At 36.7% G+C, this 144,179-nt stretch overlaps 2 protein-coding genes, 2 long non-coding RNA genes and 1 pseudogene across 6 annotated transcripts in view; 3 read left to right on the forward strand and 2 right to left on the reverse strand.

Annotated features, from left to right (window-relative positions):
* LOC141611809 (large ribosomal subunit protein mL102 (rPPR5)-like) overlaps positions 1-2,403 on the forward strand; it is a 2,650-nt gene extending 247 nt beyond the window's left edge. The window contains exon 1 of the mRNA XM_074430448.1: positions 1-2,403. This exon is cut by the window's left edge and continues 247 nt beyond it. Coding sequence (XP_074286549.1) covers positions 1-2,190 — 2,190 coding nt within the window. The 3' untranslated portion in view covers positions 2,191-2,403.
* A 767-nt stretch (positions 2,404-3,170) lies between these two features.
* LOC141611810 (uncharacterized) lies at positions 3,171-5,751 on the forward strand. Of its 3 annotated transcripts, none has more exons than XR_012528767.1 (3): positions 3,171-3,332; positions 3,942-4,278; positions 4,492-5,751. It is a non-coding gene; the product is annotated as an uncharacterized LOC141611810 (long non-coding RNA). The 3 variants fall into 3 exon arrangements; XR_012528768.1 differs by having other exon boundaries at positions 4,211-4,278; XR_012528766.1 differs by having other exon boundaries at positions 3,171-4,278.
* Positions 5,752-47,527: 41,776 nt separating this feature from the next.
* On the forward strand, positions 47,528-50,708 carry LOC141611811 (hypersensitive-induced response protein-like protein 1; annotated as a pseudogene).
* Positions 50,709-54,717: 4,009 nt separating this feature from the next.
* Positions 54,718-61,553, reverse strand: LOC141611812 (V-type proton ATPase subunit d2). Its single transcript, XM_074430450.1, has 10 exons — positions 61,152-61,553; positions 60,448-60,568; positions 58,763-58,870; positions 58,570-58,672; positions 57,348-57,428; positions 57,110-57,195; positions 56,849-56,908; positions 56,713-56,761; positions 55,237-55,371; positions 54,718-55,129 (listed from the first exon to the last, which is right to left on the reverse strand). The coding sequence occupies exons 1-10, from the start codon at positions 61,330-61,332 to the stop codon at positions 54,998-55,000; spliced, it is 1,056 nt and encodes a 351-aa protein (XP_074286551.1). The 5' UTR covers positions 61,333-61,553; the 3' UTR covers positions 54,718-54,997.
* A 13,601-nt stretch (positions 61,554-75,154) lies between these two features.
* On the reverse strand, positions 75,155-94,595 carry LOC141611813 (uncharacterized). Its single transcript, XR_012528769.1, has 5 exons — positions 94,141-94,595; positions 92,223-92,330; positions 77,503-81,921; positions 77,296-77,403; positions 75,155-75,556 (listed from the first exon to the last, which is right to left on the reverse strand). It is a non-coding gene; the product is annotated as an uncharacterized LOC141611813 (long non-coding RNA).
* Positions 94,596-144,179: the final 49,584 nt, after the last annotated feature.

Below are 144,179 nucleotides of genomic sequence, written 5' to 3' on the forward strand. Positions count from 1 at the left end.
GCTATCAATCTAATCAAATACTTTTGTTCTGCAAACTCCATTGATGAACCATTTACTGATTCCGTCTCCGCAACCGAACAAATCCCAGAAAACGCTGAAGAAACGCCCAAATATGAACAGAGGCACACTACACGAGGTAAGCGTCGTAACCCTGAAAAGGTAGAGGATATTATCTGTAGAATGATGGCAAATAGAGCATGGACTACTCGTTTACAGAATTCTATACGTAATTTAGTGCCTAAATTTGATGAATATCTTGTGCTGGATGTCTTGGATAAGGCTCGTAATGCCGAGCATGCGTTACAGTTCTTTAGGTGGGTTGAGAGGTCTAGTTTGTTTAAGCATACTAGAGATACTCATATGAAGATTATTGAGATTTTAGGCCGCGCTTCAAAGCTTAATCATGCTAGGGGCATTTTGATGGATATGCCTGGTAAAGGCGTACCTTGGGATGAGGATATGTTTGTTGTTTTGATTGATTGTTATGGTAACAATGGTATTGTTCAGGAATCGGTTAAGATTTTTCAGCAAATGAGTGAGTTGGGTGTTAAGAGGAGTGTTGATTCTTATGATGCTTTGTTTAAGGTCATTTTACGTCGTGGGAGGTATATGATGGCCAAGAGGTATTATAATAAGATGATTGAGGCAGGGATTGTTCCTACTAAGCATACGTTTAATGTGCTTTTGTGGGGGTTCTTTCTTTGTAAGAAGGAGGAGACTGCCAATAGGTTTTATGAGGATATGAAGAGTCGAGGGATTATGCCTGATGTCGTTACTTATAATACGTTGATTAATGGGTTTTATCGTTTGAACAAGATTGAAGAGGCTGAGAAGTTGTTTGTGGAGATGAAGGGAAAAAACATTGCTCCTACTGTTATTAGTTATACCACAATGATTAAGGGCTATGTTTCATCGGGCAAGGTAGAGGAGGTGTTTAAGATGTTTGAAGAGATGAAAGGTTTTGGTATTAATCCTAATGCTGTCACATACACGACACTGTTACCTGGTCTTTGTGATGCTATGAAGATGTCCGAGGCTCAGATGGTTTTGAAGGAGATGGTGGAGAGACATACTTCTCCAAAGGACAACTCCATCTTCATCAAACTGTTAGCCTGCCAATGCAAGTTAGGTAACTTAGATGCAGCGTATGATGTGTTAAAGTCAATGATAAGGTTAAGCATTCCGACTGAAGCTGGACATTATGGGATCTTGATTGAAAACTTTTGCAAGGCTGAGTCCCATGATCGGGCTGTGAAGTTGTTGGATAAGTTGATGGAAAAAGAAATAATATTGAGGCCGCAAAGTACCCTACATATGGAACCCCCTTCGTATAATGCCATAATTGAATATCTGTGTAATAATGGGAAGACTGAAAAGGCGGAAACTCTTTTCCGACAGCTAATGAAAAAAGGTGTCAAGGATCCGATTGCCTTTAATAATCTAATTCGCGGGCATTCAAAGGAAGGGAACCCAGAAGCAGCCTTTGACATACAGAAGATAATGATCAACAGAGGGGTATTATCTGAAGCAGATTCTTACAGACTACTTGTCAGTAGTTTCCTGGAGAAAGGTGTACCTGCCGATGCCAAAATGGTGCTGGATAGCATGATTGAGAATGGTCACTATCCCGACTCAGCTTTGTTTAGAATGGTCATGGAGGGTCTCTTTAAAGATGAACGGGTTCAGACAGCTAGTCGGGTTATGAAGACTATGTTGGAGAAGGGAGTGAAGGATAACATGGACTTGGCAGCAAATATTCTGGAAGCACTATTCATGAGAGGTCATGTTGAGGAGGCGCTTGGAAGAATCGAGTTACTAATGCAAAGTGGATGTGGTGTGGACATTGACCGTCTTTTATCAGTTTTGAGTCAAAAAGGGAAGACCATAGCTGCTCTTAAACTTTTGGATTTTTCTTTGGAGAGGGATTTCACCTTGGACTTCTCGAGCTACGATAAGGTGTTGGATTCTCTGTTAGCTGCCGGAAAGACCCTCAATGCTTACTCTATTTTGTGCAAAATATCAAGTAAAGGAGGTTCCACTGACCAGAAGAACACTGAGAGTCTAATCAAGACGCTCAATGAAGAGGGGAACACTAAACAAGCTGATATCCTTGGGAGATTGATGACGGGCGATAAAGTGATCAGCCCCAAAAAAGGGAAGAAGCAACCCAAGCAAGAGCTTGTAGTGTAGTGTCATGAGTGAGTTTTCTTTTTAAAGTTCCTGTTCGCCATTTCATACTAATGTTTTTTGTGTTGACAAATAACGCTAGCAGAAAATACTTCGACTATTTCATTCTTAAGCCGTATGAGTGCTTAGAGATTAATAGAACTGTTTTTGCTCCTGTATTTTAGCTCATTATTACTTTTAAGATATGTTTTTTTTCATAAAATTCGATTAGTTAACTAATATCTTTGGTGACTGGTGGTACCAAACAGGTTTCCCATGCCATTTTTAGAGTATCGTGTTTGTTCACATGGCCTTTGTTGGACTGTTAAATGTGTGTATTAAAATCTGTGGAGATTTGCGTGTACAAGATTAAAAGAGGCTCTTGTGCAGTTTCTTCTGTGAGCTAATAGTCTGAGTTGTAAAAGTATAATACGAGTAGTATCTTATCTATACACCTTACCAAAAAGTGGGTAAGAGATGTTACCGTTCATAATGAACAGTACTCGCACGTACCACTCTGCCTCTTTTCCCCAAAAAACGCTGCTCTTTGAGCCTAACAAACAAACACAATCAATTTTGCTACCCCTCCCCCCACTATCAGTCTCTCACCTCAATTATTTTTACCTCCCAAACACCTTCATCATAATCATCGTCCCTCAAACTCTCCCCTCACCATCACCTTCTCCCGCTCCTTCTCTCATCTCACAATTTTTCTTTCTTTCTAAGCTTCATGTCTTTTACTAGAATCAGGCCTTTTTTTTCCATAAAGAATGGATTCCAACTCCATTAAAGTACAGTTTTAGATCTAAAGAGTGCACTTCTAAATGACAACTCTGGACAGCTAAACACATCGTTTAGTGATTCAAAGACCATGGCTGTTGAAAACAATGATGTGATTATGAATATCACTACTTTAATTGTTGTGCTTATTGGTTGTGCTTTGGAGAAAATCCGACTTTCTGGATACCCAAACTGGTACCGCTGAAGGATTTGCCAAGGTTTGTTTTTTATTTATTTCATTTTATCTACCTTTTCCCTCAACTTTTTCTTAACCATACATACATCTCCACCATTTCCCATGAACCCTAATTCTAATGACAGCTACAGCCTCAACTCTACCAGGGGAGACGCGAGGATCAACGACGAAGGACATGGCAACGATGGAGGTGACGTTAAATTATTTTTGTCGTATGTTTAGGAATTAGGGTTTATTTTGACCTTTTTTTATTGAAGAACTAGGGGTGTTGTTTTTCTTTGGAAATGTTGTTTTCGAGGTTTTTCTGAAACTTTTGTCTGCAGGTTTTGTTAGGCTTATCATTTAATTTGGAAAATTCCTGCTCATGAATCGTTAGATTCAGTTAATCATCACTATTTTGTCTGGAGTTTCATTGCTACTCAGTACTTCTGTTAGAGCTTTCATGTATAGGATCTTAGATTCGAATCCCGATTATACGAATTCCTTGCCATCACAAATTTGGAATGAATTTTGGTGTTTTCGATGTCGAGGTTCGTTTTTTGTTAAATACAAATACTCATATAGACAAACTCGCATAATAATTTCTTTGACCAATGGTTTGGGTCTGTTTAGCATGCTTAATATTTGGAGTCTTACCTCTTCAAAATATATTCGATTTAATCTTGTTCTAGAATGAATGATTTGACATCGTCAGGAACTTTGTGAATTGTTGTGGTGGTTATGCTAATGTTGATATATTTCGTTCACCTATGTGATTAGTTGTTACTCATTCAGGTTTCATGTGTCTAAAATCTTTCAGACGGTGTATGTGCTAAATTTGTCGGCTGCTAAAGCAGAGGTCGATAATGTTTCTATCCGTTTCCTTAATAAAGAGATGCATGGTTCATCTTTCCCGTCTTTGTTAGTTAGGCAATACAAATTCAAAAAAATGGTGTGAGTGTAGAGCCTTCTCTCCTTTTAGATGAACAATACTATAATAAAAACAAATGATAGTTGTTTGTTCCTCGTTTATTTATACAATGCCTGCATTGGTTTGATTAAGTTTTCACTATCTTTGTTGTCAAGCAGTGTGCCATCGATTGGGAAGCCAAAGCCTGAGTCAATTCTTCGGGAACTTTAACCTAAGCAGGCCTTAGGTAAATCTTTTGTATTTTTGTTGTTAAACTAGCCGATGTGTTTCTCTCACTCTGATGTTTTAGCATATAGGAGTAGTTGGTAATGTAATGGTAAAACTGAAAATTTAATTTAGGCGTAGGTAAATCTTTAGTGTTTTTCTTATGGTATTGTTTACTCATTCTAATTTGGTTGCAAGATTTTCTAAAACCGGGTGTCTCCATTTTTTCATACAGTGACATGCCCTTGCTGTTTGCTGAATCTATATCCTCACAGGCTATTACTGAGTTAAAGAAAAATGTGATGGCTTCAAAGACCTTGCATATTTCTCAAGTCGAGGCTCTTCAATATTAGAAGAGATGTCATCTTCAGCTTCTAACAACCCTCGGTGCATTGAAGAGGTGTGTGTGAACAATGGTTTTATATTCTTAATTTTCGCTTCATAATACATCACGTCCACTTCCTCATTTTTCATGCCTTACGGTTGACTTGTACATGGTATACATTTCATCCTTGACATTAGTAAAAGATTACTCTACCTGTACCATGTATCATGTATGGGGTTTAAGAACTGAAGAGGCAAAAATGGATAAATGATTGTTCGAGCTTCCGTAATTAGTATGACCACCATAAACTTTTATACACATTGGTCAAGAGCCACTGAACATTTCTTTTTATTTCTGTTAGTTTCTGGTGAATGAGGACACAGAAGTACTTACAATGTATTAGGATCTTCAATTAACTCTCGCGTCCCATCAGGTGGAAACGGTCGCCAGCTTTGTCTCAACATTAGCAAGAATCTACAACTCTCTAATTTATATCCGCGTTCTTTTTTGTATCTTAACGAAGATTATAAATGACTCTGATTGTTTCCTCTTTTTGTTGCCAGAGGCTTCATGATGGCATTGAACACGTGAAGGATACTTCATAGTTCGTTAATGAATACCTAAACAATGTCATTGATGAATCAAGTAAACTTTCTACCCATGCATCTCAGATGGAGGAGACTCAGATAAAGTGTATTTCTGAATTTCAAGAAGTATTTAAGATTTGCCATTTTGTTCTGCCTGTACGTTTGATATTTGTTTTTGTACTGTAGTCTTTAAACCTGATTTGATATATTTATTTTATCTTGTAGGAACGATCAACATTTAATTCTGAGAAACTTATTGCCGATATGACCGACTTAGTCACTAGCTACATTCGCCGACAAAAACAGATGATACGTGGGCCTCTTTGCAGTAGAGACCTTTCTTTTCCGTTTTTAGTTTTGTGCTGATATGTAGATTTTACAAATGAGTATGCAGGTCGGTGAAAGGCTTGGTAATATGGCAGAAACTGATGTTACAAACAAATCTTTATGGCTTTAGTTGTGATGGTAATTTGACCGACTTCAGTTTGATGTTCCATTGACAGCCTCTTGATGGCTTTAGTTGTCGAACTGTTTAACGAAACAAATTAAAAACTTCAATTTTGTATGGCTCTTTGTCTATGCCTATACCTAGCTCGCAAAACAACGAAAACTAAGGCCATAGTCATGTTCATATAAAAAAAGCCATCGGAAATATATATGTGACCTTCCCCTTCCCTTCCTTGTGTTTATGTTGTGACTTGCGGTTTGTTGACGTAGTTTATACTTTGTGCTTGGATGGGTTTCTAGATGTTTCAAGATGATAGGTGTGCATATTTTGGCGTTTTTTTCGCGCGTGTTATTTGAGGAAAATCCTTTGATTTGTTCGCTTTGACTATGATGTCTAAACCTTTATTTTGTCTTATGATTTTGACGAAGACTGATTTTAAAGATACTCACAATTTGGTACCTGACTAGTTCAAAAGCCCGTGCGATGCACGGGCCTCCCATTAGGGTCTTCTTTATAAATTTATTATATAGTTGATAAAAGAAATTCAATTATGTTTAAATCATTGATAAACAAAAGTTCGTGATTAGTATAGTTGATCAATGAACTATTAGTGCTTTTAGCAAAGGAGTTTTGTCATTTAGTAGTTATCATTTCAGTTGTAAAACATCAAGTAATATAGTAAGAGTATGTAATTAGTTTTTCCATTATTGTTATAGAAATCACTTTTAATTAAATACAAAAAATTATCTCCATAAATATAGTGCAGCTCACCAAATGAACCGCCCTTAATAACTGAGACAGACCTTTATGAGTTTTGCAAATTATTTTAACCTATAACAACTACGTAAAACTAAATGGTGTTACGTAAAGGAACAAGTATCATAAATATCTATATTTAGTGTGTTTAGAGAAATGTTAAATCTCCTATAGCAAAAGTTTACTTTGACTATCTACAATTAAGAGAGTGTTTTGCTCTTTTTATACCTTCTCGTAAAATCAAATCCATACTAAATTCCAATAAAATTAGTAGTCTCTAAACAACAGTACAAAAATATTTGTGATTCTGTTACATAGAATGCATGAGACTCCCATTAGGATCATCTTTAACAATATGCATGTTGAATGTTCTAAGAATTTGGTGAACAACAGATTGCAAACGTTGGTTTACATTGTCATGGTTTGATAGTAGAAGTCAATTAAGTTGATAAAAAATAAAGTTCAACTATCTTGAAAATCGGAACACAGAAAACTTTTGGGTTGATTATTGATGGATCATTAATCCCTTTAACTTAAAAGCTACTCCTTTTGGTATTAACTATATCAGTTGTATAGCATCCGAAGACACAGTTATGTTATGAAATTACCTATTTTTATTGTTGTACGCGCCACTGATTTTAGTTACTTTAAAACGTCATTCCCAAAAATGTGGTTTAATTCCATCAAATGAACATGTGATAACTGAGGCCGATTTTATAAGATTCACAAATTAGATTAACTTACAACATTTACTAATACTTCATTTTGTAAGCATACGACCATGTAAATGTTGAATGGTGGTACGCAAAACATCTATCTCAATTATATTTGTTTAATATTGCATGTCTTACGTACAACATGTACATGTCCTCTCTCTTTTGATCTTTGTATCTAAATTATGATAAACGACTAATATAGATTCAACACATCCTTAAGCCTCTTAAATCCCTTCTTTTTGAACTTCTCCTCCTCACCTCAACCATGTGTTTCATGTCTTTATTATTATTATCAATGTCTTGATTTATTCTGATCTTTTCTCCTTAATCATTTGGTGGTTTTGTCAACTCAGTGTTAAACCCCTTCAACCCGTAGTGACTTTCCTCTATTCATTTTTATTGCTCTTCTTGATCTGTTGCCAACACTCTTAAGACCTGTCCTCAAACACCTGTTAACTCAGTCTATTAGGCCCCTCCTGATTCCCCATGGCACAAAATGAATGTAGCCGCCTCATTTTGTGCTACTACTCTTTTGATGTGTATTAGTTTGATTGCCCGAGATCATTTAAAGCAGTGGTTAAAGGATGGACTTTCAAGTGTATCGTTTTTTACCCCTTTTGAGTATACTACTTGCCATTGAGATTGACCTTCTTTCTGGGCAATCGTGTGAGTTGTTAAAACTTGAAATTTTTATGAAAAGGTAGTGTAAACTTGAAAGTGTTTGTGTTAAAATTTCCTTAAAAATGTCATTTGATAATATTTTTAAGATGTTTTTATAATTGATAAAACCGAATAAAAAAATTCAATTGCTTTACAATTTGAACACATAAACGCATGTTAACATATAAAGAAACGTAATTAAGAAAATATTTATCAACAAACGGGGAGAGAAAAATCCATCCAAGTGGTCATGAAGGCAGCCCAATTTAAATCAAAAACCTAATGAAATTTTGTTAAATTACAAGAAATCAATTCATAGTAATAAAAAGGTAATACAACTTAAGGTAAATACCTCATTTGGTTTTTGCACAGGGTTGGCTAATAAAATAATAATTATACCATATTAATGTGGAGTATGTGAAAAGATGTTAAAGATGATGATTAACCTATATTTGTCTTACTTTTATTTATCTTTTTTCATATTATATGATTATTTTGAGAGATCATCCCATCAAAAGCATTATATTCTCTATATTTACGTTTTTTTACTTACAAACCGAACATTATGTACTCCAAATTTTTGCAGAATTAGAATAATACACCTTGTAATTATCAAAATGTCTATAATAACGTTTAGACTAATACTCTAGGTAATGTAATTATCAAATTTCTAAAATGTTTAAAATAACCCAACCCGAATGTTTATTGTTGGAACTGACTACTATCCTTAAATAATGTGATAATAACGTATCCGAAGATGACTCGAACCTGAAATAACCCGACCCAGTGGCGGAGGCAGGAATAAACTCCAACGGGGACGAAAAATCTCGGCAGGGGCGAATGAGTAATGGTGTAAGGAAACTCGAAAAAAGTTGGAAAATTTTAACTAAAACATTGAAATTTCTGATCGCCCTCACCCCGCTAGCCCCCTTGACTCCACCACTTATGCGACACGACCCATTTTGAATCAAATTCTTGAAAACCTGAATTGTCTGATCCCAACCCGAACCTGGCCCGGTTGGCTCGTTTGTCAGATCTATCTCTGTCCCAATTTTTTACATTTGAGTAAAATATTACTTATAGAAATTAAATGAATAAATAAATGATGGGACGTAAGAAATGTCAAAACTTTTTTTCCAAGCTAACTTATTGTGTACCTTTGAAGTAAACATCCTAAGAAAAATCGTTGTTTAATACAGAATATATTACTCCGTGTGTAGTAGAGGTTGAATATCCCAAGAAATTTTTGTAAATTTTGATGATAGATTGATATAGGCAAATACATAATTATAGCAAATTTGAAGCGAGGGTCGGAAAATTATAATGATGGAATAAAATAGGCATGACTACTCTGATAATGATAAAATACGCAATGAATGGATCGTGTAATGATCAATTTCAGCTTATCATAGGAAGTAATCAGGTCGTAACGAAATTTCTAGAATGATAGATTTGCTATGGAATTCATTTGGATTCTCGAGAGTAGTTAGTACTAAACAAAATTAAGTCACTTGGATTGATTACAAAGACTTGAGACTACTATTAAGTTATTAGATATAATATTTAAAATATGATGTTTAGCTAATTATAGTATTAAACTCTATTTCTATATTATTCTTATGTTATTTTTTATTAAATACTATTTCTATATTATTCTTTATGTTATTTTTTAATTTTATGTTAAGTATTTTAAAAAAGTTTGAGCTGACAGACATTTTATGTTGTGAATTATTATAATGAATAATCCGTAAAACTGGTGATTATGAATATATCTATGTTTTTTTTTTCTGTAGAAAATCGAAGTTTTCATATATATAAATAAATACGAATATTAAGAAATAATCTTCTAATTCCAATAGAAAAGTTGGAAAAACTAATTTTAAAATAATAAATAAACTAATATTAATAAATAATTTTCTATTTCTGTTAGGGAAATTGTAAATGATTAATGATTTCCTAATTCTAATATAAAAATTGTAAGTAATTATAATAAATTATCCGTAAAACTTGTGATTATGAATATATCTATATTTTTTCCCATAGTAAATCGAAGTTTTCACATATATAAATAAATACGAAAATTAAGAAATAATCTTCTAATTTCAATGGAAAAGTTGGAAAAAGTAATTTTAAGATAATAAGTAAACTAATATTAATAAATAATTTTCTAATTCTGATAGGAAAATTGTCAATGATTAATGATTTTCTTATTCTAATATAAAAATTGTAAGTAATTAATTTTAAATTTTATTTTTCTAAATTCTAATAGGAAAATTGTAAATGGTTAATTATTTCCTAATTCTAATAGAAAAATTGTAAGTAATTAATTTTAAAATGTATTTAAGTGTTTTTAAAAAGTTGGAGACTACCACGTAGGAAAATTGTAAATGATTAGTTATTTCCTAATTCTAATAGAAAAATTGTAACTAATTAATTTTAAAATTTATTTAAGTGATTTGAATATTAACATATCAAACTAATTGTTATAATAACACAAAAAAATAAGAATCAATGCTAAGAACTCCTTGACAACCAAAATTCTAACAATTTTAACAAACTCAAACGGTGATAATTACCAAGCCACATTGACAACCTAAAAATACTGGTTTGCTCTTTGCAAGTCTATCGTTCCTTTGTGCATGTACCTACTACCTACATAGCATAACAAATTTGGTACGATATTAGAGAACAAAAAGAAAAAAATAATTAAAAAGCAAAGATGAGGATTAACTGATTAGGCATGGTTTATTGTACTGTATATGTACACGATTACACGAAGGCACTCAAGTGTATATATACACTCTTAAAAGTATTATGTAATTGTGTTTGCTTAGAGTTCGAGTTCTCATGCATATGTGCTCGATTGCAAAAGTTATCATGTATATATAAGCTCTCTTAAACTCCTATTTTAATTCTCTTAGAACTTATTTAAAGATTATAATAATTAATTAGAACATATTTAAAGATTATAATTACTAATTTCAATTCACATTAGGTAGTCATAAAAAGTTGGACTCTCTAATATCGCTCGAAAAGTTTCTGCTTTATATATATGTATTGATTCCTGTAATGGAGAGGGAGCGGAGCGATGGAGAGATAGTCTCTACTTCGTTTTGTTGACATTGAGATAGTCTCTACTTGGTTTTCCATACCTATAGCTCATGGGCACATCTCAAATTCTCAACAACTTTGCCGGCTAGCTACTAGATAACATTTGTTATATTGTCAACATTCAAGACTGCTATAACTTAAATCAAGAAGTGCTAAATTGTCTTTGCTGGTGATACAACAATAACATTATCTGAGTGTCTCAAAGGCTTTCGGAAATTGTGGGATAAGAGGGCAACATAAAACTTGTTTGTTTATCCAATTTGATGTAAAATAAGCAGCTTTATAATGCTATTTTTTTGTCATTTTGTCATCTAGAGGGCAACATTACTTCCATTCCATTGTCAATGCCATTGAATGTGCTCATCAATTTAAGGTTCTTGAAATCATTAAGCTTATCTGATATGGTCAGAGTCGGGGAAACGTACGCTGGGTGATATTGGCAAGCCCGGATCAGGATTGCTTGAGTTGGTTGTTTATCCTCATGTGTCCTTTTATGCTCTTAAACACGTTGTTTGGATGGAGAAATTTGTAGGCAAATGGGAATATTTTGAAATAAAAACAGTACTCGTCAATTCCTTTTCCTTCCCTTTCTCTTCCGTTCATCCCCTCCTCTCCCTTCCCCTCCTGTTCATTACTCAGATTGTATCGAAGTACACACCCTATGTTACTAATTTGTACAAGGATAGAAAGAAAAAAAACTCTTTAGTATCTAACTTATCTTTGGCTGATTTTGTGAGGTTCTGATTTTGTATACTCGGCTTAAATCCTTTCGCTACGAGCCTATAACCCAGTAGTTTATCCTTTAGTTTAAATCAATAAGATAGGGTTTGATTCTTCTCATCTTTCAAGTGGGGGAGCATAGGTTGGTCCACATAAAACTGGTTTGTTTATCCAATTTGATGTAAAATAAGCAGCTTTATAATGCTATTTTTTTGTCATTTTGTCATCTAGAGGGCAACATTACTTCCATTCCATTGTCATTGCCATTGAATGTGCTCTTTAATTTAAGGTTCTTGAAATCATTAAGCTTATCTGATATGGTCAGAGTCGGGGAAACGTACGCAGGGTGATATTGGCAAGCCCGGATTAAGATTGCTTGAGTTGGTTGTTTTTCCTCATGTGTCCTTTTATGCTCTTAAACACCTTGTTTAGATGGAGAAATTTGTAGGCAAATGGAAATATTTTGAAAGGAAAACTGTACTCGTCAATTCCTTTTTCTTCCCTTTCTCTTCCGTCCATTCCCTCCCCTCCCCTCCCCTCCTGTTCATTACTCAGATTATATCGAAGTACACACCATATGTTACTAATTTGTACAAGGATAGAAAGAAAAAACTCTTTAGTATCCGACTTATCTTTGGCTGATTTTGTGAGGTTCTGATTTTGTATACTCGGCTTAAATCCTTTCGTACGAGCCTATAACCCAGTAGTTATCCTTTAGTTTAAATCAATAAGATAGGGTTTGATTCTTCTCATCTTTCAAGGGCATTATTCGAGATTTTACAGTGAGTATAGGTGGAAGCACTTAGCCTTGTATGCTAGAAATCTAAGAAGCATGAAATTTAATGTGTTCATAGTTTATAATCATATTTTTTCGTCTGTGAGGAGTATTTTATTATTCTTCTGTAAAGATTGTTTCTTCCCTCATCAGAGAAGTTGGTGTTCGTGCTGCTAGTGGTGTTATAGCAAGTGCGATGTGACTGTGTGATTACACGCCTCATGTTGAATTTTTAGTATTTGTTTTGCAAGAGGAAGTTGTTATTGGATACTTCTCTCAACAAAAGACCAACAAACATTTTTCTGAAGTAATTTCTTTTGTGTTTTATCGGTTCCATTGTTTTTAATTGGTGGTGCTCCCCGGCCTCTGATACGTGCATATTGTATAGTCTTTTTAGCCTATTTTAGCACGTATTTCTATGCATTTTTGTACTGTTTATATAGTATTATGCCCCGAATTGGCTACTTTGGTTCGTTTTGTCCGTTTTGTAGAAATGAACGCGAAAGTAGTGGAATCGTACCCTTTTTTGTCCTTTTTGCATGCATTTAGAGGAGACGGGATTTTCCAGAGTGAGATACTGCATTGGGAAGCGTGAAGGCACGATTTACGAGGCAGTCGGGCATGGATTTGAGCTGAATTGAAGTCAGAAGACTCGATCGAGTGGTTTTGTTACTCGATCGAGTGGTTTCTACATCCTTGGTTGGTCGATCGAGTGCTTTTCTACTCGATCCAGAAGTGCTATAAAGAGGGGTTACTCGATCGAGTAACTATTCTACTCGATCAAGTAGATTATCCTGAGTTTTGCTCGATCGAGTGGTTTTATTCCACTCGATCGAGTGGTTTCTGCTGGCATGGGCTTTAATTAGCCCGTGAATTTATTTTAGCTTATGGACTTAGTTGTTTTCTATTTAAGCATTACGTTACTAGGTTATTAGCATCTAATTTTCCGACTATCAAAGTTATCTATCATTCAAGACTGCGTACTATTTTCTCCTTCACTGTAACTTTATTTTGGGATTTATTTCGCTCGGATTTGATTGTTCTTTACGCCGGATTCGCACGATTGTAATCTCTTTCTCCTTTCTTAATAATAAACTTCATTTCATTTGCTTTAATTCTTCGTCTTGCTTTATTTACTTTTTGCCCTAATTTACTTTTTATGCAATTTAATCATCGTTTTAATATGTTGAATGCTGGTTATTTACCTGCTGTTAGTTTTGATAGTATTAATAGCAATATGAGTAGCTAAACTTCTTTCATGTTGGGATTAGGGGAACTACGGTAGAAATGTGACGATGTAGTAAATAGTTTAGATGAATTAATTGTGAGATTCTGTCACCATAGCAATTTAATTGTATTTTACCGACTTAGTTGAGTGCACGCTTCTGAGTCACCCTTTTAATCTGGCTAAAATTAATCCTAGATCGAAAGATTGGACTAAATAGGCCTGCTATGAACAGTAGACTACCCTGACGAGGATGAAAGTTAAGTTAGTGGTAATTTAGGATAGAAAGTGGACCGAAAGGACTTTTCCATATCCGTCTCGTATTAATTTGTCTAAGTTGTTTACAGTTGAGTCACTGGACTACCGTAGTGAACCGAATTCCTGACATGACCTTTCTCTATCTGATAGTTTAATTCTATTTCCTGCTTTTACTGCTCTTTTCTCTACTTCTCTTCCTTTAAACCTTTAGTTTAGAAAACAATTCAATTAAACCCCCCCATTTGTGACCAAATAGACGGACTTCTACAAATATCTTGCCTCCCTGAGGAGATCGACCTGACTTTCCTAGCTATATAGTTAGTTTAGTTAGTTTATTTTTGATAGGTATACGACAGACGTATCAGCCTCCCATCATGTAATTTGATACCGATATGGAATTACCAATGTTGTTGGGTAAAAGTCAATATAATTCATGATGGAATTTTTGTTGTTGTAACATCTTCCGTTTTTACCAGAAATCAAGGTGTTATAATCCTTATTAATTAAAATTAATAATTGTGCTCATCTTGTAATCAAAACCAACTAATAATTTCAGTTAAATTCACTAACTTGGTTCGCATGCGAGGAAGAGGCCATATAAGCAGGGAGCTAGGGGAAGTGGAAGTGTGTGTGTGTGTGTGCTTGATTGAGAAAAGAGTGAAGGAAAGAAACAGGTGAAAGAAATGGTTAAAGACGAAAAAAAAGGGATTGAAAAGCTCACGAAGGTGAGAAAAGAATTGAGAAAAGAAATGGGGGAAAGAAAAGGAAAGGGTGGGTAAGGATAAAAAAAAAAGAAGTAGGGATTGATAAGCTTTGGAAAGGGACATAGACACAGGAGCTTTGTATAGGAAATTAGAAATCCTTTGTTAGAGGAAATTTTAGGAGGTTGTTAACTCGGAAAATTGTAGCACTTTTTTCGTTTTTTTAATACTCCCTCATTTCAAACCCAACCTTCCTCTTTGTTTTTTCACGTTTGCCAGCATGTGTTTTATATGTAATTATTTATAACTATGTATTTGTAAAAATATTGATATTTCTAATCATCAGTCAATACTATATATATATATATATATATATATATATATTCCAGAAACCAATGGACTTTTATGTATATAAATAAATTTATAAAAATTAATTATATATATAGTTTTTAATAATATTGCTGTGTGATGGACCTAAACAAGGGACTTCAATGTAAATATTATATAGCTTTTGTTGAAGCAGACATTTAAAGAACACCGTATGATGTGAGTTTTCTTAATATAAACAGGCCTCACTTGTATTAATTAGTATAAAGATGTTAATATTATTTAACATACACAAATATAATATAAGTATATATGTTATATTTTGAAAACTATTGAAAGGTAAATAAATCAATGTAGATTTTCAAAAAATATAATACACTATAATTCATTAGATTTGTAATTGAATTAGTAAATAATGATGATTGCTTTTAAATAATATTCTAATATAATATTCAGATTTATTTAAATATATAACTCTAATACAATTAGATAATCAATTAATATAATAGTAACCACTCATGTGAGTAGTAAAAGTAACAATAATAGCAACGAAAGTAGTGAAAGTTATATTAGCAGCAACGCACGTAGTGAAATTTAACAATAATAAATGCAAGAATAGTGAAAGAAAAAATAATGACGGCGGAAGAAGTCAAAGTAATAGTAGTCATAACACATGTAATGAAAGTAACAGTAGGAATAATGGAGATAGTATGAAAAATTAACTAATAATTCAATTTTAGGAAAACATTAATTTATTTAAATATATGATTTTGACAAAACTAACGGGCTAACCATAAAAATAGCAGGAGTAGTTAAAGAAACAACATTAACCGAAGAAGTAGTGAACATAATAGTATTAACATGGTATGTAGTGAAAGTCATAATATTAAAATCGGGAATGCTGAACGTGTCTCATAATTTGTTGATTAATTTTACATCTCATCATAATTTCAAAATATAAGTTGTAAATGTATGTGTTAACCAAATTTAGCGAATCATATTTCATAAAAAATAAAATTTAAATGGTAAATAAAGGTAGCCCGGGCGTAGCCGGGCACCAAACCTAGTACTATATATATACTAGTATGGGTGCCCGGCTTCGCCCGGGCTACCTCTATTTAGTATTAAAATATATTTTCAATTAACTAAAACTACTTTAAAGTTGCATAACTCATAAATTTATCATTAATATATTTTTCTATTATATGGAGTATATCTTAAAATTACAATGAAATAAATTATGAGAGAAATTTACTATTCCCGCTATTAATATTTTACTTAAATCAATTACTTAGCTAATTGTTCATATATACTTTCTTTTGTTCTTAGTATTGCTAACTTTTATTACATTCATTATTATTACTTTTACTTTCACTACTCCCGCCGTAATTGTTGTTACTTTTACATTAATATTGATAATTTCACTAATCCTACTTCTGTTACTTTCACTACTCCCTATCGCTGCTAATATTATTACTTTGACTATTCAAATGAGTGATTACTATCATATTACTATATCCAATGTTACTACAATTCTTTTCACTACTAACAGAATTACTTTTACTCTTTAAGTATCCAATGAGTGATTACTATATCCACGGTTACTTTTGTTAGTCTCACTACTCGAAATAAATATATTACATATATGCATTAATATATTACACATATGCATTAAATTAATTAAGTCGAAATAATTATGAAATATTATATTTTTTGGAAATCTAGCTTGATTTATTTACCTTTTAATAGTTTTCAAAATATAATATACTAATTAATTAACATCTTTATACTAATTAATACCATAAGCGGGGCATGCTTATTTTAAGGAAATCACCATATTCCAGTGTGCTCTAAATTTATACTTCAATCAAAACTATATAATATTTACATTGAAGTCCCTTGTTCAGGTCCATCGCACAGTACTATTGATTTAAAACTATATAGTATAATAATTTGTATAGATTTATTTAATTACATTGAAGTCCATTGGTTTCTAGAATTAATATATAGTATTGATATATATTCCAGAAACCAAGGGACTTCAATGTAATTAAATAAATCTATAGTTTTTAATCATAGCACTATGTATGATGGACCCGACCAAGGGATTTTAATGTAAATATTATATAGTTTTTGGTTGAATTATAAATTTAAAGAATATCAAAATATGATGATTTTCCTTAAAATAAACATGCCCCACTTATGTTATTAATTAGTATCATCACATAATTTTACAATTCTTTAACATACACAAATATAATATAAGTAGGTTATATTTTGAAACTATTAAAAGATAAATAAATTAAGCTATATTTCGAAAAGATATAATATTGTATAATTATTTTGATTTGATTTAATGCATATATGTAATATATTTATATTAATTTTTGATCTCTTAAAATTGTATGGCTAAATAGTAAAAGTAATTATGTTAGTAGTGAAAATAATTGTACAGCATCTATAAATAATATAAAAAGGCTAAACATACTAAGTAATCTAATGTGACGTGGCATCATTATATTAGCCTTTTTCTAGCATTCTCCTTCTTCTAGCTTTATGTTCCTACGTAGCCAATAAGATGAAAAATAAATGCTCCATAAAAAAAAAAATAGTAAATCGTTTCGGTAAGCTCTTGAGTCCCACCGTCCGTTACTGTGCCTCTCCATCTCCTCATCTTAATTACCATAAAAACTATGCATTAACAACTCATGAATGCCATTGAATTGCATTTGTAAGTTTTGAGTCTCTTCCCTGTCGATTGAATTTTCCCTCCCATATATATATGTATCCTCCATTTTCTTCTAAAAAGTCATTTTTATTATCGATCATTTTTATTTTTATTTTTCTTGTGACCACTCTATTTTTGTTAGGAATGCATAATCTAATAAATTTGCTCTTTGTTTACTATGTAGAATGGAGATTCGTTTTCCATGGTTGTAAAAGCAATGGTGATTTTGTGTGATTTCGGCCGCACAAGCTGAAAGATGAGGGAGACAAAGCTGATGTGATTTTTGCTCGAGCATGATAAGCGAATGATGGAGAGAGTAATGATGCTCGAACCATTCCGGTGCCGAGTTGAGCAAATGAAGCATGGTGAGCTCGAGTTAATGTGGGCTCGACGTCGACGATGTTGGCTGAACTGTGTTACTGAGAATTGGGTCCGAGTTTTTATAACAGTTGTCTTTTATGGGTTGCCGAGTATGAGCCATGATGGTTTGAGTTGAGGAGGTGTATGGACCGATGAACGTATGCCCGTATGGTGCTTTGGGACGATACTCGGGTTTGATTCCGACTTCATGCGTGGTGGTTGTTTCATGGAGGAACATGTTTTCGCAGCAAGATGGAGGCAAGTGAGACTTCATTGGACGGCCCATGTGGAGCTAAGCGTGGTTATGGGACGATTAAGTGTAGCAGAGGTCGGTTTCGGCATTGAAATAAGATGCTTAGTGATTGTTGATTGGGATGCAGGGCATGACTGCTGTTGTAGGTGATCCGAGAAGGTGGCAGAAGAATTTGGGTGATGAATTAGTGTTGGAGGTGGCTGACTATGGATGTGAATGGTGTTAGAGGTGGCAGGTTGCAGACATGGTTCAGAATTGGAGCGAAAATGGTGAAAGGAGATGGTGGTGAATATTATAGGAGAGTGGCATGTATGGTGTCGAAGGAGAAGAGTATGGTGAATTGAAATAAGAGGAGGGAGATGTTGGGGCTGGTGTCCTTTACAGTTAGTGTAAGGACTTATAAATCTCTAAAAGGATCAAAGGGCATACTTTTGGTATTATTATCAGTTGATCCACGTTTATCAATAACGGTTGGCTTGCTAGATAAGTTTGACGTTATTGTCATACAGATGGCGGTGATCAACTGGTCCCTAAAAGTCACACCTATAAGATACGTTTGAGAGATGTGACAGTATGAAAATACAGTCATGTTGATGCCAAATTTGACTAACCAGCTAGTCGGAGTTATTGACTAGTAATTAGTCAAACGCGATGTTGAGATAATTATTTAATACGGATTAAATAATAATGGCTAAGACGAATTAAACAGTTAATTCGTAAATTGAATATAAACGATTTATATTTAATTAATGTATATTGAATTAATTATACAATATTGTCTTTATCGGACATGTATTAATATATCGACTGAGTCATGTCACTAGTTGATACGTTAATAACCGATAACCGATGACGATTTATAATTGAAAACCCGTCATATACATTTTAGTAATTTCGAGCTGAACTACGACTTAGAATAAGGAGGAAGTGAAAGCCCACTCCCTCCCCTTGGGCTCTCGGTTTGGCCGAACATGACAAAAGGAGAGAGCCTCTCTCCTTTTGACCTAAGCAATTCATTTGTCTCAAAAATTAGGGTTTCGGAGCATTCTTCTCTGAAATTTCTAGATCTCACATCGAATAACCTCACAATAGCTCTCTCGATATTGCAAGTCAATTAGAGAGCATTTCTAGCACAAGGGCATAGTCTCAGACGGTCTTGGGTGCAACGATTAGGAGGAAATCTCTGTTGATTTCTGTTCTTTACGCCGCACATCAAGGGACCCGAGGTTGATTCTTAATCTTTATCGTTTTCTATTGTATTTCGTTTATGACCATAAATCACATGTTATATTTACGTTATAATCCTTAAAATTAAGGGAATTTTACGGATATTTCCCTACAAGTGGTATCAGAGCGAGGCCACGTATATTTACATTGTGATTTTTCATAAATCGATTTGAAACGATTTTGTTTTGTCTTAAAAACCGTGCGGCAGCCTCTCGGCAGAATTTTTTTTGTTTTGCACACGGCTGCTTTGCAATTTTTGTCTTGGGAACCGTGTCCAATTTACACGGTTGCACTTGTTGTTGTTTTTATCTTGAAAACCGTGCCGTCACATGTTTTACACGGCTGTTTTTGCTTGATTTTTCGATTTGTTCTTTTGCATATTGTTATTTTATACGGAGATTATAACAATATGTTAATTTTTGACAATTGTTGATTTGATTTTCGCGTTTTAGATCATAAATTGCAATTGTTTTGCTATGTCAAACTGTTTTCACGAGGGTTTTATGTTTTCAGCATGTTTTTGCCCTTGATCGAACATGTTACTACTCGATCGAGAGCCCTTCTTTGTTGTTTTTGCTCGATCGAGCACTTCCAGTACTCGATCGACCTCTGTTTAAAACCCCACTGTTCGATCGAGTAGTCCTCGTACTCGATCGAGCAGTCTTGCTGATAAAAGTCCTCGATCGACCACCAGTTTTGTCGATCGAGTTCTTTCTGTTTGGCATTCCTCTCGATCGACTAGCAGTTCAGTCGATCGAGCCCTTTTGTTCCTCGATCGAGCACTTTTGTCCCTGGATCGAGGGATTTTGTTTTGGCAGCTTTGAATTTTACTCTTTTTGTTTTAAATTCTCTTTTGGCCATAAATTGTACATCATACGGATGTTGTACACTCGCTTGATAGTGACACGGTTCACTCACGTACCATATAGTTATTTTAAAGCGTATTTAAAGTAACGGATTGTAATAGATTAAAATTAAACTGATAGAAGCGGTTTTATCACATAAATTTTAATCGTTAAAAGGTGGTTTGGATAAATTTAACATAATTACAGAATTATGTCACGAATAAATTTGTTTTTAGTTGATGCATTTTATTTATCGTTAATTTTGAATGTTTTTGAATGTTTTTATTACGTATTTATTTATTTTACAATCGGTTGTAACTTAGTGTGGCCTTAGTAGAACGTGTTACCGTAATGATGGAACACGGTCTTGGTTGTATTTTGAGATCTCGTATCTCCGTTTTGTTTTTTTTCACTTGTAATTACAGTTTTTTGTATTTAGAATGTAAATAGGTTTATATTTGTAAATTTTAAATTGTAATTTTTGAGAAGACCAAAGATGGAGAACCGGATGCTCACTCCCGCTGCATGGACAAAGATGGAACATCAAGACAAGCTTCTCGGGTCCAACGGTGGATTCCAAAGTTGTATTATGTTCTTTTTACTAGGATAGGCCACACTAGGAATTTTATTTACGTATTGCATTCATTTATTTATTTTTCGTAACGATAATATGCATCATATTCCGCCTAAAACCAAACCACCTAATAATTGCATGAAAACTGACTCATATAGAGGTCACGCGTTAGTTTTCTATGACATTCATATGTCACACGATTTTAAGCCATCACCTAAATTAATTCATTCACGTAATGCTAGTTTTTCGTTCACTTAAAATGAATTAAAATTAAGTTGATGGGATCTTCCTCGTATAAACCAAAATTGAGAATGGTCTTTATAGGTCAAACTCCAATGAGTCCCTTCTTCGTCGGTAGGCATAATATGACCCCTTCTACGTCGGGTAAGTTGGAACCGATTGACCTATTTTATCTCAACACTATGGTCACTCGTACGATCCTGTGATTATGGTGGACTATAGATAGGATTTACGGAAATCTATCGACCAAGAGTTCTTACGGAAGAATTAGCTAAACAGTTGGCTTATCAATTTACGGAAATTGAGTCTTGGGATCACTTGTATCATTCTTGAGGGAGATCAATTATGCAAGTGCAATGAGTCTAAAATGAATTTTAAATAGACTTAAATCACCTCGATGAGTTGCTTATTTCGTTTTTGTTTTTCTTTCTTTTTCAGTGTAGAACACGAACATTTAAACTGCTATAACGAAATGGTTGGTCCTACTAACGACCCAATGCCAAGTGCCACATTGGACCGTGAGTCCTGGCTTCGGATCTTCATGAATCAGATGAATCGTCTACTCGATCAAGAATGATGGATCAAACTTCGCGGACCGGGAGGCGGCATTACGGAATGCTGCCGCCGCCGACGGAAGCTCAAATATCCGATAGAGCCCATCCCGCCAAACCCAGGTCCCACGGCTAGAGCTAATGAGATCGCCAAGTTTAACGATTTCTGTATGGAAGCGGGTGCGATTAAAAACGTACTCATTTTTGCAATGGAACCCAATTTGCAGAAACGCTTCATAGCCCATGGTGCAAACAAGATTTTCACCACGCTCACTAAGCAATTCTCGAAAGCACCGAGAATCGTGACCTATGAGCATACCACTCGCTTCTTTGATGCGAGACTCCAGAAGGGCCAACCAGTTAGCCCACACATTCTCAGCATGATTGAGAATGTCGAGAAGCTGGAGACGCTTGATTGTAAGATCAGCGAGAACATTGTTATTGACCGCATGCTTCATTCACTCCACGATGGTTTTGCGCTCTTTAGAGCGAATTACTACATGAATGATTTGAAGAAAAGTCCCCATGAACTGCACTCCCTTCTCGTACAGACCGAGAAGGACATGAAGTTCAGTGGGAGCATGAAACAGGATGTTCTCGTTGTGTCAAACAAGGGCAAGGGTAAGGGCAAAGCTAAAGCAGACCTAGCAGTAGGTAAGGCGAAGTTTAAGAAGTCGGGTTCAGGCAAGAGTGGGCCTGGTGAGTCGAGCACCTCATCAGGCGCGACAAAGAGCAAGAATGAAAACATGGAATGCCATCATTGCCACAAGACTGGGCATTGGAGGCGTACATGTCCTGTTTATCATGAGGACATAAAAGCAGGTCGCGTTAAACCTGTTGGTATGTCTTCTCCTTCTACTTTTATTCATATGATTGAGATTAACCACGCAAGTTACGGAACTTGGGTACTAGATACTGGTTGTGGTTCTCATCTGTGTAATCATGTGCAGGGGCTCCGAAACATCGAACCCCTCGTAAAGGGTGAGGTGGACCTGCGTGTCGGGAATGGAGCACGAGTGGCTGCCGTCTCGAGGGGAACATATGTGATCCAGCTTCCTAGCGGATTTGAGTTATCTTTATATAACTGCTATTATGTACCCAGTCTTTCTAAAAACATTATTTCAGTTTTTTCACTTGACAAACTTGGTTTTTCATTTGTAATAGAGAATAATTTTTGCATTTTCTCATTACACGATATGATTTATGGCAAGGCAGTCTCCATGAACGGAATTTATGTTTTAGATAAGACCACCGAAATATTACACGTAATGAATAAAAAGTTAAAGGTTGGTGACAAAGATCAAACGTATCTATGGCACTGCCGTATGGGACACATTAATGAGAAACGCGTAAAACAGCTCATCAAAAATGGAGCTATCTCGGCCTTTGATTTTCAATCATTTGGCACGTGTGAATCATGTCTCATCGGTAAGATGACTCGGATTTCTTTCAAAGGTGTTGGAATGCGCGCTGCTGACCTATTAGGACTCATACATACGGATGTATGTGGGCCTATGTCAATCACCGCACGAGAAGGCTATAGGTATTTCATCACTTTCACGGACGATTTAAGTAGATATGGCTATGTCTACTTAATGAAGCACAAAAGTGAATCCTTTGAGAAATTCAAGGAATACCAGAATCGGGTACAGAACCTACTGGGTAGAAAGATTAAAACACTACGTTCAGATCGTGGTGGCGAGTATCTTTCTCACGAGTTTGATCAACACCTTAAAGACTGTGGGATTGCCTTACAGTTAACTCCACCTGGAACACCTCAGTTGAATGGTGTGTCCGAACGGAGAAATCGAACTCTACTTGATATGGTTCGATCCATGATGAGTCACACAAAGTGGTGCTCGACTCATTATGGGGTTATGCTCTTCACGTCATTTGCTCTAATACTTAACCAAGTCCGTCTAAAGTTGTTGACAAGACTCCATATGAACTATGGAAGGGAACGGTCCCTAACTTGTCCTTTATACGGGTTTGGGGCTGCGAGGCTTATGTCAAGTGGAGACACGAGGATAAGCTCGGCCCGCGATCGGTCAAGACATACTTTATAGGTTATCCTAAAGGAACACTTGGTCATTACTTTTATTCGCCAACCGAACAACGTGTCTTTGTTGCGGCTAGTGCGACATTCTTAGAGAAGGAATTTCTCGAGAATGCAAAGAGTGATAGAACCTTCGAGCTGTTGGAGGTTCCAGAACCAAATACCGAGCAACCATTGGAGGAACCAATTCCTTCAATCCCGGCTGCGGTTAATATTCCTGAGGAACCTAGGAGGTCGGGAAGAGTCTCTATTCCTCCGGACAGATACATTGGTATGGTCGAGGAACATGACATAGATGACATTCTACTCTTAACGAGTAGTGAACCCGCAACCTATAAAGATGCCATGACTAGTTCTGACTCAAAGCTATGGCTTGAGGCCATGCAATCCGAGATGGACTCTATGTATGAGAACAACGTATGGGATCTTGTTGACTTACCTGCTAAGGTTCGTCCCCTTCAATGCAAATGGCTTTACAAGATAAAGCATTCTGTGGAAGGTCAACAAGATATCTATAAAGCACGACTAGTTGCTAAAGGCTTCACCCAAGTGCCAGGTTTGCACTACGATGAAATTTTTGCACCCGTAGTCATGCTGCGTTCCATTCGGATTATCTTAGCGATTGCCGCTTTTCATGACTATGAAATTTGGCAGATGGATGTGAAAACCGCCTTCTTAAACGGCTTTTTGGAGGAAGAGTTGTACATGGTACAACCCGAAGGTTTCGTCGATCCTGAACATCCTAAGAAAGTATGCAAGCTTAAGCGTTCTATTTATGGACTTAAGCAAGCATCTCGGAGTTGGAATCATCGCTTCGACCAAGTGATAAAAGACAATGGATTTATTCGATCGGTCGAGGAACCATGTCTTTATATCAAGTCGAGTGGGAGCAAGATTGTCTTCCTAATATTGTATGTTGATGACATACTCCTGATTGGGAATGACATACCTCTCTTAACTTCGGTGAAAGTATGGTTGAAGAACCATTTCCAGATGAAAGATCTGGGTGAGGCACAAAGAATTTTGGGCATCCGTATCTATCGAGATACATCACGTCGGATGTTATCTCTCAGTCAGGAGTCTTATATAGACAAAATCCTAGAGAGATTCAGCATGACTAACTCCAAGAAGGGGTTTCTTCCTATGGCTCCAGGGGTGCATTTGAGCAAGTCTCAAGCACCAGAGACACCGGAAGAGAAAGAGCGCATGACACGGATTCCTTATGCCTCGGCTATAGGATCAATCATGTATGCCATGATATGCACACGTCCGGACGTGGCATATGCATTGAGTATGACAAGTCGATTCCAACAAAGCATCCGGTGAATCACATTGGTGGTCTGTCAAGAACATTCTTAAGTACCTACGGAGGACTAAAGATTGGGCATTGACTTATGGAGGCCCTCAAAAGCTATGTGCAACCGGTTACGCAGATGCTAGCTTCCAAACGGATCGAGATGACTCGAAATCTCAGTCTGGATTCGTTTTTACTCTTAATGGCGCTGCAGTCAGCTGGAAGAGTTCCAAACAAACTGTTACAAAGCAGATTCTACGACTGAGTCCGAGTACTATGCCGCGTCTGAAGCTACAAAGGAAGCGATATGGATGCGTCAATTCTTACATGGACTATCTGTAGTGCCTAGTTCGAATGACCCGATCACCATCTATTGCGACAATAGAGGTGCCATCTTCCAAGCTAAGGAGCCTAAGTCTAGCAACAAGTCTAGACATGTACAGCGGAAAGCTCATCTAATCCGAGATTACGTGGAGCAAAAGGAAGTAGTGATAGAAAAGATTGCTACAGATGATAACATAGCAGATCCTATCACTAAACCATTACGACAAGATAGGCATAAAGGGCATGTTAATTCCATGGGAATTAAACGTGTTCCTAAGTTGTAGTACTCTTTTATGGATTAGATTCATTCTCTTTTGTACTCTATACGACATCATCGTTTTGATATTTATATATTTTGTTTTTCATGTGGAATTTGTACGACAATTTTGAACACCACAAAGTGAACTGAACAAACATTATATTTTTGATCCTTAATTGCCCACAAGAGCTGATAACTCTGGCAATTATTTTGTGACGTTGGTTGATGGTGGGTTCAACAAGCCATAAGTCAAACGGTTGACTGACCAATCACAGAGGCGAGTTATACGGATATCTCGTAGGACACAATTGTGACATCGACGTGGAGTCCTAAATGTTTTATAACATTCGGTGCCAGGTCGTGAATAGGACCTCCATGGTGATCCTAAGAGTCGATTCTTTTGACTATCGACTGTCTCTTGAGACTAAGGCAGATTTTGGGTGACTTTGGTTTCTTTCTCACGGTCATCCGTAACAGGGGGCAAGTAGATTTTTTTCTGGGTCATTTCATGCCGTGCTTAGATCGGAAGGAGTCGAGTTGAAGGAAATATTCAGCCTTTATCGGGTACTCGATATTTCTCAGGGCCACTCGAGGAGTTGAATCGAAATGCATGGCCATGCTCGGATACGGATTCGTTTTATCGGTTAAGTTACTCTCTAGTCGGGGAAACCACTCTTGATCCTGATCGATTGTAAAATACGACCTTTGCGGATCCGGATCCGCAAATTGTTTTACATTGAGTGGGAGAAATTTTAAATGAATATGAGAATCGGTTATCGCACATACACTTGTACGGACAAGTGGGAGTTTGTTGAGCTGTGTCCTCCGGTGAGTGCGGATAACGTCATTGCACGTACACTTGTACGGACAAGTGGGAGCTTGTTGGGGTGGTGTCCTTTACGATTAGTGCAAGGACTTATAAATCTCTAAAAGGATCAAAGGGCATACTTTTGGTATTATTATCAGTTGATCCACGTTTATCAATAACGGTTGGCTTGCTAGATAAGTTTGACGTTATTGTCATACAGATGGCGGTGATCAACTGGTCCCTAAAAGTCACACCTATAAGATACGTTTGAGAGATGTGACAGTATGAAAATACAGTCATGTTGATGCCAAATTTGACTAACCAGTTAGTCGGAGTTATTGACTAGTAATTAGTCAAACGCGATGTTGAGATAATTATTTAATACGGATTAAATAATAATGGCTAAGACGAATTAAACAGTTAATTCGTAAATTGAATATAAACGATTTATATTTAATTAATGTATATTGAATTAATTATACAATATTGTCTTTATCGGACATGTATTAATATATCGACTGAGTCATGTCACTAGTTGATACGTTAATAACCGATAACCGATGACGATTTATAATTGAAAACCCGTCATATACATTTTAGTAATTTCGAGCTGAACTACGAGTTAGAATAAGGAGGAAGTGAAAGCCCACTCCCTCCCCTTGGGCTCTCGGTTTGGCCGAACATGACAAAAGGAGAGAGCCTCTCTCCTTTTGACCTAAGCAATTCATTTGTCTCAAAAATTAGGGTTTCGGAGCATTCTTCTCTGAAATTTCTAAATCTCACATCGAATAACCTCACAATAGCTCTCTCGATATTGCAAGTCAATTAGAGAGCATTTCTAGCACAAGGGCATAGTCTCAGACGGTCTTGGGTGCAACGATTAGGAGGAAATCTTTGTTGATTTCTGTTCTTTACGCCGCACATCAAAGGACCCGAGGTTGATTCTTAATCTTTATCGTTTTCTATTGTATTTCGTTTATGACCATAAATCACATGTTATATTTACGTTATAATCCTTAAAATTAAGGGAATTTTACGGATATTTCCCTACAGGAGATAATAAGACCATTATTTGTAAATTAGTGTAGTACAAGATAGAAAAATCATTATTTCTTTCCTTGATGTGTACATGATACTATTTGTGTCCATGAATAAATTTTATGGTGTGCTTGGAGCAAAGATCAAGGAACATGTACGATGTAAATGTAAATGTAGGTTGATGGAAGGTGCGGGGTTGCAAACCATTTTGCCCATGGACGGATACTATAGAAAATAGAAATATTTTAAATGTCAAGTTTATACATACTCTAAAATGGAAACTAGAAAGAGTTTTAGTATGAGGATTAATGTTGTATTGTTGCAGTGACTTAACTATCTTCATACTCCCTTCTATGACAGGATATTTCTTCAGCAAAAGTAGCTCGATGTCTGGACCTCAAAAAGTTGGATGAAACGGCCTATATGTTCGAAGTTGTTTCAACGTATGACAGACAAATTATCTTTATATTAGTATAGTACGAGATAGAAAGATCGTTTGTTTCCTTCCTTTCTACTCTGTACGTTTTCTTTCTTTAGTTTACTAAGAAGTCATTCGAAATCACCTACGATCATCAAACAATTGATTTATAATGCTCATGAAAAGCTTAATGGTCTAAACCACGTACCAACTATGTAAAAATTAAATTAAAAAGGACAATGATGATATGGTGAGGTCGTGAACATTAGCGATTCATTCAATAAGAAGCTGAAGAACTAACACGTATTAATAGTCTATAAGAATGAAGAACTAACAGGTACTCCGTATAATGTATTAAGACCCTATAAAGATTAGGAATGCAAATATCAAGGTAGGTGAAAAGACAAAAAAAAAATGCAAATACGGGGGAAATAGAAAGACTAAAGGTTGCCTGGAATCCATGGAATAATCAGGGGGGTAAATTTTAATCGGGTGATAATTACTAGGGAAGTTAATTACTTGGGTAATGAGTTCCTTGATTATAGGTTTGACATATAAGAGTAATGATTACTAAGGAGAATGTTTACTCCCATAATCATTACCTAGGGGGGAGGGTGAGTAATGTATTACCCTTTCACGAGGATAATAGATTCGGGAGGTGAATAATTACTCTAATACCAAACATGGAAAATACACCTTACATATCGCTCCCCTATTCATTTTCCCCTTTTACTCTCAATCCAAGCAAGCCCTAAAAAAATGCCCTTGGTTAAAAGTAATATATTAGTAAAAATAATTTGTAACAATCTAAAATAAAAGAAACAAAAAAAAAAAAAACTATTGTCACGAATACAAATTTGTAGTGATCTGAAGTTTTTTGCGATTACCTATTGCCTCAAGTGTTCATGTAAATTACATGGTAAAATATGCAACCTTTATATATCTTTTGCATTAGCAACAAAGTAAAAGTGTTCCATAGCCCCTAATAAAAGAGTTTTAGTTGTAAGCATATCTCAGTTGAACATTAGACTATCCTTTAAAATAACATCTTTCAAAATCTCTTAGATTTAAATGTAAAACATGGAATTTGGGGTAGTAATTGATACTAGCAATCTAAAATAGCCCCGTGATTTTCACGGGAATAAGAACTAGTTGAATATAATAATATATTAGTAATCACTCATTTGAATAGTCAAATTAACTATATTAGCAAGGGGAGTAGTGAAAGTAATAGAAGCAACAACGGACTGATTGAACATCCAACTATACAATTGTGAACAAGGTCATGTTTGTCCACTTAAGATTATTGATATTGAATACTAAGTTTTTTAAGCTTTTTCAATCCATTAAAATCGCGTGCTTTTTTTTTTTTGTTTTTTTTTTTTTTCAACATTTACATCACTCAAACAAAAGTACCTCGTGTATATATTGGATCAATTACACCCTTGATAAATGTGTATCCAACCTTTTATAGACATAAAAATTTGTTGGACTGATTGTGGTCCCAAAGGACTCTTTTTAAGACATAGTCCCAAATATCGCGATCTTAAATGTGTGTTTTCTTATAGTAACCTTCGTGATCTCGCTACGCTCTAATAATAAAACTACGTTGATATGACTATCTTGGAGTATGGCACGAAAATGCGCGTCATACAACAACTAGTATCCAAAAAATTTAATCTATAATATGCAGGTAGGTATGTGATTTTTGAGAAATTGAATCAATTGAAAGGAATTACGAGGGAGTTTCCAGAAATAACTATGGATCATTGTGATAAAATGGAAGAAAATGGAGAGAACCCAAGACATATGACCTGAAAACCAATTGGTCTCTTTTAAGATGGATATATTCGTTCAAAATTAAAACGGGTCAAATAATATCTCACTCGTATAAATGGGCAAATATTTTGTTAGTCCCCATACATTTTACTTTTGTCACATTTAGCTAATAATAAAACGGATCAGTTCGGATAGGTAATTTTAAAAACATTTTTGAGGCAACAACAAAAATTTAGATCGGATCATATTAAGTCCAGTTAATTTGAATCATGGGTCAAGTTGGGCTACTCAATCGAAAACTAGGTGGAATACAAAAAGAATCATTGAAATTGGACAGTTTCAACCGTATTCTTTAGTTTAAGGACTTGAACATCTTGCTAGTACTCTTACTCCGTATCATTTTTTTTTGTCAGAGTGAAAAAGACTATATAGACCATAGCAGATTTTGCTATGGAATGAGCAATTCTATTAAGATCCCGAGGACAATAACAAATGGCAAAACAATAAAAAGACGCAACAAGACTATGAGTATGCTGTAGGATAGAGTTTGCTTCCTGCGCCAGGTCTTGTAAGCCAGCAACCTCATAAACCAAATTTAAGCAATCCGTATTTGCTTCAAGATGCGTGAAGCCATTACTAAGAGCAACCGAAAGGGCAAGGTGAAGAGCTGCTGCCTCAGCCTGGAAAGCAGAAGCAACCAACCCAAAACCTAGCTTAACTACGACGGATAATCTCGCAATTCTAATTCTGAAAAATCCAACCAGCAGCAGCCTTAAAACCCGATTTACATGAAGCATCACATTTGATAAGTAGCATTTTAGTTGTATTTTACCCCGCATTTATACCTTATTCCGACTCGATTTTGCGTGCTTAATGGTTAAAAAGCTCATTTATTTACTAATTATAATAATTAGTCGTCGTAGTCATATTTATTAATTAGTCGGATTTTTTTATTTAATATTAGTATTAATATTATTCTATTACAATAATATGTAGGCAAGGAGGCAAAATGACACGGAAAATGAGGAGCAAATTGGATCGAGACGAAAATAGGACGGGTTAAGAGTTAAGACGAGTTGTATGCTAATCAAATATTCAAATCTATGTAACAAAAGTCCATAACCAAAGTCAACCCACACCAAACTCTTGTTCCCATGAATCCATGCTGCTACTTGGTCATCCTCATCCCCTTCTCTTCATCTATTAATTCACCATCGTCATTCATTTATCAACACCAGCAACTCCGAACAGCCCCCGCATCAATCACCAACCCAATTCACCATTATTCATTTTCACCTCCATCACCATTTTCGTCCTTCACCTTCAAACCCGTCACCAACATCGCCATTTCAGCTCACCATCACTCCACCATTAATTTACAATTATGCATCGTCATCATTCACATCAACAGACCATCATACATTCACCATTTCCATGATTGCTTTGGCGAAAACCCGGCATTGGGACCCGACTCGGCTGCAAAAATCAATCGTGCTCCACATTTTCGAGACTCCCCTGCATCAACAACATCGCATCACACCCCTTGTTCTCTATGCCGGCTTACCGGCAGCCGACAACCCACACCGGCAGGCACCAACTACAAATACTCTCTTTTTGTGAAGGTCTCGCTACCGGTATAGGGACCGGTAGCCGTCTAGCCGGCACAACGCACCCAATCTTCATCTCGCATCAACTACTGCTGCTCTCTACCGGTGCCCCGGCAGCCGACGTACCGGCATAACGCACCCCTTTCAAATCTCACAAGAATTTGGTGCTCTCTACCGGTATCCCGTCTGCCGGCTCACCGGCACACAACACACAACATCATTTCTCCTCCTTTCTTCAAGTGCCCTCGCTACCGGCGTAAACCCCGGCGGCCGGTTGATCGGCAGAGCTCCCCTGCTGCGTTTTGTCAATCCGTATTTCCCCTTTTCCCCCATTTTGTCTTTGCTTTCATTGGATTTGGTTAGGGAGCCGTGTAATTGTTTTGTTCTTAGTGTTAGGATTAGTTTTGTTATTATTATTATTATTATATTATTAATATTATTATTAGTGGTATTAGTGGTAGTCTTAGACTAGTATAAAAGACCCTACATTGACACAATTACTACCAATTAGACATTACCCATTACTTTACCTTAGAATTAAATAAGACTAGTTCATCTTATTCTCTCTCAATATTGTAAAACCCTCATATTTCTTCTCTTATTTTCATTGAATAAAAAGTTGTTATCTTTCTTTAATTATTAGTTTAATTCTTCTTTTGTTCATTCAAGTTTTTCCCTTTTCATTAGTTTACAATTAGTAATTTTGGGTTGTATTTGGAGAATTGAAGAATCCTTCCATATTTCAATCCAAGTTCTTTTCTTTGCTATTGAGTTGGTATAATTTCTTTTCCTAATTTCATTTGTTTACATTTATTTTTCTTTCAAGTTTAATCTTTATTGTTTATGTTAGATTGTTGTTATTCTCTCTCTTGTTCATCTTTTCTCTTCTCACCATTGTTGTTTACAAGATTGAATCTTTGATTTCTCATGTTAAAGATTGAGTCTTTGTGTTTATTGAGTTAAAGTTTGTGTCTTTAGTTTAATCTTCATTGTTTCTTGAATTAAATTGTCTTTCCTTATAATTTAAGTTGGATTGTTGCATGATTAGTAATAGAATTTGTACTTCCATCATGATTATGCATAAAGTTTCCATCTTTGTTGTTTCTCTTGCAATTAGGAACATGATTAGTGAGTAGTCTTCCACTAGGACTCGGTTTGACCCAATATGAGTAATTTCACTAATTGAATCTCATAAAGGCTAATTATTTGGGGAAATTGGTGAGGGTAGTTTAGAGGATTGATTTGGGTTTATGGATTGATTTTTGGGTAGTGTCGATTTATGACCCTTGTCCACCAACGAGAGTTGGTTAGGTTGTGATTTGGATACCCGGAATTCGACCCTATTGCTAACCTTGGTTGAGACCGAAAGGGAGAACCGGGTAGGGCACCTCTAAATTAGCGTTTGAAATCGACCCTTGAGAGAGGGAGTGGGATGACCCGGATTATGATGAGTACTTAATGACCTTGACCGATTTCTTGACCTCCTTGGAAAAGTGCACATTTTTGGGGTTGTTGGGTGTTGAGTTAAGGATTCCGACCTTCGAACCCGAGAGGGGGGTTGGTGGGTAGTGCTAGTGTCCTACTTCGAACCCGAGAGGGGGGTCTTAGGCGAACTAGAGCCATCTCCTCCTTACTTGTCTACCCGAGTGATTAGCCTAGGGAATTAGTATGTGGAATTACGAATTGTTGTGGGAGAACCGAGTTCTAGGCCTTTTAATTATTTGAATTACAACTTTAATCCTCTCTTACTCATTTATCATCTTTTGTTAATTTGCATTTTATTTTATTTAGTTTAGTTGTTTAGTTTTAAACCTCATCCAAATATTTCCGACTTAGCTAAGCATAAGAATATAGACAATTAGTAATCACTCATTCTCCCTGTGGATTCGACCTCGACTACCCTACTACATTAGTTGAGTTATTTGTTTGATCGGGGGAGTGCGACAAACCCCGCATATCAACATTTAAGGCGTATGTAATTCGAGCACGAATCAGTTCCAATAAGAAAATGAGGGAAGAAATTCCGAATTTTCTCCACATTAGTAAAGAACACAACATCGTTACCCTTTTCTCTTTTCGCATAAGCCATTCTATGTGTTTCAACCGTAATATTCATAGTGGCATCAGTAATTAACATGTTCATAGCCGACAATAATTCCACATCTGCAGTGGCGCAGTACGAAACTTTAGAGAATTCAGAATGCACCAAATTCTCCAAAGGGTGCTGACGAAATAAGAGATTGGGATAATAGGCTGATCGTTCTTCATAAAAAACGAGATCCGATTTATAATACATGCTTGAATGGGAACATTATGACCCAAGGAACTTCAAATACCAAGTTGTGATCCCATCCATATTCGTGAAGATAACGAACAATCCTGGAAAAGATGTTCCAAGGTCTCAATTTGATCAGAAGAAGAGCAGAGATTACAGTAGTAATTCTAGTCAAGATCACGTTTCAGAGCCTCCCCTCCAATTGGCAGCGTATTAGTTAAAATTTTCCAAAGAAAAAGATGCCACTTTCCCAAAATAGGCAACGTCCATTGTCGCAGTTTACAAAAGGTAGAGGATGGAACCTCTAAACGACAACAATCAGATGGAGTTGCTTTCAAATGCCACAGTCTTCAAAAGGCGGAGGCATATCCAGTTTTGATGGAATAATTACCAGAATTAGAGAGAGTCTAATAAATAGAATCAGGAGTGTCAAGAGGCGGGATGGCGATTGCCATAATATACGGGACATCGGCTTCCCCACAAAGAGAACTTACCAAATTATAGTCTCATTCACCATATTCATTCTATAATTGAGAAATGTGTAAGGATGGCTTGCCATGCAGCTCAGCCTTAGATAAAGAGATGATCTTTAGAAGCGTATGACACGGTTGTCGCAACCCTATCAAAAATAAATTAACCGGCTCTAACTAATGCAGCAGAGGTAAGTCGGGTATCGTATCCACAGAGAGATGGGAATTCTGTAAGCTAAATTAAGTCTGTCTAAGTAACCGTTTCTGGGGGGGTTTTGAGTTGTTTTAACTGACTGAACTAAAGAGCAATAAAAGAGGAAATAATTAAAACAGCAAGGATTGAAATAATTGTGAGCAAATAGAGAGAAAGATGCTAGGATATCGGTTCACCATGATATCACACAAATCAGCTAAAGGTAGGTCAATCGGTCTGATGTGAGAAGGGTGAAGGAAATGTCCTTTCGGTCAGCTATCCGCCCTAAAATACTACCAACTTAGCTTTCACCCTCATTAGTGTAGTCTATTGTTCATAACAGGTCTGCTTATTCCAATCTCTCGATTTAGGTCTGAATTTAACCGGATTAACTAATTCAGTTGCATGCATTCAACCAAACAATTACAATTATATTGCTATGAAACAATTCTCACGATCAAAACCGTCTAATCTAATTATAACATCATCGTTTTACATCATGGTTCCCCTAATCCTAACATTAGGGATTTTAGCTACGCATAAAGATAAATAAAACAACAACGATGAATAAAACACTAATAAACATAGTATTAAGATGATAAAAGAGATAAAGGGAGAGTAAAGAGATTACACAAATGTAGATCCAGAAAATAAAGAGAGCAAAGAAGCGTCGAACCAGATTTTATGAAAAGGAAGAGAAGATAGAGCTAAAACTAATTAAGTCTCAACTATTTATAGGAGAGATATTTATTTAACCTAAGATACGATAACAAGATATTAAAATCTTGCGTCAGATAGAAAAGTACTCGATCGAGGACATTAAAACTCCTCGATCGAGTAACTCCTAGCAAAAACCTCTCAATCGAGCACAAAAAGTACTCGATCGAGGACCACCAAAAAGGAACCTCTCGATCGAACAGAAAAAGTACTCGATCGAGCACTATAGTACTCGATCGAGTGGTTTCCAGCGCATAATTTCTGCTTCGCGCACTGAACTTCAAACGGCCGCCATTTATTCGTTACTTGGGAAAATAGAGCGTTTTTGGTGGCGTTGGAAAGCTAACAGGACATGCTTTTATCTCCAATTGGAATCACTTGAGTATCAGTTGTAGAACTAGAGATATGGCTTTTCAAAGTAGGCACTAGCTATACGAAGCTCTTATCTTGCTCGCCTAGCTTCTTTACTTCTACGCGCATCACCAAATAGTAGTTTCCAAGCTCCGACTCAACTCATCTCCTAAATGTATGCATAGGGACATGTTCTAAGCTTGATTCCGCTTCTCTTTGGTTCATTCCTATAAATAGGACAGAGAAACCAAAGTAGACAATTCGGGGGACATTTGTACCTTAATACTACGTAATATGCATAGAAATGCGTGCAAATATGGTACAAAAAGTCTATATAAAATGCACGTGTAACACCCCCATATACCAAGGAGCCTTAACAAGACCTTCCCTAGCATATAAGGGCGTTACCATCTCGGTTGCCCGAGGACAGTAATAATCAAATGTCGATAAAAGAACAATTAAATTATATTACAAGTAATTAACAAAACTAAATATATATATAAAAGGTACAACTCAAAACCACTATCAGCTATGTGAACTACTTCTGGCGTGACTCGTGATAGACTCATCCCGCCAAGCACCCATCTATCATCCAGATCACAACCTGCTAAGACTGACTGCTCACCATAGTGGATCACGGCAGACACAACAGAAACAAACAACAAAACAAAACCACACAAGGTCAGCAACTGAGGGAACAGACACACAACCACAGACACAAACAGGCACAACAGTACACACACATACACCATATCTCCTCCAATCAATCACCATCACCGACTGTCCACTGGACCAGCCCTGCCAGTGGGGGACCGCAGTCGTTCCCACCTAAGCCCCGCTCATCATACCGAGCGATAAACCCATGTCCATTAATGTGCACATGCCCTCCCGTGGCGGGTTCCACAGAGGGTGAACTACGTGCGTGAAGCCACTCCCGCAAGTGACTCCACTCAGCCGAGGACGCACCTCGAGAACCATAGACAAACAATCACAATCAACTGTACCACAACAACGATAATCAAAACAACACAACACCAACCAATTACCACAATCAATCAACCATACCGACGCTACATCAACCAACCACATCAAAAGACACTATAGACAACCAACAGTACTGAGTAGGCGAACCTACCTTTAGCGAACCGCAGCGATCCGATGTCCAACCAAAAGATACCAACCAACCAAGCAAAGCACCTATACAAACAGTACAACCATCTATCACTACCACTACAAGCCTAACTGAAACAATGGTGACGATGATGATGACAATAACATACCTATACATAGCAATCCGGCGTCAAAGCCGCTACCCGACTCAAGTATCTCATCCCCATGGTGTAAGCATCTTCAAGGACCTCAAGGGAAGGATTATGGTGAAGGAGAAAGGAGGTGACGGCATTTAGGTTTAGGAAGCAGGTGCGGAAATGATTTGGGGTTTCACGATTATCGATTTATAACTCCCCGCTGCAAACCCGTTACTCGATCGAGTAACTTACTTACTCGATCGAGTGACCCCTACTCGATCGAGCTCCCAAGCTACTCGATCGAGTAGCCTCAGCTAGATCGAGTACCACACAAACCAAAGCTCACCACGTCACAAGTCATCACTCGTAAAGTTTCCCAAGGTCAAGATCGACGTCTAAGGTCAGTCAACGTCAGTCAATGGGTCCCTAAAAGGACGGGTATTACAGTCTTCCCCCCTTAAAAAGAACTTCGTCCCCGAAGTTCGACTCAACCTCTCCCGCAACACGAAGGCAAAGAAACCAAGGTAAACCCACCATTTATCCGACACCGGTCAACCCTATCGTTTAAGAATACCACCCCACCATGTATGTTCATCCACCATCGTCATCGTCTACCTTAGCACATAATACACAACACGACTCCCCGCGAATCACCAACTTCCTTTTGAATCACCCAACCCACATTGTACACAAGAACAGCTAACTCAACTATCACTTGCACTTATTATATGATATTGCTCAAATGTAAACCAACGCAATTATCCAAGTATTCCTTCATCACTTACTTGCTAACAACCATTATCAGATACAAAGTACTCAAAACAACGGTCCTATTACTGATTCACAACAACACATTATTCATTCCACTCTTACTACAATAACCACACAACACAATTCTACTAATAGCAACTCCACTACTGCTACTAACATCCAATTCTCATGACAACATAATGAAAAACCAATTCAAAATAAGACATAGCAACCTGCTATTCTATTCAACAATTATAAACTGCTACTCAACTATACAATAACCACTACAAAATTATCCAAGCAAACATTTAAAATACTACCAAATGTCATATAAATACCATAAATTGTTATAAATACGTCATTTTCTACGTGACATTACTCTTCCCCTCTTAAAAGGAACTTCGCCCCCGAAGTTCACCCACAACACAATTTTACAAAAGGCCAAGACGATTAAACATCATTCCATACTGACATTACTTAACAAATCACAAAGCACATTTTAACTCACGACAACCACGACACTTCCTTGACATTACGTTACATGACTCATATGATATATGTGTATGAAACTATTAGCAAGTGAATAACGCAACTGAACATTTCCTCATCAACTATCAGACATAGCATGAATTATCCCCTTATACGACCATACCAAATATACGACAAGAATTCTAATCATTGTACACTACGTTATCTGAAGCAATTTGATTTAGCATATGAACTTACATAAATATCGCAAATTGTATAAATTATACAAGTATGCACACTGTATAACCGCCGTTGAGACAATACTATGATATAATATACTCACAACAAGAAATATTGTAACAACAACCACCGAAATGATAATGCAAACAAATGTTGAAACGAAACAAAGTTGTAATAGTGTTACTCGATCGAGTTCTTAAGGCACTCGATCGAGCTGGACTTACTCGATCGAGTTCGTCAGTTACACGATCGAGTTGGCTGAGATCAGAATACCCCCAGTCGTCACCCTTGCAGTTACTGGATCGAGTGAGGGCACTCGATCGAGTAGCCACAGGTCATATCCTTCCCAATTCGTCACTTGCAAGGTCTAAAGCAATAAATACACGAGTTAGAAACGTGTTTCCGACAACAAAATCATGCACCAAAGTCTGACAGATATTCAAAGTACGGCCTTATGGCCACAATACAAACCAAAGTCTAAGAAAAGTACTACCAACCAAGTGCTGACAACCACAAATCATCAACCAAGTACGAAACATGACAAATCCATGGGAAAAGTGTATATAAAACAAGACCAACAAATCAAACATCACTCTCTGGCCTGCTCCTCCATCTCCTCATCATCACCACCGCCTCCGGACGTGCCTGCTCCAGCTGCATCCCCACCTGCGACACCACCAACACCGAAATCTGCTCCCACACGCCATGGGGCCAAGCAACCGTAGGGGTAACTCTGAGGCGCTCCCCAAGTAGACCGCTCCACGCCATAGGAATGGAAGACTCCGCTGTCATCCCCAATGCCTCTCCACCACACCGGCTGAGTTGCCTCGGTCCCGATGCCCTGCACATACGTCATCTCATGGAGGTTCCGGAGTGTCAAAGTAGCAGACACCCTCTCCGTGAGCTCGCTCACTCTCATCTCAGGGCTGTAGAAGGGAGGGTAACCGGGAAACTGGTACTGTGGAGGCACAGGCTGCTCTGGATGGGTCTCAGTCACCCTCTCCCTCACCCGTCGCGGTCCCCTCCCCACTCAAGGCTGTACACCCTCGACTCTAACTTGATCCCTCTTCGTCGGCTCAGGCATCACGTCTAGAATGTCATCATCAATGAGGTAATACTGCCAACCGGGGACCTCCTCCTCATCATCAGAATCGGCTGCCACCACGGCCGCCGGTAAAGGCTCGGTCACTGGGAGGTGCTCAGGGTCGGGTATCCTCATCCAACTCATCCCCCAAACTCTCCATGCTAGCCCACCATCCGCCAAAGTCCTCAACCACATGGTGTCAAGAATTTACTCACGGTCCAAGGTAGGCACCGTCAGGGTCAAAGGGGTATAGGCCGAGGAGGCCACAAAGGTAGTCAGACGCTCCGCCAAACGTGTGGCAATGGCACCACAGCTAAGGAAACGGGTGTCAGAAGAGGCCATCAAGGCTAAGCTAGCACACACTATAGCCGGGGCACTGAAGGAGACTCTCTGGGCTCGGGTGGTGTTAAAGTACGCCGTAAGCAACATCACCTCGTTTGAGTTAAGATTACTCACATCTTTCCGATCATAGAGTAAACAGGTCAAAGCACGAAGAAAGATCTTCAAAGTGACGTGTTGCACGTCATTGATAAGCATGTTACTAGAGGTGGAAGGTGGCTTGCCGGTAAAGCAAGGCATAAGACTACTGGCTCCACACTCAGTCGGGATGTCCCTAAGGGCTCCCTTCTCGGTTCTAGCAAGGCCGAGGTGGGTGGCAAACATGTCCATGGTCAGAAAGAAACTGGTGTTCTTCAGACGAAACTCAACGGTCTTTTCCACTGCATCATACTTGAAAGAACTCATGAACTCCAAGGTCAGAAAAGCATAGGAATGTTTCCTAAGACGGTACATCCCGGTCATACCCAAGGTCTCGAAGATGTGCCTCACGTCAGTCTCAATTCCTAGGTCAGTCAAGATGGTAGTATCAATGCAACGGGTGGGTTTCATACGACGTCTCTGTAAAGCAACAAAAGCATCCCTTTGCGTAAAATCCGCAAAGACAACAGAAGGGTACTCAGGCACCGCTGGGACCGTAGGTCCCCCACTCCCCTCACCTACCTCGGGCTCAGAAGCCCTCCCTCTCTTACTTTGACGGGTTTCAACAGCTGGTCTCGGCATCTGTTTTCAACACATATCTTAGACATACAAACAACATGTACTTGCAAACATATAAGGTTCCATGTATAGCTATGAAAAAGAACTACTATGTACACACTTCCACCAAACAATCCCAAAATTGCAATTATAAACTCTTAAATTATCATCAGACGGTCTCACAGCTACAACATTGTGGCCAAGTATAACATCAATTAACAACCCAACTACAAATTTTAAAGATTAAACTTTCAAAATAGTTCCACAATTAGACATGTTTCACAAAGAATATGGGGCGAATTTCAGTTTGGGGCACTTTTAAGACGGAGTTTTAAGGCAAAAGTTTGAGCAAAAATCATCAAAATCAACACCAAACCTGATACCCATAACATACATTACTTAATTTTCCCCCTTTCATGTGCAAAAGATAATCAAAAATCAATTTGAAATTCCAAACCCTAGAAAATTCGGTACATATAAAACCTCCAAATTGATTCGATTTTTGTATATCTAGCATCAATACTCAACAAATCAAAGCAAGTGAATCATGTTACAACAATTACAAGCAAGATTTTATGCATATAAACCGAATTTTCAACAAATACCAACAACCTACATGCTTCTAATCAATTAAAAACAAGAGATGAATATTATTACACTTGATTGATTAGCAAGCAAAAGGATGGGTTAACAAGACGAACACCAAGACATTTAAGCACCCAAAACACAATATTGTAAGCAAATAGAGAGGTATATAGGATGTTACGGTTTATATGAGATAGGAAATAAGAAGAAAAGAAGATAGGAAAGGGTATAAGAATCTCGCAAATTCCCGGGTACTGGTCACTTACTCGATCGAGTAAGTGGGTTACTCGATCGAGTTTCCGCTGGCAGATCCAACTTTTCGATGTTATAGCTTCCTAACTAGATCGAATGAGGTCTACTCGATAGAGTAGATACTCTTACTCGGTCGAGCAAGATTAAAAACAAGGTCAAAAGCAACGGGTTTAGTTAATGTTTCCTGCAAAACAACAACTCGTGTCGATTCCAAAATAAATTCGGAATCGTCACAGATTATTATACTCATTCATGACGTATTACTACTACTCAAATGCAATGCAACGGTTTCATTCAATCAAGATACATTTTACTTCATTTTATAGCGAATATTAAGCAAAACGATTGACCACACTAATAGCTTATTCATGCATACACTCAACACATTATTTTACTTCTAATCATGCATTTGCAACTTCAACAATACAACTTATAGTTATGTCACTCTAAGCATACATCTAACATTAAACTATCATTTATCATCCGAGTTTGTTAATAATTCAATCAAGTTACCACAAATTATCAACTACATTACTCAATTTACCATGCCATATCATGAAAGCATTCAACCATTCATCCATCACACTTACCAAATACTACTTGACAGACGTTACAACTGATTCAAACTTACTACTTATTATCATCACCACATGCAAGACTCACAATTCCTTTATAAACCCACATGCATAGAAAGATTTAGAAAACACTATTATCGCCACATCACACAACACTGTTTCGTACGATAAACATTTCACCACTTCTACTACTTCCATACACACTTCTACTCAACCACATGCTTACACAATTCCTCATCACAGTTGTACACACGGGCATAGATAGAGACTCCTTCATAGATATTTATAACATAACCATTATACACACTAGGGACATAATTTCCGACTTGATATCCCATCACCGGTGACTGGCTTAAGCATAATGGGGCCATGATTTTGAAATGAGGGCGCCTACTCACCCAAAATCTAGCATCAGCTGGGGCTCCCAAGATACATACACCAGCTTCATTTTATTAGACTCTCTACGTTCATTAGGTTCATTTATTACAGGTTCCAAAATCGTCGCTCTGATACCACTTTGTAACACCCCCATATACCGAGGAGCCTTAACAAGACCTTCCCTAGCATATAAGGGCATTACCATCTCGGTTGCCCGAGGACAGTAATAATCAAATGTCGATAAAAGAACAATTAAGTTATATTACAAGTGATTAACAAAACTAAAGATATATATAAAAGGTACAACTCAAAACCACTATCAGCTATGTGAACTACTTCTGTCGTGACTCGTGATAGACTCATCCAGCCAAGCACCCAGCTATCATCCAGATCACAACCTGCTAAGACTGACTGCTCACCATAGTGGATCACGGCAGACACAATAGAAACAAACAACAAAACAAAACCACACAAGGTCAGCAACTGAGGGAACAGACACACAACCACAGACACAACACAGGCACAACAGTACACACACACACACACACCACATCTCCTCCAATCAATCACCATCACCGACTGTCCACTGGACCAGCCCTACCAGTGGGGGACCGCAGCCGTTCCCACCTAAGCCCCGCTCATCATACCGGGCGATAAACCCATGTCCATTAATGTGCACATCCCCTCCCATGGCGGGTTCCACGGAGGGCGAACTACGGGTGTGGAGCCACTCCCGCAAGTGACTCCACTCAGCCAAGGACGCACCTCGAGAACCATAGACAAACAATCACAATCAACTGTACCACAACAACGATAATCAAAACAACACAACACCAACCAATTACCACAATCAATCAACCATACCGAAGCTACATCAACCAACCACATCAAAAGACACTTTAGACAACCAACAGTACTGAGTAGGCGAACATACCTTTAGCGAACCATAGCGATCCCGTGTCCAACCAAAAGATACCAACCAACCAAGCAAAGCACCTATACAAACAGTACAACCATCTATCACTACCACTACAAGCCTAACTGAAACAATGGTGACAATGATGATGACGATAACATACCTATACATAGCAATCCGGCGTCAAGGCTGCTACCCGACTCAAGTACCTCATCCCCATGGTGTAAGCATCTTCAAGGACCTCAAGGGAAGGATTATGGTGAAGGAGAAAGGAGGTGACGGCATTTAGGTTTAGGAAGCAGGTGCGGAAATGATTTGGGGTTTCACGATTATCGATTTATAACTCCCCGCTGCAAACCCGTTACTCGATCGAGTAACTTACTTACTCGATCGAGCTCCCAAGCTACTCGATCGAGTAATCTCACCTAGATCGAGTACCACACAAACCAAAGCTCACCACGTCACAAGTCATCACTCGTAAAGTTTCCCAAGGTCAAGATCGACGTCTAAGGTCAGTCAACGTCGGTCAACGGGTCCCTAAAAGGACGGGTATTACAGCACGCATCAAACCTCCCCAAACCAAACCTTTGCTTGTCCCCAAGCAAACTATATGCAACTAACTAGTGGAACAGAAAATAAAACTCAGAGCTAGCTACAAATTGTGCACTTAAACCGATTTAATGCAAGCACTAATACTTATAGCAAAACAGTCAAATGCAAACGAGTTATGAGATGTTTATAATAAAGCTGAACCGTCGACCTTGCAAGACCTTTAATGATGGACTCTCACGGGTCACTCTTCTCTCATGAAGCAAAGGGTAAGCATATGAATTGTAAGAGAAGAAGAAAAATAGTCGCTCACCTAAACTACGACCGACATAAACATACATGCAGCTAATATGATAGACAATTCTAGCTACCGTACACATACATTCCAACCAAACACGGTCCCGTCACAGCCGAGGGCTTACAAAAGTATGGAAAAGTGAGGCAATGGGTAAGAAAAGGCAAAACATTTCTGGAAATGTGAGGTTAATAGCCAAGCTAGCTAACTAAATAGAACCAAATGAACCATATCCGATTCACAACCATTAGAAATAACCACAGATGCCCTTTATTTCGGCATACAAACTCACTAAACCGTATAACAAACAACTCCTCATACGATATAGAATAAGAATATAGGAGCAAAAACCGTTAACAAACAAATTCTTTTTTTTCATTTCTCTTTTCTCTTTCACGGTTTTTTCTGATTTTTTTTTTTTTTTCGAATTCTTTTTTTTTTCAACTTTTTTTTTTCATCATTTCATCCTCCTTCTCCATATATTACCAACTCCGATAATCAAATACAAACCAAATTCAGATCAATAGTAAAATACCGCAAAACAATCACTAAACTAGCTTGACAAGGCAGGCTAAATTTGGATGTAGTTAAGGGTCAAAAGGCAAATTTGGCTAAATGTGGAGTTAAATGGGTAAAAATGAAAGAAAAAGGGAATGTAAGCACCTCCCTGCATGTGACACCAACCACTAACCCGAATGTATGTAGGCAAAAAGAAATCGAATTTCATATATGTGCAAATTAATGATACATGCTATGCAAGGAGTAACTACTCACAATCCTACATGAACTGGTCATAAATGACATCAGTTTTAAGGCTCTAAAACTTAGAATATATAAGTAGGTTGCCAAAATTTCAGGTCAAGTCTGTTTGTTCAGCTAAATTTCAACATTAACTCGTAGATATGCAGAAGACAAGGCTAAAATATATTAATTTTTACAAGGCTTAAGTAAAAGGGAGATTATGATGTAATAATATTCTAAGGCTCTGTTCTTTTGCACTTAATTTTGCTAAACTGGACCTTAAAAGCTGAGCTGAACTTAGCTTACTTTCTCTGAATCGAACTTATAGGGGCTAAATTGAACTTATAGAAAGGTAGAGTCTTTTGCATTATTTTTAATTATGTTAAAAATGTTATTCCTTAGCTCAACGTCATGTTATTGCTTAGCACAAATAATCAGTTTTACAATTGTATAATATTGATTTTTACACGCATAGTGTTTGGGTAAAAACTTTCTATGAGCTACGAAATAATCCGTAAGTAAATAGTACATGAGTACATCGTAGACAATAGTTCTCGTAATGGTTGTTTTGATTGGGATTATGCCCCTCTTTTGTACTTCGTGCTTGTACTTTGGACTTTATATCGGCTATCACGCCTCTTTCTCCGGACCCTCGCCCTTAATGTATTCGGAAACTCTAATCCATAACAATACTTAAAAGGACTTAAATTAAACGCAGAATTCAACACACTACATGAGTACGTAGCTAATTAATTACTTGGAAGATTGTAGTATCCTTGAATTTCTGAGTTGCCATAAACATACATTTGGCGCCCGAGTCTATTGCTACACACAATACAATACCAACAATGTAATATAATATGTCAGGGTTATATATTTAGATTCATTGCAATATTTTTATGTAACACTCATTTAAGACATCTCAGTTTATGGACAGTCGTGAAAATGAGGGGCGGTTGTGTCTGTAGTGTCTCTCTCCTAATTATTTAAAGAGAATTTTAATTAAAGGTAAACAAATAATCGAGACAAATGAAATATATGATCAGATTGAACCCATATCTCTCCATGGACGGAATCTTTACCCCCTCGGTTGTCCCAATCATGCCAATCTCCTTGTAGAGCTAACTGGTGCTTGCTACAAACTCATCCAAGAACCACGAAATAAAACTTGTAAAATTAGATGCATCAAATTGTTTATTTGCACCCAAATATTTAACTTTGATCCCGAGATGTGGCTGTTAGCTTCAACAACGACTTGCAAATATGAATATTGCCATTCAAATGGCTTCTGACCTTGAGCATTGTTTACCGATCCTGCATTAGTAGATTATTGCTAATTGGGCGTAAGAGCTAATTTTGATGAATTAGATGGTGAATCTCTTTGACAATGAAACATCTACAGACAACAAATAATTTGAGCATCCATGGCTTATCTATTTGAGCTTATTGTCAAACAATCCAAACTCCCATGGCTTATGTGCACAAGCTATATAAACACACATGACTTTTCTATTTGAGCTACTTGTCCAGCGATCCAAACGACTGCCTGTAGAAGTGTGTATATTGATTAACCTTGAATATAGAAACGAAAGAGCAAAAAAAACCTAATAAAAAGGCATGCTGCCTTTGAATGTATGTATGCCATACTTCTTATCCTCCGTTATTCATGTATATATATACAAATATTAGGAGCTAGTTTTTGATTAAAAATCAAATTCATAATAAAATTATTAAAATTTATTTTTCTAGAGTTTTAAGGAGTTGTATCCAAATCATAAACAAAGTAGGATATTTTGTTTACAATACAAATTTCATGATTAAGATAAAGTGAAAATTGTTAATAACCACCTAGTATTTGTCGTATTTTACAAATTACCACCATGTATTTTGTTTATTACAACTTACCACCTATATTACACCGTATATATCCCATTTACCACCGTATTTCATTTCCGATCAACATTCTACTTAAATCCCGGCTAGTTAAGTTAATAAACTTTAGAATGACTAAAACAACCTTACCTTGATTCCATCAAAACACACACTACCCCTCTAAACTAAAAAATAAACATCCTCCATCCCCAACATCATAGTTCATCACCATCATCAATTAATCAAATTTCCAGAATTCTATTACCTTACCCACCAACAATAATAAACTTAAATCAAATGCTAATGATGGTACATGTATCATCATCAATTCATCTTTATCTCCTCTTTCCATTTACACAAATTCCATCTTTATTTTATAAACACTACTTTTTCATTCATACATTTCAAATTTAAATCCCAAAAATTGTTCTTTTGATAACATTCAAAACTTAGACCAAACAACCCAACGACAATGGGGTTGCTTTGTTTTACTTAATTTTATTTTTATAAATTTATAGGAAGTTATCAAAAAAGATTCAATCTTTATAACAAAAATCACATTATTGTGTATAATTTTTGGGTTATAACAAAAATCTCATTAATTGTGATTAAATTTTCTGGGTTATAAGTAAGATTTAATATTTTTTTTATAAAAAAGGGAGAAGATCTATGGCTTTCAATCCAAGGAAAAGTTTAAGGCGTATCGAAATGGATGAAAGAACACCGAGCTGATGTACCATTGATAGACCTCCAATCGTTGCTTTGAATTTATTGTCGGTGGCGGTAGTAACTGGTGAGGTTATAAAATTCTGGAAATTGATGAATTGATGATGGTGATGAACTATGATGTTGGTGGTGGTGGTGTGTGTCTTGAGGGAATTAAATTAAGGGTATTTTAGTCATTCTATAGTTTATTAACTTAACTAGTCGGGATTTAAGTAGAATGTTGGTCGGAAATGAAATACGGTGGTAAATGGGATATATACGGTGTAATATAGGTGGTAAGTTGTAATAAACAAAATACATTGTGGTAATTTGTAAAATACGACAAATACTAGGTGGTTATTAACAATTTTCACTAAGATAAATATATGAACTTTTGTTATTATTTTATTGAATATTTTATAGTAGTTTAAACCAACTGAAAACACCAACTCATATGGCATACGGTATTTCGCATTCATAATTTTTGATTTCAATAAGGATTGTGTGACAAACATGACCGAGTTAGAACACAACTCTTAATTGCTTGACTATTTAACGATTTTTTTTAATTAATATATATAGATAGATAGACTACTATATAATCCCTCTTCTTTTGTCTAATCCATATTCCATCCATATCTTCTCATTCACTTTGTTTGTTTGTAAGTCTTAATCATCTCCGTCTTCATCTTTTCACTTTATCTTTTTCTTTCTTACGTTATGGGTTTTATTACTTTGATATGTCATCCCTGTATTATTCCTCCATTCATCTTCATCTTTCTTACATGCGGTCATTCTGAGTATTGTCAATGTTTAATTGTTCTACTCCCCCTATGCTAAATTTCATGACTAACTTTTTTCTTTATTTTTTCTTCAATGAGGAAAAGAAATTAGGTTAATCTTAACACCCTTGCGGATGAAAGCGGTAAAAGAATGTCAGTGTCTTTCAAATTAGCTTGATTAACATAATACCAAGAAGAAAAAGAGGGCATAAAGATTACTCTCAATGAGAAAGTCTGAAACTTTGCGCTTTCAAAGGGGGCGAAAAAAATACGATCATAGTTATTTACTTAATAGAGTATGAGTTGCATTGAATGTTGATAATACGTGATGATACTAATATGTAAAATTAGGAAATCTTTTTTTGTTTTGAGTCTGTTGGCAATTATTACGACATTGAATCCGAGTTTAAAAGGTCAAGTACAAGTTAGAATGACTACATTAGGGTTTTAGTAGCGAGTTTTATCTGCTGTCCTTTTTGCCTGGCTATTCCTACCGTTGCAGTGAGAACGTTTGAATACTTTCAAGGGAGATTCATGAAAGTACAACTTTAGTAATAGCAGGGTTTCTCGGCTGCAGTAGTTAGTTATTGGTGAATCTTGAGAATATATTATTATTCGTTTTTCTTATTTTGATTCTTGTTTACGTCTATGTTGTTGTTCTGGGTAATTAAACTACTTGTAAAATTTTCCTCCCAAGATTAATAATTTCATAAATCACAAGAATGGGGAACTTGCTCTGTTGTGTCCAAGTCGACCAATCAACGGTTGCTATCAAAGAAAGCTTTGGAAAATACAATGATATGTTAGAGCCAGGGTGCCACTGTGTTCCTTGGTCACCAGATTGCCGGAAAGCTTACTCTTCGTGTTCAACAATTGGATGTTCATTGTGAGACGAAAACCAAGGTCATTAATTCTTCCTCATACTCAATGTTATGATTTAACTTCAAAAGTTGAAATTATGTTTGTTTGTTTGTTGATTTGATTTGTATTCATTCAAGTTCCACAGTTAATTGATTTTTGGGCGTCATTGTACAGGACAATGTCTTTGTGAATGTTGTAGCATCCATTCAGTACCGTGCCATCGCTGAGAAAGCAAGCGACGCATTTTACAAACTCAGCAACACTCGCTCACAGATTCAGGCCTATGTTTTTGATGGTATCTATATCCCAATAGATTGATTACCTTAAGTCTAGAATATTCATCCAAGTTTAAATGTTTCGTACGTGTTGACATGTTCAGTGATCAGAGCCACTGTTCCGAAGTTAAACTTAGATGATGTGTTTGAACAGAAGACTGACATTGCCAAAGCAGTAGCTAGTGAACTTGAGAAAGTAAGTGATGGTATCTATTTTTTTAATTAATTTCTGAGTGTATGGTAAATTAAAACCATGAATTTGTTCAGGCTATGTCTCATTATGGATTTGAGATTGTTGAAACTCTGATAGTTGATATTGAACCTGATGTACATGTGAAGCGTGCTATGAATGAAATCAATGCTGGTATGTTTTTCTCTTTGACATACTTTGCAGTCTGATGAATCACTCAAGTTATTTCTCTTTCACATATTCGCTTACTACATTGAAACAAGCCAATAATCAAGCAACTAGAGAAGTCAGTCACTGAGTCTCGATTTCACCATCTTCTATGAACATCTATTTAATTTGCAAGTATTTTAGGCTCACACCCTATGGAATCTTTGTTCTGGCAGAGAGGTTGAATATGCTTGCCCATCAACATTATATTTAGATTTTTCTAGCTTAACCCACTTTACAATTTACTAATTTACTACTCCGTAACATTATACTTCTACTAATGATGCTTATATTCTCTAATGCCCTTGTGCCTCCTTTTACTCGGGGAGAAAAAAAAAAAAAAGTAACACTATCGTGCAGTATCATATATTCAGAAGATAATTTACAAGTCACACAGTCCATAAAATCGAGTCATTAACCTTCTCCAAGTCTAGTCAAAATGATTCCAACATAAAAAAATTTGGAGGGGAATTCTCAACCTTCTCTCCTTCCCTTTCCCTTTCCCTTTCCCTTTCTTCCATCCTACTCCCCTTCCCTCCTCAAATGCTCGCCCTTATGGTGGGGTAAGGGGTCGGGTGCAGTTTTACATGGTTTGGTGTTCCAATATGAACTTTTCGGTTCAAAGGTGGCCGGCCAAACCCCAAAGGTCCAAACCATGCATCTGTGGTCGGATTTGGTTAGCTACGTAGTAGCCTTGCCCCTGAGTGTGGAAACTTGGAGAGATATAACTGAATCAATTAATGCAACTTTTTAATTTGTGCAGCTGCAAGGATGAGAGTGGCGGCAAATGAAAAAGCAGAAGCAGAAAAAATCATACAAATCAAAAGAGCAGAAGGAGAAGCGGAGTCTAAGTATCTATCCGGGATGGGTATCGCCAGGCAGAGACAAGCAATTGTTGATGGTCTTAGAGATAGTGTGCTTGGCTTCGCAGTTAATGTCCCTGGGACAACTGCCAAGGATGTTATGGACATGGTACTTGTCACCCAGTACTTTGACACCATGAAGGAAATAGGAGCGTCTTCTAAAGCATCTGCAGTCTTTATTCCGCATGGGCCTGGCGCTGTCCGTGATGTTGCCACACAGATCCGAAAAGGATTGCTTCAGGCATCGTCAACTTCATAGCCTGCACCTTAATACAAGCTACTCTCCGTATAAGCTTCTAAATCATTGTGAAAACCATCATTTGTGTAGATTTGGGTTTTCGTGCATTTAATTTCTGAAACCGTATATGCGCTTTATCAACTTGTGTTTTGTACACTCGAAGGGAAAGGGGATATGGAGATTGCAAGGGATAAGGGTGGAGTTACTAAAAGCCTCACAGATGATGGAGAGATTGGAAGAGAGGGGTTCTACAAGACAATAATTTTGGGTCCATATTTGGAGGAAAATTCTCTCTCGTTATTCCGTTTTCATTCCCTCTTTCGGTCTTTCCTTTTCCTCAATCTTTTGTATCCAAACAAAATTTGAGTATATTTGGAAAGAAGTGTAGGGAGGTTCTTGTTTAATTAGCGAAAAGGTGGCGGGGACTGGGGAGATTTGAAGGGCAAATCAAAATCTCTCTAACGAAGGAGATATCTAAAGGAAAAACTCTCCCACTTCCGTACTTACCCAGCCGCTCCCTTTCCTTCATCTTTTCCAATACAAACAAGGCCTTGAGCTACTTGTATACATGAACCCCTAACTAGTCTCTCCATCGCTGCAAATCCTGCAACTATTTGACGACTTTCCAGCATTTGCAAGAGGGCAAAGGACAACGGCCAGATTAATGAGCTAACACCCCTACAAGTGACCCCGATATATGGTCTTGATCGGGACACGCTTAATGACTAAAGTTCTATACAAGCAGTAAATCAGCGACACATTCTCTACTCTTGAATCTCATCATTTTAACTAACCAAAACCCTCCAATAATATAATAATTAATAATAATAATAATAATAATCAATATATATATATATAAAAGAAGCTTTTTTCAAAGCACGTGGTAGTCTCCAATTTTTTCGAAACACTTCAAATAATAAATTATAAATATAATCTAAAAAGATAACATAATTTGTAAAAATTAATCTAAAAAGATTTTTTGATAAATTCTATCTATTAAGATGATAAAGTTACATTAGTTACAAACACTAGCACGCCTATATATAAATTATCATTATCGTATATAAGAGGGTATTCTATTCAAAAGTTGCTTCCGAAGCAATCAAGAAGGGAGCACATATAGTCAATGATGTCTCTGGAGGACAATTAGATCCGGAAATGTTCAAGGTTATTGCGGACCTTAAAGTGCCTTATATAGTGATGCACATGAGAGGAAACCCGACTACTATGCAAAATCTCGAAAGAGCATGATTGCACAAGGAACAACTGCTTACCACAGGGAGACATATTCATAAGAGACAAACAAACCGTACTATCTTTGATTCTATTTACCAAGGATGGAAAGAGAGGAATGAAAGGATATTTGTAGGTGTAGTCAGATAGATCAATTGAAGAAATCACTGAAGCTATAAATTTTTTATGTCAAAGCTGATTCTGAGGGTGAAGCTGCTGTTCGTGGACTGAAAATCAGTGCTGCTACTTTGGATGGTGTTTGTTCCATGTCTACAGGTATAAAGAATAGCAAAGGTAGATCAGAACCTTTCATTGTCTAATACTTCTGCCGTTTTCTTGCCTTCTATGGGACATGCTAACTCCTAATTATACCAATTGGCTAAGAATACCTGTACAAACTCTAGGCCCTCTTCTTATCGGACCCTCGAGAAAGAGGTTTTTAGCAGAAATTTGTGATCGGCCGTGGCAATGTAACGAGATCCCGCAATGATGGTCGCTATAAGCTAGGAGTTTTGGGTGGTGCAAATATTGTTAGAGTGCATAATGTAAGGGATTGCAGAGATGCTGTTAGGCTATGTGATGCTATAGCAAAGATAAAAGGGTATTTTAGTCCTTCAACAATGTTTGCAATTACTGGGTGTGATTGTGGGGATTTACTGCAGTCAAAAGGTGGGATCTTTGAGGTGAAAGGTGAATTTTGTTGGGGTTTGAGGGTAATTTGGGAATTATTGAGAAGATTTGTTGGATTTGAGGTGAATAAGAAGAAGACGATGAGAAGGAAGGAGAGCAAGAAGAGTAAAAGGAGATAATTTGAGGAGAGAAGTTTTGGAGTTCTATCTCTTCTCCATGCATTTGCCATTGATAAAGATTCAAGCTTTTTGATTGATGTTTTTCCTGGGAATTTGGATTTGGAATTATAGGATTGGATTTATTGATTTGAGGGAGTGACGGATGAAATTGACGGAGTGAGGAAGAACATCAAGATCAACGAATTTGAAGAAGAGTGTGAAGTGTGAAAAAGCAAGTGTGCGAGTGTGTGACGGACTGACGGTGAAATTTGAGGGGGTGAAGTTTCTTAAAATTTGAGGGGGTCAAGTTTATATATTTTATTTTCTTAATATAATTAGTTTAGTTTACGGATTTCACAACCTCGATCCACTTATTTAATTACTATATAAATTTCAATCATCAATTGTAAACTATGTTGGAGTTGTCTAACTCACACGTTTACTATTTGTAATATATTTTTCTACGGCATATCTTGTAATTATGATGAAATGTAAAATTATTTTCAAATTATGACACACGTTCACTACCCCGTTATTAATATTATTACTTTCACGACATTCTTTCTTAATATCATTACGTTCACTACTCCCGTGGTTACTATTGTTTCTTTTATTAATTCCTGTATTTTTTTTCTGTTAAATTCATTATTCTCGTTAATTTTATCCGGCCTATATTTAAATAAATAAAATATTTTCTTGAGTCGATTGGTTATTTAATTGTTCATACTTTTTCTCATTGTTACTACTGTTACTTTCACTACATTCGTAGTTACTTTCACTATTCCCACTATCATTATTATAAGTGTCACTACTCCCACATTAATACCGTTAATTTTATTAATCTCGTTGCTGCTACTATTACTTTTACTACATTTAATTTAATGTATAATTCTATGATGATACTAATTAACTCCATAAGTGGGGCATGTTAATTTTAAGGAAAATCACTATATTCTTGTGTTTTCTAAATTTAATTACTTTAATTTAATGTACTTTCCATAAATATTCTTCATCAAGACATCTTTATATTATACTTTTAACCAAAACTATATAATATTTACATTGAGATCCCTTTATCAGGTCCATCGCACGGTGCTATCGATTTAAAACTATATAGTATAATTAATTTGTATAGATTTCTTTAATTACATTGAAGTCCCTTGGTTTCTGGAATTAATATATAGTATTGATATCACACCTTATTAGATCGTCTTTGCCTTTTTTTTTTTACTTTCAAGTATATTGTTTAAATCTTATTCTCCTATTCCGTATCTTTCTTTTACTTTTAATTGAGTTTTATTTTTGAATCCTACATTAACTACCTAATAAAATTTTAAATTATAAATTAAAATTATGCAAATTCTATCCGATCAAGGCGATAAAGTTATTTGTAGAACTATCACCAAACTTATGGAAATTTTATCCGATAGAGTTATATTACTATATATAAACTTTAAAAGTAAAAAGCTAAAATGATAAGAATTTTAAAACAATTGTAGACCAATCAAACGAGTTGGATGGGTCGGCTGCTGAGGCGGTTCATACATGTTAAACGGGTCGACTACAAAACTTAGATAATTACCACATGAATTTGATGCAAGGTTTGCTAGACCACTCAAACGAGCTGGATGGGTCGGCTGCTGAAGCGGTTCATACAGGTTAAACTCGAATACGAGCGAGACTAAATATGAGTGGGCTTATACGGGTCACGGGTCGAGGTAGAATCAGAATACATGTCAAAATATAGATTGGTATGGTAGATTTTATTTGTCAAAAGCAATCATATTCAATAATAATAATATTATAATTAATATTACTTACCATACTTATAGTGAAGAATTTATAAAAATTATATTAATTTAATAAAATATATAAACTTGATTTTTCAATTATTTTTGTATAAAATATTTAAAATAATAATAATAATTTCTCATTATTCTTCAAATATAACATGTAACATTCTCCGTATAATATATAAGTATTAATATTGAATTAGTCAAGACTTTTATTTAACTCATTAATAATTTATTCTACGAAGAAAAACTTACATTTTTCAGATGCAAAAAAAAACTACATTTGTACTGTACAAATTGTACAAGCTCACCTACAAACAGAACACTATTTAGTTACCCGTGCATGGCGATTATAACTTTTATATACACAAATCATAAAAAAAGGTTAATTTATTTGTATATAATCATATTCTAAAAAAATATTTCAATTTATTACTATATACTCACATTCTCACGAGAAAACTAATGTTAAGAAAGTAAACATAACTTCACAATTGCGAAAATACAATTAGAGACGAATCAATATTATAACCCGTACAATGTACGGGCACAACATCTAGTAATAATAATAAAAGCAAGTTAAATGATGATGATCATAAGTAATAATGAAACATCACAGGGATTTCACCTCTGTTTTGACACTGTTTCTTTTCCTGACAGTGAAACAAGAGATGGAAGGGTTACAAAGTTCCAGCATCTCAGAAATAGAATAGAAGATACATCTTCAAACATAAAAGAAAATCACACACGCAAAGCTTTATTCCACCTTTATTCGATATACATCTGTGAGAGAAGTAAAAACGATGTACAACAAAAAGGTATTCGTAGTCACTGGGACAGTAACTAGAATATGAAAACAACACTGTCATGAACTCGAGATTTCTGATTTTGAGCCACGCATTCTGATATCCACATTAGGTTTCTGATCTCCTGCTCCCTTAACCTCATGTACGCAAAGAAAACTGCATAATGGAACTGCACCTCGCAAAAAGAATGATACGATTTTAGAAAATAAAATAAAAAAGCAGCAATCCAAATGATTTTTTAGTTACCAATTGTAAAAAGAAAAGAAAGAAAACAACCTGTTGTTCAAATGCCAAGCAGAGTCTCTTGACCTCTTCCTCATAGAAGGCCTTGTCGAGCATCTGGCTTTCTCCAAAAGACATCTTGGAGAAGATGGATTGATAAGGCGGATATTTTTCCATTCCAGAACGAACCTGAGTAACGAACAGTTTCAGTTACCAAACTAACTTCAGAAGGCATGTTACCCCTTTATCAGACTAACATTAGGAGCTTAGCTATTATTACGAAATAATATGACAAGCTTAGTCAATAACTAAAGACCAGCATGATAACCGCCTTTGAAAATAACCCAGACCAAACTGTAATTGAGGTCGTAACACCAAATCGCGGCCGTTTTATAGAGGTTGAGAAGATCGCAGAAAACAATATTTTTTTTTTTTTTAATATTTTTAAGTTCATTTCAATTTTGAATCGATATTGACCATATATAGCAAGATCAGACCACTACAGCCGCTAAGGCAATCGTCACTGAAACCGAGATTCAATTCTATGCAAGCCACAGTTACTAAAAGCTATAACCAGCACTCCAGCAGTAGAATAACTAAAAAAAAAATACGCAACACTTCTCAGCGATGTGCACAAAGCTACCTTTCCTTTGTGATCTTAACACAGAAAAGTTCAAGTTGTTTCCACCCACGATGAAAATTGCATTGAATAATCCAAAACCCATTGGAAAGAGAAAACATCTAGCCACATTCTGTAGTCACGAACTTTTTTTTTTACAACCAAAAGAAATAAAAAAGAAAAAGTGCCAGTTGCTGACATTATAAAAAGGAAAAAAGACAAGTTCACCCATACAAATACTTCAATGTTTGTTTATACAAAAAAAACTGCAAATCGGAATTTTCGAGGAAAGTAACGAAGAGAGATTTGGAGGAGGGGAGAGGAGGGGGGGGGGGGGTGATGGAGTGTGGAGAGAGGAAGTGAAAGGGACCAAAAGGGAGGAGACAAGAATTTTCGAGAGGGAAAAAATGGAGGTTGTGACGAGGGTGGACTATGAATCATGAATCAATGAGCACATTATTTCCGATAAATAAATCATGTAACTAGCAATAACTGCCCTACAACCAAGTATGACACAACTAATCTCCTATTAATAAATTATTTTTTGCACACATTCGCCATCTCTTTGAGATAATAACAGAAGGAACAACAACGTGCTACCTTTGCCTGTAGACGTCAAGGACTTAGTTATTCAAAAGGCAGGTGTTCAATATTTCAAATTTTCAATAAGCCTGTATTACAATTTTGTTGAGGAGAAAAAAAATAAAACCCCTAATTATGTTTCGCAATTTATCCTGCTCATCACACTCCTGGATGTGCACCCCCTTAATTTGGATGTGCATTACCACATGAAGTAGAGGCGGAGAGCATTAACAATTATGTTAGTGCAGCCAAAGAAGAAATTGGAAAGGAAATAAAAGTACTACCAAACCATCTATTCATCCCAATTCAAGAGGTACAGAGAATCATACCTGATCTATATCCTCACAGATAGCAAGCTCTTCATGACCATATGGATACCTAAATTAAACACATTTGTCATGGAAAGAAAACTAAGATGAAAAAAAAAATGAAAAAAAATGGAAACGCATATCTTAAGCCACTTACAGAAGACCAAAGTTTGAGTACAGCTTCTTACGATCTTCTCGCGTAAGTTCAGTTCCAATGCTGCACAAGTCAAGTCCTTTCATTACATAATCATATGCAATTGTAACAACAATAATATCAAGATTAAAACTGAAGCCGAATATACGAATAAAGGATAAGACATCTTATCCTAGACTGATACTACATATAAATTGCGAACTTATGTCGCAGTCATTAAGATAAAAGCTTTTTTTTTTTCAAACAACATCATGAAGTACTTGCCTGTTAATCGTAATATTAACAGCTCTTCTATCTGCCTCAAATGATAGAAGATCAGACATAATCGCTGCAGTAGCCCCACCAAGTTTCTGCGTCGGAAATCAACAAATTACAAATTTACTAAAACATATGATGAAAGACGAAGAAATTGGAAGTGAGAGGAACAAGAAGTGTAAGGGTGTGAGAAAGGATCAGACTGTGAGAGTGTTAGAGGAAGCCTCTAAATGGATGCGATATTCACCTGACAAAATCTGTAGAAATCCTCAAGATATGCTTTATAAAGGGTGTTCCTCATAATCTCAATGTTCATATCATCCAAGTCCTGCCAGAACGAAACACATAAAAATTCAACTGGGAAAACAATCGAAGGAAAATTCACTTTGGTGACATTAGATTTGAGAAAATTCTATTTTGGTGTCTTGAGCTGCAAATACCAATTGAGTGACCTTGGTTTGAAAATTGAAACATTTTGTTGACCTAAAACATGGTCAGAATTCCATCGAATTGTCATCATCTTGGATTAATTGGGTGGAAAATTAATAAATCGCATACAAGATTGATCAAACATCACGATGTCAATGATTTTGATGGAATTTGATTGTATTGCACTTGAGGTCGCTAAAATAGGACAAAAACAAAAATAGGCCAATAAGTTGAATTTACGCACACTTGAGAGCAACGTGGATATTCAGAATTTACAATGTACTGTAGTTTGCTACCTCGATAAATTAGAAGTAATTTTAAATCACACAATTTTCCCGATTTGGTCGGTCCATGAGTAACTTCAAATCACACTACCAAAGTGACTATTACGGCCTACACAGTCACATTTTTGTCACTGACTTCTATTTTGCCAAACCTGCCTTACTTTCTCTATTTTCTCAGAAGATCACCTAAGTTTCGCTTTATTTTTCCCAAAATTTCCTAAATAGGTGTTTAGCAAACACAAAAATCAACGTCAGATACCAGCAAGTCAATGCAGGAATATTGACCAGAAGTAATTGAAATAGCTCATTTGGTACTTCCGGCAACAATATAGAATCATCAGGTCGTACAAAACCAAAAAAAAACAAACTAATGGTATTACCGCTAAATATAAGGTAGTATCAGTCTATCAGACAAAAAAACTCTTGATAATACTCCCTCCATACCAGACAAATGGTAACATGGTAAAAAATGGGATTTTTAAGAAAAGAGGGTAAAAGCAGGGGTAAAGAGGGAAAAAAATAGGTGGGGTATGTAATTGTGGGTTTAATTGTGGGTTGAGAGGTGGGGTATGTAATGCCATTTTGTGTAAATATCAAAAAGGTATGAGGATAACTTGGTAATGTTGTGGGCCAAATAAGGAATGTTACCATTGGTATGGTACGGCTGTATTAGGTAAGTGTTACCATTGGTCTGGTATGGAGGGAGTATGCAATAATGTTGAACATGTAGAAGAAAACTAGTATCATGATTGTTACCTCGGATGTGATACACTCGGAGAAGTATGGGGCCAAGGGAGTGTCAACAAGCACCAATCGATACAAATCCCTCATATTCTGAGCTACAGCCAGCGTAGCAATACTGACCATAAACAAGAAAGAGTAAGAAACATTTCTGAGAAAAGTACTAATAGTTTTTATAGACAAATAGTCAAATATGCAAACCAAGTACCTGTCAAACATGCCCAATGGGTGACACTTCTCCAACAATTCTTGAACATCTCTTTCATGCAAAGTTCCAGTAACAATCAGGACAACATTGTCAATCATGTGACCATATCTGAAAAGGCAAAATGGAAAGATATAACTTGTTAAAAAGAGCCAGTCTACACCAGAAATAACAACATCCCTGATCATAGTGGCTAAGTGAAAATAAATTAGCATAAACACCAAACAACCATCTATGAATGAATAGGCGCACTAGATGAAAGCCATGAATTGTAACAGGAGGACACTCATCTTTCGGAGCACACTTAGCTTGGGTGTAACATAGACAAAAAGCTCAAGGAGTTTCCTGGAGATCAAAGTAACACTAAAGAGCGAGTGACCCCATCTTTCATATAAGTTACAACTACTAAGACACATAAATCAGAGATAAAGGGGGTAATTTACTTTACGAATTTGTTCTTTTGTGCATGCAACCCCTTTTACGTTGAGCGGAGCAAATGAACCTCATAAGTTTTATTTAGAAAGTACGATGTTCATAAACAAAATAAGAAAATAAGAAAACTCTGAAAAACTAAAAGTTATACTTCATGTTTAGGTTGAAGTGAAAGTATGAAAGCACACCGGGAGCATTTTACTAACTAAATTAATTAATTCCTAATCAATGTTATGGGACAAGATACGTATCCATGAAAAATTATAACAATATAACGATTTACTGCACAAAGGTTCAAAATTAGACAAACTTATGTACTGACTCCAGTATTAGAAAGTCGAAGGAGAAAAGTAGATAAAAAGTCGTAGAAATGACATGATTAGTCCAATAATTGCATTAAAAGGAGCAAAAAAATATGTATATAGATTATAGAATATCGCAAGAGTATAGACTACCAATTTCTTATTTATTTGGCCGGTATTCAAGCTTTCCTGTGAGTATTTGGTCACAAAACAATCACAGGAGTAAACATATGAAGTTAATTTACTCGATTTGATAGTACGAGGGTTTTATTCACAATCCGGTAATTTTCAAAAATGCATTTACACCCTTATAATAACATTACTTTGAGCAATGATAAAGTTCCTACTTTCTTTTTCAGGTCGAGCAAGAGTAAAATCAAAACAAACATAAAATATAGTTCACTCCAGGTAAAGAATTGAACCGAAGTGATGGGGTGAAAACACATAAAAGACAGAGAAAGTAAGTTCTTTTCTTTGCGTTGAGGTGATGATAGTGAAAAGCATTGAAAGAGACACTAAGAGCATCTTCTCCCACTCCAGGTCTCCAGCGGTATAAATGTGATTATGTGAATATTCGATAGCTTAGTCTTTGGTTCAAAGTTTTACGAATAATTAATGAAGAAAAGGATGTGATGAAGTTTTTGTGAGGTTATGCCCGTGAATAAGTCAAGCGAAGGCATTTTTTTGTCTTCAATTTAGTCTACCGAGCCAAAGCAATTAGCAACTTGTGAAGATAGTGTACATTTTAGCAACCGGAACAGGAAATGAGACATAGAGTCCAATTTCAGTTCACAAAAGTTTGGAATCCAGTTTTATGGCAAACATTGCATAGATATCATGTAATGTAAATGCATCGTCACCACTCACCACAATCCTCATAAAACCTTGAGTAGGACAAACTCCAAAATAAAAAAAGCATAGATGTATAAATACAAACATCATAGATCTACTTACGTGATATACTCCAGGAAGGTTGACAATGGTTCTGTCGCTTGGGTCAACATGTGCTTATACTCATCAACCAGCTTAAGTGTGCATTTCTCCACAAGGGTAGTTGTGTGCAAAGGGGAGGGTTCTACATTCAAAAACAATCACCGACAAATCATATTCCTAACGGTGCAGTAAGAACAGTTTACAAAGCAAAACAAACTATTGTACAACCAAACAAAGCAAACAATTATATCAAGACCCAGGAAACAAAGAGCGCAGTCATAATGATTTTTCCCACAACAGACCTCATAGAAACAACTCTAAATGGAAAATTAAGTGCTGGATAGACTATTTTGGAAGCGGATGATAAGCGGACAAAAATTCTATTGACCAACAACACAGCACAGACTATTTTGGAAGCGGATGATAAGCAGCACAGACTAGTTTCATCTGTCATGTGATCATCTGCATAGGATCAAACATGAACAAAACAGACTCCTTTACAGATTTTTCCAATAAAACCTCGTCGAATCTAACTAGCAATTAAAATCTGCATTCTACCGAATTCCAGTAATTAGCAAAGTCAACAGTAAAATCAAATCCCAGAGTAGAGTAATTGGAACATTGATCATCAGATCACCAATGTAGCTACATGTTTAAACATCTAAAACAAACCAATGATCGACAAAATTAGGATAAAATCAAACATATTGCTGGTAGAAAAGTACCGTTCTGAAGGTAGGGACCGTAATCAGTAGCGGAAAGGTGCATCTTGATGTCATCGAGAGTCTCACATTGGCAAAGATTGTTGTAATCGGCAGCTGTAAGGAGTCCAGATCTGTAACCTCTAACTATGGCTTCAAGAAATCCGCCATGGACGTTGAATGTCAGAGCTTCGAATCCGTACATCTTTGCTCCGACCTCTTTTTTTTTTATCAATTCGGAATTTGTCTTTTGTCAAGGGGTACTGGAAGATCAATCATTAATTTTGTAGGAGATGGGAATTGATTTGGCCACGTAACCAATTTACGGATCCCAAAATGGTTAGCCCGATTACCTAATTGGCTCAATTTGTTGAACCCAAATAAAACTCGATCCTGCCATAACTTAACTCGAGTTTTGGTGGACCCGTTATTAACCAATCCAAAATGATCCTATTTATATAGCCCGGAATGTTCAAAAATAGCTAATTTAAAAAAAGCAGTCTGAAATGGTCCAAAATCATCGATAGCCGTAAACTTTGTAAATATTTCTTGAAATTCATAAACTATCAAAATTTGAAATTTTAGATAGTCAAAATTTTGCAAAGAAAATATGTCAATGATTAATTAAACAATATTTATATTAATTATTTAATAAATTATTTACAAAAAATCGTCAAAGTGCATAACTAAACATTTAAAATAGACGAAATAGAGCATTTAAGGTACTTTAAGAAAAAAAATTAACTTTAGGGTTATCAATATCATATAAAATCCAATAATACATGAAGGTACATTGTCGAAAAACCCTTAAAAGAAATATAAATCGTGAAAAAAAAAACACTGATATATGTAAATAGGTTGAAACCCGTACGTTGTGTGGATTAGTAAAATTAATTTTTAAAAATACAGATATAAATATGTACATTGTAAATAGGTGTTCCGAAATTCACTTTTAAAAATGAATAAATCTAGTTAGGGTTTTTCCCATCTGTGCCCCTTGTGGTTTTCACTTTTCCCAACTGTACCCATGCGTATGACATTATACTAATTGTGCCATTAAACTTAATTGTCATTTCCCATCTGTGACTAATCTACCATAAACCGTCTATTCTTTTTTTTTTTCCCGTAAACTCCCACCCCCTTTTTTTTCAATGTTTCCCTCCTTAACTTCCCTCCATTTCTTCTCTTATACTCCCTCCCATCCACTCTTTTCTTCCCTACTAGATTTCATGTCCGTGCGATGCACGGTACTAAATAATGTCATTTATTAAAAAAATTCTTTAAAGACTTATAATAAGATATATAACAGGAAAAAATAAAGTCGTTTTTTGGTTGGCCAAAAACATAAAACATAAATTTTCATTTGAAACAGACACTATCAGTCCTAAGTTTAACCTAAAATCTCTTTAATGTTTCTTAAATGTTGTCCTCATAATATTACGAAGACTCTGCTTATCAACTCGAAAATACCCTAACTCAAAGTAGCTTGTTAATTTAAGGTTAAAAGTCAGCCTTATCCTTTCGACCCGGAATATATTTTCTTATTTAAAACCTTAAATAAAAATAAAAAAAGTAGTACAATTTTGACCTTGATCGAACCTTTTTTTATTCAACACGGACTATCAGGCTTGTACCCGGAAAGATATATGAATAGGAATAGGACTTTGACGCAACATTGTTGCAATCATGTTTGGCTAAGAATTAAACTCTATTTTTGTACAATTAGTCTCACCATGGACGAATATATCCGTTTATAGTGAAAGATGGGTTAAATATGCTTGTGGTGATATTTTTGGCCCCACCATGCAACTTGTTGTTTGTCTTATGCTTAAAGTGGGTGGATGTTTGGCCCTTATAGACGGATATCTCCCGTCTATAATGAGAATTTGTGATTTTTATATTAATTTGCATAGGAATAAGACTATATATTTGCATAAAATTATAAGAACACCCCATTTCAATAAGTTTTGGTCCCTCTTTTCGTCTTAATTTTTCCTTTTCCAAATAAATTGGCTGTTTTGTTTCACAAATTCTCGGACATATCCGTCACAAACTTGTGACAGATTAAATATTACCTACTTAGTAGATAAAGATAAACACTTTGTTTTTCCTTAGACTTGTCTTATCTATAAAAGTGGGAGATAGTTGCCTGTCATAAGTTTGTGACGGATATACCCGTCACAAGAGAGACTTATTGGTTTTGTTTTGGGTAAGTAAAATAGTGAACTTTCAAATGATCTAAATTAGCAATTATGAATCGTGCTACACGTTGAGTATTTTGTAGTGTTACATACTTGCATAGGATTACAATATGGAAAGCTTTTGTACGTAGCCTACTTATTCCATTCTTATGAGAACATTATTCTAATTCCAAATTTAGATAGAATTTTTTTAAAGTGTATTTTTTGAAACCAAAGATAATAGCATACAAATGAGAAGTGGAGGCCATATATCATCAAAAAGTTAAACTAATTGTTGAGATTTTAGATCCAATCCAATTAATGAAGAACCAAGAACTCACTTTACATATTTGTTCTAAAACAAATTCAAAAGGGAATTATCAACCAAAGTTATAAAGTTATACATTTGAACTTCAATCTCTGATGAACCAAATTTCTCTATACTCTTGTAGTAAGTCTTCTTGCATCACCGAAAACCTTAGCTTGTTAGTTCAAACGAAACATAGATACATAAGAAAAGTAATATGAAACATGTATACAAATTGACAAATAACAGAAACACGAAAAACATAGGCATATTATATTATCTCTAAACACAAATTGACAATTGAATAAAGTTGTATATAAATTATTGTCATCTAGCAAAAGGAGAAGCAAAATCATTAATTTCAATCATTACATATACAAAGTAATGTAACGATGTAATTAAAAATCTCGGAAAAAGTATACGTACATACATTCTAGATGAAGAGTTATTATATTTCTACAAATACAATATGAAAGCAAGGTACTCCCGAAATTATAAATCATAAATAAATGTAAATAAATGTCGAACATGTGCCTTTACCTGTAGTAATTGTGCTGCGAGAACTTGATTCATCTTCAATCAACTCTTTTATGAATTTGTATCCCTACGTAAGAATAGTTAAATCAATTTTAGAACTTATAAAAACGAACAAATAACTAAATAAAGCCCTACGTACTGACTAAAACCAATAAAAAAGCATATGAATAGCTTGACTGCATGACATGACCGTATATATACATTGCCCTGAGTAATAGTATTGTGCATATTCTGGACTCTATCCTCACGTTTATTTAGTTTCCGGTTACGTAAAATTCTATAACTCATTATTATATTATATTGTTCACACCGGTTTATCTTATTTTTGGAAACTACCATATAGTTGTATAGATATTTAAAAAAAATGTAAATCTCTATCTAAATGTCATCTAAATTATTTTATAAGTATACGTGTTTTGTGAAACTCGGAAACTATCACGTGCTCCGAAAAAAGCTTCTTTTATATATATATATAGATTGATTTCCTAAAACGGATTATTCAGGTTTTCTTCCCCTTTCCTTTTTGAGAAAGTTTTTATTAATATTATACTCGTACCTCTCTCCACCCATCAAACTCCACCATATCCTTTATTAATATTTAATTCTAATTATTCATACCTCTCTCCAATAACCAAACCCCACTCATCTACTTTATTAATATTTAATCCTAATTATTCATATATCTCTCCAATTACCAAACCCCACTCATATCTTTATCAATATTATACTCCTCACCCTTAATCTCCGTGCCCACTTCAAAGAGGAAGAAAAGAGTGGATAAGAGGGAGTATAATTCACTCATCCCTCAATCTTATTTCATTAATCCTCCAATTTTGTTCACCCTCCTTTATTTTTCTCTTATTTTCCATTAATTAATAATCTCAACATTATAATGTCTTCTTCATCTAGCAATTGGAGAACGAATGATCCAATTGAAGATCTTAAATTTCGAAACCAAAGATGCAATTTATGTGGAAGGAATGCCGTTTTAAAGACATCGGACGCAACATCGAATCCCCGAAAAGCGTAATTTCAAATGTCTTGAATGCAACAATTTTGTTATGTGGTTAGGTGATGAACATGTTATTAAAAAAAAAGCTTTGGGAAGGATTAATGGTTATGAAGATGAAGAATGCTTGTGGTTGAAGATGAAGATTGAAGAACTAATTAAATCTGAGGTTAAGGGATTGAAGATGAAGTTTGAAGAACTTGTTACCTTTATGAGGTTTATCGTTATGTTTAATGCTTTTATTTTCATCTTTGTTGTACTAGTTGTGATCATTAAAATGTAGTGGCAAAAACCTTGAAATTTAATGGAAAAGAATGGTTTGTTTGATGTTCTACTATTTTCTGGATTACTTCAGTTTTGCATCATTTAATGGAAAGAAATAAAAAGATTGCTTTTGGGATTAATGGAAAGAAATAAGGCATCATATAACAAAATCCAAAATAAGGCAATGTTTAAATTCAAGACATAGCATACCCAAAATAAGACAATGTTTACATAGCATACCCAAAAAATTGCCCAACTGACATAGCATATACATAGCATTGATAACATATACATAGCATTGAAGATGCTTGTTTAAGCCTTAATTATTCAAGATCTAAACATGAAAAAAACAAGTTCATGGATTGACAATTTCTTGCATTAAAGCTCCATTCAATCCCACAAAAAGATGCTTGTTTCTTCACTTATTTACAAGTGTTCCTTTTTTTCCCCTTTGTTGCATTAGCATATGTTTCAACTTGGATGTGTCTTTGACTTTCTTCCCCTATCTCTGTCACTTGGCTCCTTGTTTGTATTTTTAACTGTTGCTTCTCTTTAGCTATTAATCCTCCTTTGCATGTCTTGGAGTTATGGCCAAAACATCCACAGTTCTTGCATTTAACTGTGTTGGACCTCTTCCCCTTTCTCTATTTACATGGCTCTCTCCTCCTGTTTCTAGATGGTCTGCCAATGGACCTTTTCAATGTTGGAGGTTTCAAGGTTGGGCAGTCTAATGTTGGTCACTACTCAGGGTCAGTTATAGGTAATATGGGTAGCCCATATGCAACCTTATTAGTGGCCACTGTAAATCAACGATTGACATATGTTGAAGGTTCCTTGTTAGCAGTGACGATGACACAAATGACATGTTTTCAGGGTATTCCAGATATTTGTCACTGGCCCGATGAAGAGATTTGTCGTCGATTCTCTTATCAAAAATAATTTATAAATAAACTCAATTAAGTAGTATAATCGAGTGTCGATCACAAAGATGGCGGGGGTTAGTACTTAGACTGTTCGAATCAAAGTTTAGCCTAACAATTGAAAGTGGTTGTTTAACTATTAACTAAAATGTAAACTAATTAAAGTAAATCAAACAAATACGATTAATGAAACGAGATTTAACAAATATGATAAAAGGTAGGGTCTTTGGGTTCACCCAAATAAGGTGGACAAGATTATGGGGTGTTGGAGTGAGTGTCCTCCACAATAGTGTGTTTACATAATAAATCTCATTAAAGAAATATAACCGGGATATTTTTTTTTAATACTCGTCAGCTGATCAGCGTACATTGGTAACTGTAATACTACGGTTTTCTAAGTGGGTTACTCGGCTGAATATGGCTTACTCGGCCGAGTAAGTGTGCCGTGTGTTTCTGGACAGTTTACTGCCCATGAATACTCGGCCGAGTATGGGAATATTCGACCGAGTAGAGGATACTCGGCCGAGTATTAGGGATTATTATAAATTACACTTTTACGGTTTCTAAATCATTTTACCAAAACTCAACGACACTCATATCTCTCTAATCACCCTAATCACTCTCAAGGCTAATTGATAGATCGCAAGTCTATACTTCCGTCTCTTGTCTCGATTTCTTTGGTAAGTCTCTAGTTCTTTGTAATCTGCTAATAGGTTGTCTTTTAGGGTTTGGCCCTAATTATTGTTTTGGGTTAATTTGGGGGTTTAGGGTTTTGGTCAGCGTATGTATAGTTGATTGTTAATTATCGTGTTGTAAGTGATGATGTTGGTTCGGGATTAACTCGTCGTCAAAAGCTACCAACCAAAACCATATTTATAACTTCACAAACTACTCTTAGCAAAGAGGCAAGTAAAGGTCGGATCCCAAGGGACGGGTATTGATGTAGGATTCTCAATTGCAAAAGGTTGTGTCTTAGGGTGTCACAATTTGAGTTGGTGTAGGAGATAAATTAAACTAATCAACAAGATGAATAAAAACAAAGTAAAGCAAATAGAGGGTTTGTAAACAATTGATTAAAGGTACTAGGGTGTCATGGGTTCATAGGGGATTCATGGGAGTTGATCATATAAACATGTTCTCAATTATATAGTAAGCACTTATTATTGTGATGGGATCGAGTTGGTGTATAAGCTTACAATCCTTAAGAAGGTTTGGGTCCCGGAGCCGAATCGATTAGATTGTACAACACCTACAAGTCGACTTGATCCTTCCTATTCAACTATATGCATGGTCTAATGAGGCTCGAGTTGGTGTATAAGCTTACAAGCCTCATTGAAAGATAGGTGATGGGTAAAAAATGCAATGATTCATAGACTCGCATTTCATCAAACATAACATGTGAATAAGTTGAAATCACAACAAGCACGCAATTTAATTATGAAAACATATTAGACCCTAGCTAAGGAAACTACTCACTCAAGATCAAGTTTAACATGTTAATAAGGTTGTCAATCATACTAACAAGGCAAAATATGATGAATAAATGAAAGTGATTAACAATAATTAAGCAAGGTTAAGGGAGAATTATACCAATGAAGATGATTCCAAATAATAAAGCAAAGAATAATAGAAGTACTTGATGATTGATGGAAGGTTGTCAATCCTCCAAATAAACCCAAATAATCTTCTAATTACCCAAAATAAAGAAAGAACAATATAGAAATTAAGGAAAGATTAAGATATGATTAATATTGAGAATTGTATTACAACTAAATTAAGACTAATTTGAGAGTATTTATAGATGATTACAACTAGATTAAGGATGGATTAAGAGAGCATAAGAATTCATGCTAATCTAGGTAGTACAAAGGGGTATTTATACTAAAGATTAGGTACAAGGATTAGGGTTACTAAGGGCTTAAATGACTATTAAGACCCTAAGAAAAGTTGAGGAAATGCTACTCGTGAAGGAAATGAGCGGATCCTCTAGCTAGTCCCGTGTTGATCTGGTCGTCCCTTGCTGAGGCACGGATTGTTCTGACTTGTGATCCGCTCGGATCCTGGGGAAGACGCTCGGATCCAGCTGCTGCAAGCCGCTCGTCTTGGGCACAAGACGCCCGGATCGTAATGTCCAGAGACGCCCAAATCGTGCTCAATCCACTCGGATTCTTGGACAAACTACTTTTCTTCTTTTGCTCCTTAACAATCCTCAAGGATCATGTCGGGGATGAAAGGATCTTTTCATCATTGCCCATTTCACTTTATTATCTACTTAGGCCTCTAGTGTTGGTCTTCTCTTTGATTCTTGGTCATTAGGTGTGATCCATTTAGCTCCATTTCACCTCATAAATGCAAGGTTAGCACTCCTTTCCTACCAAGGAGACAAAACTTCAAAGAATATGCAAAATGGGAAACTAAAGATAGTAAATGACCCAATTTAGGTGCTATAAAGCATAGGAACGAGGTTAATTCGGGGACTAAATGTGCTCAAATATGAGTCACATCAGATGTGTTACTCCTTGTGCATTACTATGATTGGCTGCGGCATAATAGATTATGAGAAGGTAGGGTCTCCCTACTCAGTTCCTGTTTAATTAATTTGAGATTGTGTTGTATTGTGTACGATTGATTGTCTGCTGATCATTGTTGGAGCGTTGGTGTTGGTGTGGTTGTGGTGATGGTTGTTGAGTGGAGTCACTTGCGGGAGTGGCTTCACACCTTAGTTCGCCCTCCGTGGAACCCGCCACGGAAGGGGATGTGCACATTAAGGGATAGGGATATCGCTCGTTGATGAGAGGGGCTTAGGTGGGGATTGGCTGCGGTCCCCCACTGGCGGTGAGGATTACCTGTTGCGATGGGTAATCTGGCAGGGCTACACACTTCGGTGTGTAGTCGGTTACTGTGTGAGATCGGGAGACCGGAGGTGGATGATGATCAGCTGGTTGCCTTTTGTACTTGTCTTATTTTGATTATACAGTAACTGACCCCGTTGTTGTTTTACAAAATCTGTGGTGATCCATTCGGGGATGGTGAGCAGATTATGACATGTGATGATGTTCATTAGCTATGGGGCCGTCATGGGGAGTCATCACTCGAGTCTAGCTTCCGCTGTCAAGAGTTTTATCATTCAGTTTTCAGTCGTTGGACATTAGTAACTTTTACTTTGGTTTTTGGATTTTGTAACATGTAAACATTAATCAGTTATACTTTAATAATCATGTTTTGGATTGGTAACTTTGATATACTTGATATGCGGGTAGAGGTCGGCGTACCCGATCAAACAATTTAACTCAACTAGTAAGGGTAGTCGAGGTCGAACCACAGGGAGATCAAGTTTGAGTATTAGTTTTGTCTTAGATTATAAGTTAGCTACGTGAATCATGAAATTGATTAATATTAAACTAAATTAACTAAGACTACTAAATTAAACTAAGAAAGCAAGTAATATAAATAAAAAAGGTCTAACAATAAAGGAAAGCCTAGGGTCCGATCTCACCTCCGACATGTTCATTTACTACCATAATCCCGTTAATTGGTCATTGGGGTGATGTGTAAAGTGGAAAACGCCTCTAATTCGCCTACTAACTCCCTCTCGGGCTCATAATAGGACACTAGCTATCCCAACTAACCCCCCTCTCGGGCTCATAATAGGACACTAGTAAAATTAAGTGTTATCAAATCTCCCCACACTTATCTCTTACTCGTCCTCGAGTAAGCACAATAATTAAACTAAGACCCTTAATATAAAAAGGACTAGCTAAACTACTAATATCCGATGAAAGGCAATTAACGGGCCTTCTCCGTCCCTTCAACTCACAACGAAACACAATGAGGTATGTGCTTCCTTGCAAGGCAAGTGGGGACTTGCGAAAAATTTCGATACATCCAACATTTAAGCACGAAATAACACATAGGATGCATCACAAAAAGTCAACCCGCTTTCCTCATCTAAGCGGCCGTTTTATTTCAAAAACCGAACAAAGAGAGTCGTTAGTGGAGGATGTCGTCTCAAGGTCTCACCAAGGTGTCTATCCCCTAGTATTAGCTCAAGTAGCCAACATTGACAACACGGAGAGCCTAAGAAACAAATTCTAGGCGGGAAAAGGGAAGTACGTCGCTATACTCCCAAGAATGACACGACACACACAAGATTCGACTCCATATCAAACCCTTGACCAAAGGAGAGGCAAGACCGACTCTCACGGGTTTCGCTAGACACTCATTGAAAAACCGGGTGATTTTTGTGACAAAAAGTAACCAAAATCACTCCCCTAACTCGACTTGCGAAGCATGCCCGCAATCTAATATGGTACTCCATCCAATATCCGCACGAGAAATGTCAAAACGATGCACATATAAGAGAGACAACCGGGTTGTAATGAGGCTTGGGTTAGGTGAAAAGGGTTCGGTGCAAGCACCATTTTAGGATATGTGGGGCTAAGGATCGAGTAGTCGCCACATTTAACCAATCCACTAAACCTTACCAAATGCAAAATGATTCTCCCACAAAATTTGGCAAAAATAGCCATTTCCAAAAATTATTCATTTCCTTTCTTAACAAGAACAATTGCAAATCCATCAACCCTTTATTGAACACAAATACAACATTCTTTTCTTTTTGATTTTCATTTCATTTTTCTCTTTTCTATTTGATTTTCTTTGTTTCATTTTTCCTAACACTTGTAACCTTCTTATTCTTGCAAAATGAGCCAAAATTGAAGAACCGTCACAAACATGTGATATCCAAGATTATACACCCAAGAAGAGTCAATTCCAACTCAAATATGCTTCCACAAACGGACTACAACGACGAACTACTCAGCAAAGGTGAGTTGTTTATGGGATGTAGTTGTTTTGTTGGTAATAGAAACGACAAGGCTAAGGCTCAAAATGGGTTAACAAAAGGGAAAAAAAATCAAGGGTATAATATAGGCTTATTTGGCTATTGTGAGATTACTTTATTGAACAAAATCGTCTCAATATGCACATCAAAATTTCTACGGAATCAAGGAATGAGCTCCATACTTTTGCATTTTGACATGACACACCACGCAAGGGGAACTACTCACAAATACCTAACGGGACTGGTTTGATGGACCGGCCATATGGAGGCTCTACCTCACATTTGAGTAGCTATGTCGGCCTAGGTCAAGTCTCGAGTCTAATACGGTCTCACAAGGTGGTCGCAACTTGGTTGTTAAGCTAGACTTCCGGGTTTTTGCAAGCAAAAACCCTAACCATGTGTCATCAAGAGGCACAGGCTATCAAGAGGGGAATGACACGGCAAAACAATTTTCATCATTGACGACATATACCCTCCACATTTAGACCCTCTATGCAACTATTTACAAACACGATGCAAAGTGTATGAAATGCAACTAAACATATGAACAAGCTACGTGAATACAAGAGTGAACAAATATATACATGTCTAGTTTAAATGCATACAATATCTAGTCCTAACAGCACACCAACAACACAAACATATCCAAAATGGTTCCCAAAGGAAACACCCACATCACATATCCCGTCCTCCTCCATGCTAATATATACAAAGAGAAAATGAAGGATAAAGGATAAAGAATTGGAAGAATTTTACCAAGCGTCTTCTCCGATGCTCGCATGTGTTGCCTATCAAAATTGTTAGGACAAATGCAATATATATAATATAAACAATGCAAAATTTTGAAATGCAAAATTTTGAAATTTATCAATTTTTAGACATTTTTTGTAATTTTTCCAAATTAACAAGTAAATATATATAAATATAAACAAATATACACAAGGTGTATATTTTCCTCCCCACACTTAAAATTTACATCGTCCTCGATGGAACGAAATGAAGGGAAGAAATAGGAAAAAATAAAAGACATGTTTTTGTATTTTTAAATAATAGAATTTCCTCCCCACACTTATTTATTTACATAATTTCCAATGGAAATAAATGTGTGGAGGAAATTCGGAAATGAAATACATGTTTTTGAAGATTTTTGAAATATAAAATTTCCTCCCCATACTTATTTATTTACTATGTTTCAAAAAGAACAAATGTGTGGAGGAAATTGAAATTAAATGCATGTTTTTGGTTTTTCAAATTTTTTCAAAGAAAAGAACATGTTTTTGGGTTTTTAGAAAAAAATATCAAAAAGAAAAAGAATGCATAAAAAGCTTGGGTTGCCTCTCAAGAAGCGCGGTTTTAAGGAAACCGCCAAACCTACAAGTAGATCCATTAACTAGCCAGGATCCCACAATCTATGGCCGAGGCCACTCATTGCCTTTATCTTGTCAAAAAAGCTCTTCTTCCAAATTTCTTGGTTTTGATTATTCTCCTCATCATTTTCAAACTCAACTACATAAAATATTTCCTTCTTCATTGGTGGGGAATGATCAAAACCAATAACCAATGGACAATCAACAACATAGGAGACTCGCTTAGCCTCCTTGCTCTTCTCTTCTTCATCTTTCCACCCTTTCATATCAAGCACAAATTTTTCCAAAAGGGAGGGAAAAGCATCACAATCATCAAATGTAAAAGGGAGGGAGGTTTCAACCAACTCACTCATGCAAGCTTTGTCAAGTAAAGGAGCATCATACTCCTCATTAACATACATTATTTCAAGTAAGGGGGCATAAGAAATGAGGCCAAGGTCATCGGTGGGTATAAGGAGTTCATCCTCACCACAAAAAGGTACCTCAAATTTCTCAAAGATAGGCTCACCAAGAGGATACACCTCACAATCCCCTTCACTATCAAAGCTTACACTCTCCTCCTCAACATACATCACCTCCAACAAGGGGTCAAGAGAAATGAGGTCTATGAAATCAACGGGTTTAAGGTGTTCATCAATAACAAGAATGGGAGCATCAAATCTCTTAAAGATAGGCTCCTCAATCAAATCAACCTCAAAATCCCATACTTCCAATAAGACTTCTTCACCAAGAGGCTCATCATCCCATTTAATCTCCAAGTTTTCAAACATGATGCTCTCTTCATCGCTCTTACTCTCATAATCCTCAAAGAGAGTATCCTTCTTATCGGTGGGTATGGCTAAGGTAGTGGTGGAGGTAAAATGGGTATAAGGCTCATCCTCAAAAAAAGGGGTCTCAACCTCAACTTGCTCAAAAGATCTGTCCACCTCAATCTCAAGCCTCCCCTCCAAGACATCCGTACTTTCCTCAATCTCCACAACATCCTCAATAACACCCACAAGCTCCTCACCAAGATCCTCAAAGTTCTCACTAAGAAGGCTATTTGATTCATTCAACCACACATCATCACCAAATTTTACTCTTTCCAACTCACAATCATGATTTGGTGACACTTCATTTGAAAAAGGGGATGTAGGTTGGGATAAGGGATGTGAAGCCTCTCTTGTAATAGGGTGAGGTGGTTCACAAGAAGAATCAAAGACATGCACATCATTAACATCATTTACCATATAATCATCCATGGGGATTTTGGGAACATAAGAAGGGAATGCACCGTAGTTATCTTCATAATCACCACATGGTTCACAACTTGATGAAAAAGATTGCATGTTACATGTATTCATGGGAAGAAGGGAAGAATGATGAGCGACAATATCATGCATATCATTATTAACATCATTCATCAAATTCATGTTCACAAAGGGTGTTGATGCATAAGAATGACAAGCGTTAAAGTCATATCCACCATAAGATTCATATGAAGATGTTAACTCATGCACAACATTCACATCAAAGGAGGAAGGGGCAACATGATAAGGATCATTCATTTCATTTTGGAAGGCCTTCTCCGACTCACTAGAATTATTAGCCAAATATTTAAGAAGCTCCCACCTTTCATCATATGGCATAAAATTAAACATCCCATCACAATTTTCTTCAATCATACCCCTAAACTCAACAAAGACACCATTATAGATCATATGACAAAATTCCCATATTTCAACATCACAATCATATTGATAAATGTAAGACTCAAGTCTATTCCAATAAACATGCAATGATTCATGTTGAAATTGTGGAAAGTAGAATATTGTCATCTAATCACACATAACAAGTAACAAAAACGTAGCCTAACAAATCTAAGACTCAACAAATATCAATCCGTTGATCTCCCCGGCAACGGCGCCATATTGATATAAAGGATTTATCGTCACTTCTCAATAAAAAACAATTTATAAAGAACCCAATTAAAAGTAGTATTTAGTCGGGTGTCGAACACAAAGATGGCGGGGGTTAGATACTTGGTTTGTTTAAGTCTTTAGTTTAGTCAAACAAATGTAAGAGGTCGATTAGTTGTAAACTAAGATGCAAACAAGGTATAAAATTAGACTAAATGAAATTATAATTGATCAATGTGAGAAAGACTAGAGCTTTCGGGTTCACTCGGGTCATTGGGCATGAAACAAGGCAAATATGAGGAATAGGTGGTTCAATTAGTCAAGGAATTATGCCTAATGTCTTAGGACACCGAGAATTCATTACCCCACTATCGTATGATTAACTAAAACCCGTCACACACATACACAAAGATCATCCAATAGTCTACACGCCAAGATTGCTCATCCAGTAGTATAGACACCAAGACAACTAAACATGTGAGAAAATACTCAAACTTTCATAGGAGCAATTCTACAAACACTTCATGTGCAAGAAAGTGACAACCAATAAAACACCCAATTCCTTATAATTCTAACCCAAAATCGTACCCATTATAGACCCGAGATCCCCCTAAGCTCTAGATAAGGACTACTCACACATGTTTAGCAATGAAAATCCAACAATAAAATGGAACAAAATACAAGCAAGTATGGTAAACATGATAAAGATAAAAACTTTGAATGAAAACAACAAGTAAAAATGTGACACCCTCATTTTTTAACGTTAAACAAACATGTAAATTCTACAGAAAAACTGACAGGATATGTTTGTAATTGGTTCAACAAGACAAAACCTGTAATTTTAAAAACTTTTCTAAACCATTCACAAACATTTCCAAATGGAGAGTGCCAAAACCTGCAAATACTAACAAACTAATTTACATAACATTGCTAAAGTCGCGTGAATAAAGTGATACAAACCAAAGTAAAAGAGGGAGACATATGTCCCTCCAGATAATAAACACAACCATATGTTTAAAGGTTTACTACAAAATATAACCAAACTAAGTCCAAGGTTCTTTTGCTCACTAGCTCGTCCGTGTACCCCATTTAATCATCATCAACCTGTCAATCGCATTTTATACAAACACGAAAGCCACAATTCAGTGGGGAGTAACTTCGAGTCCTCCCAGCCACGAAATGTCATATTTAATGTAACATGTAATGTAACATGTAAACAACATCATAAATAAACTAATTATCGAATATTCTAACATATGAACACTAAACTGACCAAATTAAACTATCATGTGAAACATATAACAAGCAGTAAACCAAACTTTATCAATTGTAACCGGCTTGCATCTCACCTATTACAATTCATAAAATCACCATACAAGAAAGGGCAATATATCAAAGACAGGCATAAGTTCTTAGCACCGTCAATAGTCACTCTGTAACTCGAGTCTATACCACGAGGTAGGGAAGGTAATCGAACCGGTATCTTGGCTCAGAGGTTCTATCAAAACATGGCCAAGACACAACACAACCCTAGTCCTAAATCTGCGCAGACCTAGACATGCGGATACACACCACCGCACCCAAGACCCACAATTTTTTTAAAAACAAAGTGAGTACCCTAAGGAGTCCACCAAAGGGTTGGCTAGTACTTAAGCTGACCACTTACCCTCAAAATAAGTAACGAGGTCATGCCCCAACTTGGATATAAACCCACCAAGTCAGGAACACAAAGGCTATTAAGCAGTGAACATATACTCGTCAAAGACTATAAAGACCTATCTATGACAAACACAACAACCTGCAAGAAGTATTCAATACCAATTCCATTTCAAGCAATATTAACAATATTAAAGGTTTCAGGGAATCTAGGGCCGTTTCTACAATATAAGAACCCATCCAAATCAACCAACAACACATGTGAAATAAAAACATAATAAATGGCCTAAAACAAGAATAAGGCCAATTATCCAATTCACACATTAATTTCATCCAACCGAATTTTTACCGCAACCCTGACCTGCGGCGTGCACGGGTTCAATCGTGACCGACCAATCACACAATTGATCGACATCGATTGATCAAAGGGACTAAGGCTCGGTTTTCGGCATAATCATCCAAACATTACGATTATCGCTATAAAATTCATTTTAAGCCTATTCATTACAATTTCATATTATAACCTATCCTAACATGTGCCAACTACCAATATAAACATAACTTTACCATCAACATTATATTTACTACTAACATTATTCATTTCATAAGACTACCCATATGTTACTTATACTAAATATAACATTAATACACCGAAACGATTTAACAACGCATGAAAAACCGCGAAACAAGCAACGGGCCGACCCGGGCCAAGCACGGGCCTGCCGCGGCCCGTCACGGGCCTGTTTTGCTGCTGTGAACAGTACCACGGGTCTGTGAACAGTACCTTTCTATAATTTTTTTTGATAAAACGACGCCATTTACTCATACGGACTCCGAATTGAGTGATTCAAGTGGCTAAACCACCTAATTTTTCGATGCCGTTCAATCTGTCATATTTTTGGAAACATTGGAAAACTTCTCGGTCCGGTACTGACGCGTTCCAGCCAACACGCGGACTTGTCACAACACATAATTATTCATCCAAATTTGTTCTAAACAATAATATACAAATGGTTAACATAAATTAAACATAATCATACTCATCTTACTCCATTCATTCATTTATCAACAAGATCGTCTCAAACAACAACAAACAACAAATACAACTACTCAAATAACATTCACAAAATCATACAAAAAGCAAAGAATGTGACATTTATTCGTCGAAAGAACTCGAAATATGTTACCTTAAGCTAGAAAAAGGCAAAATAACCCTTGAGAAAACCCTAAAAACAGTAGCTACCCATCATCCTCTACTATATAGGAGTCCCCTATATCATCCTCATAATCTTCACCTATTAAAAACAACAAAAACACAATAATAATTACTAAAACCGAAATTATGCCCAAAATCATCTTAAATCGACATAATGAAAACTGAAATTAAAACATACTAGGATGTAGATCTTGAAGAGAGGATTCCGAAAATATAAATTTTGCGAAAATCGGACTAGAAACGAAGAAGTTATGATGAAATTACGATTGTAAGTTTTTTTTTTTTTTTTTTTTTTTTGTGGATTTCGGTCAAGAGGCAAAAGAAGCCTTAGGAAGAAATAGGAAGGAGGGGGAAGAAGGAGTGCCGTGGAAAAGGGGGAAAAGAGCGAGATATGTGGCGGAATTTCATTAGTCGGTTTTGGCTCGTTTCGACGATAATTAGAACCGTTTGTCAAATGCAAATTCCGACAATGCCAAAGTTCTTAAACACGAGATTACAAGAAGATTGAGTACTCATATGACCCATTTCCAAAATCGTTTGCCCCAATTTTCACAAGAATCGCCATTTTCCCCGATATGCCCTTATTTCGAAATAAAAGGTTTTTACATGGTTTAAACTATTTTTAAACATTTCGAAACTATCAAAATAAATACTTTACTTCAAAATATAATAGAATTATATTTCATTGAATTCTTATTACTTCACATACATTAATATTAAATTCAACTTGGTTAATAAATTACTTCCGCAATATAATAAGGGTCCGAAATTACGGGGTGTTACAATCATCCCTCCTTTTAAGAAGTTTCGTCCTCGAAACTTGCAAGTAGAAAACGAAAATACAATAAGGGCGAACTCAATTTTCCAAAGGCGAAAATCAAAACATTCAAAACAAATTGGAATTTCAAAAGATGATCCTTCAAAAGGGGTTAAGAAAACTTTCAAAAGCACGATGTCCATATCAAGGGAATGAGAGAACTCTTGATGCATGCAAGCGCGCTATCATTCCGAATCAAGGACAAATCAAAATACGAAATCATTCGCCGATAAGTGCGAACTAGTTATCGGCGTCTCCAATAACGAATCCCGACAACGAATCAACGCCAAAACAAAATGAAAGCGAAAGGTCAAATGAAATTGTTATAGAAAAATGGTAAATCATTTTTCAAACTTTACCAGAAGTCAAGTTTTCCAAACATAATACAAATTTTAACAATGAATCGAAAAGTTAACTCACATTGGCCCGAAATTACACAAAACGAAAAATAACTTAGGTATCAAATCGAACACTAAGGTTGAAAGAGAGTGGAAAATCATTTTCAAATGTTATAGAAAGAGGTCAATTTGTAGATTTAACTCCAAATTTAAAATAATGAACCAAAAGTTCACTCAAACAAGATAGAATCTATGCAAGATAGAAAAACAACTCGGGAACGAGAAGTGCAACTCGCGATAGGGAACTCACACCCAACAGACAAGAAGGAGTTGAACTCTTAAAGGTGGAATTTTTGGATGAAGTCAATAAAGATGTCAACGAACAAGACACTTTACTCAAAAGGTCAAATGAGTTCCAAAAAGGCGAACTCAACGGAACAAGCCAGAATAGCAAGAATGACAATTGTCGGAGATCGGAATTAGGAAGATCGGTACATCGAGAAAGGTTCACTCAATTTCCAAACACAGAGTCATCCTACTAGGTCCTCCGAACATCAACATGGCAACAACCAGAGGCCACACTAATCCAAAGAGCCATCTGAACCACTCATCGACAAGTCTACTTATAAGCTAATCCTTGAGACAATCATATCCTCTACAATTATAACTTAACAATTTCCCCATCAAAATGTTCCACCAATATCCTCCACCGAACAAAATCAAAATCCAAAGCCGAAACTAGTAACAATATTATACCCTTACCAAGATTCAATATTCCCAAACGCATTCATGCTTGAAACCAACCCACAAGCAACAAGTTGCGCTATCCAATCCATAATTAGCACTAACTATAAGATAAATGGGTTCATCACACAAATCATCTGATCGGTTTACTCAAAATTCACTATCCTACTTCCCAACAATATTCCAATTCCAATAGAAAGATTCCTCAAAGGATTAAATATAAGGTCCAAACTTACAATAACATTCCACAAACTTAGCTATCAATCCCCAATACCGTAAAGTAAGGCTCAAATGACAAACGAACAATCCCCGAACGAACAATGCCCAAAACAAATCCAAAATAACCATAGAAATACTCCACTAAGGTAAACTAATCCCATTAGTCTCATCATCAAATCGAAACCAAAGTGAGTCTTATACCACCAAATCACGCGAACCTCAAATCGCAAGGAGACTACAACATTGCCATCATAAGAATTCCATCAAAAATCTAGCTCTCATATTACATGGTCAAATACAAACACAAACTCCTACACCAATTCCCGACAAAAACCAAAATACAAAAATCCTCAAATCACATCCCACTAACTCTGTAAACATGGTCAATAAGGTACCAACTATACTAAGTAGATAAGGAGTGATAACGGGATAGAGATACGGTAAAATATTTTCGAAGGGTGCATGAGCATGACAAGTTAGGAAACTAAGGAGTCGGACCGTAAAGATAACGGTTGACAGAAACAAGAGGTACTCGAGTTAAGAAGATTTCTCAGGCAAGAAGAAGATACGTAAACTTCGGCATAAAAAAAAACAGGGTTCAACGAACGCTAAAGAGAAGGAGAGGAGAACAGAAGCGGCATAATGAAAGGGTTACCGCTTAACCAAACACTCCTTAAAGCTTATGATCGCTATGATAAGGTTACATCACTAAGGTGCTCGACAAAGACTCAAAAGTCTACCAAATCATAGGACTAACAAGGACTCCACAATGGTAGGTCTTCCTCAACTCAATCGGTTCCAAGAGCCAAAATCAATTCACCACACAAATTCATTTGTTACCATCCAAGTCCCAAAGTATCTCCTTTACAATTCTCGTCATCGAACTTCACTTGCTATGTCATCCCCAAGTACCATGGCTTGTTTACACTATCATCTCACCACTTCGTACTTCTAGTCTCCGATACCATAAATTAGAATCGCATCTTTGAACTCACGAACTACATCGAACAACTTCTCACCAAAATTCCCAAATTCAGATATGATTAATAAGGTCAACCACGTGTTCTCAAATTTCAAAAGGTCAACAAGGGCTACTCTATACTAGATTTGGTCAACTCAAAAGGTTTAACAAACTAACTAATTCCAAAGTACGATACCAATCCATTAAGCAACGTCAATGTCCTATTGTATTCCTTTCAAGGCCTACAAAGATTGGGGCTAACTATCATTCCTTTAATTCTCCACAAGAAACATCGAGACTCTCAAATGAAGTAGCTTAGGTTCATTCCAACTTATGTGCTAAGGTAGTACCCATGCTCAATCACCTATAACAAACAAGCTCTCAATAGACATTAATCCCAAGGTGTTTCTCAACTCACTAGGCTCTCACATCAAGCACAACTAACAAGACTAACCAAAGGATCCCAAGTTATCTTCTCATATACAACTCAAACCTTAAACAATCAATTTCTCAACCCGTTCACGCCCTCCAATGATACATTCACTCACCCCAAGGTACGAGGCTCAGTCAAAAACATTCTCTCAAAACCGAGTTCTCTTGAACAAGGGGACTATCCCACGGAATAAATGGAAGGTGTCCACAAGGACTCTTATTATAAGAAGAAAACGAACCAAGGATGAATCGGGAGAAAGAATAGAAGAGTAGTTACCAAGGCGAGAGAAGAGGAATTAGAAAGACGAATAGACAACGAGATTGAAAGATTAAGGTAAGATACACTGAACACGAAAAGAAATATCGAGAAAGTGGAAGCATCCTCCATTTGGCATAACCAATCTTCAACATTCGGCAACGGCCACTCAATCTTGGTCACCAACGAGTAAGATCACGGTCATAGCTTCAACGACACGAAAATTAATAACTAACAATTAACAAACCTAGCTTGTAGGATTGCATTATCTACGTTTCTTGGAGGGGCCATCTTGCAAAAGAGAACATTGGTTAGCACCTAACAAATAGCAATCACAAAGAGACTACAACATAAGGTCCTAAGTCTACCCATCCTACCCATCTCTCGAGTTTATTATTTGAAGGTCAAGTTATTTATATTGGGGTGCACAAACGTGCGTCGGGAGCAAATATGCTCTGATACCAACTGTGACACCCTCATTTTTTAGCGTTAAACAAACATGTAAATTCTACAGAAAAACTGACAGGATATGTTTGTAATTGGTTCAACAAGACAAAACCTGTAATTTTAAAAACTTTTCTAAACCATTCACAAACATTTCCAAATGGAGAGTGCCAAAACCTGCAAATACTAACAAACTAATTTACATAACATTGCTAAAGTCGCGTGAATAAAGTGATACAAACCAAAGTAAAAGAGGGAGACATATGTCCCTCCAGATTATAAACACAACCATATGTTTAAAGGTTTACTACAAAATATAACCAAACTAAGTCCAAGGTTCTTTTGCTCACTAGCTCGTCCGTGTACCCCATTTAATCATCATCAACCTGTCAATCGCATTTTATACAAACACGAAAGCCACAATTCAGTGGGGAGTAACTTCGAGTCCTCCCAGCCACGAAATGTCATATTTAATGTAACATGTAATGTAACATGTAAACAACATCATAAATAAACTAATTATCGAATATTCTAACATATGAACACTAAACTGACCAAATTAAACTATCATGTGAAACATATAACAAGCAGTAAACCAAACTTTATCAATTGTAACCGGCTTGCATCTCACCTATTACAATTCATAAAATCACCATACAAGAAAGGGCAATATATCAAAGACAGGCATAAGTTCTTAGCACCGTCAATAGTCACTCTGTAACTCGAGTCTATACCACGGGGTAGGGAAGGTAATCGAACCGGTATCTTGGCTCAGAGGTTCTATCAAAACATGGCCAAGACACAACACAACCCTAGTCCTAAATCTGCGCAGACCTAGACATGCGGATACACACCACCGCACCCAAGACCCACAATTTTTTTAAAAACAAAGTGAGTACCCTAAGGTGTAATACCCCGTATTTTATATAATATAATTAATTAAACGGATATTGTTATGTATAATTATTATATGTTATTTTACTAATTATGTCGGGATAATAGTTGAGTCGAGTTAATTGTTTAGTCGTGTTGATATCGTAGGATCGAGTATTTGTAAGCTTGTCGAGACGGGCTTAATTATATGAAGTCACGTTAATTAATTCGTTTACCAACCACGCGGACTCATGGCACTTACCCATTTACCCAAGAACATTTACCCATGACCCATTTACCTTTTTAACCTAAGTTACCCTAACTCTAGAAAACCCTACTCCCTCACCCGCCACCCTCATTTCAGCGGCACCTTTCCCAACCAACACGCAAATCGAGAGAGAGAAGGTGAGTGTGGGTGATTGACGGAGCAGCAAGGAAGGCCTTAGAGTGGTTGTCGACGTCCGTGAGCGGCCCTGGTGGCAGTTGTGGCGGTAAGAAAGGTATGAGTACACCCTTCCCCTTTGTTTTTGTTTTTCTGTCGAGTGGTTGGTGGCGGTTGTGTGTCTCAGGGAGGGGATAAGGGTGGTTGGTGACGGGGTAGTGGTAATGGGTGATTGGAGTCGTCCCTATTGGTGGTGGTTAGGTGGGTTTTAGGCGGTGGAATAGGCGGCAGGAGGTGTTGTCGACAGGGGTGGTCAAACGGGTTTGGGTATAGGTTTCAGGCGAGTTTAGAGGGGTAGCTTTGGGGTGGTGCCACCGTCGACTAGGGGGGGTCGACAAGGTGGTGCTAGGTTGTCTGTGTTCGTGGCCGACGGCGAGCAAGGGCGTGGTGGTTGTCGGGGTATGGTTGTTGGTTGCGGTGGTGGTAAAAAGGAAAACAGTGGGTGTTGGTGATGATGCGCGGTGAACCAGGCCAAATGCCAGCCCTGGTTCGACTCGCGCATGGCAATCGACCAGGCTGGTGGTGGTTCTTGGTGGTGGGGACGAAGTGGGGGTCGAGTCTGGTGGTGGTTGTCGTGGTGGCTAGGTGGTGCGTGAGGGGTGTGTGAGTGTGCGAAGGGACGGGTGCGTGAGGGGTTATTCGAGTTGTTTTTGAAACGGGTTTTCATAGTTAATCGTTATAATTCGTTAATGGGTCGTATGTTTAACTAATTAATTTAATTCCGAGTTATTTAATTAATAAAAGACGGGTTTAAGTCGGGTTGTTGAATTGTTTTATGTTTGAGTCGGGTTTTCTTAAAATGTTTAATTCGTTCAATATTTTATCTATCATAGTAGTTATTTAAATTAATTCCCGAGTCGGTTAAATAATTCAAGTCGGGTTTTGAGTCGGGACTGATTAAAGTGGAAAGTTACTATTTCGGGAAAGTTTCCATTTTGGGAAATTCTATATTTAGTAGTTAGTTATAATAAATATTACAATTGTTTTAGGTGACGGATTCGTGAAGGATCGATAATCAAATTTATTGCTTTATTTCTGGACTGCTTAACTGCTTAATTGGATTTGCTGGCACTTTGAGGTAGGGAAATACACTTACTCTATTAACGTTGTTGAATTGTGTTGACTTGATTCCTGGTTGTTGATTTACGTTACCATTTATATTCGGAAATGTGATCGACTGATTTGACCGTATTGAGTATGATATCACAACATCGGGTAACTGGCATGACTTTATGATTTATCAGTTCAGTGATTTATATACATATTGCATTGCATTAATTACTGTTGAGCATTTCATATGCATTGGAGTTGGAGGAGGATGTGGTGGTGACGATGTGGAGATACGATGTGATGTTGTGATAAGGCCCAGGCGGGTTCTGCAGGACTTGCCCTGGTGTCCTCACTGTTGGTTTGCGGATCGACTTTGGTCGATATTTATAGTCTCTGGGATCGGTATGGTGGGCGTTCCGGGGTATGGGATGTGTGTGATGAGTTGAGATGGAGATGGAGGTGACGGAGTATCATGCATATCATATTTTATTGTTTTATTGTTTTCCCTACTCAACCTCGTGGTTGACCCTGTGTATTCGTGAACACCTGTGATGAACCGTTTTATGGGGAGCAGACTTGACAGGTTTAAGAGATAGGACGGGAGAGCTGGATGGGCGTGAGACATTGGATCGACGACTTAGTATTAGATCATCATCTAGAAGACTTCACTTTTGTTTATGTCAGTTCTTGTAATTTAATTTGAAAAGAGAATTTGTAATAATTAAAGTTAAAATATTATATAAATTGCCTTGGAGTTTAATTTGTTATTCACTACCTCGGGAAACCGAGATGGTAACAGTCCGTTTTATTAGGGAATGTCTTGCTAAAGGCTCCTTCATAAATCGGGGTGTTACAAAGTGGTATCAGAGCGAACGATCCTCAGGCCTAAACCAATGAACCTAATGAACGTAGGATGTGTCTAAATAAAATGAACCCCTGGGAATAAACTGCTAGGAGCTCACAGTGCGGTTAAGAAGGCGCCCTTAATGCGTGCTCTTTTGCCCTCTCAGTTTTGAACCAGGCAACCCAAGAGAAAACGAGTGAATGGGGTAGTTAGAAGGAAAACCTTGGATATAAGCGAGTTGATGTATACCTTGAGACCTAGTCTTTGAAATTATGACATTTATCGGATGGATAATCAATGAAGCGTTGGATTGTGGTAATCGTGAGCGTGAGAATAATTGCGAATTTATGATATTTATCTGGATGGATGTGAATGACGTGTTGATAGTGCTATTATGTCTGGTAATATGTGGTTATGTGATCCCCAAAGCCATGCTAGTATAGTATCGTGATAGTAATGAGAGACACCATTGGATTGCTTGTTTCTAGTCGTAGCAATCGTGATTAGATGTAAGGGGTAGGTCGGGAGGCGAAGGGACTTCTATGGGATAGATGTTTACGTAAATACAAAAGTGTGAGATTTAAGTTAGGATGAGTTAGCATCGATAGTATGGTTGTAAGAGCTTGGAACATGGAAAATGAATGATTTAGTGTTGAGATCCGTTTTGTTTGATTTTACTCTGTAATTGATCTTGCTGTCATTTCCTTCCTGTTAATTTTCTACAGATGAAAATTTTATGAGAAATAGCCTCGTGAGTTAGTGTTCTTTTGGCGTTGGTTTCATGCTTATAGGGTATACGGATTAAGAGTAATAATTGTTTTAGTGGGCTGTGGTCGGGAAGTTCCTGTGCAGTGATGTTTTGACCAACGTTTTTGTAAAAATCCTCATTTAAATTGTGTAAATGATTTTTGCGTAATTCCAACTCCATTGACTAGAGGTTTCGCACACGTTTTCAAATTGATAAGCCACGCAAATTCTTGATGTCTCTATATTAAATGGTAAGCTTTGCAAACTGACCCAAGTTTCGGACCAATTGCTGTCACATACTTGTTTGGACCAACTGAGTTGTAAAATTCTTTAAAAAATTGAATTCTTGAACTTTCGACCTCATTCTTTTTATCACAAATTATTAACTCTCTGTATGTTATGAAAAGTAATCTAACTCAAGTATTCGTTGGACGGTTATTTAATTGTGATTTTTGAAAGTTACAACGTGAATCATGACTTGTAAAATGTGCGTTCTATGCTAAGTTTCACTTTGAGTTGTTTGATTAATTCATGAGCCTTAGTAAGGTGAAATTATAATGTTTTATATGATGATAGTAGCACGCATGTTCAGTAGTCATATATCTTAACAAGTGATAAAATTTAAAACTTAGTTGATAACATTGTTGGCATGATAGCATGAGTAAAATTGGATGGCTTAATTTGATTCTTAATCGAGGGTGAAATGTTTATACGAGTCCAATTGTTTGCATACTTTGTATACATTTGGCATGATGTAATGTCTCTGGGTGTGCATCTTATTCGTATAGTGGTCGGGTATACATAAACATAAAACCATATTATCATATCTTGGTAAATTGGTGGCGTTAAATGTCCTAATGTACTCGCATGAATATTTACAATAATGATGTTAAATATTTTACACAGGAACGGTAGTAATGGTTATGTCTAAATGTTCCCACATGTAGGATGTCATCTGGGTCCTAAGGTCCTTTATGTGAGTCTGTGTGCCTATAGTTATCCTTATTGCCTTCATTGTATTAAATTATTTCAGTCGAACCTAAAACCTATAACATGATAATAAACAGTGTTGTTATTTTTGTTATTGAATATGTTCGTTATTACAATGTCGTAAAGCACTAAAGTGATTCTTGCAAATGCGTGGGTGTGATATAAAGGAAAACTGTTTGATATAACACGACAATTGGCATATTTATATTCTTGTGTCGTTACTATCAATTATATTAACATGAAGATTGTTATGATAACTATGTTGACAATTATAATAGGATAACCCTTTGATGATTCATATGATATGCATTGGTTTAAATGATAGTAGTTATAGTTACATTTAATTGAGTCTACTGGTTGCCTAAGTATTTAAGTCGTGCAAATCAGTGAAGTTTCCAAGTTGCTAATCTTTTACTATAGCTAGAATTCTACAAAGTATACGATGGTGAATGTATGTGAAACTATTTATGCGAAATCGGTTGTTTTTTTGAAAATGAGTGGTACTAAGTTTTGGACACAATTGAACGATATGGTTGCTATGATGTCAAACACATGTGTGATATGGAAGTAGTGTTGCGTTGGCATGGATCATATGTTGTTACTTTTATTAGCGAATATGTTTCAGAATTTATATCAAACAAGTTGGCCAATTCGTGTTGTATGTCTGATGAGTAAAAAGGTTTTGATTGCGTGTTGTGTTTCTATGGTTTCGAGGTGTTTAAGTAATGCTCATGTACCACATATTTTAATACTCCTGGTGATTTATTAGTAGCAGATTGTTCAATTATTCGGAATTGGTAACGGTTTTGACTTGGGAGTGGAGTTTGGTGGGGTCAATGTAGATTGTATGCTGGTTTACGTGTATTCTTGCAGTTGATATTTCTTAAATGATTGTTCTCTGGTAGATAATGCGAATTGTGATGATCTTGAGTTGACCAAAACCTTGGTATTACAACAGATTACCACGAAAACTTGTTATATATCTTTCGCACACTTAAACCTCGAGGATGAATCCCTTGTCTTAACACCCTTGTGTCTAAATTTGTTAACCTTCCATTTTGTAGGATGGATCCCTACAATGTACACCCGCAAGACTGTTACATGTCACTTGATGCTGACTTTAATGAGCATTGTGAGAGACTTTGCACTGCCATGGACATGTATGGCCATAATGGGCACCCTGAGTATTTAACTAATACTCAGTTAAGAGCGTATACCCTTATCGATTCTATTCCCGACTACGGCATACTAAAGGACAAAGCAAACGATTTTATATGAGAGAGTTGACCACCCATTGCATGAGGCTATTCCGTGACCCCAATTACTGCGGCGGGGCCAAATACCCGCCCGAGCATACCTTTGACTTCATAGCGAAAGCGACTGAGACACGAATTTTACGCTAATGTACACGATGCCGAAAGTACGTGAACCACCCATGCCAGACTTCGGGGAAGAGGTGAACCAGAAAAGGGAATGACATAGAAGTCACCAGAAACAGAGGAAGCGCGACCAAAGGACCGTTAGGTTAGGGCTAGTAACACCATGATCGGTCTGTTGTGAAACCGTGTAAACCTTTGGTTCCTTCTTGTTGTTCTTTTAGTTCGATGTTGTGTTTTAAGTCAAGCATGAACTAAGTAATAAGTGATACTTGTTGACAATCGATTAATTTCATAATAAAACCTTGTTTCCAACTTTAATGTTCTTTGCGCAATCTTTTGGTCATGTGTTCTTTTCGATTACATGTTGTTGTCGATGTGTTTTGTTACATTGGAATATGAAAGTTGAGAAGAGGTTACGAGGACGTAACCATGTTTTTAGTTGGGTAGGATTGTAAAATCTTAAGGTTTATGTCCCACTTGTGTATAGATTGTGGTGTTGATCAAATTGTAGATCGTAGTTTGTTCAAGTGGTGTTTTGATGTTTCGTTGCGTGGTACCCATACAAATGAGTTCTCTATGTTGTGTAATTAAACTGCTGCTGTTATGGCGCTCCGATAGTTGCACGAGTTCATGAGTGGTGATAGATTTGCATGAAGTAAGTTCCGGGACGTAACTTTCTTTTTAGGAGGGTAGAATGTAACATACCGTTTCACCCGCTTAAGTTCATGGGTTCTGGTACTAGGAAATCTGTGTTGGTAACCACGGTGGTTCTTGGAGGTTCGGTGGATGAGCGAACTTCGGGACGAAGTTCATTTTAAGGGGGGAAGACTGTAATACCCCGTATTTTATATAATATAATTAATTAAACGGATATTGTTATGTATAATTATTATATGTTATTTTACTAATTATGTCGGGATAATAGTTGAGTCGAGTTAATTGTTTAGTCGTGTTGATATCGTAGGATCGAGTATTTGTAAGCTTGTCGAGACGGGCTTAATTATATGAAGTCACGTTAATTAATTCGTTTACCAACCACGCGGACTCATGGCACTTACCCATTTACCCAAGAACATTTACCCATGACCCATTTACCTTTTTAACCTAAGTTACCCTAACTCTAGAAAACCCTACTCCCTCACCCGCCACCCTCATTTCAGCGGCACCTTTCCCAACCAACACGCAAATCGAGAGAGAGAAGGTGAGTGTGGGTGATTGACGGAGCAGCAAGGAAGGCCTTAGAGTGGTTGTCGACGTCCGTGAGCGGCCCTGGTGGCAGTTGTGGCGGTAAGAAAGGTATGAGTACACCCTTCCCCTTTGTTTTTGTTTTTCTGTCGAGTGGTTGGTGGCGGTTGTGTGTCTCAGGGAGGGGATAAGGGTGGTTGGTGACGGGGTAGTGGTAATGGGTGATTGGAGTCGTCCCTATTGGTGGTGGTTAGGTGGGTTTTAGGCGGTGGAATAGGCGGCAGGAGGTGTTGTCGACAGGGGTGGTCAAACGGGTTTGGGTATAGGTTTCAGGCGAGTTTAGAGGGGTAGCTTTGGGGTGGTGCCACCGTCGACTAGGGGGAGGTCGACAAGGTGGTGCTAGGTTGTCTGTGTTCGTGGGCTGACGGCGAGCAAGGGCGTGGTGGTTGTCAGGGGTATGGTTGTTGGTTGCGGTGGTGGTAAAAAGGAAAACAGTGGGTGTTGGTGATGATGCGCGGTGAACCAGGCCAAATGCCAGCCCTGGTTCGACTCGCCGGCGGCAGTCGACCAGGCTGGTGGTGGTTGCTGGTGGTGGGGACGTGGGGTCAGGTCTGGTGGTTGTCGTGGTGGCTAGGTGGTGCGTGAGGGGTGTGTGAGTGTGCGAAGGGACGGGGTGCGTGAGGGGTTATTCGAGTTGTTTTTGAAACGGGTTTTCATAGTTAATCGTTATAATTCGTTAATGGGTCGTATGTTTAACTAATTAATTTAATTCCGAGTTATTTAATTAATAAAAGACGGGTTTAAGTCGGGTTGTTGAATTGTTTTATGTTTGAGTCGGGTTTTCTTAAAATGTTTAATTCGTTCAATATTTTATCTATCATAGTAGTTATTTAAATTAATTCTAGTCGGTTAAATAATTCAAGTCGGGTTTTGAGTCGGGACTGATTAAAGTGGAAAGTTACTATTTCGGGAAAGTTTCCATTTTGGGAAATTCTATATTTAGTAGTTAGTTATAATAAATATTACAATTGTTTTAGGTGACGGATTCGTGAAGGATCGATAATCAAATTTATTGCTTTATTTCGGACCGCTTAATCGCTAATTGGATTTTTGGCACTTTGAGGTAGGGAAATACACTTACTCTATTAACGTTGTTGAATTGTGTTGACTTGATTCCTGGTTGTTGATTTACGTTACCATTTATATTCGGAAATGTGATCGACTGATTTGACCGTATTGAGTATGATATCACAACATCGGGTAACTGGCATGACTTTATGATTTATCAGTTCAGTGATTTATATACATATTGCATTGCATTAATTACTGTTGAGCATTTCATATGCATTGGAGTTGGAGGAGGATGTGGTGGTGACGATGTGGAGATACGATGTGATGTTGTGATAAGGCCCGGGCGGGTTCTCGGCAGACTTGCCCCGGTGTCCTGGTGTTGAGTGGCGGATCGACTTGGTCGATATTTATAGTCTCAAGGGGATCGGTATGGTGGGCGTTCGGGGTATGGGATGTGTGTGATGAGTTGAGATGGAGATGGAGGTGACGGAGTATCATGCATATCATATTTTATTGTTTTATTGTTTTCCTACTCAACCTCGTGGTTGACCCTGTGTATTCGTGAACACCTGTGATGAACCGTTTTATGGGGAGCAGACTTTGACGGGTTTAAGAGATAGGACGGGAGTGGATGGGCGTGAGACATTGGATCAGACGACTTAGTATTAGATCATCATCTAGAAGACTTCACTTTTGTTTATGTCAGTTCTTGTAATTTAATTTGAAAAGAGAATTTGTAATAATTAAAGTTAAAATATTATATAAATTGCCTTGGAGTTTAATTTGTTATTCACTACCTCGGGAAACCGAGATGGTAACAGTCCGTTTTATTAGGGAATGTCTTGCTAAAGGCTCCTTCATAAATCGGGGTGTTACATAAGGAGTCCACCAAAGGGTTGGCTAGTACTTAAGCTGACCACTTACGCTCAAAATAAGTAACGAGGTCATGCCCCAACTTGGATATAAACCCACCAAGTCAGGAACACAAAGGCTATTAAGCAGTGAACATATACTCATCAAAGACTATAAAGACCTATCTATGACAAACACAACAACCTGCAAGAAGTATTCAATACCAATTCCATTTCAAGCAATATTAACAATATTAAAGGTTTCAGGGAATCTAGGGCCGTTTCTACAATATAAGAACCCATCCAAATCAACCAACAACACATGTGAAATAAAAACATAATAAATGGCCTAAAACAAGAATAAGGCCAATTATCCAATTCACACATTAATTTCATCCAACCGAATTTTTACCCGCAACCCCAGCCCTGCGACAGGTACGGGTTCAATCGTGCCGACCAATCACACAATTGATCGACATCGATTGATCAAAGGGACTAAGGCTCAGTTTTCGGCATAATCATCCAAACATTACAATTATCGCTATAAAATTCATTTTAAGCCTATTCATTACAATTTCATATTATAACCTATCCTAACATGTGCCAACTACCAATATAAACATAACTTTACCATCAACATTATATTTACTACTAACATTATTCATTTCATAAGACTACCCATATGTTACTTATACTAAATATAACATTAATACGCCCGAAACGACGAACAACGCATGAAAAACCGCGAAACAAAGCAACGGGCCGACCGGGCCAAGCATCGGGCCTGCGCGACCCGTCCGCCACGGGCCTGTTTTGCTGCTGTGAACAGTACCACGGGTCTGTGAACAGTACCTTTCTATAAATTTTTTTGATAAAACGACGCCATTTACTCATACGGACTCCGAATTGAGTGATTCAAGTGGCTAAACCACCTAATTTTTCGATGCCGTTCAATCTGTCATTATTTTGGAAACATTGGAAAACGTCTCGGTCCGGTACTGACGCGTTCCAGCCAACACGCGGACTTGTCACAACACATAATTATTCATCCAAATTTGTTCTAAACAATAATATACAAATGGTTAACATAAATTAAACATAATCATACTCATCTTACTCCATTCATTCATTTATCAACAAGATCGTCTCAAACAACAACAAACAACAAATACAACTACTCAAATAACATTCACAAAATCATACAAAAAGCAAAGAATGTGACATTTATTCGTCGAAAGAACTCGAAATATGTTACCTTAAGCTAGAAAAAGGCAAAATAACCCTTGATAAAACCCTAAAAACAGTAGCTACCCATCATCCTCTACTATATAGGAGTCCCCTATATCATCCTCATAATCTTCACCTATTAAAAACAACAAAAACACAATAATAATTACTAAAACCGAAATTATGCCCAAAATCATCTTAAATCGACATAATGAAAACTGAAATTAAAACATACTAGGATGTAGATCTTGAAGAGAGGATTCCGAAAATATAAATTTTGCGAAAATCGGACTAGAAACGAAGAAGTTATGATGAAATTACGATTGTAAGTTTTTTTTTTTTTTTTTTTTTTTTTTTTTTTTCGGTCAAGAGGCAAAAGAAACCTTAGGAAGAAATAGGAAGGAGGGGGAAGAAGGAGTGCCGTGGAAAAGGGGGAAAAGAGCGGGATATGTGGCGGAATTTCATTAGTCGATTTTGGCTCGTTTCGACGATAATTAGAACCGTTTGTCAAATGCAAATTCCGACAATGCCAAAGTTCTTAAACACGAGATTACAAGAAGATTGAATACTCATATGACCCATTTCCAAAATCGTTTGCCCCAATTTTCACAAGAATCGCCATTTTCCCCGATATGCCCTTATTTCGAAATAAAAGGTTTTTACATGGTTTAAACTATTTTTAAACATTTCGAAACTATCAAAATAAATACTTTAATTCAAAATATAATAGAATTATATTTCATTGAATTCTCATTACTTCACATACATTAATATTAAATTCAACTTGGTTAATAAATTACTTCCGCAATATAATAAGGGTCCGAAATTACGGGGTGTTACAAAAAAACAATAAATGTAAACTAATGAAGTAATTGTAAATAAAAGATATGCGGGTAGAGGTCGTCGTACCCGATCAAACAATTTAACTCAACTAGTAAGGGTAGTCGAGGTCGAACCACAGGGAGATCAAGTTTGAGTATTAGTTTTGTCTTAGATTATAAGTTAGCTACGTGAATCATGAAATTGATTAATATTAAACTAAATAACTAAACTAAATTAACTAAGACTACTAAATTAAACTAAGAAAGCAAGTAATATAAATAAAAAAGGTCTAACAATAAAGGAAAGCCTAGGGTTCGATCTCACCTCCGACATGTTCATTTACTACCATAATCCCGTTAATTGGTCATTGGGGTGATGTGTAAAGTGGAAAACGCCTCTAATTCGCCTACTAACTCCCTCTCGGGCTCATAATAGGACACTAGCTATCCCAACTAACCCCCCTCTCGGGTTCGAAAGTCGGTATCCCAAGTTTAATACCCAACTACCCGAAAACACATGTAATTCTCAAGGTAGCCTAGTATTGACTAAGGTCATTAAGCCCACGTCGGTTTCCGGGTCATCCCTCCTCTTCTCTCGAAGGTTGATTTCAAACACAAGATTAGGAGTGCCCTCCCTTGGTTCTCCCTCTCGGTCTCAACCGAAGTCGACAATTAAACTTAAATATGGTAACCCGATTCCCAACCTAATCGGCTCTCGCCAATGGACAAGGGTCAAAAGTCAATACTTACCACAAATAAGCCCATAAGACAAATCAAGTCCCCTAGTCAACCTTTACTACACCCCAACAACTAATTAAAATGGAATTAATCAAGTAACTTACACATGTCGGGGTTAAATCGAATCCTAGTAAAAATTCTACTCACTAAACATACTTAAACTAGCACAAGACACATCTATAATTACTCTAGACATAAGATTAAAGATAAATTAATAAAAAAGATTCCAACTTTAAGCAAATCTAATGACCATATGATTAAACTAACACTAAATATGACAAGAGGATTAAAGACCAAAACTTTAATTAATTTAAGAAAGCTAAACTAATTAAAAACATTAAATTAATTTAAATAACAATAAATAAAAAGAAGGAGAGAAAATAATACCAACTTGAATTAAGGAGGAAATGAGAAAATCATCCATACAATACTAAATCTAAACCAAGAAAAATAAATAAAGATCGGATCTTTAATGTTGAAGAATAAGATCTTAAATTACTCTACTCCTACTCTCTATTTCTCTACTGCCCTCTCGTTTCTTGTTCTCTGCTTGCGCCCCTCTGTCGAGAACCAAGACCAAATGACGGCTGCCCAGTTACAGAACCCCCAATTGAAGAGCTTCCTCCTTTTTGTCCTATTTCTATCTACTCTATTTTATGTTCCGTCTAATAATTCAAAAATGCCACAAAGTGTCCAAATGGACCAATGATAGCCCACTACTCGTGAATGGCCGCCCAAAAGGCATATTGCTACTTGGGGTCACGTGATTCCAACTTAGCCAATGTGAGATGATATTGCACATATTTCGCGCGGGTTCGAGTCCTGATAACGGCCCGACTGAAAATTATACATGCTCGATTAGTCATCTCGCCAACCACTCTTCTCAATTTTCTTGTCTTTTCATCATATTATATCCAAACCGGTACCTATAAAATCAAACAAGCAAAAAGCGGTACCGAAATCCCAACAAAGAATAAGATTGACATTTATTAACATAAACAACTAATATTCTACTTTATTCCAAATTAAGTGAATAATGTTATAATCGGGTCACTAATTTGACAAAATAAGAGATAAAATGTGAGGTAAAAAACGAGTAAAATTAAGTGTTATCAATACTAACCTCGGGCAACCGAGATGGTGACGGTCTCTCATGCTAGGGTGGTCCTGGTAAGGCACCTTGATATGTGGGGGTGTCACAAAGTGGTATCAGAGCGACGATTCTGGCACCTAAAACTAATGAACCCAATGAACTTATAGTGTCTAAATAAAATGAACCCAGGGAGAGATGTTTGGAGCTACCGCAAAGACTTGGGAGACGTCCCGAAGTCGCATTGAGGCCCTTACGATCTCAAGCCGGTCACAAGGGGGGACTCTTAAGAACTGTTGTATGTTGAGTCATGTGTGTGTGATACCTATAACTTGCATCTTGTGAAGTTGTTGGATGAATGGTGAAAGTGTTGGAACATGGTAAAATATGAAAGGTGAATTGTGAATTCGTATACGATAGATCTTGAGCATGAAATATGTTGAGCATGTTACCTGTTTAATACGTGGCTTTCAAAAGGGTAGTGGTACATGTGTATATGATCATGATTAATGCGTGTCCTAAATATGATGTTTTACACCCCATTTTACACGCATTTCAGAGCTCATTTGTGTAGTTTATGCTACTATTTGCCCCATTTCGTTTACTTTCGTATTTTTATGTAATATTGCAGATTTATGCGGAAATGAGTAGAAATTGAGCTAAATCCGTCCCCGAGTATCTTGCATTGCATTTGACGTGAAGTATTTACTCAAGGAACGAGCTTGGTGCGCATTTCGAGGCCCGAAAGACAAATCCACGAGAAGTTAGAAGTCAAGTATCAGCTACTTTAGTCGATCGACCGCTGCCCTTAGTCGATCGACCAACCCACGAGTTCCGTAGCTCTTTGTTCAGCGAAGAGCGATCGATTGATCGCCTTGCATGGTCGATCGACCAAGCCGCTAATTCTGACGTGAATAAGAAGATCGAGAATTAAGAAGCCCATTGTACATTAGGTTTTGGAATAAGAACTACGTTGTATTCCTATATAACGTAGCTTTAGAATTCAGAATAATCATTCAGTTTCTAATCAAGCTTTTTATCAGAAAACTTGAGGGAAATAATTAGGTTTTAGATTCAAGTTTACATTCATTCAATTATTGCTTTACTTTTGTTCGTACTTTCGGTTTCCTCCTAATCCATTCGGTATTCTTCTCGCTTCTTATTTATTTATTTTATTGCTTTATTGTCATTCATAGTATAGAATTGCTAGATTAGTCTTCCGAAGCCGAATTTATCGTTTTATGTTATTTGTTTGTTTACTTATTTCAAGCATGAATTCAGTGGTTTCATTCCTCGATTTTATTGTTGTTTTCGTCATAGTTATGAGTAGCTAAACCCCCTGTGTTGTGATGTAGGGAATCTGTAGGAGTAGGCGGCATTAGAATAGTAGACCCTAATTCGCGCCATGGTCGATCGACTGGGTTCCCTGGTCGATCGACTGGCCACGCTGAGATTGCTTCGTTTTAATTAATTAAATTTCTATGTTTGACGAATCGAGTGCACGCGACTAGTTGAATGTCTAGGATTTGACCGACCCAATAAAGACCGAAAGGTAGGGAAGGAGGATAGCCTACCTAATTAAGATGACTAGATTAATGAGATCGAGAGATAAGTTAATTTAGCCTTTTGAGTCACTTTTCAGGACGAAAGTTAGTATTAGTGATATTAGGGACCTGTAGCGAGATCGAAAGATGCTACCTGTGAGAGTGGACCGAGAGGACCTCTTATTTTCCCATCTCACCTGTTTGTTTTAGACCTACCTAGTATGCTGCCACCGAAACTGTAGTGAACCGACCATCTTATCACCCTTTTAATATCTGTTTTCATCTATTAGCTTAGTTTATCTTTCTTTTATTGCCTTTAGCTTTAGACCAAATCAAATCAAACCCCCACATTTGTTACCTTGGACTTAAAATTAGACAACTAATAATTGCATCGCCTCCCTGTGGTTCGACCCTGTTACCACTAGCTTATGTTAGTTTTAATAGGTATTATAAATTTTATCTTTGGTGCACACAATGACGGGCATCAAATTTTGGCGCCGTTGCCGGGGAGGCAATTGTTTAAAATTATTAGTTGTTTTATTTTTAGTCTTTCTCTTAGTTTAAGGGACATCTGTTCCTTAAACTATTCTTATATTCTATTTGTAGTTTCTTCTTATGCGCAGGTCACAGGGTGGTGAATTACTACCGTTCAATCCCGAGATTGAGAAGACTTTGCGTGAGTTGAGACGATCATCTAGAGTATTACCGACAGAGGAAGAGCTGAGTACTCTGTCTAGTTACAATGAGAACGAGCTATTTGAGGAGGATCCACATTCATCTCCTGTTTCCACTTCTTCAGCTGAGACCGTCACATCTCCAGATTTTCCAGTCATGGCTGAAGAAGCAAGTATAGCCAGTCACTCGGAGCCGACAGCTGCGAATCTTTATAAAGGATTCGCATTACCAGGGGAAAACAGAAAATTCGAGCCGAAGCCTTCTTACATTAACTTGGTTGAGAGAAACCAATTCGAGGGAGTTGCAAATGAAGATGCAGCCAAGCATATGGAGACATTCATTGATTATTACTGTTCCATACCCCCACCAACCGGCGTGACCCAGGACCAGGTGAAGGAAACTATGTTTATATTCTCTCTTCGTGATGCTGCAAGGTTGTGGTACAGAGACTTGGATCGAGCGGCTAATGGGATCACTGACTGGAATTCTTTGGCCCTAGCATTCTACAAGAAGTATTTCTCTGCCTCGAAGACTAATGCCATTAGAGCTCAGATCACAAGCTTTAAACTGGGTCCTGATGAGAACTTTCATGAGGCGTGGGTCCGTTTCAAGAAGTTGGTGCGAACCATTCCGCACCATGAGTTTGAGAAATGGAGCCTATGCAATCAGTTTTATAATGGGCTTTATGACGATCAAAGAGCTATCCTGGATGCGGCAGCTAGTGGCAGGTTCCAGGAGAATGTTGGAGAGACTAAGGGGTGGAAAATTATTGTTGATTTGGCCACCCATAAAGCTGAGTATGGGAATTCCAGGGGAAATCAAAGGAGGAGTGATGAATCCCCTTCTGTAGCTGCACTAGAGGCTCTCACGGTGAGGTTTGATAAGTACGAGTTGGGAGGAGCCTCAAAAGGAGGGATCTATCATGTGAATGCTGTTTCAGACGGTCCTTTCGTCTGCAAAAGATGTGGAGCTGAGGGACATGTTTCAGACAATTGTCCTAATCCCTTTGAGTCTTGTGCTGCCTTTCAACATTACATGCAGACAAACACTTATTATGAGCCGAATGTCCATCCGAACTTGAGGTGGAGTAGCCAAAATGTCTTGAATCCGACTCAACCTCCACAGCAGCAGCAGCAGCAGAATTATGTGCCCCCTCATAAGCAGCAACAGCCGTACCAAAAGCCTCCGTATGTTCCTCAGCAGCAACAGCAATCCCAAGGTTCCGAATTTGTCGAATTGAAAAATTTGTTGCTGAAGGAATCTCAAGCTAGAGAGGCCGGGATGAAGATGTTGGAGAGCCAAATTGCTCAATTGGCAAGCAAGAATACAACTCGAGCTCCGGGACATTTACCGACTCAGACGGATCAAAAGAAGACCCTTAATGCCATTACTTTGAGGAGTGGGTCTACCCTTTATGGGTCCGCTATGGTCGAGGACATTGCTGAAAAAGATGAGGCGGAACCGAGTCAGAAGAAAGCTGGAACGAACAGTGGAAAGAAAAAGACGATTACCAGGTATATCAGTCGATCGACTGATATACCCAGTCGATCGACCAGTCCGCGAGATGCAGTAGCTTCTGGTCCCGTAGATGTCAGTCGATCGACTGACCTACATGGTCAATCGATTGACGACGCTGCTGATGGTGAGTCTTTTCGTCCTCCAATGCCTAACAACTTGAGGGACCACTTGTTTCGGGGTACGACAACTCCGAAAATATTGGGGCAAGACCCAAACGCTGATGGGTCAGTTCCGGTTCCGAAGTATGACCCGATGACGATTAATGGTTCATTTTTGAGACGGTCTGAAGAAGGGTCAAGCTACAACAAGGAGAAGGTAGTGGATTTTCAGCCTAAATCCACCGATGCCGGCATGAGAGATTTAGAGGAGAGGGCCAAGTTGCTTCTTACAGCCCCCTATCCAGAAAGATTGGTGCCGACAAAGGAACATGTATCATTTAATAAATTTGAAAATATTGTTCGTAGCTTAAACGTACAAGTTCCTTTTCTTGAATTAGTTAATCAAGTGCCTGCTTACATGAAATTTATGAAGCAACTTTTGTCTAAAAAGAAGTCACTTGAAACTGTGCATACTGTCGCACTAACTGAGGAGTCATGCTCTTATTTGACCCATACTGCACCTCATAAGCTAGAAGACCCAGGTAGCTTTTCAGTCCCATGTAATATTGGCACCTTTCCTATTGAGAAGGCCTTGTGTGACCTAGGAGCCAGTATTAGTGTAATGCCTTTGAGTCTTGCTAGGAAGTTAAAGTTGACTAGGTTTGCAGTTACAACATGACAGTACAGATGGCTGACCGATCTGCGGTCCAGCCTATAGGAGTCTTAGAGGACATTCCCGTGCAAATAGGAAAGTTCTTTTTCCCTGTTGACTTCGTTGTGCTAGATATGCCCGAAGATGCCCACATACCTATCATACTAGGTAGACCATTTCTGCTTGCCTCTGGGACTTTGACCTTCAAGGTAGGGAAACATTCCATCGTCTTTGCTCAGACCGCTAAGAAGAAAGACCCCATGTGACCAATCACTTGTAATACGGTTTCTGAGAAGAAATCTTATTTTATACTTCCTGATATGCCTATCTCTGTTCCTATTCCTGTGGTGACACCTCCACCCCAGACTGGGAGCAAATTGGAGGAAGATTCTTCTGTTTTGAATATTGCAGGAGCTGGTTTGGGGAAGGGAGAGCTACATGTTGCTCCAGCTGCGAAGGAGCCAATCGTTCAAAGAGGTGGTCTAGGATGCCTTAGCTATGGCACAGATGAGGAGCCCGATGATGAGCCAGTCAAAGTGACGGATTCCGATTTGGATTCTGACGAGCTGGAGGAGGTCATTGAGTGGGAAGATGTCCGACATGTTGATCCGTTGAGTTCCGCGGATGCTGGGGTTGAGAAGAGTGCAGCTGAGAAGATGAGCACTGTAGAGGCTACCTCTTGTAGCCAGAAGCCGAGCAAGTGGGCCATTCCGTGGCCGTTCTTGATCAACTATTAGTTGATCAAAGACTTTACGAACATTTTATTGCTTTCGTTAAACTCCTTTTATTGCTTTTGTGTGCGCGAGACTTCGCATTTTAATAAGTTTGCTTAGGATTTTATACACTTTAGACTATTGCTTTGGGTTTTGCGCAATTTTGGGCGCGTTATTATGTGTGTTTGAAGGTCTATAGACCATATTAGCTCAAGTTATCGAGCTAATTCGAAGAAATCAGAAAGTTACAGCGGGTTTCTCAGTCGATCGACTGCCCCCTATGGTCGATCGACTGAGCTGCGACTTCCAGGAGCTTCTGTTCCTGTTCATTCCGGTCGATCGACTGCCTGCTATGGTCGATCGACCATTGTCGCTGCTGTACCTGTTCTCGACCTTTTCCCTGCTGTGTTTGATCGTTTTGCGGAATTGAGGGAGTCTTCCCTCCTCGTTATTTTCCGCCATATTTCTGTTTTCTTCCGTTTTTAATTTTTGCACATAATTACCGCTTCCACATTGCTTTCTCGGATTTATGCGTGGTATTGTTTGTCTTTTCAGGTACCTATGGTAGCATCTGTTGCTCATCAAAACCTCCTAGCTCATGCTGGTTTGGGGAGGTTTCCTTTTGCTGCGATTAAAGTCTTGTGAGTTTCCGAGTTCTTACTTCATGTCTTGTTTAGTTAATTTATCGCAAATTCCCCTTTTCCTTTTATTTCATTATATGATTTTGCACAATGGGGACATTGTGTGATTTGGTTTGGGGAAGGGTTTTGCGTTGCATTTCATTTGCTTGCATTCACGTTTACATTTTTGTCATGCATTTGTTATTTATTTTCCCTCATATATACAGAAATAATCTCAAAAAAAAAAAAAAAAATTGAAAAATTGAAAAAATTCAAAAAAATTGCACGTTTATTTTAGCATATAGGTCGAGTCGGAACGGTAGTATTTCAATGATGACATTGCATTTGCATCTGTTTTTGCCTAAGCCTTGCTAATTGACATGTTATTAGTAGAATCACATATGCATATCTACGAGTTTTCGTTAATATCTTGCTGAACTTGAAACTTGACTTAAAATTTTGGCAAACTACATCATTTTCTAAGGTTTAGAGCCTATAACTGGTGACATTTATGACCAGTTTATCTAGGACTGTGAGTAGTTACTCCTTGTAAGACATGTTACATAAATTTGCATAAATATGAACTTAATCTGCTTAATACCTGTATGCATTCGGTTCGTGGTTAGTTGACACATGTGGTAGAGGTCCCCTTTTCTCATTTTACCCATAAGCTCCACACTGCCAAAAATAGCCTTTTTGTCCCGTTTACTACATCCTACATTTAGCCTGCCCTTGTCAAGCTAGTAGTTTACGTTCTTGGGATTGTTACTTCATTTTTGGTAGCTAATGTTCATTTTGAGATGATGTTGGGAAGAGATGAAAAAGGGAAGAAAGGAACAAAAGAAAAAAAAAGAAAAAAAAAATGATTCGAAAAAGAGAAAAAGAGTGTTGTACTGTAGATGTGGTCGATCGACTGGCCATCTTGGTCGATCGACTGATGCTCGAAAAAAAAGAAAAAAATCAATTCGCATAATTCAAAGTCTTTATTATATGGCGATTTTTGCTCCCATGTTTCGTTCATATCTTATGAGGAGTTGTTTAATTATGGAGATTGTGAGTTTTGTGCTTACTATTAGCACCGTTTCATTGAAATTTTGAGCAAGAATTTGGGATGGTTTATTAATTTGGTTCCCTTAGTTACTAGCTTGGCTTTTAACTCTGTTTTTATCCAAATTCATCTTAGCCCTTCTTGCCCATTACCTCACATATCCATATTTACCTCGGCATGTGTCATGGTCATTTGTTTGGTTGGAATGCTTTGAAGGAAAAATAGATCTATATACTTACATATTCATATATGTTTTAATTTAATTTGTCATAAAATTAACTAATGATCTTATGCATGCAAACATTAAAACAAAATAAGGAAGAAACATTGTTCTTACATTGAGATTTTCGGTTTATAGGGCACAAGAGAGATCACCTTTCTCTCTTGTTCTTGAGCTTTCCTTTTGGATGAACAAAGACCCAAGTGTAGGATCTCTCCCAAGGATTTATACCTAAGGCTTACTCTTAATTAAAATTAATATTATAGATACTAGTACAATATTAATCTTGTAAGAAAATTGTCCCAAAATAATTTTGGTTTTGTCTCCTAAAACCGGGCAGGAGAGGAGAAGAGGAAGAGGAATATTTTTATCTCTCTAAAAATATTTTATGAGATGAATGAATGAATTAATTAAAGACAATCACATTATCATGTATAAGGTAAAAATTGAGAGGAAAAACCAAGTGGTTTTCCTCTCTAAAAACCGGACAAGAGGAGGGGGAGGGGAGCCAATGCATGCACATATTTGTCTTCACAATGCACAATAGGGTTGCATGGCTAGATTAGTAGGTAATCATCATGCCTTCCACTAATATAATCAACATATAATTAGCTTAATCCTCCTCTAATTTTCGGTACATATAGTTAATATGGACTCCATATTATTTTTGTCAATTTGTCAATATGTCACATGTCATATGTAACATAAATTTGTTATGTATTTTTAACATATTAAAAATCAACGTATTATTAAAAATACGTCACATACAAAAATCGACTTAGTAATTCATAATCACTTGTACCAAAATATTTTACCAATTTATAAATCACAACAAATTGTATTTATAATAATTCATTCAATTTTAATTGTTTCTTTAAACAATAATTTCATCTGAGTAATAATACAATTCGATTACTCAAACCGTATCTCATTTAATCAAATTTCAATGTGATACGTAAATTTTACTTCCAAAATCGTCCGTCAATTTTCAAGTAATTTAATTAACTCGTAACGTTATACGATTAATTAAATGATCAATTAAGAGTGTTGCCCTATAGGTATGACCTAGGGGATCAACTGATCACCACCGTCGCACGACAGTAATGTCAAACTCTAGTCAGCCAATCATTACCGATATATGTTGATCGTTGTGTAAAATATTACTTCCCAATTGTATTCTTTATAATGAGACTTAAACATGTGATCATCATGATCAACAGTCGTGATCGCATTATTGTCGGAGGACACATATTCCAACAATCTCCCACTTGTCCTCGACAAGTGCGCGTCACCAATTCTCTTGTCCTATTACTATCTCCCACTCAATGCAAGGTGTCTTTCAGGTCGTACTTGCAAGTGATCATATCGAGAGTGGTTTCCTCGATCTAGAGAATAACTGATTGACCGGATTTATCCACCATGGATACATTCCGCGCGTGGCCACGCATTTCCAGTTCATTACTCCTCGAGTGGCCCTGAGATATTTTACATCCCTGACTAGGGGTGGACAATTCCTATCGCACTCATTCCCTTCGACTAGCCACAGCCATCATAACCCAAAATATGCCCATTTGACCCCATTTACGAAGGTCGTAGTAACACAAATCAAAGTTAATCTGAAACTGTGCCATCTTAGGCGAATAGTCTTTAGTCAAAAGAATCGACTCATTTGAATACTATAGCAGCTCTCGCCACGACCAGGCGATATAAATTTGCCAGAACTCTATAAGCGGTCATTAGGCCCGACAAAATGTTCCTAACAGTCTGCCTATGTGATCGACTAGTCATCTCACATGACTCTATGGCACTTGAACTTGCCATCAATCGCATCACACTCTAGTCACTTCGAGACGTCACCTCATGTAAGTAACTATGGGCAAATACAATGTTGATCCATGTTCACTTTAACGGGGTTCAATTGTCTCCACAACCCGTTTGGATATAACAATGTACAAGGTGAGTTAATAATAACTCAAACGACAAATGTCGACATCACACTCGGGTAGTCAATACCATATTACAACCTTGTGATGCATATCGTAAGTGTAAACACTTATTGATTGCAATAAAAATTTAACATGTCATGTGTCCATGTGTTCAAACTTCTTATACTTGCATTTTCCTTTACATTCATGTTCTCTCTCATAGCATGAATCTTACCAAGTACACATCAAGGTTCCCGACCTTGGTTTCGGTTCTTTATCTTGAAAGAACTTCCTTATCGATTATCACATAACGAACGAATTTGTGGTGAATGATATAACTTGCACTGATCAACTACTCCATCCACACACAATGCACTAGGTATATGTTTTGTAGAGTCTTACAACAATTTGCCAAGACGATTGATCTAGCACTTCTCACAAGTCCTAACATAGTTAGGAAAGATTAGTTTTGAGTAACTTCTTATTCAACTAAGTATCTTTCCAATAACCTCTTATTTCTCCTTTTGATTTGAAAAGTCTAGGATTTTCATAAATCTTTACGTGTGTTCGAACTTTCTATAATATGTGCAACCTCTTAACACATAATAGAGTATTCCGTCAAACACCGAAATCGCTCATCGGATTCTACTCGAGAATTCATGACGTTTCTATTATGGCTTACCAATCAATCATCATGCTCTTATGCATATGATTCATAATTGGACATGTACATGATTATTCTAATGGCGGAAACATTAGTTACTAATAATCATGAGATCAACCGTTCATAGGTTCAATGAACGACCATGACTGCTAATGGCAATTCCATTTTCATCTACATGAATAACCTATGTGAATGTTGATACGATGTGTATCTCTTAATACTAATCCAATATTTCTTGATGTAATTGGATTCATCATAGTCCAAATTCATCCAGAATTGAAAACTCAAATACTTCTTTATGAAAGAAGATATTAGCTCGTCATTCCTAATGAGTAATGAGTTGTAAACATTCAGAGGATGACAGCTCCCACTAAATCCCATGTCTTCACATGATAATTTGTAAACTCCCACTTAATTCCACATGTTTCGAAATTGATTACTCAATTGAACACATTTCAAAATTTGGAATGTATGTTGCTTTGCAAAGTCATTAAGATGAAACCATATATGTTCCCATCATATCCTTTCAAAATTCCTATTTTGAAGAGGTCTCATTTTAACCTTATGGAAAGAGATTTTAAATCTCTAACACACTCATGTCATAATGATGTGTGGCAATGTCATATATTAAATATAAGTAATATCTAATACACATCCTTCAAAATATCCCTTTTAGAAGGATGTTTAACAAATTCATTTTCATAATGAGGTTAAGTAATTGACATCTGCGTGGTTTAAAACTTTGGCTATTGGAGATATCGGTATATCAATCCTTGCAACTTCTAGTGATAAATATCGCTTATTACTAGGATGTTACTTTGATTCATTTAGGCTCTTAAGTAAATCTCAAGGTTGAAACTATTGGTCAAAAATTCATAAAATTAGTCAAAACTCTAGTTAAGACTTTACATTAGTCATTTTGTTCCAAAACTTTCTTTTGGTCTCCTCGTGTAGTTATCTTAAGAATATGTTCTTTCGATTACTTCACTTGGTCTCTTTAGTCATATAGAACTTACTTGAGACCATAGATCTCATCTATTTGGTATACTATGTGAATAGATATACCCTTCATTCAAATCATTCTACCTTGCGTAGATCTCATTTACACAAGTACATAAATTTTTCTTGCCTCGTGTGTTGTGTCCTCATTTTTCTCCCACTCTATCTTTAGAATAAATACACTATAGATTCAAAGATAGCATATGAGACACAAATAATGATGTTGAAGTTATAAGGAGAACTATCTCATAGATTGACTAATAGTTATAGATTTCGTAAGTGTACTTGGTGATTGACATTCCTTTAAGAGAGTTCATAGACTCAAAATTGCTTTATAAATGATCATACACAAGCTTTAAGCATGTGGACATATAATGAAACCCGTCATTATATTTGTTTATTAGATCATTTTAAGTTATATGTTTCTAAGAGTAAGCATTTAAACACGAATTTTAGAACAAAGGATAAAATGATAAAACGGGTGACTTGGGTTGCAAACCAAGTCACCATTATCCAAAATACAAACCATTATCCAAAATACCTTTCCATGCCGAACACGGAAACTTAAGGTTCTAAAATCCATAACATGAATAAAATAAGACAATAAAAAGCAAAGCTCCATGAAAGCTATTCCTAGCTTCTTGATGGTATCTTATGCTTGCTTTTCCTTTCCCTTGTCTTTGCTTGGTGGAGGCCCTATTTACAATAAAAAGGGAAATACATTATCACAACTTTGTATCATAATATCATAGTTGAATTAGAAACATAAAAGAAAGGATAGTCATTTACCTACTGGAGTGATCTTTCCAGCTTTAATATCACCAAGGTATTTGGAACAATTTCTTTTCCAATGTCCCATACCATTACAATAATGGCATTTATCAAGATGACCCTTCTTGATTTTTGAAGTGCTAGCTTCACAAGTCTTAGCTTTGGTGAATGTGGGAGCTTGCTTCTTGCCCTTCCTCCCATTCTTCTTGAACTTCCCCTTACTCTTAGTGCTTATGTTAAGCACATCCTTTGGTGGGTTCACATTTAACCCCATGTCCCTCTCGGCTTGCACAAGTAACTTGTGCAATTCTTCAAGAGACACATCCTTGTCTTGCATGTTAAAAATCACCCGGAATTGAACATATGCTTTGACTTTGGACAAGGAGTGTAGAATCCTATCTACAATGAGTTCTTTGGGGATTTCAACCTTTTGAATTTTCAAGGTCTCGACTAGCTCCATAAGTTTGAGCACATGAGGGCTAACCTTTTGGCCCTCTTTGAAGTCGAGATCAAAGAATGCCGCGGCCGCCTCATATTGGACGATCCGCGGAGTTTGTGAAAACATTGTCACAAGCTTGGAGTAAATTTCATTAGCATTGCCCATTTTAAAGGCTCTCCTTTGGAGATCCGCCTCCATTGCAAATATCAAGACATTTTTCATTGCGGCGGACTCCTTTTGGTAAGCCTCATATGCTTCCCTAGTGGCGGCGGTGGACCTAGTAGTAGGTTCGGGAGGAGAGGCCTCGGTAAGGTAACGAAGCTTGTCGTCACCTTGGGCGGCTAGTTTGAGTTGGGCATCCCAATCGGAGAAATTTGACCCATTCTTTTCAAGTTTACATCGATCCATGAAGGATCGGAGCCATGATGAACTAGCGAGAGGCGTGGCATTAGGGGTTGGTGTAGCCATTTGTTATGAGAAAAAGAAGTGGTCTACAAAACAAAATATAAGGAGTAAAACAAATGTCGTTTTAATAATAATACTCGTAAAAATTTATAATTTAAACAAGTTTTATGCATTTTTCTAGTGACCTCTACCCAACTAGATAAATGATTCCAAGACCCAAATTCATATTAACTTGGGCACGGTGTGGCCGATGAAACCCTTATCAATATAACTCGGTGGATTAACATTTAATCGATTCTACTTTTAGAACTCTTGGTCGATAATATTACATTAACATATATCTTTAGCCCAAAACACATTCAACAAGGGGACGGTGTGGCCGATAAAACCCTTATCGAAAAACTTTTGTTGAGTTCAATCAAAATTTCGAATAAATGTGTCCATGATCCAAACCCATATTTAACTTGGGCACGGTGTGGCCGATGAAACCCTTATCAACATGAATTCGGTGGATAGACATTTATCACCCACTTCCCCTACGTAACAAGGTTTGTACCCCGGTGTGGCCGAGTGCACTCCCTCACGAAATAGGTTTTCATGGTTTCTACTCTTTGGTAAAGCTATATCTCAATTAATTGTTTTAGCGAGAGGTCATGTCAATTTATTATCTATCACGTTTTAAGTGAACTAAAGCGGTGAACTACGATAATTCTAATTGACACGGTCGAAAAAACTCGATAAAGATGACAATGCATGTTTTAGTTATGGCGATTTAGCGATGCATGTGACATATAAATAAAATGCAAACATAAAATAAATCCTAGTATGGCCTTTCCTAAAATAGAAAAACTATTTAACTATTACATATTCGGAAACCAACTCCATTGGTCCCTTGAACTTCGGTTGTGACACGCATCTCGAGGTAACACCGTCTTTATGTATCGCCATCTTGAAGAAATCCGTCTTTGGGAACTCCGAGATAAATTACATTACATAACAAATTACATAATTTCCTATTATACATTTGTAACTAAAATAAAATAAATCTATTAAATTAAAAAACGGTGATACGAGATCACAATAAAATTACAACCAAATCGATATTCCCATACATTTCGGGAAATACCAATTAAAACTAAGGCCATACTAAGTAAAATTACATAATTCAAAATTACATAAATTAAAATTATGACAATCATAAAGAAAATTCAGCATTATAATATGTATGAACATGCCCAATTTTATGCTAAATCGCCTTTAATTAGCCAATATCGTATATTACTCGGTTTTTACGGATTTGCGTGATTTCAACATTTTATAATCACAAAAATTACATAAATTCATATTTATGCATAAGTTAATTACCCCAACCTCTTAGGACTCAAAATTTAGTCTTCACTAATAATTTGACCATAATTAACTCATATTTCTAAAATTGTTCATTAATGGACCAAAAATTACAAAAATAAGCTATAAACTTCAAATAAATCACAAAATTTCAAATAAATTCAAACTTTGAAATTTTAAACTCATGAACATTCTGGAAAAATACCATGACACTCATAATGTTCAAAAACTTAGGTTAAAAATTTCGAAATTTTTCCGGAAAAACAATGTTGCGGTTTATCGGTTTTAACTAAAATAATCATAAAAACATGGGAAAAATTATATTCATTAACTTTTCAATTTTAGATCTGAAACAGATAATAAAATGCAACATATGAGGTTTTTCTTTAGTCATAGAGTATGTTTTATTAATTTTTCATTAATTAAGTCACTATTCATGCCATTTTTCTTCAAAAATCCATAAATCATGCAAAAAGACTTCACTATAGCCCATTATTTTACACACATCTTGTAAAATTGCATGTGACATCATACTAAATTTATATGACCAGATTCGAAATTTATCTCATATTAACCTATTTTTCACCTAAAACCGATTTTTAATAATGAAAAATCCATTTTTCGAGCATAACATGTCCAAAAATTATGAAAATTTACAGGTTATCTCAAAATAATATATGTGACAACATATCCAAAAATCACTGAAAAAATTCGAAGTATAGCTAATTTTAGACCGAAAATGACATTTTTATTCATAAAATCATATTTAAACGCCATTATTGTATAATATGAACAATAAAAATCCGTAAATTAACCAAAATATCCTAAAAATATTTTAGGACCAGAAATTTTAACATGCATAAATTAATTTCGTGATATCTCATAATAACAAAAATTATTCAAGTTTTATATGTTAATCTTTATAACTCGGAAAAACTTTTAACCGATTTGCATGCAAACAACCATGGCTCTTGATACCGATTGAAGGAAAAGTAGATCTATATACTTACATATTCATATATGTTTTAATTTAATTTGTCATAAAATTAACTAATGATCTTATGCATGCAAACATTAAAAAAAAATAAGGAAGAAACATTGTTCTTACATTGAGATTTTCGGTTTATAGGGCACAAGAGAGATCACCTTTCTCTCTTGTTCTTGAGCTTTCCTTTTGGATGAACAAAGACCCAAGTGTAGGATCTCTCCCAAGGATTTATACCCAAGGCTTACTCTTAATTAAAATTAATATTATAGATACTAGTACAATATTAATCTTGTAAGAAAATTGTCCCAAAATAATTTTGGTTTTGTCTCCTAAAACCGGGTAGGAGAGGAGAAGAGGAAGAGGAATATTTTTATCTCTCTAAAAATATTTTATGAGATGAATGAATGAATTAATTAAAGACAATCACATTATCATGTATAAGGTAAAAATTGAGAGGAAAAACCAAGTGGTTTTCCTCTCTAAAAACCGGACAAGAGGAGGGGAAGGGGAGCCAATGCATGCACATATTTGTCTTCACAATGCACAATAGGGTTGCATGGCTAGATTAGTAGGTAATCATCATGCCTTCCACTAATATAATCAACATATAATTAGCTTAATCCTCCTCTAATTTTCGGTACATATAGTTAATATGTACTCCATATTATTTTTGTCAATTTGTCAATATGTCACATGTCATATGTAACATAAATTTGTTATGTATTTTTAACATATTAAAAATCAACGTATTATTAAAAATACGTCACATACAAAAATCGACTTAGTAATTCATAATTACTTGTACCAAAATATTTTACCAATTTATAAATCACAACAAATTGTATTTATAATAATTCATTCAATTTTAATTGTTTCTTTAAACAATAATTTCATCTGAGTAATAATACAATTCGATTACTCAGACCGTATCTCATTTAATCAAATTTCAATGTGATACGTAAATTTTACTTCCAAAATCGTCCGTCAATTTTCAAGTAATTTAATTAACTCGTAACGTTATACGATTAATTAAATGATCAATTAAGAGTGTTGCCCTATAGGTATGACCTAGGGGATCAACTGATCACCACCGTCGCATGACAGTAATGTCAAACTCTAGTCAGCCAATCATTACCGATATATGTTGATCAGTTGACAGTAAAATATTACTTCCCAATTGTATTCTTTATAATGAGACTTAAACATGTGATCATCATGATCAACAGTCGTGATCGCATTATTGTCGGAGGACACATATTCCAACATGCATATGTACGGTTGTAGAGATTACTTTCATATTAGATTGCAGGCATGTTCTTATAGGTTGTAGTTAGGTGAGAGTCACTACAAAGTGAATTCTTTCTATCTTTTACATATACTCACCTGTATTTATTGAGTGATTTGAGCGACCCGTGAGAGTCCATAATGATAAGTCTCTATAGTTGACGGTTCAGCAGTTTTTGACGATTTCATAACTCGTTTGCTTAATTCATATTGCTAGTTGATCGTTGGTTATTGCATTAAATTGGTTTAGGCTATTGGGTTTGCATTTCGCTCTGAGATTGAACTCGTTCCATTAGGTTTTAGGATCGAGTCGAGTTCTTGCTTGGGGACAAGCAAGGGTTTGGTTTGGGGAAGTTTGATGCGTGTCCTAAATATGATGTTTTACACCCCATTTTACACGCATTTCAGAGCTCATTTGTATAGTTTATGCTACTATTTGCCCCATTTCGTCCACTTTCGTATTTTTATGTAATATTGCAGATTTATGCGGAAATGAGTAGAAATTGAGCTAAATCCGTCCCCGAGTATCTTGCATTGCATTTGACGTGAAGTATTTACTCAAGGAACGAGCTTGGTGCGCATTTCGAGGCCCGAAAGACAAATCCACGAGAAGTTAGAAGTCAAGTATCAGCTACTTCAGTCGATCGACCGCTGCCCTTAGTCGATCGACCAACCCACGAGTTCCAGTAGCTCTTTGTTCAGCGAAGAGAGCGATCGATCGATCGCCTTGCATGGTCGATCGACCAAGCCGCTAATTCTGACGTGAATAAGAAGATCGAGAATTAAGAAGCCCATTGTACATTAGGTTTTGGAATAAGAACTACGTTGTATTCCTATATAACGTAGCTTTAGCATTCAGAATAATCATTCAGTTTCTAATCAAGTTTTTTATCAGAAAACTTGAGGGAAATAATTAGGGTTTAGATTCAAGTTTACATTCATTCAATTATTACTTTACTTTTGTTCGTACTTTCGGTTTCCTCCTAATCCATTCGGTATTCTTCTGCTCTTATTTCAGTTTTATTGCTTTATTGTCATTCATAGTATAGAATTGCTAGATTAGTCTCCCGAAGCCGAAATTATCGTTTTATGTTATTTGTTTGTTTACTTATTTCAAGCATGAATTCAGTGGTTTCATTCCTCGATTTTATTGTTGTTTTCGTCATAGTTATGAGTAGCTAAACCCCCTGTGCTAGGATGTAGAGAATCTGTAGGAGTAGGCGACATTAGAATAGTAGACCCTAATTCGCGCCATGGTCGATCGACTGGGTTCCTTGGTCGATCGACTGGCCACGCTGAGATTGCTTCGTTTTAATTAATTAAATTTCTATGTTTGACGAATCGAGTGCACGTGACTAGTTGAATGTCTAGGATTTGACCGACCCAATAAAGACCGAAAGGTAGGGAAGGAGGATAGCCTACCTAATTAAGACGACTAGATTAATGAGATCGAGAGATAAGTTAATTTAGCCTTTTGAGTCACTTTTCAGGACGAAAGTTAGTATTAGTGATATTAGGGACCTGTAGCGAGATCGAAAGATGCTACCTGTGAGAGTGGACCGAGAGGACCTCTTATTTTCCCGTCTCACCTGTTTGTTTTAGACCTACCTAGTATGCTGCCGCCGAAACTGTAGTGAACCGACCATCTTAGCACCCTTTTAATATCTGTTTTCATCTATTAGCTTAGTTTATCTTTCTTTTATTGCCTTTAGCTTTAGACCAAATCAAATCAAACCCCCACATTTGTTACCTTGGACTTAAAATTAGATAACTAATAATTGCATCGCCTCCCTGTGGTTCGACCCTGTTACCACTAGCTTATGTTAGTTTTAATAGGTATTATAAATTTTATCTTTGGTGCACACAACGACGGGCATCAATGATGATGTTAATGTTTGGTTTGTTGGTAGTAGCATGTGATTAAGGTCATGTGTCTATATATATGAATGTCGTGTTAAATTTTCATGTGGGTATGATAAAAGTTCAATTATGTACTGATTTTTTTTAAGTATTGAGCTGTTATTGTTTGTCTTCTTCATATTTAAGTTGTTTTGTTAAGAAAAATTGATTTGTACGAAAACCGATTATGGAAGGGTTGTCTTAAAACTGTCATAATTCGAGTTCTAGAAATGATATTGATGTGATTCCAATTGGAGGTGATAGCTTGTCTTCTTAAGATTCTAACTACAGGTCACACGCCCAAAATGACCTAGTAACTATTGGAATATGTGTCCTCCGACAATAATGCGATCACAACTGTTGATCATGATGATCACATGTTTAAGTCTCATTTTAAAGAATACAATTGGGTAGTATTTTTACTATCAACTGGTCAACATATATCGGTAATGATTGGCTGACTAGAGTTTGACATTACTGTCGTGCGACGGGGGTGATCAGTTGATCCCCTAGGTCATACCTAAAGGATAACACTCTTAATTGATCATTTAATTAATCGTATAACGTTACGAGTTAATTAAATTACTTGAAAATTGACGGACGATTTTGGAATTAAAATTTACGTATCACATTGAAATTTGATTAAATGAGATACGGTCTGAGTAATCGAATTGTATCATTGCTCAGATGAAATTATTGTTTAAAGAAACAATTGAATTTGAATGAATTATTATAAATACAATTTGTTGTGATTTATAATTGGTAAAATATTTTGGTACAAGTAATTATGAATTACTAAGTCGATTTTTGTATATGACGTATTTTTATTAATACGTTGATTTTTATTATGTTAAAAATACATAACAAATTTATGTAACATATGACATGTGACATATTGACAATTGACAAAGATAAAATGGAATCCATTTTCTCTCCATTTGGCTGAAATAGTGGGAGGATTTAACATATATATTATGTTGATTATAGTTAATGGAAAACATAATTATGTTAACCTATTGCTAGCCATGCACACCTACATATTCTTGTGAAGGTAACCATGAGCATGCATTGGCTCCATTTTTCCTCCACTCCCACCGGTTTTGGGAAGAGAAATCCTTGAGGTTTTTCTTCTTATTTTTGCCTAATATTCACTTAGAAAAGAACAAGTGATATTATTCATTCATACCATCTAAAAACAAGAGTTTTAAAAAGAGAAAAATTTCCTCCATCATTCCTCTCTCTCAACCGGTTTTGGGTGAGATACCAAATATTTTTTGGGTCAATTTTTCTTACAAAATTAATATTATCTAGTATACATTATATTAATTTTATTAAGAGTGTGTCTTGGGTATTAATCCTTGGGAGAGATCCTATACTTGGGTCTTTGTTCATCCATAAAGGAAAGCACAAGAACAAGAGAGAAGGATATCTCTCTTGTGCCCTATTGATCCGAAAAACTCAATGTAAGATGATAATTTCTTCTATAAATTGCTTACTAGTTTGCATGCATAAGATCATTAGTTAATTTTATGACAAATTAAATTAAAACATATATGAGTATGTCAAGTATATAGATCTACTTTTCCTTCAATTGGTATCAGAGCCATGGTTGTTTGCATGCAAATCGGTTAAAAGTTTTTCCGAGTTATAAAGATTAACATATAAAACTTGTATAATTTGTGTTATTATGATATATCACGAAATTAATTTATGCATGTTAATATTTCTGGTCCTAAAATGTTTTTAGGATATTTTGGTTAATTTACGGATTTTTATTGTTCATATTATACCATAATGGCATTAAAATATGATTTTATGAGTAAAAATGTCATTTTCGGACTAAAATTAGCTAAACTTCGAATTTTCCAGTGATTTTTGGGTATGTTGTCACATATATTATTTTGAGATAACCTGTAAATTTTTATAATTTTTGGACTTCGTATGCTCGAAAAATGGATTTTTCATTATTAAATTTGGATTTAGGTGAAAAATAGGTTAATATAAGATAAATTTCGGATCTGGTCATAGAAATTTAGTATGTTGTCACATGAAATTTTACAAGATGTGTGTAAAATAATAGGCTATAGTGAAGTCTTTTTGCATGATTTATGGATTTTTGAAGAAAAATAGCATGAATAGTGACTTTATTAGTGAAATATTGATAAAACATACTCTATGACTAAGGAAAAACGTCCAATGTTGTATTTTATTATCTTTTTCAGATCTAAAATTGAAAAGTTGATGTATATAATTTTTCACATGTTTTTATGATTATTTTAGTTAAAACCGATAAACTGCAACATTGTTTTTCCGGATAAAATTCGAAATTTTTAACCTAAGTTTTTGAACATTATGAGTGTCATGGTATTTTTCCAGAATGTTCATGAGTTTAAATTTTAAATTTTGAATTTATTTGAAATTTTTGTGATTAATTTGAAGTTTATAGCTTATTTTTGTATTTTTTGGTCCATTAATGAACAATTTTAAAAATATGAGTTAATTATGGTCAAATAATTAGTGAAGACTAAATTTTGAGTCCTAAGAGGTTAGGTTAATTAACTTATGCATAAATATGAATTTATGTAATTTTTGTGATTATAAAATGTTGAATCACGCAAATCCGTAAAAACCGAGTAATATACGATATTGGCTATTTAAAGGCGATTTAGCATAAAATTGGGCACGTTCATACATATTATAATGCTGCATTTTCTTTATGATTGTCATAATTTAATTTTATGTAATTTTTGAATTATGTAATTTTACTTAGTATGGCCTTAGTTTTAATTGGTATTTCCCGAAATGTATGGGAATATCGATTCGGTTGTAATTTATTGTGATCTCGTATCACCGTTTTGTAATTTAATAGATTTATTTTATTTTAGTTACAAATGTATAATAGGAAATTATGTAATTTGCTATGTAATTTAATTTATCTCGGAGTTCCCAAAGACGGATTTCTTCAAGATGGCGATACATAAAGACGGTGTTACCTCGAGATGCGTGCCACAACCGAAGTTCAAGGGACCAATGGAGTTGGTTTCCGAATATGTAATAGTTAAATAGTTTTTCTATTTTAGGAAGGCCATACTAGGATTTATTTTATGTTTGCATTTTATTTATATGTCACATGCATCGCTAAATCGCCATAACTAAAACATGCATCTTCTTTCATCGAGTTTATCGACCGTGTCAATTAAAATTATCGTAGTTCACCGCTTTAGTTCACTTAAAACTTGATTGATAATAAATTGACATGACCTCTCGCTAAAACAATTAATTGAGACATAGCCTTACCAAATAGTAGAAACCATGAAAACCTATTTCGCGAGGGAGTGCACTCGGCCCTACCGGGGTACAAACCTTGTTACGTAGAGGAAGTGGGTGATGAATGTTAATCCACCGAGTTCATGTTAATAAGGGGTATTTCGGCACACCGTGCCCTAAGTTGATATGTGTTTGGATAATGGACACATTTATTCGAAATTTGGGTTGTACTCAACGAAAGTATTCACGACGATTTCCGGATGTGTTTCGGGCTAGAGATGAATATTAATGTAAATATCATCGACCAAGAGTTCTAAAAGTAGAATCGATTAAAAGGTTAATCCACCGAGTTATGTTAATAAAGGGTATTTCGGCACACCGTGCCCTAAGTTGATATGAATTTGGGTCTTGGAATCATTTCATATAGTTGGGTAGAGGTCACTATATAAATGCTCATATCTTGTTAAATTTAATTACAAGTATGATTTAAAAAGACAAAATGTTAATATTTCCTTTCCTCCATATTTGTAGTTCATTACAATGAATCCATCAAACGCTACCGCACCGATAACTATTGAGTCTTACCACAATGTTCTTGACGACGTTTGCTCAAACAATGATTTCGACACTACTAGAGAACTTCATTTTGGGATAGGTTCGGATGGAAACCTTAACTTCATCACCTCTTCTAAACCACCCACTACTACTAGATCTCGTGTGAGCCCGTCTCAGGAAGACTACCTCATACAAGCTATAGGGTCTTTGTCTCTGAAAGATAAAGATGCCAAAACTAGTGGGAGCTCAAGCATTCAAGTTCTTGTTTCCAAGGGCAAAAGGTTCAAGAAGAAGGGAAATAAAGTCAAAAACTTCAAGCAAGTTAATGATGAGTGCCATTATTGCTATGGCATGGGACATTGGCTTAGGAATTGTCCCGTATATTTGCGAAATATAAGGGAAGGAATCATCACTCCAAAAGGTAAAATTCCTAAGGAAATTTATGTTATTGATATAAATTATACTTCCACTACGACATGGGTACTAGATACCGGTTGTGGTTCTCACCTTTGTAATCATTTACAGGGTTTAAGAGATGTGGAGAGGCTTAGCAAGGGAGATGTGGATCTACGCCTTGGAAATGGAGATCGAGTAGCGGCCGAATCCAAAGGAACTTATGTTTTAGCTTTGCCTAACGGATTTGAGTTGTATTTACATAATTGTTTTTATGTGCCTACACTCTCTAAAAACATTATTTCAATCGCCATGCTAGACATGGACGGTTTTTGTTTTGTCATTAAGAACAATCGTTGTACTATTTCAAGGAACGACTTGATTATAGGCCAAGCTTCCTCTATCAATGGCATTTACATTTTAGAGACCTCGAATCCGACTAATGATATCTATAACATTCAATCAAAGAAACTCAAATCAAGTGACCCAAGTGAAGCGTTCATTTGGCATTGTCGATTAGGTCACATAAACGAGAATCGCATCAAAAGATTAATTTCGACTAATGTGATTACACCATTTGACTATAAATCATATGGTACATGCGAATATTGCCTACTCGGCAAAATGACTCGTAATCCTTTTAGTGGTAAAGGGACGCGAGCTAGTGAACTATTGGGACTCATACACACCGATGTATGTGGACCAATGAGTATCACCGCTCGTGGTAATTATGACTACTTTATTACCTTCACCGATGACTTAAGTAGATATGGGTATATCTATTTGATGAAGTATAAGAGTGAAGCGTTTGACAAATTCAAAGAATTTCAAAATGAAGTTGAGAACCAATTGAACAAAAGGATTAAGGCACTACGATCCGATCGTGGTGGAGAGTATCTTAGCCTTGAATTTGATTCACACTTGAAAGGTTGTGGTATTATATCACAACTTACTCCACCCGGAACACCACAACTTAATGGTGTTGCCGAAAGGAGGAATCGAACCTTACTTGATATGGTTCGATCCATGATGAGTCAAACCGAGTTACCGAACTCGTTTTGGGGATTTGCAATTCAAACCGCAATAAAATCTTTGAACGTAAGTCCAACCAAAGCAACTGAAAAGACTCCATATGAGATATGGAGAGAAAAGGTTCCAAATCTATCCCATATGAAAATTTGGGGTTGTGATGCTTATGTCAAAATTAAAAATGACAACAAGTTGGCACCACGATCCGAAAAATGCATTTTTGTAGGTTATCCCATGGCTTCACGAGGCTATTACTTCTATAAGCCTCAAGAGAACAAAGTATTTGTGTCTCGCGATGCTGTCTTCCTAGAAAGTGATTTTATTTCTAGGAGATAGAGTGGGAGAAATTTTGAACTTGATGAAGTTCAAGAGCCACAAACCGAGATAGAGGCGCAAGAAGAAGTTCCTTCGTCGTCTAATACGGTTATTCCTCCTCGTCTTAGAAGAACGGGCCGTGTTTCTCGTCATCCCGATCGACATGTGGGACTTATAGAAGAAGATGGAACACTTGATGTGTTGCTTATAGAAAGTGACGAGCCCGCTACCTACAAGACCGCAATCTCTAGTCCAAATTCCTCCTTATGGCTTGAAGCCATGAAGTCCGAAATGGATTCTATGCATGAAAACCAAGTTTGGGACTTGGTAGATTTGCCTAAAGGGGCAAGACCTCTTCAATGCAAATGGATATTCAAAGTCAAGAATGGCATAGAAGGACATGACGATGTCTACAAAGCTAGGCTAGTGGCAAAAGGATTTACCCAAGTCCAAGGTCTCCATTATGATGAGACCTTCGCCCCCGTAGCCATGCTAAGATCCATACGGATTTTGTTAGCGATTGCCGCATTTCATGATTATGAAATATGGCAAATGGATGTCAAAACCGCTTTTCTAAATGGGCATTTAGAAGAGGAGGTGTACATGATACAACCCGAAGGTTTTGTTGATTCTAAAAATCCTAACAAAGTGTGCAAGCTAAAGAGATCCATTTATGGTCTTAAGCAAGCATCTAGAAGTTGGAATCATCGATTTAATCATGTGATAAAAGAGAATGGTTTCACTCGAAGTGTTGAGGAACCATGTTTATACATGAAATTCAGTGGGAGCCATGTTGTGTTCCTAATCTTGTATGTCGATGACATACTGCTCATTGGAAATGATATTCCAATGTTGTCTTCTGTTAAGAAGTGGTTAGGTAACCACTTCCAAATGAAGGATTTAGGAGAAGCACAACGCATATTAGGTATTCGGATCCATAGAGATAGATCCAAGAGGATATTGGCACTAAGTCAAGAGTCTTATGTTGATAAGATTCTTCGACGGTTCAGCATGGACAAATCCAAAAGGAGATTGGTACCTATGGTAACCGGGACGATATTGAGCAAGACTCAATCTCCCTCCGAACCCCATGATGTTGAACGCATGATGACGATCCCTTATGCTTCCGCTGTTGGATCAATCATGTACGCCATGATATGCACACGCCCTGATGTCTCGTATGCCTTGAGCATGACGAGCAGATATCAAGGAAATCCAGGTGAGAGTCACTGGATAGCCGTCAAGAACATCCTTAAGTACTTGAGAAGAACTAAGGATTCTATCTTGGTGTTTGGAGGAGACACTGAGCTGCGTGTTAATGGATACACGGACTCAAGTTTTCAAACAGATAGAGATGACATGAAATCACAAGCTGGTTTCATTTTCATGCTCAATGGTGGTGTCGTAAGCTGGAGAAGCTTCAAGGAAGCTGTAACCGCGGATTCTACAACGGAGGCTGAGTACATTGCAGCATCGAAGTCGCTAAGGAAGCTGTGTGGATCGTGCAATTCACGGAAGGTCTAAAAGTAGTACCTACCGCCAATGATCCCATCACTCTCTATTGTGATAATAGTGGGACGATCTTCCAAGCTAAGGAGCCGAAGTCAAGTAATAGATCTAGACATGTACTTAGAAAATATCATGTAATAAGAGATTTCATTGAAAGAAAGGAAATTGCGATTTGTAAGGTTGGGACGGATGACAACATAGCCGATCCGCTCACCAAGCCTTTATCGCAGGCTAAGCATGATGGACATGTTGCGTCCATGGGACTTAAACGTGTACTAAGTTTTTGCTAGATTTTGAAATGAAATAAAAGTGTTGTTTTTGTTCATGTTCATAATCACATTTGTCTTTTATCTTTAATTTATACATTGTTACATCCAAACGGGTTGTGGTGACAATTGAACCCCGTTAAAGTGAACTCGGATTAACATAGTATTTGCCCATAGTCACTTGTATGAGGTGACGTCTCGAAGTGACTAGAATGTGATGCGATTGATGGCAAGTTCAAGTGCCATAGAGTCATGTGAGATGACTAGTCGATCACATAGGCAGACTGTTAGAAACATTTTGTCGGGCCTAATGACCGCTTATAGAGTTCTGGCAAATTTATATAGCCTGGTTGTGGCGAGAGCTGCTATAGTATTCAAATGAGTCGATTCTTTTGACTAAAGACTATTCGTCTAAGATGGCACAGTTTCAGATTAACTTTGATTTGTGTTACTACGACCTTCGTAAATGGGGTCAAATGGGCATATTTTGGGTTATGATGGATGTGGCTAGTCGAAGGGAATGAGTGCGATAAGAATTGTCCACCCCTAGTCAGGGTTATAACAATATCTCAGGGCCACTCGAGGAGTAATGAACTGGAAATGCGTGGCCACGCTCGGAATGTATCCATGGTGGATAAATACGGTCAATCAGTTATTCTCCAGATCGAGGAAACCACTCTCGATATGATCACTTGCAAGTACGACCTGAAAGACACCTTGCATTGAGTGGGAGATAGTAATAGGACAAGAGAATTGGTGACGCACACTTGTCGAGGACAAGTGGGAGATTGTTGGAATATGTGTCCTCCGACAATAATGCGATCACAACTGTTGATCATGATGATCACATGTTTAAGTCTCATTTTAAAGAATACAATTGGGAAGTATTTTTACTATCAACTGGTCAACATATATCGGTAATGATTGGCTGACTAGAGTTTGACATTACTGTCGTGCGACGGTGGTGATCAGTTGATCCCCTAGGTCATACCTAAAGGATAACACTCTTAATTGATCATTTAATTAATCGTATAACGTTACGAGTTAATTAAATTACTTGAAAATTGACGGACGATTTTGGAAGTAAAATTTACGTATCACATTGAAATTTGATTAAATGAGATACGGTCTGAGTAATCGAATTGTATCATTGCTCAGATGAAATTATTGTTTAAAGAAACAATTGAATTTGAATGAATTATTATAAATACAATTTGTTGTGATTTATAATTGGTAAAATATTTTGGTACAAGTAATTATGAATTACTAAGTCGATTTTTGTATATGACGTATTTTTATTAATACGTTGATTTTTAATATGTTAAAAATACATAACAAATTTATGTAACATATGACATGTGACATATTGACAATTGACAAAGATAAAATGGAATCCATTTTATCTCCATTTGGCCGAAATAGTGGGAGGATTTAACATATATATTATGTTGATTAAAGTTAATGGAAAACATAATTATGTTAACCTATTGCTAGCCATGCACACCTACATATTCTTGTGAAGGTAACCATGAGCATGCATTGGCTCCATTTTTCCTCCACTCCCACCGGTTTTAGGAAGAGAAATCCTTGAGGTTTTTCTTCTTATTTTTGCCTAATATTCACTTAGAAAAGAACAAGTGATATTATTCATTCATACCATCTAAAAACAAGAGTTTTAAAAAGAGAAAAATTTCCTCCATCATTCCTCTCTCTCAACCGGTTTTGGGTGAGATACCAAATATTTTTTGGGTCAATTTTTCTTACAAAATTAATATTATCTAGTATACATTATATTAATTTTAGGGTAAATTATTAATAACTCCCTTTTAAAATACATTTTTTAAAATTTACTCCCTTTTAAAAAAAAGTTTAAAAATTACACCCAGCATTATGCAAAAATTTAAAAATTGCTCCCAAACCCCTATTTTTACATTTTTATGACAAAAATGCCCTTAAGTTGTTATTCTCATATGACGAATATGATGGTGGATTTTGGGCGGAGGATTGTGTTGGTTAACCGTGGAGTCCTTAGGTGGTAGAAAGGTGGATAGAGTTGTAATGGAGGTCGATAAACATATGAGAAATAAAAAAATGAGGGGCATTTTTGTCATAAAAATGCAAAAATATGGGTTAGGGAGCAATTTTTAAATTTTTGCAATACTTTGGGTGTAATTTTTAAACTTTTTTTTAAAAGGGAGTAAGTTTTAAAATGTGTATTTTAAAAGGGAGTTATTGATAATTTACTCTTAATTTTATTAAGAGTGTGTCTTGGGTATTAATCCTTGGGAGAAATCCTATACTTGGGTCTTTGTTCATCCATAAAGGAAAGCACAAGAACAAGAGAGAAGGAGATCTCTCTTGTGCCCTATTGATCCGAAAAACTCAATGTAAGATGATAATTTCTTCTATAAATTGCTTACTAGTTTGCATGCATAAGATCATTAGTTAATTTTATGACAAATTAAATTAAAACATATATGAGTATGTCAAGTATATAGATCTACTTTTCCTTCAGTAACGAGTGAGATATGACTGTTTTACGAAAACTGGACGATGTTGAGAACTGAGTTGGTAGTCGACCGAGTAAGGTAATACTCGACCGTGTAAGGGCTAATTGGCCGAGTATTCCCAATACTCGACCGAGTAATCCTTCTGTGACAATTGGGTCAGCTTCTGGAGTCGAAGACTCGATCGAGTAATATAGTTACTCGACCAAGTATCCTGTACTCGACCGAGTACGCCATGCACTCGACCGAGTACCTCTTTGGGCGGTCATTTTGAGTCGATGGCTATGTTCTTACATTTGTTTTGAGTCATAAGGTATGTGCACATGCATGTTTTGGGTCTTAAAGCATTCTTTTATATATGTGACGGTCTTGATACGTAAGTTACCAAATGCTATGATATGGAGAATGGCGGCTTATGAGGGATATGTGTTTGATAGGAAGGACATGAGTTATATGTGGTTGTGAGGGATAACGGAAAAATAAAAGGGAAGATTGATGAGCTAATCGAGACAAGGAGCATGTTTTGTGAGATATGGGGAGTGATATAGTCGCGTGTTGAGTAATATAAAAGTAAGTGTATATGGGCAAGGGTGATGTAAGTGTAAAGAAACGTGAGAATGAAAGATTGAGAGGAAGGATGTGAATAGTGATAACTTGAGAGGTGTAAGGACTTATGGAGAGAGATGGTTAGGATTGTGTTGGTTAAGAATATATATGTGATGAAAGGTTGTTGTACAGGGATGGAGAAGAGGGGTATATAGTGAACTTAGATGGAATTATGTCGCGATGTGGATTTGTAGATAGCGGCTGAGTTTGAGAATTTGGATTATCGAGAGGTGAGCCTAGTGTATAATTCCTTGGGCCATTAATAGTATGGGGTGAGTTTTTGGTTTTCTAGGGACACGAAAGGGAGATACAACTAATTAAAGGGTAACCGTTAATTGTGTGGACTTGATGGTGACAAGTGTGAGTGAGTAGTATGATGGGAGAGGATCAGTGATAAGAAAGAATGAGAAGATATCGATATAAATTAATGGAATTTGAGTTATGGAGCAACAAGAAGGTAATCGGATTACTAAAGAGTTAGGTAGAAGAAGGAAGGAGATGAATTATTAATCAGTATTATTGGATGGAAGTAAGTTGGGAGAACGTTGACCAAAGTTATGGGACATGAAAGTAAGGAATCATGGAAATGCATGATAGCATCATGAGAGGGTGTGAATTAATAGTTATATAGGAGTTCAGGACGACATGTTAGCCGTCATTTTCGAGGTATTAAGGGAGTAAGAAGCTGGCAGAGTGTTTTGGTGTGGTTTAAAACTCGTCGTCAAAAGCTACCAACCAAAAAAATATTTATAACTTCACAAACTACTCTTAGCAAAGAGGCAAGTAAAGGTCGGATCCCAAGGGACGGATATTGATGTAGGATTCTCAATTACAAATGGTTGTATCTTAGGGTGTCACAATTTGGGTTGATGTAGGAGATAAACTAAACTAATAAACAAGAGGAATAAAAACAAAGTAAAGCAAATAAAGGGGTTGTAAACAATTGATTAAAGGTAATAGGGTGTCATGGGTTCATAGGGGATTCATGGGAGTTGATCATACAAACATGTTCTCAATTATATAGCAAGCACTTATTGTTGTGATGTGATCGAGTTGGTGTATAAGCTTACAATCCCTAAGAAGGTTTGGGTCCCGGAGCCAAATCGATTAGATTGTACAACACCTACAAGTCGACTTAATCCTTCCTCTTCAACTATATGCATGGTCTAATGAGGCTCGAGTTGGTATATAAGCTTACAAGCCTCATTGAAAAGGTAGGTGATGGGTAAAAAATGCAAGGATTCATAGGCTCGCATTTCATCAAACATAACATGTGCATAAGTTGAAATCACAACAAGCAAGCAATTTAATTATGAAAACATATTATATTAAGCATGAATCATTCCCCATGTTGGTTTCCCTTAATTCCCCATTAACCCTAGCTAAGGAAACTACTCACTCATGATCAAGTTTAACATGTTAATAAGGTTGTCAATCATACTAACAAGGCAAAACATGATGAATAAATGAAAGTGATTAACAATAATTAAACAAGGTTAAGAGAGAATTATACCTATGAAGATGATTCCAAATAAGAAAGCAAAGAATAATAGAAGTACTTGATGATTGATAGAAGGTTGTCAATCCTCGAAATAAACCCAAATAATCTTCTAATTACCTTAAATAAAGGAAGAACAATAGAGAAATTAAGGAAATATTAAGATGTGATTAATATTGAGAATTGTATTACAACTAAATTAAGACTAATTTGAGAGTATTTAGAAATGATTACAACTAGATTAAGGATGGATTAAGAGAGTACTAAGATTAGATGATAATCTAGGTAGTACAAAGGGGTATTTATACTAAAGATTAGGTACAAGGATTAGGGTTACTAAGGGCTTAAATGACTATTAAGACCCTAAGAAAAGTTGAGGAAATGCTACTTCCGAAGGAAATGAGCGGATCCTCTAGCTAGTCCCGTGTTGATCTGCTCGTCCCGTGCTGAGGCACGGGTTGTTCTGGCTTGCGATCCGCTCGGATCCTGGGGAAGACGCTCGGATCCAGCTGCTGCAAGACGCTCGTCCTGGGCACAAGACGCCCGGATCATGGTGCTCAGAGACGCCCGGATCGTGCCCAATCCGCTCGGATTCTTGGACAGACTACTTTTCTTCTTTTGCTCCTTAACAATCCTCAAGGATCATGTCGGGGATACAAGGATCTTTTCATCATTACCCATTTCACTTTATTATCTACTTAGGCCTCTAGTGTCGGTCTTCTCTTTGATGCTTGGTCATTAGGTGCGATCCATTTAGCTGCATTTCGCCTCATAAATCCAAGGTTAGCACTCCTTTCCTACCAAGGAGACAAAACCTCAAAGAATATGCAAAATGGGAAACTAAAGATAGTAAATGACCCAATTATGTGCTATAAAGCATAGGAACGAGGTTAATTCGGGGACTAAATGTGCTCAAATATGAGTCACATCAAACATCCCCAAACCAAACCTTTGCTCGTCCCGAGTAAAGAGGTGACTACAACTAGGACCTTTATTTAAACTAACCTACTTATATAGCCTATATGAGACAATTAGCGGGTCTCACTCTGCCCCTTCAACTCACAACAAGACAACCATGAGGTAGGATGCCTTCTTGCAAGGCAAGGTGGGGCTTGCCAAAATGGCGACACATCCAAGCATTAAGCACACAAAAGCAAGTAATGGATGCATCCACAAAAATGAATAGCCACTTTCCTCATCTAAGCGGTGGAAATTATCTACAAAGGAAGCAATCTAAGGGTACACACTCCATCATAGATACGGTTTCTTCAAACTACTAAGCCTAGAAGGATACCAATAAATCACCTCCAAATCGTGTCAAGCTAGGTTACCTTTGTCCTCAATCGTTAAATGCTTTCATCAAGAGTAGACTCCCTATGATGTTAGAAACACTGGAGGATCGCGGAATTCCCCTTCTTGCCTACACAAGAAGAAGGGTCGTCCCCTCTCTACCATGCACAAAAGTGGATTCGATGGAAAAAGGGATCAATAGGTTTTGAGTTTCATGTGGGAGTTTGCTTTTGATGTTGTTATTCCCCCCAATTTCTTGTGGCATTTGACATTTGAGAACACTTTATTTTTGCCATTTCTTTGATATTTGGCATTTCAATACTTGACAACTTTCAACTTTTTGCATTTTCTTTTGGACATTTTCAAAGCCACCCCATTTGTAGCGAGGGTGCTTATATTTGAAGCATAGGAGTTCTTATTTTTGTACTCCTCTTTTCTTTGATTCAAATTGCAAACTTTTTGACTTTCATTTCAATGCTTGAACTCAAATTTTGATAGTTTTTGTGCCCATTCCCTTTTTGTTGACAAAATGTGGTAGAATGTGGAAGATGGTTGCATGGTTTCAAGGGTCACCTTGGAATAAACGGTAGCCAAGGAGTTATCACACCACAAGGTACTCTTGACTAGGCCTTAATCCATGGGTCAAAGGATACTAGCATGACACATCCTAGGGTGTTTTACAAACATTCTAATGAGCAAAGTCTTAAGAAGAAAAAGTATCTACAAGGGCCTTATATACACTTGTCAAGCTTCCCAAGTAGATGTTTTCACAATTTTTTTTCTAAAATGCAACTACATGCCATGATGCAACAAACATTTATACAACCTAATGCATATGCTTCTTCCAACTAGTATGCCATATAAACTAAATGCAACTCCTAGAATCACATTGGTTTGTACCGCATCAATCAAAATAAAGCCATATAGTCATTAACATAGAGAGGAAAAAGGAGATTGGAAAGATCATACCATGCGGTCTTCATAATCCTCATGTCTCGGATGTGGCATAGTCGATCAATGTGATAGAAGGACAAACAAACACAAGCAAGTATATAAAAAATATATACAATTCTACACTATAAAGGAATGAACATGTTTTTGGATTTTTCAAAAATTTTCAAGTTTTTATGGTTTTTGTGTTTTTGTGAAATAAAAGAACATATTTTTGTATTTTTCAAAATTTTTCAATTTTTATCATTTTTGATTTAAAAGTCAAGTTAGAATTTCCAATCCCCACACTAGTATGGGCATTGTCCTCAATGGCCAATATGATAGGAAATTATGCAAGCTAAATGAGAATGCATGATTTCTACACTAATATGCAAACTATATGACATATATGCAAATGATGCAATCTATGCTACACTATATGATGCATGAATTTATTGGTTGGATAGCTAATTTAGATTAACTCCCAATGCTTGTGCTTGAAATTCCCCAAACCAAGTAAGACACTATTTTTAGTGTCAAAAATAGGAAAGTTCATGCACAAGTATGCAATGCATGAAACTAATTGTCATTTTGGATTTTCAAAAGTGGGAACAATATGAGACACCTCAATGAGACCGAGGTGGGAGTCCTGTAAGTGTTGCTAGGACTCAAAACAATTGATCAAGATAATTTTTTTTTGAAAACGAGAGAAATAAATAAAGCTAGAGGAGGTGTAGGAAACTCACAATGGGATATGTGGCATCCTCCAAAAAGCTTGTCAATCCTCAATTGTCGCTCATGGCGACATCATCACTATCATCATCTTCCTCATCAACTTCCTCATCATCATCATCTACCTCCATGGACCCGGAGGCTTCACCATCTTCATCATCACTTGAACTTTGCACTTCTTCCTCTTCTTCCTCATGGCAAAAGTCACTACCTTCCCCGCTCTTAATAACAGTCTCCTTCCCCTTAGTAACTTGACTATCCACGGTGGCATCTCTAGGAGCACTCGAAAAGAATACTTCCCTATCCGCCCAACTAGGCAAAGGACATGAAGGATCAAGTAATCCTTGCCTAGCTAAGTGTAGGAGGGGCGGATATTGAGCTTGGTAAGCATTGACCCGATCCTCATGAGCTTCCTTATGCATATGTTGCATTAATTGAGTCAAGTAGTCGTTGCCTACCACAACATTAGTGCCAATTGGTGTGAATTCACGATAGGCAAATGAATATGGTGGAGTCACAATAGAGGAGGAGGAGGGCTTGGAATGCGATTCCCTATGTTGCTTCATAATCATTTCGGCTTCATCGGAGACGGGTAAAAGGTAACTTGGACTTCGGACATTGATGCAGCAAATCTTGTTAGGCAAGATGAAGGACTTAGCTTCTTTAGTGAGCCACTCATACTTGTTGTTAAGATTATCATTCTTGACCTAATGGAACTTGTTGATCATAGTGGCCAAATCAAGAAGGTTGCCTCCTTTAACCGGTTTATATGTCTTGTCTTTGTTGAAATCCGGGTTAAAGTGTTTGGCTAACCATGTTACTAATCCTCCATTCACAATAAAAGCCGCTCCGTCTTTACCATGGTCAATTGTAAGCCACCGTTCAGGTAAGAGTTGAAGTATATTGTATTCCTTGGTGAACTTTTTGTTGACATTCATGGTGGATTCAAGGTAGACAAAGTCGAGCTCGGTAAAGTGGTTGGTGCCTTTTCTTGCAATTAAAGTGTTGCCTACAAACTTGTGCCATACCCTTATACTCGGATGGTGGACATAAAGAACATGACACTCATGGAAAGACTCAAATTTTCGTCCGGTAATCGCTTTCCAAAGGGGTGCGGCATCATATTGTGAAGGATTTTTCTCATAATGATAGTGTTCTTCAAGACCAAACACTTTGCCAAATTCTTTCATAGACATTCGCCTATCCTTGTTCTAAAGGCGGAATTCAACATTTTTCCGACCCTCTACCTTAGTCACCTTCAAGAAGCTTACAAACTCCATGGTAAGGGAAGGGTAGGTTAATTCTTGCATTTCAAAGAGGGTAGTCAATTTCATGGATTCGAAGAAATTCCTAGTTCTTTCAAGCACACCTAATTTGTCTAAGGCATCTTGGCATATGAATTTGGTAGGCAAAATAGTTTTCTTAGTAAGGGATACAAATGCTTTCCTATGAGAATCGTTTATGAAAGTTACCTCCGGATAATCTTACAATTGTTCAATGACCGGAGTAGGTGTAGCTTCCACCATAGGAGTGGCAACTTCTTGAATCTCCACCCTTGGTTTATGCACTACCATAGCCTTTGAAGCTAGAAGAGCTTGTTGTCTTTTGGAAAGATTTGAGGTTGTGGGTGCCTTGTTTCCACCTTTTGTTCTTGCCATGTTGTTCTCCTTGTCAAAATTGTATCAACAAACCAATATTGTGCTTGAATGCTCCTTGTTTCCTCAAGCTTCAATCAATTCCCAATCGATTTAGGATTTTCGAATTTGTCTTGAAACCCTAGAAAATCGACTCAATGTGTGTGAAATTTGTTGTTTGGATGGCTTCTTGTTGATAAAGGAGTAGTTTAATTGTGATTTGAGGAAGTTTTGTTTTGGGTGAATTTGGTTGAGAAATTTGTGTTTTGTTGATGAGGGGATTGAGGGTTTTGAGGGAGAAGGGTGTGTGTTTGTGTTTGTATAAGAAAGAAATAAATTGGGGAAGAAGGATTTGAATCCCGTGTTATAGGCAATTAGCAGCAGGAGACGAGCGTCTTGGGCTGGGGACGTCGGATCCTTAGTCAGTCAGCTTAGGAATTTCTAACCCGTGCTGGGACGCGCGGATTCTGCTGGAGACGAGCGGATTTTTTGCAGGAGACGCTCGTCTTCACTTGGGGACGCTCGGATTCATAGACAATGTGAAACTTAAACTTTTGAAGCAGCCAGGACGCGCAGATCCTAGCCAAGACGAGCGTCTTTAGGACTGGGATGTGCGTCTTCTGTGTAATCTGCCCAGATTTTTAAACAGACTAAACTTTTCAATTTCAGCACTCCCAAGACGAGCGTCTTAGAGCCAGGACGCTCGGATCAGAGCTAGCTCGAGCGGATTCCCCCTGGGACGCTCGGATCTTCTCCTGTACCCACGAGTTCAGTTCCACCCATGGGGATCTTCATTTCCCGTATCATTCTTTCTTTGTTCCTTTGTTCATTGTGGGTGCACTACGAAGGCTTGGTTTGCCTAGTCAATTGCTATCCCCACACTAAATTAAACACTACACATCAAAACACATTAAAATCCCTCCCTCACTTTCTCTAATAATAATAATAATCTTGATCAAAGTATGAAATTGCAAATCCAAAATTGACAAAAATGCAATACAAGAAGTATAATGCAAGTTAAGGGTTAGAATATTTACAAATGGTGGTTTAGGGAGGACTCCACCAAACTCTCATTCTTGAATGAGGTGTCAAGGGGGCATAGCCAAGGTGTTGTTGATGTTGCTCAACACCTTGTAGAAGTAGTCGAAGGCTTGTTCATTCTCATTATAAAGATCTTCAATAGACCTTTGAACATTTTGTTCTTCATGGTGGTGACTTGAGTCAGGATGGTCACCAAAGCCTTGGTCTAAGGTCATAGCATTGCCGATATAGGGATTGACTAATCCTTCGAATTCGTCATCCCATAGATCACAAACTTCACTAGCTTGCTCCCCATTGATGTCATGAGTTGATGAAAGCAACTCCTCTTTCTTGTTGTCATGGCCAATGCAGTCTTCTTCCTTACTTGTCATGATTGGTGGTGAGCTATTCAAGCTCTATTTGTTGTTGAAATTTCCTTTCTCTCCGGATAGAGCATCTTAAGGATTATCCACTTTCTTCTTCCATATGGGGGGTGATTCTTTACCCATAGCTTGATCTTTGCATTGAGATGCCAACTTCTTCTTATCACTTTCTCGGCTATAATGATCGACCATGAAACATGGCTCATGTAGTCGGGGAGCTCTCATTGTCTTGTCAAGACTAAAAGTGATTGTCTCATCCCCCACTTCAAGTGTAAGCTCTCAATGTTTCACATCAATTACCGCTCCCGCGGTGTGCAAGAAAGGTCTTCCTAGGATGATAGGAATGTTGGAATCCTCCTCCATGTCTACAATGACAAAGTCTACCGGGATGAAGACTTTGCCGATTCTCACGGGCACATCCTCCCATACCCCTAAAGGTATCTTTGTTGATTGATCCGCCAATTGAAGAGTAATGCTAGTGCACATGAGCTCTCGCATTCCTAGCCTCTTGCATACCGAGTATGGCATGACACTTACACTTGCTCCAAGGTCACATAATGCTTTGTTGATTGTAGTGACAACTAAAAACAATTAATGAAAATCAAATCAATTGAACACCGTCCCCGGCAACGACGCCATTTTTGGTGTGGTTTAAAACTCGTCGTCAAAAGCTACCAACCAAAACAATATTTATAACTTCACAAACAACTCTTAGCAAAGAGGCAAGTAAAGGAAGGATCTTAAGGGACGGGTATTGATGTAGGATTCTCAATTGCAAATGGTTGTGTCTTAGGGTGTCACAATTTGGGTTGATGTAGGAGATAAACTAAAATAATCAACAAGAGGAATAAAAACAAAGTAAAGCAAATAGAGGGGTTGTAAACAATTGATTAAAGGTATTAGGGTGTCATGGGTTCATAGGGGATTCATGGGAGTTGATCATACAAACATGTTCTCAATTATATAGCAAGAACTTATTGTTGTGATGGGATCGAGTTGGTGTATAAGCTTACAATCCCTAAGAAGGTTTGGGTCCCGGAGCCGAATCGATTAGATTGTACAACACCTACAAGTCGACTTAATCTTTCCTATTCAACTATATGCATGGTCTAATGAGGCTCGAGTTGGTGTATAAGCTTACAAGCCTCATTGAAAAGGTAGGTGATGGGTAAAAAATGCAAGGATTCATAGGCTCGCATTTCATCAAACATAACATGTGCATAAGTTGAAATCACAACAAGCAAGCAATTTAATTATGAAAACATATTAGATTACGCATGAATCATTCCCCATGTTGGTTTCCCCTAATTCCCCATTAACCTTAGCTAAGAAAACTACTCAATCATGATCAACTTTAATATGTTAATAAGGTTGTCAATCATACTAACAAGGCAAAACATGATGAATAAATGAAAGTGATTAACAATAATTAAACAAGGTTAAGAGAGAATTATACCTATGAAGATGATTCCAAATAATAAAGCAAATAATAATAGAAGTACTTGATGATTGATGGAAGGTTGTCAATCCTCCAAATAAACCCAAATAATCTTCTAATTACCCAAAATAAAGGAAGAACAATAGAGAAATTAAGGAAAGATTAAGATGTGATTAATATTGAGAATTGTATTAGAACTAAATTAAGAATAATTTGAGTGTATTTAGAAATGATTATAACTAGATTAATGATGGATTAAGAGAGTACTAAGATTGGATGATAATCTAGGTAGTACAAAGGGGTATTTATACTAAAGATTAGGTACAAGGATTAGGGTTACTAAGGGCTTAAATGACTATTATGACCCTAAGAAAAGTTGAGGAAATGCTACTCCCGAAGGAAATGAGCGGATCCTCTAGCTAGTCCCGTGTTGATCTGCTCGTCCCGTGCTGAGGCACGGGTTGTTCTGGCTAACGATCCGCTCGGATCCTGGGGAAGACGCTTGGATCCAGCTGCTGCAAGACGCTCGTCCTGGGCACAAGACGCCCGGATCATGGTGCTCAGAGACGCCCGGATCGTGCCCAATCCGCTCGGATTCTTGGACATACTACTTTTCTTCTTTTGCTCCTTAACAATCCTCAAGGATAATGTCGGGGATGCAAGGATCTTTTCATCATTGCCCATTTCACTTTATTATCTACTTAGGCCTCTAGTGTCGGTCTTCTCTTTGATGCTTGATCATTAGGCGCGATCCATTTAGCTCCATTTTGCCTCATAAATGCAAGGTTAGCACTCCTTTCCTACCAAGGAGACAAAACCTCAAAGAATATGCAAAATGGGAAACTAAAGATAGTAAATGACCCAATTATGTGCTATAAAGCATAGGAACGAGGTTAATTCAGGGACTAAATGTGCTCAAATATGAGTCACATCATGTTTACACGATATGAGATTTTGGTGGAGAGTTAGGTGATGATACAATAAAGGATAAAATTGGAAATAATGTTGAGGTAAATTTTGTTGATGGATTTGATGTTCATTATTTGGGATGATAATCAAAGAGAGGAAACAGATTGTTATATTAAGAAGTGATAGTAAGAGAGTAGTTACATGAAAGATGGTGCTGTCGTAGTGTTGTCACTAGTGGTTAAGGATGATGTTAAATAGGGAAGATAGCCATTTTAAAGAGGTTAATTTTTGTAGAGGCCGGGTTGATATGTATGGTTGTGAGGGGGTATGAAATGTGACCATAGGAGGCGGGTGCTAGTAGTTGAGTATTAATGGTATGGTTACATTGTCAGGAAGTGATGGTTATGCGAATGGAAGAATGTAATAGGAGGGGCATACGAGTTAAGCACGGATGAGAGGTAACCTTTATCAGATGGTAACTTACGTGATCAGGATTCGCTAGTCAGATTCGATTATGAGTCCATGATATGTGTAAATATTTGTGTGAGGTTCTGACCTCATGAGTCATGGTATGGATAATATTCATAAGGTTAGTATCTGTGATTCTATGTAATATGTTGCATGGTGATCTAGTAAAGCGGTTTTAAGAAAGTCTTCTGGTCAAGGAGGCCGTACCGAGTCAGTGTTTATGGGATTGAATAAGTTGCGATAACTATCGATGTGGTTATTGTGCATCGGGCACGATAATTCGTGTTGTGATACGAGTATTTTCGTGTTGTCATAGATTGTTGTTTATCTACTGTTGTTCCTGTCAGTGTCGGTCGGGGCATATAGACCGTTGTTTTGTTTACCGATGTTTTTTACTAGTGTCGGATTGGGAGTGAGAATAGAGTATGATATGAAAGAGAGTTGGGTATGGTTCTGTTGTTGTCATGGCATAGTAATATTCTGTTAATGGGACACAGTTGTGAGAGGTTGTTAGAGTACTTCTAATCTTGTTTTAGATGAGGCGTTGGTGGACATAGTTGTGGCAAGAGAACTGTGGAACGTGTGTGGTATTGAACTGGAAACTACAGGTGGTTTATAACCCTTTTTATTGGGACTTAGTATCATGTTAGGTTATGGGTGAGTTTTGTGGTAATAAAAGAAATGAACTTGAGAAGCTAATGTGAGTGTGTATAACAGTTGTGGATCGTGAGTTATGATCGCGGAGATGAGTATGTATATATATATATATATATATATATATATATAGAGGCGGGATCTCGTGAGTTTGGTTCTTATGGTGAGTTATGAGTTTGGAAAATCTCAGCCATTGAATCAAGGGAACCAACGACTGACATTAAACAAAAAATAAATAAAATAAAGTAGGCAAAACGCTGTCCTTCTCCCCACCACAAATAAATTAACAATTGAAATCAAAATGAAACCAACATAACATTGAAAATCGTTTCATCTTCATCACAATCGCACATTCTTCATCGTTTGTTCTCACTCGATATCTTTCTCTCTCGAATATTTCTACTGTTGGAGCTTGTGTCCTCCACAAATTAGTGTGATAACATTATAAATCTCTTATAGGTTCACAAGGGTATACTTCGTATTTTATCAGTTGATTAACGATTACCTAATAACGGTTGGCTTGCTAGAAAGTTTGACGTTATTATCATACAGATGGCGGTGATCAACTGGTCCCTAAAAGTCACACCTAAAGGATGTGTTTGAGAGATGTGATTGTATGAAAATATAATCACATTGATGCCTGACTAAAAGGTTAGTCCAAGTAATTGACTAAACAGTTAGTCAACGTGTTGATGAGACGATTATTTAATGCCGATTAAATAATATTAGCTAAGACGAATTAACTGTCAATTCGTAAAAATTGAATATAATATGTTATATTTAATTAATGTATATAATGTTAGCTTGGACGAATTAATATGTTAATTCTTAATTAAATGTAATCGGTTATATTTAATCAGCAAATTATAAATCTGCGATATTTATAGTTAAAGTATATATTATACGATATTGTCATAATAAATTATTACTGACCGGCATTAATAAATCGACTGCAAGCTGTTGTATGTAGACTTATTAATACGGAATAAATTAAATGACAATTTTTAAATAATACATTTTATATACATATTGGATACTACCAAAATAAGAAGATTTAATCTCCTTATTTTGGGTAGGTGGGTAAACCGAAAATAAAAAGATTATTTCTTCTTATTTTTCGGTTAGATTAGCCGAAATAGAGAAAGAAAATAAGCAAAAAATATCTTCCTATTTACTCTCCCTATTTTCGGTTATAATAAGGAAAATAGGAGATCATTTTTGCTAATCTTCTTAACCTAATTCTAACCTAATCTTGCCTCTCATCAAAAAACACAAAAAAAACCGAAAACCCTAGAAAATTAATCAGTTAATTGGGGATCGATTCTAGCAAGAAGAAAAGGGCATATCTCATATCATCTTGGGTGCAACTGATAGGTGAATATCATTGTGATATTGCTCTTAGGTCGATTTTGCTAGGACCGAAGGTTATTTCTTATTCATCTATTATTTTGTTTATGCAATTTATTTTATGACTCGCATTCATCATAATGAATTCGTTATAATCCTTAAAATTAAAGGGAAGCATACAGATAATTCTCACAAGTGGTATCAGAGCCAAGGTCACGAAATTATTTTTGATGATTTTCTTAAATGAATTTAAACAAAATTGTTAAGGAAAATTTTCAGCTGAATTTTTTTTTTTAAAACCGTGAGTTTTTTCCTTTCAGCCGAGATTTGTTCTTGATTTTTATGTTATATTTCCATTTTGATTTTTCATATTGTTGTTTTAATCAGTTAAAATGATTATATGAAGAATTGGTAGATGTTTGATTTAGTGAAGATTAAGTTAAAATGTAAATGGAAATCGTATTGTTGATGATGTTAAATTTGTTTTTTGCTATATAGTTTTTGGCATATATGGTTAATCATGTTTCATTAATTTATATGCTAATCTTGTTCTAATAGCAACTATAAACAATTTTGTTCATCTAAATTTTTTGTTTTAGGGCATAATGCCGAAATAAAAAAATTGGGCTGTTTTCTTTTTTGTTCAGCCGAGTACAAAAAGAAAAAAAAATGTTTTTCCTCTCGGTTTTGTGATTTAGCCGAGAAAGATATATTTTTTTTTTGTTTTTGGGCTGTTAAGCCGTGAGTAATAATAAAAAAATAAAATAAAATAAATTTCTGTTTTTTTAATTGCCGTGAGCCAAAAGAAAAAAAAAAGGCTGTTCTTTTCGTTTTTGTGCTTTTGCCCAGAAGAACAAAGTAGTTTCTGTTTTTTTTTGCTTTATTTTTGGTCAATATTGATTATACATTAAATTGAAAATGTATGATTAATTGTTGTGAAGAAGTTCACAATTTTTAGATACCTAATTATTTTAAAGAAGTTTAAAATAATGTTGGATTAAATTCATATTACAAGTTTAATGTGAATTAAGATTAAAATTATTGTGATTAATTGAGGAATTGTCACTTAATTTGATCATTTAAATAGGTGGTTTGGATAAATTAATCTACATAATTAAGGAATTATGTCTTGCATGTTTAATTTATTTAGTTGATGTATTTTTTTGTTGAATGAATCGTTGAATGGATTTATTTACGTATTTTTGCAATCGGTTGTAATTTGTAATACCTAGTGTGGCCTTAGTTAATTATGTTTTCGTAATGAAGGAAACATAATTTTTATGTAATTTGAGATCTCGAATCTCCTTTTATTTTCTTTAAGTATTATGGTTTTTAAATTAGAATGTAAATAGGTTTATTATGTAATTTAAATTGTAATTTTAAAGAAGACTAAAGATGGAGATTGGAGCTCACTCCCGCTACATGGACCAAGATGGAACATCAAGACAAGCTTCTCGGGTCCAAGGATGGATTCCAAAATTGTATTTTATGTTCATTTTGGTAGATTGGCCACACTAGGACTTTATTATTGTTTTTACGTTTTCATTCATATTGCTTTTCATTCACATGATAGTTTATGCATCATATTCCACCTAAACCAAACCACCTACTACTAAAATGCATGAAAATTGACTCATATAGATTGTATGTTAGTTTTCATGGACATACAGATGTCACATATTTATTAAGCCATCACCTTAGTTTATTCATTCTCGCATGCTAGATATTAGTTCACTTAAAATGAATTAAAATAAAGTTGATGGGATCTTCCTCTAAAACTGAAATTGAGATTAGTCTTAATAGGTCAAACATCTATGAATCCCTTCTTCGTCAGTAGGCATAATATGACCCCTTCTACGTCGGGTAAGTAGTTTGTGTTGACTTAGTTTACCTCAACATCATAGTCCGAAGAGTTTCTCGTGATTATGATGGACTAAAGATAGAATTTACAGAAATTTATCGACCAAGAATTCTAACAGTAGAATTAGCCAAGAGGTTGGCTTATCAATTTACAGAGAATTGAGTCTTGGGATCATTTATATAATTCTTGAGGGAGGTCAATTGTATAAATGCTTGAGTCTTCGCGTTATGACAATAGTTCATTAGACTTAAATCATAAACGATGAGTATGCTTATTATATTTATTCTTCTTCTCGCAGTGTAGAATACGTCTTATTTTGATAAAAATGTTACAACAAATGGCTGGAAATAACGCAATCCCAATGCCAAGTGCCACACTTGGACGCGAGTCCTGGCTTAAAGCTTTCATGGACCACATGAATCAGTTCACACGTCTGAAAAATGACGGGTCCAACTTTGCGGACTGGGAGGCATCATTGCGGAATGCTGCCATTGCTGACGGTAAGCTCAAGTACTTAACTGAGCCAATACCGCCAAACCCAGGTCCCAATGTAGGAGTCAATGAGTCACTCGCTTATAGTGACTTCATCATGGAAGCGGGTGCGATAAAGAACGTACTCATCTTTGCAATGGAAACCAATTTGCAGAGACGCTTCATTGCCCAAGGTGCAAACAAGATTTTCACCACGCTCACTAACGAGTTCTCAAAAGCACCGAGAATCGTTACTTATGAGCATACCCGTCGCTTCTTTGATGCGAAACTCCAGAAAGGCCAACCGGTTAGCCCACACATTCTTCGCATGATTGAGAATGTCGAGAAGCTGGAGGCACTTGATTGTAAAATCAGTGAGAGCATAGTCATTGACCGTATGCTTCATTCACTTCATGATGGCTTTGCCCTCTTTAAGGCAAATTACTATATGAATGACATGAAGAAAAGTCCTCATGAGCTCCACTCACTTCTCGTACAAACCGAGAAGGATATGAAATTGAGTGGGAGCATGAAGCAAGATGTTCTCATGATTTCCAACAAGAAAGGTAAGGGCAAGGCTCACGGTGGCCTAACTGTAGGAAAGCCGAAGTTTAAAAAGCCAGGAAACGGTAAGAGTGGGCCTGGTGTGACACCCTCATTTATCGCGGAAAAGTAAACACGTAATTCTAGAATAAAGCTGCATGGATATGTTTGTAATAGGTTCAGTTGGGTAAAAAACTGTAATTTTTAAAAACCTGAACCTGTTATAAAGATATCCAAATGGGAAGGTGTCAAACATGCAAGGTCCAAAATAAATCTCATGAATGAAACATCGCTAAAGTCGCGAAACAAAGTTATACAACCCAAATACGAGAAAGGGAGACATATGTCCCTAAAATGTATGTGACATAAAAAGTGTTTAAGGGTCACAATAAAATAAAACCAGTCTAGGTTCCAAGGTTACTTTGCTCGCTAGCTCGTCCATGTACCCCATATATGCATCACCTACCTGTCATTCGCATTTTATACAAATACGAAAGCCACAGTCAGTGGGGAGTAACTCCGAGTTCTCCCAGCCACGAAATGTCATAATTAATATAACATGTAAACATAAGAATATGAATATGAATAACACATAGCCTTAGCATATAGATGCTAGACAATCGTGCTTATCATGTGAACAACAATATAACAACACATAGTCCTAGCCAGTGAATACTAGACCGACTCATACTACACTATCATGTGAATCACATAACATCCAGGAATCCAAACTCTATCAACCATAGCCGGCTTGCATCTCACCTTCTATGATTCATAGAATCATCAAACAAGAAAGGGCAATATATCAAAGACAGGCATAAGTTCTTAGCACCGTCAATAGTCACTCAGAACTCGAGTCTATACCACGAGGTAGGGAAGGTAATCGAACCGGTATCTTGGCTCAGAGGTTCTATCAAAACATGGCCAAGACACAACACAACCCTAGTCCTAAATCTGCGCAGACCTAGACATGCGGATACACACCACCGCACCCAAGATCCACAATTGTATAAAACCATGTGAGTACCCTAAGGAGTCCACCAAAGGGTTGGCTAGTACTTAAGCTGACCACTTACTCTCAAAATAAGTAACGAGGTCATGCCCCAACTTGGATATAAACCCACCAAGTCAGGAACACAGAGGCTATTAAGCAGTGAACATACACTCGTCAAAGACTATAATGACCTATCTATGATGAAGGCCGAAATACTCACCTAGGACCTAGTCCCAGCTAGTTCCAGCTTGAATACTTTAGCCCACACCACACAAGACAAGTAGGATACCCAATTAACCATAAGATGGCAAAGAGTCCAACTTACCAACAAAAATGCTAACATTCTATCATGTGAAAGGCTATATAAATGTCTATTCAGCAGACAATCCAACCATATCCTCAATGTCATCAATAACCAAATTATAGCTAACCATCAATATCATAGTCCATGAGAATAAACTACAATGGCTAAAGGCAAACAAGACTCAAGCATAAGGCATCCAAAGCATCCAACAACCAACATGTGAAATGATAATTACAAATATCAAGGCATAACATAAAACCTCCAATAACAACCAATCTTACCTCAAAGACAAACCCTCGACCCGAGTCCCGCGACGGGTCATCGGTCAAATCGAGGCTGACCGGTTTAAACCTAGTTTGACCAAACTCGTTCGGTCAACGGCCCATTTCGTAGTCTTTGCCTACTTTGACCCAAATCATAAAATTTATCACAATATAATTCTCATGCTATTTCTAATTTCTATCATGTGAAAAACGAAAGTAACACATTATCAATCACCTAAACACTTAACAAACAACAGGCACAACATTAACTACTAATGTGACATTAATTCGTCGAGTAACTCGGAATAGTTACCTTAAGCTAGCAAAGAGACAAGCAATAAACTTGAGAAAGCTTCTAAAACCCAAAATTACTCTTCATCTTCAACCACATATGAGGCTCCTAAAATAATTATGTGAAAGGACGATATTAACGAATTATCTTTATATAAAATAAGAGGCGGAAATTAATTTAATTATATTTTAAATAAACCAAACTAGCGTCAAAACAATTTATAGACACGACCCAAAAGTTATTATGACAACCTCAAACTCGGCCTAACCACCAACTACACATGGCCTCAAACTCGTGACTTAGCTAGGCCACTGCCTAGGCCACGGCCAGGCCACTGCTAAGCTACAACCAGGCCACAGCTGTCTCCAACACTCAACCTAAACAACTACCCATCTCAGCCACTAAAACCCATGCTTGACTGTTCTAAAATCAGCCCACTCAATCACGTTAAAATAGTCCAAAAACCTTGCAACAGAACATCCCAAAACAACCCCACCACAGTCCATGAACAACTCTGAAAAACCTGCACAAAGTGACCTCAAAACAGTCCTAAAATAGTCCCTCATCACCCCACGAAATAGCCTACTCAACACATTATAGCGGTCCCAAAAATACACAGAAACCGTCCAACATCGTCACTCTTACGCCCTAAAAACAGTCCCGAAAGGCACCATTTTATCCATCCCAAAGCGCCCCAAAACAAACCCTACATGTCGGTATACACCGTCTCAAATATAAAAGACAACAATTAGCACCCAAAACAATCCATACATGTCAGCATACACCGTCTTAAATATACCACTTACTAGCTAGCATCCCAAATGATCCCTAGAGATCAGTATACACCGTCTCAATCATCTCCACATATCAGTATACACCGTCTCAACTATACAACTGACTAATTAACATCAATAAGGATCCCTATATATAATTATACACCGTCTTATAATAAATAAAGCTGAAAGTATAAATTGGGTTTGTAGAAATACATAACGAAAATGAATGTTACTTACATCGGAATGACGAGAACGACGAGAGGAGCGCTATGGAACAAAAATAGTTGAAAACGGATAAGGAACGAAGTACCGACGTCGATTAACAGATCAAATTTTGAAAAGGAAATAAAAATCGCCAGAAGAAGAAAAAAGAACGAAGAAGAAGAAAAGAGACGTGAGAAATTGGAAATGAGACAACAGCCTGCTAGCCTGCTATTTATTATACGTATCTTTCTTCATCGTTAAGTAATTTCGCTCGTTTTTAAAACCGTCTCGAGTTAATAAAATTGGTTTTAGTAAAAGTTTCAGTAATAAAACGGAATCAATAATAAATAAATTTAATGAGTGAAAATAAAATAAACTCAGCCAGCTAACGGAAATAATAGGAATTCGATTCGAATCGGAGTTATTAACGATTTTTACGAAACTAACGGATATTAATAAAAATTGCTAATTTAGCGAAGTAAGTTCAAAATAGCTAATTGGACGGTTTTGTTCCCAAAATCCATCTCGGGTTCACTTAAAACAACTTTCATAAGGACTCGTAAAGAAACGGAAATTATTAAATAAATAAACTCAAACTAACTTCAATAAACTCGAACTAACTTTAAATAAACTTATTAATGATTATTAAAATTAACGTATCGAATTATGATAAAATTAATTAATTAGCTAAGCATATATATATAAATCGTTAAATGATGTAATTAAATTCAAAATAGCAATTAAAAGAATTTTATCCAACTTAATAAAATACGGGGTGTTACAATCACCCCATCTTTTAAAAAGTTTCGTCCTCGAAACTTGAAAGTAGAAATGGAAGGTTATGAAAATAAAACTGGAATTTTTGAAATTGGTAACCCAAAATATTAAAAGGTTGCAAATAGTAAGAATTAAAATTCTTTCAAAATTCCAAATAAAATTTTCTGTCAGAACCAGATTCTCATCAAAGGAACGGAAGTGTTCTCGTTGCGCATTCAAGAACATCACATTCCAAATCAAAGATAAGGTCAAAAGGCAAATCATTTGTATAAATCAAAAATCAAAATACCTTCAAAAACATTAATGAAGAGTTTTCAAAAATATAAGTCTCATTCATGGAACGGAATTGCTCTTGTCGTGCACACAAGAACGCTAACTTTCCAAGTCAGAGACAGATTTAAAACAAAAATCATTCGCCGACAAGCGTAGAACAAGTTACTAAACGTTTCTAATAACGAGTTCTAACATCCGATCAACGTTAAAATCAAAATAAGAGAAAGGTAATCTACTCAAATTTTCTTTTGCAAAAAGCCAAAATAGAAATAAAGGTTTCACTTTTAAACCCAAATGGGGGTCAAATCTGATACTGTCGTTTCGTACCAAAAATAAAATACCTAAGTACAACTAACAGAAGTCAGCGGTAAGTAGGGTCGATCTCCACAGGGAGGCGGTGTACTATCTATTTGTCTGTTTATCTGTCTAAATGTCACAATGCTGGGGTTTGATTGATTTGGACTAACTAAATTACTGAAGCTAAAGGCAAGAGAAAAGGAATAAAGGAAGTTAACAATAAAAGAAGGGAGTATGCTAGAAGTCGGTCCACCGTGGCAGCTACACTATCAGAAATACTGAGGCGATTAGACTATTGATAAGAAGAGCTATGATCGTCACCTTTCGGTCCTTAAACCACCCTAGAGCGTAAATAGCTTAACTTTCGCCCTCACTACGATAACCTATTGTAATTAAGCAAGCCTTCCCTTCCAATCTTTCGATCCAGGTCGGGGTTAACTAGATTTATTCGACCTAGTAACAATTAAATTGCTAAATACAATTCTTATCGCAGGGCTAATCTATTCAAGTCAATTATAACACATTGCTACCACGGCTTCCCTAATCCTAACATACTAGGGGAAATTAGCTACGCATGATTAAGTACAGAAAATACATAATAAAGAAAGGAAGAAAAACAAACATTAAATAAAAAGAGGAAAGGAAGAGAAGGAATTACTGGAATTAGATCCGAAATTAAAGTAACAGTAGCAAAAGTAGCAGTAACAAAGTATATGGGATGATAAGAGAGGAGAAGCCCCCTCATTATGTCGACCTCCTATCCTATTTATAAGAAAAATAGGATTATTAACCTAATCGCGGAAAATAAAGCTTAAAAGCCCAGCCCGTCAAGGATTGTTGCTCGATCGAGCACTTAAGGCTCTCGATCGAGTGATATTCCTTAGCATTCCTCTCGATCGAGAACAATTCCTCTCGATCGAAGACTTCTTTCCCTTTAATCACTCGATCGAGAAGAAGTAGCTCTCGATCGAGCAAATGGGCTCTCGATCGAATAGAAATAGTTCTCGATCGAGCACTTCTCTGCCACGTAATTCGCTTCGCGACTGAACTTCAAACGGCTGCCATTCCTTCGTTACTTGGACAAATAGGGCGTGGTTGGTGGAGTTGGAAAGCTAAGAGGATAAGCTTTCACCTCCAACTGGAAACACCTTAATAACTGTTGTAGAACTCGAGATATGGCTCTTACAAGCAGGAACTAGCAAATTGAAGCGCTCTCTTGGTTCGCCTAATTTCCTTACTCCAATGCGCATCTCAAAATAGTACTTTCCAAGCTCCGACTCAACTCATCTCCTAAATGCATGCGTAGGGACATGTTTTAGGCTTGATTCCGCATCTCTAAGCTCATTCCTGCAATTAATACAAGAACTTCCAAAGTATGCAATTCGGGGCATATTCGTAGCAAATAACTACTAAAATAGCAAAAAGATGCGTGCAAGAATAGACTAAAAAGACTATATAAAATGCACGTATCAAATCTCCCCAAACCAAACCTTTACTCGTCCTCGAGTAAACTCAAAACTATACGCTAATGGAACGGGAAAATAACTCAGAGCTAGCTTAACTTGTCTACTTGAACCAATTTAATGCAACAAAGATTAACAGTTTAAGCTAAGCAGTCAATACGCAAACGAATTATGAGTGCATTCGTAAATATAGCCAACCTATCGACCTTGCAAGACCAACAAAATCGGACTCTCTCGTGGTCACTCTTCTCTCATGAAG

Source organism: Silene latifolia, chromosome 11, assembly GCF_048544455.1.
Source record: "Silene latifolia isolate original U9 population chromosome 11, ASM4854445v1, whole genome shotgun sequence".
Lineage (NCBI taxonomy): Eukaryota > Viridiplantae > Streptophyta > Magnoliopsida > Caryophyllales > Caryophyllaceae > Silene > Silene latifolia.

Bases quoted from the DNA above. Each gene is read 5' to 3' on its own strand.
- LOC141611812 (XM_074430450.1), bottom strand. From the start codon at position 61,332: ATGTACGGATTCGAAGCTCTGACATTCAACGTCCATGGCGGATTTCTT. The intron at 58,871-60,447 runs GTAAGTAGATCT...TTGCCTTTTCAG, and splicing joins ACCTTCCTGGAGTATATCAC to ATATGGTCACATGATTGACA. The intron at 55,372-56,712 runs GTATGATTCTCT...TTCGTTACTCAG, and splicing joins TCTGTGAGGATATAGATCAG to GTTCGTTCTGGAATGGAAAA.